At 36.2% G+C, this 119,651-nt stretch overlaps 6 protein-coding genes across 9 annotated transcripts; 3 read left to right on the top strand and 3 right to left on the bottom strand.

Annotated features, from left to right (window-relative positions):
- Nucleotides 1-12,173: 12,173 nt before the first annotated feature.
- LOC121739278 (solute carrier family 35 member C2) lies at nucleotides 12,174-19,890 on the bottom strand. The gene is made up of 5 exons (XM_042131645.1): nucleotides 19,529-19,890; nucleotides 18,815-19,102; nucleotides 17,016-17,268; nucleotides 16,036-16,202; nucleotides 12,174-12,552 (listed from the first exon to the last, which is right to left on the bottom strand). The coding sequence occupies exons 1-5, from the start codon at nucleotides 19,712-19,714 to the stop codon at nucleotides 12,229-12,231; spliced, it is 1,218 nt and encodes a 405-aa protein (XP_041987579.1). The 5' UTR covers nucleotides 19,715-19,890; the 3' UTR covers nucleotides 12,174-12,228.
- A 7,198-nt stretch (nucleotides 19,891-27,088) lies between these two features.
- LOC121738771 lies at nucleotides 27,089-28,362 on the top strand. Its single transcript, XM_042131005.1, has one exon. It carries the CDS (start codon nucleotides 27,147-27,149, stop codon nucleotides 27,882-27,884), a length of 738 nt encoding a protein of 245 aa, XP_041986939.1. The 5' UTR covers nucleotides 27,089-27,146; the 3' UTR covers nucleotides 27,885-28,362.
- A 9,268-nt stretch (nucleotides 28,363-37,630) lies between these two features.
- Nucleotides 37,631-63,568, bottom strand: LOC121738922 (pyruvate dehydrogenase phosphatase regulatory subunit, mitochondrial). 2 transcript variants are annotated; one of them, XM_042131200.1, is made up of 16 exons: nucleotides 63,155-63,568; nucleotides 62,679-62,891; nucleotides 60,251-60,414; nucleotides 59,952-60,085; nucleotides 58,655-58,757; nucleotides 58,417-58,518; nucleotides 57,939-58,111; nucleotides 49,696-49,888; nucleotides 47,980-48,129; nucleotides 46,800-46,957; nucleotides 45,556-45,704; nucleotides 44,309-44,606; nucleotides 43,293-43,472; nucleotides 41,389-41,589; nucleotides 39,992-40,098; nucleotides 37,631-37,892 (listed from the first exon to the last, which is right to left on the bottom strand). In XM_042131200.1, exons 1-16 carry the CDS (start codon nucleotides 63,397-63,399, stop codon nucleotides 37,760-37,762), a joined length of 2,703 nt encoding a protein of 900 aa, XP_041987134.1. In that variant the 5' UTR covers nucleotides 63,400-63,568; the 3' UTR covers nucleotides 37,631-37,759. The 2 variants fall into 2 exon arrangements, with proteins under 2 accessions (XP_041987134.1, XP_041987135.1); XM_042131201.1 differs by lacking the exon at nucleotides 63,155-63,568 and having other exon boundaries at nucleotides 60,251-60,443; nucleotides 62,679-62,753.
- A 5,834-nt stretch (nucleotides 63,569-69,402) lies between these two features.
- Nucleotides 69,403-71,883, top strand: LOC121738891 (enkurin). The gene is made up of 4 exons (XM_042131156.1): nucleotides 69,403-69,595; nucleotides 69,876-70,163; nucleotides 70,750-70,966; nucleotides 71,666-71,883. The coding sequence occupies exons 1-4, from the start codon at nucleotides 69,510-69,512 to the stop codon at nucleotides 71,834-71,836; spliced, it is 762 nt and encodes a 253-aa protein (XP_041987090.1). The 5' UTR covers nucleotides 69,403-69,509; the 3' UTR covers nucleotides 71,837-71,883.
- An 8,129-nt stretch (nucleotides 71,884-80,012) lies between these two features.
- On the bottom strand, nucleotides 80,013-93,954 carry LOC121739239. Of its 3 annotated transcripts, none has more exons than XM_042131596.1 (11): nucleotides 93,503-93,954; nucleotides 93,078-93,237; nucleotides 92,780-92,997; nucleotides 92,461-92,669; nucleotides 91,911-92,016; nucleotides 91,468-91,682; nucleotides 87,939-88,134; nucleotides 85,611-85,688; nucleotides 83,799-83,912; nucleotides 83,141-83,330; nucleotides 80,013-80,414 (listed from the first exon to the last, which is right to left on the bottom strand). In XM_042131596.1, the coding sequence occupies exons 2-11, from the start codon at nucleotides 93,108-93,110 to the stop codon at nucleotides 80,391-80,393; spliced, it is 1,383 nt and encodes a 460-aa protein (XP_041987530.1). In that variant the 5' UTR covers nucleotides 93,111-93,237; nucleotides 93,503-93,954; the 3' UTR covers nucleotides 80,013-80,390. The 3 variants fall into 3 exon arrangements, with proteins under 3 accessions (XP_041987530.1, XP_041987528.1, XP_041987529.1); XM_042131594.1 differs by having other exon boundaries at nucleotides 93,078-93,197; XM_042131595.1 differs by lacking the exon at nucleotides 85,611-85,688 and having other exon boundaries at nucleotides 93,078-93,197.
- A 1,687-nt stretch (nucleotides 93,955-95,641) lies between these two features.
- Nucleotides 95,642-113,861, top strand: LOC121739145 (deformed epidermal autoregulatory factor 1). The gene is made up of 6 exons (XM_042131488.1): nucleotides 95,642-96,520; nucleotides 96,655-96,714; nucleotides 96,945-97,136; nucleotides 102,583-102,815; nucleotides 108,341-108,542; nucleotides 113,699-113,861. Exons 1-5 carry the CDS (start codon nucleotides 95,785-95,787, stop codon nucleotides 108,530-108,532), a joined length of 1,413 nt encoding a protein of 470 aa, XP_041987422.1. The 5' UTR covers nucleotides 95,642-95,784; the 3' UTR covers nucleotides 108,533-108,542; nucleotides 113,699-113,861.
- The last annotated feature ends 5,790 nt before the right edge of the window (nucleotides 113,862-119,651 follow it).

Genomic DNA, 119,651 nt, shown 5'->3' with positions numbered 1-119,651 from the left:
ATATTGAAGTATTGAAGTAGCGCCGCGCTCGAAATAATTGACTTTAATTATTGATTTTCTTAACACCACGTCAAGTCGTTGATTTACAGATCCAATTTAAAGCTGACAAATGATTGACAGGACGTCGGTTGGGCGATACAAAGGTCTCAAAAGTGGTTCTTATCTTATTGTTCCTAAGAGTAGGTCGCTAGCCCTACGTAACGAGTAACGAACGACCTTACCAGTGGCGCCGGCAGGCCGCGCTTCGGAAGGCCGAGTTAAGTTTTATTATGGACCTGCATGTATGTCTTAACTCTTACACAACCGAAAACAATGCAATTATAATTTTATATCCTGATTTATTCGGATATGGAACGCGCACAACTTTAAGATAGGTTAAATTGGTGAGAATAAGTGCATGACGTGTTAAAATAGGTACTATTAGCAATGGCCCGTCCGTAGTTCGTAGATACTTTCGAAGTGTCGACTGCTTAATCCAGTTCACTGCTATTAGCTATACCCAATAAAAATAACTTAAATTCAATAGCGCCTTTCCCTTACCTATTTTTCTCGAGCCATCTTAAAATTGGGCACCCGTGTCTACATAGATACTTACTTAAAATTTTCAAAATAGAAGGTTCTTATAAGTTATACCACGTCCTTGTTTTCTAGGTACTAACAGCGTTGCCAGACGTCCCGATTTTTTCATCAAAATTAAATGTCCCGCGCGGGACAGGCTCCCGCTTTTCGGGGAAAGCCCGAACGTACGTGCAGCGTGCTGAGAAAGAAAGATGCGTAATGAAGATAAGAGTGTGGGAGGTAGAGGGGTGGATTTTCTTTGGCTTAATTGCCATTTGTCACGTAATCGTTATTTTAACACAAATAAAAAGATAAAGATTAAAAAAACTTTTGATTTTAAGTATACCTTTTTTACTTTGTCCCGCTTTTGACTGAAGAATCCCGCTTTTTCACTCAAAAAGTTCCAAAGTCCCGACTTGGGACAAAAAAAATCTGGCAACGTTGGGTACTAACTACCTACATGACCTCTTTTCTTTCTACTATCTTTATGCAGTCTTGCCTCTTGGTACTCGATTCTCATACTTCGAATGTCACTTCGAATTCAGCTGCAGAGTTAATTCGGTTGAAGTGACATTCGAGATAAGATAGTAATTAGTTAGTAGAAGGTCAATATAGGTACCTACTGTTACGTTTAATGTAAGTACATGGGTTGGCATTAGGGGGTGGCTAACAATGCAAAAGCCCGGTGCTTCGCTCTTACAAGGGTCTCGCGTCAAGCAATTAAAAATTTATCTACTTTCGGTAATAGGTATTTTTTCGTAAGACAAAGGGCCTGCCGCACGGGGCCTCGCAAAGACCTGCCATGCCGCCCGGGACCTCGCAAAGACCTGCCGCTCGCCGCCCGTGGCCTCGCAAAGATGCCGTCCGCCGCCAGGGCCTCGCAAAAACCTGCCGCCCGCCGCCCGGGGCCTCGCAAAGACTTGCCACCCGAAGCCTCGCAAAGACCTGCCGCCCGCCGCCGCCCGGGGCCTCGCAAAGACCTGCCGCCCGGGGCCTCGAAAAGACCTGCCGCCCGGGTCCTCGCAAATACCTACCGCCCGGGGCCTCGCAATGGATAGGTAAGGCCGAAACTGCATGGATGCATCTCGCAAAGTTTGAGAAGCCAATCATTAGGGTATAAATTCCACAATTCAAGACGTAGGTATTAGTGGATGAAGTGGGTAACTAACAACAATTTGAACATTTTGTTTTTTTTTTGCATGTGGAGCGTGGATTTAGAACCGGAAAATGATTTGAAATAATAATTTGGATTTTACGTATAGCTACACATATTAGCTAGATCAGTCTTTCCCAAAGTGGGCGATAACGCCCTCTTGTGGGCGCTAAAGGTCTAAAGGGACCCAGAAAAAAAATTGGGGCGTTGTATAGAGGCTTGGGGGGTGATTTATTTCATCTGGGCGCATTTTAAATTGAAACAATGGAGGCGCTAAAACATAATTTGTTCTCAAAGTGAGCAGTAGACAAAATAGGTTTGAGAACCCCTGAGCTAGATGATGAAGTAGGTAAGTTACAAGGTTTGTTGAAATTATAAGGAAAAGTAAGTTATCGTCCTTATGTTATAAAATTTTAGTTATCCACTTCCTCCACTTACGTCTTCAATTGTTTTTACGAATGAAACATGTTACCTAAGTAAATGCATTTATTTAGTACCTACTAATTACAAACATCGATAGTTACAAGTCAGTACAGTCACGACCACTATTGAGGTGTAACAAGTGTTCTTGACTGTACAATGTAAGTGTAGGTACACGCTTAATAAACAATAACAAAATATACATAACAACAAAATCATAACATAAAGCATATACATTATTACCAACATAAATGATTCTTATACTAAAGAGGGAATAAAGAGGGAACAATAATTGTGATATTTTAGTTCCTCTCGTACTTGTTTTATCTTATTAAGTATTTGCATTTGCTCTATAACCATAGTAAAAGGAGAGGAAGTAAGTTATCTTACCAGAGGAAGTAAGCCACGTACGGCACACAACAAAATTTCGGCCAGTTTTAGAGGCTGCTGGTACCGCCGAGATTTTGTTGCGTGCCGTTCGTGGCGACGCATTGATACAGTATGGCGCACACATACAAGCCGCGCGCGGTGCCTTTGTATGAAGATAACTTATTTCCCCTTCTTTTACTATGCTATAACGTTTATTTACTAGAGCTGGCCCGTTCCTGGCTCCTGCCGAAGCCGGCCTCATTTTCAATCATGCAATATGAAATAGCCACGAACCTATACAAACTGCATCTTAAAAAAAGGAATCTTTGAACAGTCTCAAAGAACAATAAAGATTAACCTAAAATTGAAAGTATACTCAAGAACATAAAGGTAACATGGTACACGTATTGCAAATATTCTTATTAAATCTTAGCTATGTACCTTAATTTGTATGTACTTTTCTTACTTATAGGTATTGAATTGCAAAAATAGAGTAGTAATATATGATTTTGGTACGAATCTAAAATTATTTATTTCTATAAGTTCCTTACAATATGATTATTATTATAATATTATGATACGTATTATAAAAATAATACTTACGTTATAACATTGTAATATGTGTTATCTCTCTATATTTTAAGAAAACTTACAATATACATAGTTATACGAGTAATATTTTACAATTACCAAATGGTACTTTGAAATTATTTCATAATAATATTAAGAGCCTGTTTCACCACTTTCTGATAAGTGCCGGATAGGCTATCCACCACTTAACTTGACAGATAGAGTATGGAGAATCTGTCAATTAAGTTGTGGATAGCCTATCCGGCACTTTATTAGGAAGTGGTGAAACAGGCCCTAAGTATTATTATATTATTTTGCCTTTAAGACACTCTAATAATATTTTTTACGGTATCATAATAATGAACTCAATTTCATAAAAGTAGGTCTTTAGACTTTAAACATATTGTATATTATATACTTAAAATTTACACCGAAAGAAAAAATTATTATAAAATTTGATATTTCTTTTCTCCGTTTATAAATTACAAAATATAAAATTTTAATAGTATAAAAATCTAACCTATTTGAAGAATTTAAACCTGCACTAAACGTTACAATATCCATGGTATTAAGCATAGTAATACCATGGCACAGGCTCAACGCAGCAAACGCCCTTAAAACTTAGATAATTTTTTATCAAAATATATTATTATGTCATTATCCTGAGTTTGTTAGTTTTTTATTCAGATTATTGTAAGCATCTTTGGTAGCTTTGTAAAATGAAACATACTACATTACATAATAAAAGCTACAAGTTACATCTGTATTAAAGTACTTATTTAATATACATCAAAATTGTTAGCTATATATGTATGTTCATAAACCCAATTTTACAAAAAAAGCCATTTGAAGACGTATAATATCTTTTAACAGACGATTGATTTCAATGCCTTCTACGTAGGTATACTATCTATACAAACATAGTGAGTTTTCAATCGCTGACCAATCGGATAAAGGCTCCTCCACACGACTTTTTTTTACGCTCGTTTGTATCGATACAACGCAAGTTGAACGCTCAGCAAACGGAAGGAAGCCGACACGTTTTAAACTTTATATCTGCCAAAACACGATGAAAACGCGCAGAAGGCGAGCGCATCAGAAACGCGTGTCGTCAGTGCGCAAAAAAATAGGTCGTGTGGAAAGGCCCTAAGATTTTAGATTGTATAATGTATAGTGCCTTTAGAGATATTTTATAGCGGAACCTTTATGAAGCTTTATGCCAAAGTAAAATAACTATTCTGTATTCTGTATTGGCCCGCACGACATTAAGATCACTGGGCAGAGGCATAACAATACTATCTAGGTCCCGTGGCAAATTCTTTTGATAAAGGCCTATCGTCACGTTAGTAACAGGTACAAAAACATCTGAGCTCGCGGCCTCTTGGGCTGGGTCCCGTGGCACTTTGCCAGCCCTGCCACCCTATTGTTAGCAGCTCTGAATTTATATTACGCGGCCTAGGGGCGGCAGCCTAATAGTGCAGCGCGGCCCCCTGCCCCCCAGGGCGCGGCGGAAATAAAATGGCCTACACTCATAAAAAAATATAAATCCGGCATTGAATGTTACGCCACTGTCACTGGGATGAAAGCGAGCAATAACTTACAGAACACAAATTTACAAGCTACTAATAGCCTGTCCGTGCGTGTGCTATTTCCTCATTGAAGTGAAGCGGCTAAAAAAGTAGATACCGCATTTTTTCAAAGCGATCTTAAAATTTCACGCGACCTTCACGTTTTAGCGCAGTGTAATTTGTTAGTAGGCATCAGAGAAGTTGATTCAGTCACATGGCGGACAGCAGACAGATCACAATTCACAGCCAACATTAAATTGACATAATCTGACCAAATGACGGGGGTCAGCTACCGATGAATCAATCTCTTCGATGGTATATTCCAACGGTGCCTCTCAATGATTGCAAAATCACCATGTATCATGGTTGGTTCTTGACCAATTACAAATACTTTACTGTAGTAAGGCTAGGCGAGTCTATCACAATTTATTATGTATGTATTTAATTTAATAATTGATAGAAATATTAACGAGGATTTGTTCACTTGAATGATTATTGGATTCATATTGCTCTCAGTTTCTGTATTGGACAAATATTACATTCTATTACGCGCGTCAGAAACGACGATGATATTATTATTTTATTTTTATACTTACTTATTATTATTTATATTTAAGATAATATATATTTCGCAAAAAACTATACATTTTTAAATCGTAGAAAAATTTTACAATTGGATGATTATGAAAAATGAATCTTACGACACAGTATAGCAATATTTAGGGATATGTCATATTGCTATACTGTGCTTACGAACAATGTAGTAACTAGCATATTATTAACCATCCATTGTAAAATTATTATTTTAGCACTGTTTTAACAACAAAGGCATTTGAAATGCCAAAAATGGATGGATGAATATTTCATCAATACACATTACACACTACACATGACATTATGAAAGTACTAAATATGTAAAAAATTGGACACTCAGACACTTATTATTAATTAAAATGATTTTTTATAATGGATTTTAAACCCTCAAACCCTGAATTCTCAAAAATTGTAACACTTCCGGCAAACATTACATTTGTTAAATGGAAGTTTTAAAATGAAGTTTTTCACGTAACTTGTCGGTAAGGTGTTGAATTTTTTGGTATCAATCGATGCAGGATGTTTTATTCTACTATATATTTCGAATTTAGGTCAGAATCTTTGAATTTATGAATGTTATACAGGATGCAATTAAATCTTAATGACAATTTTTTTTCCAGGGCTTAAATATTATGCTGGGGAGCTCGAGGTGACGGCGTGGGGACGCCGTCGCCCAACATCACCGAGACCCCGAGTTGTCCGCGATGCGCTAAGTGTTCCGCGCATCGCGTTGTAGTGACAGTGTAGGCCTAACAGCCATGCACTGAAGCCTTTAGAGGCATCCCCTGGCAGGGTCACGGTTATGTATTCCGCGTATCCCGTGGCTCTGCCTTAAGCGGAAGAGTAGGAACACCGTTGGGGTTTTAGTGGGTATGCCCGGGCGCGGCCCTCCGCCCCCAGGGAGTCCCACATACCGCGGTAGCCCTCCCCAGACTGCCGGGGATGCGTAAACGCATTTCCCCAACGAAAAAAAAGGGCTTAGGTATCATTAGGAGAGTCCATTTAACAAAAAAAAAATGGGTGTTATTTTTTTGGGTGACATATTTTATCCCATTTAAAATCGTTGCAGAACGGACACTCGCGGCGCGAGAGAATGAGAGGGGGTGACGCGGGATGAGGCGCGCACGCGGGGGCACTTCACGCGGGGGCACTTCACGCGCGGCCGACGCATTGTGTATTTATTGCCATTAATTGTAGTGTTTTTAGAATAACTTTCGGAAGCTATTTCTCAACATTTTAGTACTGAGTGACTATAAAAGAAAAAATATGTGTATTTTTATTTTTAACAAGAATCAGTATATCAAAATTTGGCAGGAAGGTTTATTTGCACCCTGTATACATCCTTAAATGATCTTTTGATGACGTGCTTATAGAGCGGTAGCGTATAATAGAGACATATTAACAGAAATGGCAGTTTCTTAATTACTTACTTTATAATTAAATTGTATTGTTTAGTAAAATAGGAATGAATCTTCTATACATTTTAATTAAAGTACACGCAGGAATAATAAAACAATAACAAAGAAAAGTTAACAACAAAAGTTAAGATGGAATGTTAATTTTAAAAATTGTGTTCAGCATTGCCAACAATGTCAATTTTATAAAATCTAATTACTACCTCAATAATACTTAGACCCAATTTCACCAACCTCTGTTTGTTAAATCCTAACAAGGCATTACTTAACGGAGCTTGGAAAATTAAACAGACTGTTAAAATACTTATGTCCCACAGTAAAAATGTAACAGCGGATTAATAAATGTTAAATCCTAACAAGGCATTACTTAACGGAGCTTGGAAAATTAAACAGACTGTAAAAATACTTATGTCCCACAGTAAAAATGTAACAGCGGATTAATAAATGCAATATTAAGTGAACAACGAGTGAACAACTATCAATTCGTTCATTCTTGTTATAAGGCGACGAAATTGCAATGTACAAGATTAACGGCCGTTCCCAATATTTGATCTATCTCTGGTTTTGCCCTACTAGAGATAGGAATAGCTCACATTAGACATTAGAGACATATATTTTATGTCAATTGTGAGCTATTCCTATCTCTAGTAAGGCAAAACCAGAGATATATCAAATATTGGGAACGGCCGTAATACGACATGTTTGCTGCAATGTGTCACTTTCTTCCATAGTAGTATAATAGTAGATAATGCGACCAAATTAAAATATCACTGATCGCTTACATTTGTTACGCTATAATAGTTCTTCTTAATTTACCAGGTTAATAATTATTATCTGTCAAAGCTGAAAACATGAATTATAATACAAACTTTTATTTACATATTTCGGTTTGGTAATTTTGATACAAGTTAGTATATTTGCAATGTCAAGGAAAATCCGAAGGCTGAATTTTTGGCAAAGTGAAAATAATTATTTATTCATAACTATGAAAATAATTAATAATAAGGACGTAGCGGAAACATGGCGGAAAGACTCAAAAGTCAAAACAGATTCTTTTATTGATATTGCATATTATTGTCTTTGAAAGTTGTTATTTTGACTGTTGCCTGTTAAATATTTAACGGACCTCCATAGCAGGAATTAAATTTAACACCGTGTTAGGTGATTTAACATGACATTAGGGCATGGTGGCTCGATAGCTCTAACAGGCCATTAACTGATTTAACAAGCCATTATTTATTTAACATTGCTTGATGAAACTGGGTCTTAAAAAGCTTTTTACGCATTAAAAAAACATAAGTAGATGCAATACACTACATACTTATATATATATATATATATATATACTAGATGTCCCGCGCGGCTTCGCCCGCGTAAATTAGACATTTTACAGAATCCGTAGGTACATTTTCCCATAAAAAATATATCCCCCGTTTTTCCCATATTTTCCTGAGTTTCTTCTGTCGTATTAGTCTTAGAGTAATAATATAATATAACCTTCTCGATAAATGATGAGTCTTACTCGATAAATGATCTATCTAACACTGAGATAAGTTTTTAAATCGGACCTGTAGTTTCTGAGATTGACGCGTTCAAGCAAACATACTCTTCAGGTTTATAATATTAGGTAGATATAGATTTTTTTTAATTATCGCTTGACAAACTCGAGTCTCGATCTAAAAGACTATGAAATGGTATAATATGGTAGTGATGATGATGATGATGATGAAGAATGTAATTTGCATAGTAGCATATGCTTTCTGTTCTTAAAACAACGCCGAAACTCCCAAACTTGTATCTATAAAGAATCAGGAATTCTCTCAGCACCTTCCGAACCACGGTATACCAGGTATATCTCGGTGCAAAATTTTACTTGTTGGTAGCATATGCTTAGAATACTTCTCACGAAACCGAAGTCACCATATGTTTCCCTATAAGTTTTGAGGAGTTCCCTCGATTACTTATGGATCCTTCATCAGATCACCACTTTTCTGAATATAATACCAAATTGGGATGATACCCTATATACCAAAAGAAAAATTTTGAAAATCGGTTAACAAACGGCGGAGTAATCGTTGAATATAAGAAAACGAACATAACACCTCCCCCATTTTGAAAGTCGGTTAAAATTGTAGCCTATGTGTTATTTATTTAATATTTTAATCAGCACATGAATTGAATAACAAAATTTTTTTCAAATTAATCCTAGCACCATCTGTCAGGACAAACTAAAATTGAAATAGAATAATATTGAATGCGATGATAGCGCCGTCCGCCGGATCTAATGTAAAACATTCCAAAATCAACAACTCCTTATAAATAAGAAATTAATTGAAAAAACATTTTCCAGTAGACCAAACTGTAAATCTAAACCATTCTCGAATCTCCACGAACACACACAAAAAATTTCATCAAAATTGGTCCAGTCGTTTAGGAGGAGTTCAGTCACATACACACGCACACAAGAAATATATATATTAAGATATATATATATATATATATATATATATATATATATTCGTGTTTTATCGAATAGCGAGCAAAGCTCGGTCAACTAGCTAGTTATTATTAAACAAGCAGTTGTCAAGTAAAATTATTATATACAGCTGTGTACCATAGAAGAAATGATTCATAGGCAGTTGACGGACCCGCGTCACTTGGTCGAGTTATGTCAATTCAATGTAAGGGCTACGAATAATAAAAACTAAGGAAGAGTAACTGTGTCAAAAAATCTGTCCACGAGTCTACAAAATGTGCCTCGAAAACATGCATACTAATTTATGCATGTATTCGGTACACAATTTTGTGTAAATATAGAAGTGACAATTAATGTCAACGGCGTCGTAAATTTGAGTGTTACTGTTTCGTTGCAATTGCCATATTTTAGTGTGTGAAAAGGAACCAAATTCAAAACGATTCGCCGCTGTTTCGCAGTTCGCAGCGTCGGTGGACTAGAGGCGAAAACTGCGAATTCGCATCGCATTTTGTCGCAGATACGCCATCGTCGTTACACCGCAGATGTTTCGCTAGCGTTTCGCAGTTCCTTGCGAACCGACAAGGACGCAACTAATACATTCATAGCTAATATTAGAACGATACAAAGCGTATGCGAAATTTTGCCATACTACTGACAGTTTACTGTCAGTTTTAGCCGGCGCATGCGAAAGCGTCGGTAGACTAGAGGCGTAAAGTTGTGATCTGTCGACTGAGTTTGACATGACGCGACCAAATTGCGTAGGTCCGCCATCTGCCTATGAACCAACTTCTCTGACAGTACATATCTATACCTATACTTCTAAATGCATGTTTTTGTATACAAAAATAAATTGCAGTCTTTTCGCGTTCAGAAATTAATATCAAATGGTCGAGTGAAAACTGTTTTAAAAAAGTAAAGGGCCAACATATCTACTGTAGATGCACTCTAGTGAAACATTTAACGTAGTATGTCGTATCGACGTGCGTGCGTACGTGCGTGCGACCGGCGGCGTTGCGTTACTGAGCCGTTCATAGCATGCTGTTTTGCCAGATTGTTTGAAGTCGACCTACGGTTCGTTCAGTCTATTGTGCCAAAACGTTCCCAAATATTTACCCTTCTACTAATAAAAACATTTACACTGGAAATAACTGTACAATATCTGCTTGTCTTTAGCTGGCACATTGGAAAAATTATATGACAGACAAAGACATCGGGGCATTGGCCTTCCTGTAGTAAGAGGGTGGTTATAAAATTATTCATAACACGATTTCTTAGCTTAAAGCCGGCGCCAGACATGGCCTTCAAAGTTTGAGCAAACTTTGCACAAATAGGAAAATGCCAGCAATAACTTTGCACAAAGAGGCAAATTTCAGTGCCACACTTGGCGAATTTGCGTATTTGATCACACGTCCGGCGCCCGCATAACAAGAAAAATTAAGACTGACATCACAATTTTTTTTTTAACAAAAAAGTATTATTTGAAACACTTTTACTGCTTAAGCGGCAAATGAAAGTACTTATAAACCATCGAGCATAAGCAAACTATAATATTATATGATATGACAATTACTGATAAAACAGCATACGGTAAAACAATAAAAAATTGTAAATTGCAGATAGCGACGCATCCATATTTACATTTTGGTGCAACTTGTGTTCATACCAAAGTTACCATCAGATAAATTTATTCAATAGCTAGATGGCGGACCAACGAGTTTTGTAGACCATGACTAAAGGCACACATAATCAACTCGGAAAGGGATCGGCACCGTATCAATATTGTTTGTATGAAACTCCCTACTGCAACACACACTAAGCGGAACCGTAACGTAATCGCCTCGCCTCGGAAGGCCAACGGCTAGGCGACGCCTCGATTACGGCTCGCCAGCGGTCGGCGAGCCGTAATCGAGGCGTCGGCCTAGCCGTAGCCGAGTTGATGTACAGGCGCTACTGATACGCTTTGGTTACGTGCATACTTTAGGCTGACGCCTGGTTGACGCCTGGTTGACACCTGGTTGACGCCTGTTTGACGCCTGTTTGACGCCTGGTTGACGCCTGGTCGACGACTGGTTGACGCCTGGTTGACGGAAAGGCGATACGGTTACGATCCCATTGCGAGTTGATATGTGTGCTGTGACCATTATACTGACTTGACAAAGCCGGACTAAATGACGTAGGTCTGCCATTTGCTTATGAATCAAGTTCTCCGTACTACCTTACTTAACCCACCAATCCCTAAGCGGCAGCCGGCTGCCGCATAACAATTGAAAATCTATTGTGTCTGCGATACCCACGATGGAGGTGCTACATTATTATTGCTCTGTTATATAATAATAATATGCTCGATGGTTTAAAATTTAAATAATGATTTTATTGTATCAGGTAATACCACAGCTAAAACCTATGGATATGTTCATATTAAAAATGCACAGCCGGAATCTATGATAACATCCAAATTGAGAGATATTGAATGATTAATCAACTTTAATAAAGAGTTTGAAAAAAAATTGTTAGTTTTGGCAAAATTTCTCGTTATATTAAAGTTAAGTAACAAAAAAATATCACATATTAATTGATAAAATCGCGCAGTCGCAAGTCAAAAACTTTTATAATATAATCTACAAAATTTTTCGCCTTCAAGGCCGTACTTTATCAAATTATTATTTACTAATAAAAAAGTTATAGTTACAACGCACAAGCTATGTATACAGGGTGTAACGAAATTAAGTGATAATACTTTAGGGTGTATAATAATATTATACACCCTAAAGTGTGTCCCAAATATAGAGTTGACTGTGAAAGTAGAAGCGCTGAAAGAGTAAATTTTTTTTGTTATTTGTATGGGGACTCGTCCCAGTGTCATTAAATTTCCCATACAAATCACAAAAAAATTGCTCTTTCAACGCTACTACTTTCACAGTAAACTCTATATAAGGAATACATACACACCCTAAAGTGTTATCACTCAGTCTTATTAGACCCTGTATATGTCCTTGTCAAAACGGCTTTTCTAGCATGATAGACAAGTACAAAATCATGAATACGGCGTGTATAGTATAGCATTAATAATTATCCCTTTTTATTAGCAAGTTAATATTTCAAGTTCTAGCTACCATCTCTCCTTTGGAGAACTTGGAATAGAACAACGTTAGAATCGAAGTCACTATCCTCGCTAGCGTTCTGCCACTTTTCATCTTCTAGCAGTGGCTCGTGGTATTCACCGTTGGACTTCGGAGTTCTCTTTCTGTTGATATTCTCGAAGTCTTCCGTGTCTATAGCATGAACGGTGCCAACCACGGATTTTATGATCAGCACTTTGTGTATTATGTGGCCGATGATGCCCATGAGACAGAGGCTTAACCCTAAAACGTTGATCAGACTCAGTTGATCCCCGCTCACTTCTACTGCCAGCACTAAAATACACATTTCCTGAAAAAAGCAATGGTTCGTGTTAATTATATAATCCTTTAATCCCTACTAATATTATTAATGCGAAAGTGTGTCAGTCTGTTACCTATTCATGGTCAAACGGCTGAAAAGATTAAGAGGAAAATTCTATGGAGATAGGTACTTTATATGACAGGAAAGGACGAAATAGTATTAGATGCCAAAAATGGACGGTTTGCGCCTAGTAAACGACAGCGAAGTTGCAGGCATTGAGTAGTACTTAATCCTTTAACCGCCAAGGTCGGCATAATCCGACAAATATTTTCGTACCCATTTCGCAAAGGTCGGATATTAACGACCAAGTACCACTTTAATGGGCACGAAAATATTTGTTGGATTATTCCGACCTTGGGTACAGTGTACACACCACACAGTACACACACACACATCCCTTTCAAATAATTATTATTTCCCCCGTTTTTTCCACATTTTATTAGTCTCCTATTAGTCTTAGCGCGATAACTGATAAAATATAGCCTATAGCTTTCGTCGATAAATAGGCTATCTAGCACTGAAAGAATTTTTCAAATCGGACCAGTAGTTCCTGAGATTAGCGCGTTCAAATAAGCCCTTTCAAATAATTTCCCCCCGTTTTTCCACATTTTCCTTTATTTCTTCACGCCTATTAGTATGAGCGTGATATAAAATATAGCCTATAGCCTTACTCGATAAATGGACTATCTAACACTGAAATAATTTTTCTAATCGGATCAGTAATTCCTGAGATTAGCGCGTTCAAACAAACAAAGTCTGCTGCTTTATATGTAATATTAAAGTATAGATTGAAGACGTAAGTGGATGAAGTAGGTAAATAACAATTCGAAAATTTTCCTTTTTTGCATGTAAATTGAGTCTTTGAGGTCCGGAAAAGTGATTTAAAATAAAAAAAATGATTTTTAGTATAGCCAGATATATTAGCCAGTCGATGAAGTTGGTAAGTTACAAGGTTTGTTCAAATCATAAGGGAACAAATGAGTAATTGCATTAATGACATAAAATGTTAGTTATCCCACTTCATCCACTCATGTCTTCAACTATTGAATGTTGTGCAAGTAATTACTAAGTACGTATAGAATGGATCCTATCGAACTAAGCCCCAATTTCACCAACGACTGTTAAAGTTAACGCTCGAATTAGTCACACGTTACCTCTTTCGTTTTTCTTATGAATGAAAGAGAAGACTTGACATTTTAACTAGCTTAGCACTAACAGACGTTGGTGAAATTGGGGCTTAATATCCTAGAGTGCAGTTATTTATACGTGGGATAGGAAGTAATAACCAGAAAGGTTTGGTAGAGGTAGTAAATTAGTATAAGATTTGGTAGAGGTAGCAAGCAGTGTAAGGAAAAGTGGTGTAAAATATTGAATATAGTGTTATTTCGTTATGTTAAATTATGGTAAGTGGTTTCTTTTTTTATTTAATAACTAGACACCCTCAACTCCGTAGCGACTTGCACCGAAATAAGTTTATTGCGCGGGAACCGTACATTTTTCCGGCATAAAAAGTCCTTTTCCAGGACTTATTTTCATGACAGGAAGTATTTTCATAACTCTCAGCAAAATCGGTTCAGCAGTTTGGGCGTGAAGACGTAACAGACAGATATATTTTCGTTTTTATAATATTATTTAGTATGGATTTAATAAGGTATGTTGTCCGCAGCTTTTTGCTCGTTTATCGTGCAATATTTCCACTGTTTCTGTGGATGTCTTTTCCGAGATAAAAACCAGTATTTGTTCATTAAAAAGTAATTTAGTTACTCGTACGTGAGTAACTCAGTACCTCTAAACTTTGACGACCTCTGTGGCTCAGTGGTGAGCGCGTCGGTAGCTCAAGCCGGAGGTCGCGGGTTCGAATCCCGCCGACGGAACAAAAAGTTTTCAATGTTCCAGGGTCTGGATGTGTATTAAATATGTGTATGATATAATAAAAATCTTAAATATATGTATAGTATAAAAATATTAAATATATTTCCGTTGTCTGGTACCTGTAACACAAGTCCTTTAGGTACTTAGCACGGGGCCAGACTGACGTGGTGTGAAGCGTCAATAGATAAAAAAAAACTGCTATTATTAATATTTTATAGATAACAGTGTGTATGTCTGTTACCTATCTGTTGTCTATCCTACTTAAATCGATTTGGATTAAAATGTGGTATGGATGTCCTCAGAATAACAATCATAATATTTTATTGGCTAAAATACTTTAATCCTCGGGTGAGGACTGAGGATATAGGATACTAGATGTCCCGCGCGGCTTCGCCCGCGTAAATTAGGAATTTTACAGAAACCACATTTTACCATAAAAAATATTCCCCCAGTTTTTCCCACATTTTCCTGAATTCTTCGGTCGTATTAGTCTTAGCGTGATAATATAATTAATAATTAATAAAATATAGCCTATAGTCTTACTCGATAAATGATCTATCTAACACTGAGATAAGTTTTTAAATCGGACCTGTAGTTCCTGAGATTGACGCGTTCAAGCAAACATACTCTTCAGGTTTATAATATTAAAGTATAGATTTTTTTAATTATCGCTTGACAAACTCGAGTCTCGATCTAAAAGACTATGAAATGGTATAATATGGTAGTGATGATGATGACGATGATGATGAATGTAATTTGCATAGTAGCATATGCTTTCTGTTCTTTAAACAACGCCGAAACTCCCAAACTTGTATCTATAAAGAATCAGGAGTTCGTTCAGCACCTTCCGAACCACGGTATACCAAGTATATCTCGGTGCAAAATCTTTTTTGTTGGTAGCATATGCTTAGAATACTTCTCACAAAACCGAAGTCACCACATGTTTCCCTATAAGTTTTGAGGAGTTCCCTCGATTACTTATGGATCCTTCATCAGATCACCACTTATGTGAATATAATACAAAATTGGGATGATACCCTATATACCAAAAGAAAAAATTTGAAAATCGGTTAACAAACGGCGGAGTAATCGATGAATATAAGAAAACGAACATAACACCTCCCCCATTTTGAAAGTCGGTTAAAATTGTAGCCTATGTATAGCTATATTATTGTAAAGTTTCATTAAAATCCGTTCTGTAGTTTTTGCGTGAAAGAGTAACAAACATCCATACATACACACATCCATACATCCAAACAAATTTTCGCCCTTATAATATTAGTAGGATTTTTTATCCCGGAAAAGTAGGGATAGCGATAAACGAATTTCAACGAAGGTGACTTTCCGATGTTTTCAAATAAAATACCACTTTATGACCTAGGCTATAGGTTTCATTTTCTACCGACATAGGTCTAGCGACCCATGCCGCCGCCGCGCCGCTTTGTAGTGACTAGTGGCGTAGAGCAAAATGAAATCTATAGCCGAGGTCATAAAGTCGCATTTTCTCTTAATTTTTGTCGGTCGCTTGCCTTTTTGATCGGTACGGTACCTTAAAATCTAGTTATAATATGCATAGTGTACATGCATATTCATATTTACCTTAAATATACCCGCTATTGATAATGTAAGACTCGATGTGTATGTAACGACTAGAAACTCGCTGATTTCCATTGCGAACGCAATCGTAGCGCCCACGGTCACTTTCAAAATGGTCGGTGACCACTGATCAGGCGGCAGCGCGAGAAGGTTATCAAAGCATGAATAACCTGAAAACATCATAAAAATAAATATTTAAAAAATCAATCTTCAATCGAAAGAACAATAAAATTTTAACAGCAAAAGTTGGCTGATGTTTTCACCTTTGTCTGATACGTTGTAAATGTCAGAGGATAGACTAAGGCAGCAGCATATTCGATAACGTACTCTAGGTTAAAATGTTATTTGTATTTATTAGCGTAACAAGTTTGATTAACTAAATTTACATAAAAACATAACAAAGCATTGGACACGACCTTGGCGACAAGGAAAATGTCTATAGAAACAAACGGAACAACCAAAGCGTGTAAGGTATTTTCATCAAATCTTTTTCAAACCAAATAAAAAGTAATATTTTTTACACAAAAAGCAGCACGAGATGTTTTACCTAGTATAGATTGAGATATAGTCTACGAATAATAAAAACTGAAGAAACGTAATTCCCATACTCCAAACTTTTTAATTTGGTTCCTTTTCGCACACTAAAATATGGCAATGGCAACGAAATACTAACACTCAAATTTACGAAATAAAGCTGTTGATAACAATTGCCACTTCTATATTGACACAAAATTGTCTACCGAATACATGCATAAAGCGTGCATGTATGCAGGTCACATTTTGTAGACTCGTAGACAAATTTTTGACACAGTTACTCTTCCTCAGTTTTTACTATTCGTAGGATATAGTGAGGCACAAAATTTGACACAAAAGTTTAATACTATCCTATTTTTTAATCATTTAAAGTTTTGGGCCTCGATTTGTTGGATGGATTTTAGTGATATTTTCGTGCATCAAAAACAGACATGTAGCTGTATACTCACCTTCAAACATTATTGTAAATGGCAATAAGGATAAGAACATCCAGGGTTGGACATGGAACACCATGTCCACCGGATTGTGCAGCCCGAGCTTGGACTTCTGCATCAAGAGCTGAGCAAACGTCCACCGAAGACCAGCAGCGAAGGACGCCAGTATGAGGAAGTTGAACCCCATAACGTTGAACTGGGTGGCCTTGTATGTGAACATAATCAACCCTGTCGCTATAGTCAGCACTATGCCCACGAGTGACCACGACTAAAAAAAACAACTTATTGGTAATGTAAAAGAACTAAAAACCCGACGCTTTTTGATAAACCAATTGTCAATCTTACAGTAAACACAAACCAAATACATTTCTGCCGCAGTTGGGTAAAAAATTGCTTGCAGCAAGAAGCCTTACAAACTAGTGTTGCTAATCAAACAGATTTAATTTTAATAAGCAGTGACTTTACAAAAATCTTCGCGTAATATCTTGTGCAGTAAGTAGATAATCTAGATATTCATACAAAATATTTTTTGTTTGCATCGAATTGGCTTCCGAACAACTGCACTCATTTTGATAAAATTAGTCTAGTTAGAGTTACACCACGGAAAAGGTATAGGTTAATAGTATTACGAGCAAATGTTGAGAGAACTGCCAAAGGATGATGCATACTGTTTGACTAAACAATATTTTGCTGACTAAAAAATAAAGATGTAACAAAAATAACTTTTAATGAATACTATGTTAAAACATCATGTTATTATAAAGTTATAATAAATATTTAAACTTTGCAACACAATTTTAGATCACATAAAATCATATTATTATACTTTTCGCAAACAAGGCAATTACTGAAATTACTTTGCTGCTTCTCACAGAGAAGAAAAACAATACAGACAAAAACTACTACAAACTGTTTCCTGTATTAAAAAGCAAAAAGCAACGCCAATGATTCTGAGAAAATCATTCTATTTATGTTTTCTTCCTAACTTTTTTATTAAATAAAAAAGACAATATTACATAAAATATTAAAGTCACTAAAACTATTCTTTTTATTTACAAGCATGATAGGATATACCTGAGCATGTTAATGATTGTGAACTTAGTAGTATAATTATTTTTTTAAAGTTATATCAAATCGCATTGCTTTTCAAATTATTTTAACCTACAATGCATATAATTATAATTATCTATAGTATGTGTTCATACTTTGTAGCATATTATAGTAATTAATAAAATTGCAGCTTTCAAAATAATGAGATACCTAAGGAATTATTTCTACATTTTGTTTTTCTTTTAATATAAAAATTTGCACAGCAGCAGACACTTTAAAACATACTCCATGTTTCATGCAACTTCATTTTGCTAGCATTATGTTACAGTGCAGTGGGGTAACCATACATTTTGCTGCAATGTAAACTGAAAATCGTATGTCCTAACTTCTTTTCTGGGGCTGAAAGTAGCACCATAACAAGTTAAATTTTAATTTTTAGCTTCCTTAACAGCTTCAGTAAGCTGGCGGATAGACTGAAACACTTTGGAATTTTTAATTTGGAATAAAAGGAATTGCTAAGCATACAGTGTAGTAAATTTTTTATAATGTAGTGTTTTATAGTATATTTATTAAAATTACTACACAAAAAGTGTATAACTACTCTCTCTACTAAACATTAAATGTTTAGTTTTTTTTTGTCACTTCTAACAAATTTAGTTAGAAGTGACAAAAAATTTGCACAGCATCAATCACACAGAAAATAAAAAATGTTTTTAGTAAGTATGCAAACATCAACAAAAACAGAAAACTTTGTAATAATATACCTTTTTCTCAAGTCCAAGAAGGATAGCAAACCCAAGTATAAATATGATGGTTGTAGATTTTGTCATAGTATACAATGATATAGTCACAAGTTCCAGTCCCCAATTAGAAAATCCAACGTCAATGCCACTGGCAAGCCCCGTAGGCCCCACTGACTTCAGGCATGTTAGGAAAGGTAGCAGAAGTTGTGAAGTACCTGTGATACAGTACAGGACCAACCTCACAATCACTGCTAGGATCCATTTCACTATCAAATGGTACATTACAACAGTGAGTGGATAGTGAAAGTCCTGAAAACATTACCATATACATTACAAAATACAAGTGTCACTAAGAACAGCCTAAGTAAATTATTGATTTATAGATAAACTAAATGATTTTGCACATTGTAATTTGTAACTATTACTATTATTTGCAGTTGTACATAATATGCAATAATTATTTACTAAACATATTTTCTAAGGTTACAATTATCAGTATCATAACAGTAAAAACTAACAGATAAGAATGTTTTCTAAATGTTATCTCTAGGACCATAAATTTTATCAATACCTCGAAATAGATAATGTTTTACGATTCTACGAGAAATTAACAAATAAAAATTATGTCAAATTAACATTAATTAGACCATGAATTGTTAGCATTGGTAACAAATAAATTATTAAAACGAATTTGGTTAGTATAAAGGATTGGATATTTAAACTATAAAGGCATACCTTTAGGAGCCATCTCTGATAGAATGTAAGGCCGATGGACAAAGAGAAGTACAGAAGTATTAAGCCTAAGGATAGCAGACTCTTCTGAAAGCAAATATCTGACCATTTTCTTTTCGGTTTGCTTGTAAACACATCATCTTCAGCATCAGTTTTTACCGACAGCTGTTCGTATTTTGCGCTCGGCATCGCAAACACAGCTCGTCCAAAACACTTGTAGGGGTTCACAGCTTAGCATATCAGCTATTGATAATAGATTTTTATTTGATATAGTAAACTTTAAAAACGATTTCGGATTTTTGTTTGACTGTAACAACTCGGTATCAACACGAATTTCTCACCACATTCTCACTCACAGGTTTACTTCTTGGCAGTCATTTGGCAGTGGTCTGTGGTGGTGACAGATTCTCAATTCTCATTGATGTACTATAGACAATTTGTCTATGGTTTAATAATAATCATAGACATAATATATACTTGTGGGTAATCCACACATAGGAAGGTCGTTCAGTATGCTTTGGATCGCGCCAATGTGCGGACGGATTCAAATGGATGTTGAGTCGCTAACAGCTGCAGCTGTATATTTATTCACAGCTTATAATTACTTTGTAAATGTGGACAATAAAAAGTTTTAAAAGGGTATTCTCGAAATAAATAAGTAAAAGGCGAGAAAACGTAACAAACAAAGAAATAAACTCACTTTTACATATTTTATAATATTAAAATAATTTAACTTTTTTATTACTTGTTATTTATTAAATATAAAAATTATTAAGTACTTATTACTTATTATAATTATCATGATTAATAATTATTAATAATATATATTTATTATTTATTAAATATTTAATTTATTTTGTTTTTAGTATATTTTGTTGTTATAGCGACAACAGATATAGGTACATAATCTGTGAAAATTTCAGAAATCTAGAAGTATAGCGGTTCTTGTGATACAGCCTGGAGACAGACAGACGGACAGACAGATGGACAGACAGACAGACGGACAGACAGAAATGCAGACAGACGTTGAAGTCTTAGTAATAGGGTCCCGTTTTTACCCGTTGGGTACGGAACCCTAAAAACATCGTGAGGAAAATAGAATGTCCAATAACCTTATTTTTTTTGCAACTTTTGATATGATTTTTGGTTCCACAGGCAGTTTTTACTCTGATAGGGTCTATACAGACGGACCGCATTTCAACTGCAATCCAACCGCAAATTGCAGTTCAAGTGCAGTTTGAATGCAGTTGACATGACTGCAATAGAACTGCAAATCAAATGCGCAGTCGAATTGCAGTTGGCGTGCAGTCGTGTGAACCGCATACCGACTGCATCCAAACTGCACTGCTACTGATTCCATTCTCCGCGGGAGAGCGGAGCGTGCGGGTGGGTGGGATAGTGCAGTTTGGATGCAGTCGGTATGAAGTTCACACGACTGCAGTCAACTGCAATCTGACTGCGCGTTCGGTTTGCAGTTCTATTGCAGTCGTGTCAACTGCATTCAAACTGCACTTCAACTGCAATTTGCGGTTGGATTGCAGTTGAAATGCGGTCCGTCTGTATAGACTCATAGGGCCCAATAAATTTAAATGTTTTCTCGATACTCATATTGTTCGCCATTTCGTCAAGTTAGATGTTAACTCGCCACAAGAAGGAAACGTGCACTCTTCATCGCCGCTCCGGGCGAACTGATCGCGCAGCCTATGTGTGGATGGAGCGCGAAGGTTGCGACAAATGTCCTTTGATCTTTTGCCGACATTTCCGACCCGCGCGGCAAGCTCGCAGATGCGTCGGCCAACGTCTAAATACCTACGGCCAACGCGCGAACGCCCGTTCTACACATTGGGCCAACGCGTCCGCAGACGCGTTGGCCAACGCGTTCGCCTATGTCGAGAGCCGCCATAAGTCTTTATTGTACACCACAAACATATACTTACTTAAAGCGATGTCTTCCAGGCAACCATCAAAACGTTTAAGAGAGTATCACATCAAGAAAAGAACGATAATTAGGCCCAATTCACACCGGATTGGCAGCGGCCGGCAGCGGCGCGAAGAGCACTTTTAGTGTGAAATAATTTTAAACTTTATACATACTTATAACTACTAGTATCGCTTGAAAACTTCAAAAGTGCTCGAGGCGCCGCGGGCGGCCGCGTGCGGTCGCGCGGCGCCGCGCGACCGTCGACGGAAAGTGCTCGCGGCTTCCCGCGACCGCGCGCGCTGTCGCGAGGCGCCTCGAAGCATCGCGAGGTGCCGCGAGCACTTTCCGCCGACGGACGCGCGGTGCACAGTGGATCGAAAATCGAGTATCATAGACATAAGAACTTGAATTTCCAGATGTCATTTTTTTGGGCTGAAATATGGTCTCCTAGTTGTTATTACATAATAAAATGTAAAAAGATGCAGCTACGTGTAATAATAAGGGAGTTTTATGAAAGTAAATAACACGGATCATTTAACAAAAAAAAACTATAGAATATGTCAAGTAGTTCCAGACAATTTAATTTAATTCAGTTGGAAGTTTTAAATTGTTACTGGGGACACTGGAAAAAGAGAGGGTTGATATATTATATCGCCATAATAATTTCTTTCTTCTTTCTATTTGAATTAAGTTTTTAATTAACCAAAATAAAGTACCAATGGACAGTTTTTAATTAACCAAAATGAAGTACAGATGGTGCAGTAATACAAAATATGCCAAAATGTGAGTAATAATTACTACTATAATAGTGTGTGAGGATATAACGGCCAACCATGCGATTCCAGAGATATTATTTTTTATATTATTTTACATTTTATTATTTTTACATTTTATTATGTAACAACAACTAGGAAAACATATTTCAGCCCAAAAAAATGACATCTGGAAATTCAAGTTCCTATGTCTATGAAACTCGATTTTCAAACCACTGTGCGGCGCTCTAAAGGTAGCGCGCGGCCGCCAGCGGCCGCGAGCGTCCACAAGCAGCGGCCCGCGGCGACGCGAGCCGCCTCTGCCGGCCTCGCAGCAAAAGCACACCCAGATTCTTAACCGAATTAGAGTAATTTGTCTTTGTGTTATTCATCACGACATTAGGAATATCAGACTGATCAAGTCTGCGCAACCTGCCCTGGCTACCAATCAAAATGGCTTGAGTTTTATTAAGATTCAGCTGTAGACCGTGATTCCTTGCCCAATCCCAAATGTGTGACAGGTCTTCATTTAATTGTGCAATCGCAGCTGCCAAATTTTCAATGCTGGAGTGAACATAAATTTGAAAATCATCAGCGTACATGTGATAAAAAGATAATATTTTTTTGCTGATCGTGTTAATGAATAAACAGAAAAGTAGAGGGGACAGCACACCGCCTTGGGGGACGCCAGCAGAAGTGTAAGCTCAGTTAGAAAGTAGTTCGTCAACTTTGATTCTTTGCCGACGTCCTTTAAGGTAACTGGATAACCAATTTATAGCTGACGGGGATAAATTTAGAAACACGGCCAGTAACTGAAGTAAGACATCAAAATCTACACAGTTAAATGCATTTGAAAAATCTAGTAAAACTAAAATAGTAACTTTCTTGTTGTCCATCGCCAGTCTTATGTCGTCAGTTATTTTTTTTTGTGCCGTTACCGTGCTATGACTTCTCCTAAACCCAGATTGATACTTATTAAGTAGGCAATTGTCATTAATATATGCATTAAGTTGGCGGTAAACTAATTTTTCAAAAACTTTCGAGAGAAAAGGTAAAATAGATATTGGGCGGTAGTCTGAATAATTGCAAGGATTGGATTTTTTGGGGATTGGTATTATTAACGCATCCTTCCATTTAGAGGGAAAAACTCCGCTAGATATATAATAATTGAAGATATGTGTTATAATAGGAAGAATAATTTCAAGGATGGGAAGAATCATATTTCGGCTAACAGAATCATCACCAACAGCATTTGAGGCGATGGACAACACAGAGGTCTTTACATCACGGATTTTAAATTCATTGAAGACAAACTGTTCGTTTACGAGTGTAGGTGGGTTTATAGATAGGCTCTGTTGAGTTGGCTTGACGGCATTATCATAATAGCCAGTATTAGTGGAAAAGTGACTGATTAGATTATTTACATCGTCAGCTTTTAAGGAACTATTCTCTCGTCTTTTACCAACTCCCATCGAATTCAAAAATTTCCAAACTTTATTGGCGTCTCCATTCTCGACAGATGAATGAATATGTCGTCTTTGTGCGTCTCTACATAATTTGTTACACTGGTTACGTAAACTCTTATATCTTTCAATGTTTGCAGCGGATGGATTGAATTTTAGCCTAAGTTTTGCACGAGTCTTCTTTTTTATCATAGCCTTTTTATGTAATCGGTTAGCCAGGGATTAGGAAGGTGTTTCAGTTTAATAGGTCTAATAGGTGCATGTTTGTCATAGATAGCAACAAGATTTCGCGTCAGTATTTCAACTTTAGCGTCAACTGAAGACGCCATGCACAAATCAGACCAGTCAATGTCTTTCGCGTCAGCCTTTAAAGCTTCTGTGTCCATACTTTTAAAATTACGCTGCTTATTAACCTTAGGTTTCAATTTTGGTGGCTTTAAATTGTACGACAAGTATAAGAGATCATGGTAAAAAAAAGTGTGAGATGAAAGTTGACCATGATTTGTAACAAGATTTTCAGAGGAAACAATAATTAAATCTAGTAAAGAAGGGCTGCATTGAGGCATATTATGTGTTGCATTGAGAGGTAACATGTTAAGATTACACGATTCAACGATTGAACGTAGCTTTTTAGCTCTGATATCATTTTTTATCAAACACGTATTAAAGTTGCCCATTATTATATATTATGATCATAAAGCGAAGCGAAATTTTCCAAAAGAGATTCAAAAGACGAAAAGTAATTAATAAGAAGTGATGGGCTATAAAAAACACCAAGAATTAATTTAGCATGACGTAGTTCAACCTCTATAAATAAATGTTCAGCCGTGTAGACTGGGGCAGGCTGTGGCGAGGCGCTTACTACATGAAAAGGAATATTAGATTTGAGATAAATAGCAACGCCACCGCCGCCCCTACCAACACGATCATTTCTGATAAGTGTAAAACCTGGTAAAGAGTAGCTTGTAGATTGTAAACAAGGCTTTAACCATGACTCGGAGACCAGAATGGCATGCGCGTTTTTTGATTCAAAGGAAGTGAGAAGTTCAGGGTAATGCGCAGGAATACTTTGTGCATTTATGTGAATGGCATTGAAACATTTCAAGGAGGTATCTAAACATGTACTTAATGCGGATCTAAGTGATAGGTTTAGAGTATCATCACTCAAATATTCATCTGAAGAGGAGCATGAGACAAACTCATCACTTTCCGGTTCACTCATTAAACAACAATATTATGATTAATTTACTTAATTATAAATTATAAAATAATAACTTAAAAATTATATTAGTATTGTGAATATAAGCAGTAAAAAGATAATTACAGTTTTAAAATATTTAAAGCAGTAGCACTACTTTAATACCAAAAGCATTATCTTACCAGCTATTTTTACTAATAAGCCACAACTATTCATAACTAATTATTAAGCAAGGATAAATCAGAGCACAGCAGAATCACCAATATAAGCAACACACAAATATAATAAACTATATTAAATAATTATGTTAAGCATTTAAAGCAGTGATTTTTTTTTTAATTTAACAAAAATAAGTAGAAGAAGCAGATAAATATAGTACTTAATATGATTACGACAGTATATATTATGTCTATGATCAAAACATAGATATATATACGAAAAAGCACTGGCAAATATTCCGAAACAAATCAATGGTAGGGGACCACGGCAATTCCATACAATTTTTATACCTAAGGAGCTCTGGCCAGTATACTGGGATATATTTGTGAACATACTTCGATAATAGACAATCAGTCACTGATTGACAGATTTGACTGATTGTCATTCAACCATTATCTATCAAAACGCCTGTGGATTTGTTGTGCAAATATTCAAAGCAATATTTGCTTTTGAATATCAACAATTCGTCCGAATTTGTGATCTCAACGATTTATCATTTATTGTTATTATTTATCAAAAACGAAGACAATGGCTGCCTTCGAAATCGTAATTTAAACATTTTGGCATAAAAATATTTTTTCCTGTATTTGTTTTCGCTGAATGCCAGAAGAAATTAAAAATTTGAAAGTATTATTTTTTAACACACTTTTTCAGTGGTAAAATGGATATAAATCAAAATTTTAAGACAATGTCTACCTTAATAAGGAACGTAACAAACCTACAAAAAATGTTTGAATGCTTATAATTACTTGTGGTCAAAGATTTATCGAAAATAAAAACATGAATTTGCATAGTATAGGGCCTTAATGAACCCTTAATTAAGAGTCACACCATTTCTAATAATTTGTTGAATGAATTTTCGTCCATTCTAAAATAATTGAGAAAATCATCAGAGTCCAATGTTTTTAAAATGAGTAAGTGGCTCAACGTTTTTCTTTCCACGGTTTCTTTCTTTTAATCACCGTTTCATCTACAACCGTATTTTTTTATTATTTTTTTTCATCACATATAGCTATACAAGCCAGTGCTATTGCGGTGTTTTGAGGTTTAGATAGTGGTCCCGTTGTTCACTTTTCCACAGCCTAGCCAAGACAGACGAGTTGATTTACGTGTAGATAAAATGCCTTATATACGATCGGTTCCAACCACCAACAGAGGTCACCTTGGTTGGGTCAACATAGTTGAATCTTTATCTACACCATAAATCTTGTCTTGGCTAAGCTGTGGAAAAGTGAACAATGGCACCACTATCTACCGCAATTATAGCGCTGGCTTGTATAGCTATAATATGTAATGAAAAAAAACGTAAAAAAAAAAGACGGTTGTAGATGAAACGGTGATTAAAGAAAGAAAAACGTTGAGCCATTTAATCATTTTAAAAATATTGGACTCTGATGATTTTCTCAATTATTTTAGAATGGACGAAAATTCTTTCAACGAATTATTAGAAATGGTGCGACCCTTAATTACTAAACAAGACCTGTGTCTTGTTTTGTAATTAAGGGTTTATCACTCACTGTTGATGTGAAAAGCTGTGTCTGTGGAATAACGTTTAATAGCAACGTTAAGATTTTTGGCTAATGGCACTACACACCACATGCAACGCATCCGACGATCAATGTGCGACTGAGCGCCAACAAGCGTCTACACGGTTGCGTTTCAACTCAATGTTCTCTATTTGACATTGGTCGTGAGGGATGTGCTCACTACCAAGTTTATTAAAGGTTATTTGGTTGGTCAACCAAAAACAAGCGTCTACACGGTTGAATTTTGTTCCAATCCTACCAAGGTGATCTCTGTTGGTGGTTGGAACCGATCGTGAATACGGCCTTTTAGATTCAACTTTGTTGACCCAACCAAGGTGACCTCTGTTGGTGGTTGGAACCGATCGTGTATACGGCCTTTTATGTGACATGTGACAACAGCTGACATTTAGGTCATTTTGACGTTTGACAAGTTTGACAATTAACAATTTACACAATTTTTGTTTTCTAAATTTCGTAAATCTTTGTGTTTTGATTATTACAATTTACTTTCGCTTTAATAGGTAAAGGCTAAATTTTTCAAAATGAATGAATTCAAAACGTATTCCTCATTATTTGCTTTGGTGGACAGTCATCTTTCTAAGATAAGCTTGCAAGAAAGTGAATCTAATGACGCTGCAGCAAGTACAAGCCCTGGGACGGTTGCTGGGAGGTCAAGTGATATCATGACGCCATTTCAACTATATACACCAGATAGAATTATACCACTACCAAAATTGGGTCTCAGTGAGAGCCCAATATCGAGTGTTCTAGCTACCCAGGTGGCCAATATGTTACGGGCTAAAGAGAGGCGACAGGAGGAGGAGAGAAAGAAAAGCCTCAAACAAGAGGAATCAGACGAAGCAGATGATTTTGTGATAGACTTGACAAAAGCTCTACAAACTCCAGGTACAGTAAAATATCAAAATAATACAGACGCTGGACTGAGCAGTAGCAGCTCCTGTGAGTCCTTGTTTAAGCTGCAGTTTATGGACTATAAGGAGGAACCAGAAAAACAACAATCCCCTGAACCACTCTTGCCTTGCATCACTGACATGTCTTACATACTTAGCCAAGAGATATACAAAGCTAAGTGTTCTAATTTTGGAAAGGTTCTTTCCTCGAGATTGAGACCTGCAGCACCGTGCTATATACCTGCTAAAGTGGATGGGAGGGTAAAACGTTTCACATTCAATGTACCTTCCCCCTGTGATTTGATTAAGGAGAGACTGAGAAGACCTACGATGTCCTGCAGGGAAGTACCAAACATATTAGAGTTATAATATTTATTTCAAGAATTCAAAAAGTTAAGATTGAAAATCTCCTCTGTTGTCTAAAATTAAATGACATGTGTATAATATGGAAAATTACACCAGTTTCCAATTTGTGTTGAATAAAAATAATTTAACATTGATACAAGATTGAATGACATGAATTGTATAATATTGATACTAGTAATTTTAAGAAATTATGAGATTATTTATGTTTCACCCATCAATCTCCAAGTGGCAGCCCACCTGCCACATAACAATTGATAATCTATTGTGTCTATGATTCCCATGAACAATGTATAAGGGTTTCTTTTTGTGAATTATCATCAGATTCAAAACTTATTTATTACTATACACTATACAACATTGTAATATTATCAGGAAGTTATAAGTATTCCATTATGATAATATAAATAATCACCCGAATTTACAATACAATTCAAATATTGTAACAATTCCACTATCTTATCAAATATATGTAAGTACTAATATTATGAAAATACTAATTATAGTTATTATTATTTATTATGTAGCTCAATTTTAATAATACTATAATAATTTGATCAGCAACTGGTATGTACCATAAGAGAAGTTGATTCCTAAGCAGATAGGGGACCCATGTAGTTTGGTCGAGTTACGTCAAATGCAGCCGACACATCACAGCTAACGTTTTCCTTTGACATGATCTGACCTGACAAATGATGTTGGTCTGTCAACGGCCTAGGAATCAATTTACTAGATGGTACATTATGAATCTCTCTTTTACTAAGAAATGCATCTTATGTATATTACTTTCTATATGTATTTGTATTATAAAAACGTGCATTGGTTAAAATTTATTCCGAAATCTTTTTATTATGAGTGCTTAATAATTTTTAATGTTGCTATGGGATGCATGATATGCTAAGTACTCACATACTTTGTGGTTTTGCTTGATAGTTTTATTCTAAATTAAAATATTTAATTCCATCGAGTCAGCTCGATGTGAGCCTTCGAGCGTCTCGATGCGAGCCTTCGAGCGGCTCGATGCGAGCCTTCGAGCGGCTCGATGCGAGCCTTCGAGCTGTGAGTTTTGCGGTCCACACAGTAATTATTACTCGATTTGGAGTAAAACTATCAAGCAAAACCGCATGTGAGTACTTAGCAATATACTATAATTAATGTAAATAAAACATTATCAAATGGCAGATGCATAGAAGCTGTCATTTACATGTTTAATTTTAGGATAATTTTACAATTTCACAAACCCTTTGTAAATAATAATTATCTAATACCAACTAAGAGATACAATAGATTTTCAATTGTTATGCGACAGCCAGTAGCTGCTTAGAGATGGGTTAAGTACCTACATAACATTGCCAGTATTGTCTTGGTATATGCCGCGTGTGAACAGCTTTTCAAGCCAAGCCAAACTGATCACACGCGGCATATACCAAACCAATACTGGCTGCCAGTCTTATTGGCAGCCGGTACTGGCTCTATGAAAACTATACTTTATAGTCATTTATGGTCTCAATTGAGAGCAAATTAGAATATGATTTATCAAATAATAATTAATAAAGCTTTTGTTTAAAAGTTTTTTTAGGTAATAATATAATTTATTATGTATAGTGGATACAGTGGTGTAATTACAACTATGAAGTGGGATGCCTTAGCCCAGGCTGTAACCCAAAAACAGTGATTATGCCACTAAGTACAATAAATAGGAAACTAGTGATAAGCCTGAATAATATTATATTTTTTAAATTCTTTAAGGTTTGCATTAATATGCAAACCTCAAAGCCAAATATTTAGGTTGCTTGTGCTTGATTACAAGCAACCTAATATTTGGCTTTGAGGTGGATAAACTGCTAAAATGTATACTTACTTTAAAGTTTAATACTCGAAGTTAGAAGTAGCACTGATGGGGCGTCCACAAATTACGTGAGGTGTTTAAGGGGGGAGTCGATGGGGTCGGGGGTCGAGTCAAATCTCATCTAATCATACGTTGGGGGTGGGGCAAAACTCAAGTAATTTTTTTATCATTGTTACAAAAAAATATACTATGTTGGTCCATTTCATCCAGATTATACGTATGCTTAAGATGTTATCGTGAGATTGGGGGGTGGACACTCCGGCCTCCCCCACCCCCCAATTAAATAAAATGTCACGAAATCTCACCAATGATCTCAATCTCAAAAATCGGTCAGAAAATTAAAAAAAAACACCTCACGTAATTTGTGGACGCCCTCTTACAACCAAATTCACAACCCCCTTCCCCCCCCTTGCTAATAAAAATACGTACTATGTACTTACAGGGTGTAACAAAACTGAGTGATAATACTTTAGGGTGTGTATGTGTCTGTTATTTAGAATTCATGAAAGTAGCAGTGCTGAAAGCAGAAAGAGTAACGTTTTTTCACTTTTGTAGGGGAAAATTCATGACGCACGGACACTTTCACGGTGAATTCTATATAAGTACGTAAAATATTATATTAAGAGACACGTCATACCTACACCTCCTACTTTTGTTACACCTTATAAATTCATACAAACATAATAGACATTAATGAGATAAACAATGTTTTGCCCTTTTCATCATATCAGACAGGTACAAACAGTGTGGATTTTTTTATTAGTTAAGGGGTTTAGGTTAAGCTATTTAATTAAATAAGTACATTAAGTATCACTTTTTTAGAAGTAAATAATAATGTAATATGGACATCTTAAGACTAACTGTAGGTGTAGTGTTAAAGAATAAGGTGCCTACCACACGTGCAAGCTTGACCACAGTTCTGCCGGCGAGTGCTACTCGCATGAAAAGATGGAAGACTGAGGCTGGTATAAATAGTGAGTACTCAAGATTCATCTCGGTCTCAAGACACGGTTCAGGCTCTGAGATTGGTTGGCTGTCAAAATTTGAACCAATCACAGAGCCGAACCGCGTCTTGAGACCGGGTCGCATCTTGAGTACTGAATATTTATACCAGCCTGACTTATCTCCCACACGACACAGTTACGCATGCGCAAGCCACATTATTGCCGAGATTGACGGCGTATAAACAACTTGGCTTGAACACTGAACGTCCAATCACACGCGCAGACAAGTTTGTACACGAAGGCTTGCATGCCAGAATTTCAAGCAAGTTTAAAAACCGTCAAGCCAAACTTTGGGACTTGCGCATAATACCGTTTTACCAACTACACGCACAATGTTTAGTGTACAAGCCGGCATGCGCAAGCAAAACTGTGGCCAAGCATACATGTGTGGTAGGCGCCTGAATGACAAATTCTAGACAAGTTCTACTACAAATAATTGAAGCATAATAATTGAGTGATGAATAAAGGTGAAATAGATCTCTTTAATAACTAACTTCATAAGGAAGTAAATTGTTTGGACACATACAGTTGGACTGGAAAAAAAAAGAATTAATATACTTACTTTAGTTTATTTTTTCTGCATAAAATAACCCCTGTTATTTTAAATTCTTATTTCTGACATTTGTTACAGTTACAATAAAAAAAATTAAAACCGTTCTCTAGAAATCATAGAAGTTTTGTTATATTTATATAACTATTATAGCCATACCTGATCAGATTTTTGTACGAATACCTATTTACAATCGGCAAAATCATAGTTCTTGTAAATTGTGTACCTAGGTACTAAAATAGTACTAAGTATTTTTAAAATTTAAAATAAAGTATTAGAAGTACTTAAGTATTTTTTTTATTTTTATGTATTTTAAAATAAAATTACTTTTAGGTACGTGTAGTTTGTCCTTCATGGATACAGGGGCGGATCTTGAATTTGTGGGGCCCTGGGCTAATACTGCTTAGGGGCCCTACCTTATTACTCAACTAATTGCCATTTTGACAAGAAACTGTTTTCTGTAGTGATGTAGGTATATCTATACTATTAATACTATAAAGCGGAAGTTTGTTAGTCAGTTTGTTTGTTTGTTCGCGCTAATCTCAGGAACTACTGGTCCGGTTTAAAAAATTATTTCAGTGTTAGATAGCCCATTTATCGAGGAAGGCTATAAGCTATATTTTATCACGCTAAGACTAATAGGAGCGAAGAAATAGAGGAAAAAGTGAAAAAAAAACGGGAGGAAATATATTTGAAAGGGCTTATTTGAACGCGCTAATCTCAGGAATTACTGGTCCGATTTGAAAAATTCTTTCAGTGTTAGATAGTCCATTTATCGAAAAAGGCTATAGGCTATATTTTATCACGCTACAACTAATAAGAGCGAAGAAATAGAGGAAATTTTAGAAAAAACGGAAGGAAATTATTTGAAAGGGCTTATTTGAACGCGCTAATCTCAGGAACTACTGGTCCGATTTGAAAAATTATTTTAGTGTTAGATAGTCCATTTATTGACAATGGCTATAAGCTATATTTTATCACGCTACGACTAATAGTGGAGCGAAGAAAAAGAGGGAAATGTTGAAAAAATAGGGGAAATTATTTGAAAGGGCTTATCTCACGAACTACTGGAGGAATTTTTCTGTTATTTGGCACAGATAAGAAGTAGATCACGTAAAGGATCATAGGCTAGTTTTTGTGGACTAATTTTGTCTGTGAAATATCTAATTTACGCGGGCGAAGCCGCGCGGAACGTCTAGTGTAGTCAGTTCGGTTCGGGGCCCTCTGTATTCGCGGGGCCCTGGGCTGCAGCCCAAAAAGCCTTATAGTAGATCCGCCCCTGCATGGATAATATGCAACTTCAACGATACGACGATAAAGGATTTGCTATAGAAATTCAATTTTGTGTTCGATAACTTTTTGCCATCTTGTTGGTAGGGACATGATCCCTTTGCTATAAAAATTTTGGGGCTTCTAATGAAAAAACTGCGTAAAGTTGTTTTGGCAGTCCTCTTGTGATGTCTGCGGTATACGGCGGTTGCATTAACACTTCCCAAGTCCCAGCCACACTCCCGTAATTTTTGCTGAGTGGCTAAAGATGTGTGAGGTCTAGCGTTATTATGGTGAAAAACCACACCCCTTCTGTTGATTAATTCCAGCAATTACTTCTATCTGTTGTTAAAAGACTTGGAAGCGCCCCTCGCCAGGTGAGAAGTCGCCTCTGAGGTCGCCAGGGACCTCGGCGTGACTTCTCACCACCGCCGCTTCAATTCTACAAACGTTCCGTAGAACTCGTTCTGCAGTGAAAACGCACATTTTTGCTTGGAGGGCGGCAAATTGGGATTCTGCTCCCCCCTTTTTAAAACTTAGATCCGGGCCTCATCGCAGAACATACCTACACGGCACGTCCGCGTTTTCAGGAACCATAATGTTTGTAAGTATATGAATCGTCATAATTAGTATTTACGGCGTCTTCGTCAGTTTCAGAGCCACTGCTGGATATTGCAGCGTCTCTCTGGCGTCAAACGGCATTCCCACCAGCGCCTTCTCCATCGTGGTTACGTCTACTGCGTCATGAAACACTCTTACATGTAATGTGACCCCCAGGGCCACGTTACGACCAATGTGAAGGCATTTGATATCGTTGTGTGTCATATCGCCAAATTACAATTATATTGCTAATATTTAAACAAACGTACCAAAAATATTTATTATATGTTTAATTTTATATTTAGATACCTTTTAAATTCCGTAGGAGAACAGTTTGATGTATCCGAACACCAGCCAAATATTTCTTTTTCATAACAATTATCGAAATAAAATCACCTCTGTTGGATTTGTATTTTGTACGGTGCTAAATTAGTACCATGCCGCGAGCATCTCGTTCCAGCAAAATTATACTGGATAGCGTTGATAAAACCAGGGCTCGGAAACCGGTTGCAGAACAAAACCGGTTTCGGTCATTGACCCCAAACCAAAATCGATTTCGGTCAAAGGTTGCACTTTACCGGTATAAACCAGAATACCGGTTTTTCTTTAATTTCGGTTTTGGTATTGAAAATTAACCGGTAATTTGCCGCGCGCGACGTTGCCGTCCGTTTGCAGACCGCGAAAGGTCGAATTTAGGACCGCGAAATATTGTAAATATTAATTTAATTTTTTTTTAAACTTATGGTTACACCCTTTTTTTACGTCCGTGGTTACACCATAAGTTTTTAAATTTTTTAAATTAATATTAAAAACGTTTTAACTTTAAGTTAAATTTTCAACGGAAGCAAATTCTTTAAAGTGTTCGGAATATTCCGAACACTTTAAAGAATTTGCTCCCGTTTTTCCAACAAATTAGACAAATGTTAACTAACGAAATTTTTTTGAACTTCCGTCCTGATTGTACATAAAAAAATATTGAAATAATTTTCATAAAAATTTTTCACTTCGTGGAGCCCTTAAACATCCTACTTCCTACTAATATTATGAAGGCGAAAGCTTGTTTGGATGTGTGGATGTATGGATGTTTGTAACTCTTTCACGCAAAAACTACTGAACGGATTTTAATGAAACTTTACAATAATATAGCTTATACATCAGAATAACACATAGGCTACAATTTTAACCGACTTTCAAAATGGGGTAGGTGTTATGTTCGTTTTTAGGGTTCCGTAGTCAAATGGCAAAAAACGGAACCCTTATAGATTCGTCATGTCTGCCTGTCTGTCCGTCCGTATGTCACAGCCACTTTTCTCCGAAACTATAAGAGCTATACTATTGAAACTTGGTAAGTAGGTGTAGTCTGTGAACCGCATTAAGATTTTTTTTTCATCTAACCTATGTGTGTGGGATATCTATGGATAGGTCTTCAAAAATCATATTGAAGTTACTAATATAATTTTTTTCTAACCTGAATAGTTTGCGAGAGAGACTCTCCTCCAAAACTCCAAAGTGGTAAAATGTGTATCCCACCCCTCTAACTTCTAAAGTAGGGGCATGATAAATCTAAAAAAAATATATGATATACATTACTATAAAAACTACTAACGAAAATTGGTTTGAACGAGATCTAGCTGGTAGTTTTTTTTTATACGTCATAAATGGTAAACTTTAAATTAACTTTCATTAAATCAACTGAAACATAAAAATAAATCAAAAACCTTTTAATTTCATAACAAATAAACCTTATTGTTGCTGCGGAACCCTTCATGGGCGAGACCAACTCGCACTTGGCCGATTTTTTTATGTCCAACGATTACTCCACCGTTTGTTAACGAATTTTCAAAATTTTTCTTTTGGTATATAGGGTATCATCTCAATTTGGTATTATATTCACAAAAGTGGTGATCTGATGAAGGATCTAAAGTAATCGAGGGAGCTCCTCAAAATTTATAGGAGTTTTCCTAAAAATTTATAGGAGTTTTCCTATAAAGTGTAATGTGGTGACTTCGGTTTCGTGAGAAGTATTCTAAGTATTCTAAGCATATGCTACAAAAAAGTTAGATTTTGCACCGAAGTATACCTGGTATACCGTGGTTCGGAAGGTGCTGAGAGAAGCGCATCTTAATAACAAAGGTTTGTATGACTTCAGAATAAATAAAATTACTTAACTTTTTTTGAATAAATTTTATTAATTACATTCTTGTATCTTTTTCAATACAATGACTTATGATGGAAACTTGTAAAACATACAATTAAATATATTATTATGATGTTGTTGCAGATAATAATTTTATTATTTGTCTTTTATATATTGCAATTAGATTGTGATACAAAATAACAAAAACCGAAAAAATATTAACTTTAACCAAGTTAAAAAACAATACTGAAAAATGCGCTTCAACATGAAATAATATTATTTCATAAATAATTGACTCTTATCGGTTCAACCATAATTTTATTCATTATAAACCACCAGTTTAATATGTACTATCAGAGAAGTTGATTCCTAGGCAGATGGGGGACCTACGTAGATTGGTCGCGTTACGTCAAACCCAGCCGACTCACGACTGATCACAATTCACAATTAATATTGAGAATTGACATGATCCGACCTAATGACGTTGGTCTGTCAACTGCTTAGGAATCAATTTCCTCGAAATTGTATATTCACAAAAGTGGTGATCTGATGAAGGATCCATAAGTAATCGAGGGAACTCCTCAAATTTTATAGGGAAATGTGTGGTGACTTCGGTTTCGTGAGAAGTATTCTAAGGCCCAATTTCACCAATGTCTGTTAGTGTTAACAGCTTGTTAAAATATCATGTCTTCTCTTTCATTCGCATGAAAAACGAAAGGGGTAACGTGATACTAATTCGAGCATTAACTTTAACAGTCGTTGGTGAAATTGGGACTAAGCATATGCTACCAACAAGTAAGATTTTGCACCGAGGTATACCTGGTATACCGTGGTTCGGAAGGTGCTGAGAGAAGTCCTGATTCTTTATAGATACAAGTTTGGGAGTTTCGGCGTTGTTTTAAGAACGGAAAGCATATTATGCTACTATGCAAATTACATTCATCGTCATCATCATCACTACCATATTACACTATGCGTCGTCGATTATGAGCCTATTATGTGTTATTGGTACTTTTCATAGTCTTTTAGATCGAGACTCGAGTTTGTCAAGCGATAATTTAGAAAAAAATCTAATTATAAACCTGAAGAGTATGTTTGCTTGAACGCGCTAACCTCAGGAACTATAGGTCCGATTTAAAAACTTATTTCAGTGTTAGATAGCTTATTTATCGTGATGATTCGCGCTAAGACTGACACAACCAAGGAAACTCAGGAAAATGGGGGGAAAACGGGGGAAATATTAGAAAGGGTTTATCTCACTAACTACTGGAGCAATTTTTTATGGCAATATTTGGCACAGATATAGAGTAGACCACGTGAAGAGAGTAGGGACATAAGCTATTTTTTATGGGAAAATGTACGGTTTCCGTAAAATTCCTAATTTACGCGGGCGAAGCCGCACGGGACATCTAGTAGGTATATATATCTGAAAATTTACTATGTTTTACTGTTTTATATTTTTCCTGTCGATTTTTACGGATAATTAAATTTTTTATACCCTCAATCCCGTTACCTGTAGCTTCAATAAAAAAAATAAACGCAACAGACATCTGTGAATTTCTCCGGTTAAAGTTAAAGCTAAAGGACGTCATATTTAACTATAACCTTAACTTTAACTTTAACCACGCTTTTGGTGCAACCCAACCTAAAATATGGAATTACCTACTTATGCGGGCGTATTCCTAATCAACTGCAAACAGTACACTGACCAGTGCAGTACTATAAAAATCTTTTGTTTTGATATCCAATTGTGGGGATATATGCATGGCGGCAGCAATCGATGTTCATTTGACCGAGCGAGGTGTTATGCCCGGTCAGGCCGAAGCCCACATGATTGACTTCAGCTGTCGTATTTATACCATAAAGTTAATATATACCTAGCGGAATAGAAAAACAAAGGCCAGCAAGCGAGATGTCACTATCAGTAACACTGCGTAGTAAAAAGAGACCTGTGATACATGACAGCAGAACTCTTTTTTGACGTCCAGTCGGCACGTGTAAATATTTACTCCCGTGTAATTACTTTATTCTTAGATTAGAATTAGGAAAAACCCAAATCAGCGTACTCTAATTTCCTTCGATTTGGAGTAAAACTATCGAGCAATGCTGAATGTGTGGACGAAAGACGAAGCCATGGGTTTTACTCTACGTGATTGCTCGATCGAGCAAAGCCGTATATGAGTACTTAGCATTAGATTATGAAACAGTTATACTCGAGTAAAATTTTACTCTAGTTTGGTCGAATCCGCGCTTATTAGGTAATATGAAATATTTAGGCTGTCTTCACATTGAGTCGCGCAGCTGCCGCACTACTCGCGACTTAATGTGAAGGCAGCCTTACACCATGTTTAAGGCAAATCATGTTGCTGTTGCTGTCTTTGACTGGTACAATGAAAAAGATAATTTATACCAATAAAAAAATCTGCCTTTCAACAACAGCTCCTTTTGGGGCACATTGTAAATTAACTGTTTTTATGGTTGATAGTGGCGGCCCAAGAACTGTTGATTTTCGTGGTGTCTTCTTGTAGCTTGATACACGTCTCTCTCTTTGTCTGGATACTTGGTCGGTAAGTTTGGTGAATGAAGATTCACTTTGGCTGCATACCTGTAAGAATACAATTGACATAAAGCTATCCGCAACTTCCCAATACAAAAAAAAAAAAAAACTAATTTGTATTTCTACCTATTTTCGTATTTTATATTTTTTTTATCCCTAGTCGTGACGTCACTAAACAGTTCAAACCTTTTTGTATGGAGCGTGGCATACCTATAGTTAATTTTCGTGTACACCTATGAAACATACCTACGTCAATAGACAGAGAAAATAACAAGCCGTGTTAGCACCTGCAAGACAGACGCAGTCTAAACATGTTTGCGAGGACTTGCGACAGATCTCGCTGCGGGTCACCGCAGATATACGGTCTAGTTTCGTAATAGCATTCATCCGCGAGCTTTATTGCAGACATTTATTGCAGAGAAACACGACATTTATTGCAAAAATAAATTGCAGGAATTAGTATGAAATGTAAACAATATTGCAAGAAACTCACGCAAGACTTCCGCGTGTTTGCTTGCAGGTAGAAACATGGCCTTAAATATTTCAGGTTGTATATAATAATTATATTATATACTTATCTGAAATAAAATTATTTTACATTTTCTGACTGAAATATGTAACTCAGAAAGTATATCATTTACGACATTTTGTCAAAGAATATTTATTGTTGGTAAACATCTTCTCTATCGATTGGCATATTGTGTTTCATAGGTGTACACATAGAATTATAACCTTTAGAAAAGGCATTCCATACAATCGTCAGCGCGAAAATGTGTCATCCTCGAAATGAGTGAGCTCACTCATCTGCGAGCAGTGTGCCATAGGACGCGGTGACAGTCGGACGTGTTTAATGCATTGATTACGTAAAATATGCATTGAAAGCGTAAAATGAGTGAAAGAGAAAGTAGTATATGCTATTACTGTAAGACAAAAAGGACGACAATATTTTCTCGATACACATTTTGCATGCAAAAACATTCCTACAGTTTTGATGGCGTATGCCATATCCAGTGTTGGCAACACTGTGTAGTAGAAGTATCTACGCTACCAAAGCAATAATTCAGTGCCGAATCAGCAAAAATTTGCGGCCTCACTCACATATAAAATGTCGTTTTTTGATGCATCGTTGGGTGTACATCAAAATACGACATTTTATATGTGAGTGAGGCCGCAAATTTTTGCTATCCGTACAATCCAATACAATAATTTTTAAAATACCGAGGGCGGAGAAAAAATATTACCAAATCAGCAAAAATTGGCGGCCCCACCCACGTACTTGCAAGTTTAGGTATTATCCCAGAAAACGTTCAAAATCTTTTCATCAATAAATTTAAAAAAGTAGTCAAAGAGCGTTTGTGTGCCAAAGCTTATTATAAGATCAATGATTTCATAGAAGATGGCACATCTTGGTAGTAGGATGGCTTCTTGCAAGGCTACTTCTACATTATTATATTATGACTTACAATTATGTATGTTGACATTGTATATAATATTAAGTTACAAAATTGTAAACTTTATTTTAAAAAGAACAATTTTTCTCTCACTTTTTTGGTAAAAAGTGGGACCCGTGCGAGTTTCTTACGCCGGTTCTTCTCGCCGGGGTAGTTCCCGAACCGGTGGTAGGCATCAGGTAGACATTCTGAAAAAATTTGATTGAAAACTCAGAAATAAAACATTTTTTATTTATTTATTTTATTTTATTTATTTTATGCCTATTAGGGTCGCTGTTCTTTACAATTTTACATTTAAAAATTAAAACCACCTCCAATATTATAAATTTTGCTAGCACCCCTCCCCATCCTTGTCAGACTTGTCCCCCCCTTGGTGACATGCTTTATGGACGATGGTCCCTTATCTGTCAGGTTCATATACTGTATCATGTATATTGTATACTCCATTTCATTTTAATCTGAACGAAAATAAAGCTTTTTAAGGGCGGATGTGAAGCTAGCAATTTTATTATTACGTAAATACGTAAGTATTTACCTGACAATAAAGAATACAATAGCACATTAATATGGTTAAGTTTACATTTTTTTCTTTAAATCTGAATTAATTTTGATGATTATTTGTAACTTGTGCTTAGTTTGAGATATCAGGATCGCGATAGAGAGGTTCTATTTAGCGTTCGTAAAGTTTTTACCTACCTTATACCAGCTATGTCTATTTCATAATGGCCACTGAGGATGTAATCATTAGTGACTCGCTGCGGGACACCATTTTCGTCTAGATTTTGCACAAACCCTAGGCAGACCTAGAAAAAAGATTATCACTTATAATACCACAAGAGCTTCAAAATTATCGGGTATTTCCCGATAGGTTCGTTGCAAACAAATGAAGGAGTCAAGTTTTTCAGGTTAAAAAATCACGAGCGCGAAGCGCGAGTGATTTTTCCTGAAAAACTTGACGACTTTATTTGTTTGCAGGGAACCTTGAGGGAAATGCCAGATAATTTTGAAGCTCGTGTGGTATTCGGGGGATTATTTTTCCGTCCCAAATGTCGGCCAATAGAATTAGAATTTGTTTTTTATATATAGCAACTACCAGAGAAAATTTTCAAAAAATTATCAGTATAATACCATGTAGGTTGTACCACGTGACGTCGAATGGTGCAATTCTATTGGTCGATATTTGGGTCGGAAAATTAATCAATTTTATATAAAATAAAATATTCTGGAGAAAAAGGCCTCAAGAGTAATTATTTCGAGAAACAGATAGCGTACCAAGTTTCTACGTAATTTAATCGGGTTACGTCAAGCCCGCCCTAGAGAAAACATTGAAATAGCCCGACCAAATGACGTCATCACTACATATTATAAAACGAAATCGCTTTTTCTGTCCTCGTGTCCCTTTGTTCCCTTTAATCTTTAAAAGTACGCAACGGATTTTGATGCGGTTTTCTTTAATAGATAGAGTCATTATAGAGGAAGGTTTATAAGTATAAAAACCATAATTAAATAGTGGAGAAATACTGTTATTTTTGATGTTTCTAATCTGATGTCGTAAATAATTACATTTTATCCGCTTACATATAGATTTATCAAAATAAGGTACTAAGTATTGTACACAATGAAAAGGTCTACAGAAAACTCCGCGATGGTGTATACATATGTCTATCTATCTCTATCTCTTATGGATATCCCACAATATCATTTTTTTGTCATTTACTTTTTACTACAAATAATGGCTAATTTTCGAAGCGATTTTAACTAATACGGCAATCGGCATTAATCCTTATTCAATTAAATACTTTAAATACATTGTTGATTTAATATAGATATAATATATGGCCCATGATTTAAATGAATATTTTCGAAGATATTACAGATTTGAAAATTGCGGGACGTAGCTTTTGCGGCGGTACCGAGTACCGACCAATGCGGGTCACGGGTAGTACTGAATATAAATTAAAACTATTGAATCGATTTGAATCATTTTTTCAGTGAGTGACATAGGCTATAATATTACATTTTATACCCGTGCGAAGCCGGGACTGGTCGCTAGTCTACCTATAAAACGATTCCTCATGCTACAAAATTCTTACCTGTTTCTTAAAAGTGAATCCGTAGCTGGTAGTTGTAGTCTGTCCACAATAGTTCCCGTCTCGGTAAATGGGTTCGCCACCCCAAGACCACAAGTCCAACTCGTGATCGTGGTCTGTGAGTAGCAGCTGTACATACTGCCGCCTGATGCCTTCCTCCCTCTGGCGAAGTAACGCGTCGCGCCCGATAAACGGTATGTCTTTCTGTGGAACAATGATCGTGTTTAGGATCGTAAATTCGAAAGCACAAACGATATGGAATAATAGTATCTCTATAATAATTTACTTAACCGATTCAATGCGGCGCACCTTTTTGAAGACTTTCAGTCGTGGCGGCATACAATTTTCCCTTGACACGTGAGCCGTGTTATGACGCCATAGGAGTAGATGACACGGCTACCGTGTCATCCGCCACGATCAAAAAGCTTTATGTTTTTTTTTGGTTTTTACGCTTGTATTAACTTAATTTATTTAATTGAACCCAAACTATTGTTGTTGACGGAAGGCTACGTTGTTTTAAGTTGATTTCGAGTAGTTTTACAAAGTGTAAACCTGAAAATGGCAGGTAAGCGATTTTTTTATTCAATGTTGCAAACCTTTTGTAGGTTTCAAAGTTAGAAAAATGAGTACCTACCTATATTAAATAGCTCTGGGTTTCCAAAGTAAATTATACGTTCGTAGATAAATTTAAAGAAGTTCGTAGTTAATATTTTTTATCCGACTTCCAAAAAAGAGGAGGTTATACGTTTGGCTGTGGATATTTTTTTATGTGTGTTCAACGATTACTCCAATGTTTGTGAACGGATTTTCAAAATTTTTCTTTTGTTGTATGGGGTATTTGTTCCGATTGATCCGGTTCCGAGTTGGTACCATGTTCACAAAAGTGGTGATCTGATGATGGGAACCATGAAGACTCCCAATATTACTTCTTTATTTTCTTAAAAGTTTATTATCAAAAGTATATTTATTATCCGAATTTATTATCAGAAAAAGTCGGACGCTCATACATTTTGACACGTCAGAATTCTGATAGTATGCGGGGTCCACAACAAAATGTATGAACAGAGTACGTTCCGGCGGGCGTCCGAATTTTAGTGATCAGAAATTTTGGATAATGTACGGTGGGCTAAAAAAGGAGACAGCACCTACTTTTTTCAATTCACAGAATATTCAGAGAGGAAGCCTATAAGCTTGTTTTACGTAGAAAATTTAAATGGTTTTGTTCGGAGTAGAACCTTTTAAAGTGTAATTTGAGGGAGATACAATCGCTTTTTAAATGACACGGCTCACGTGTCATACGCCACACGTTAAAAACCCATAAGACGCGGCTGCCGTATAATCCGCAATGAATGTACCTTTTAAAAAAGGTTGACGGCCCCTACTTTTATTCAATTTACAGAATATTCAGAGGCGAAGCCTATAGGCTTGTTCTACGTGGAAAATTAAGATGATTTTGTTCAGAGTAGAACCTTTTAAAGTGTAATTTGAGGGAGATACAATCGTTTTTCAAATGACACGGCTCCCGTGTTATGCGCCACACATTACAAACGCGTATGACACGACTCCCGTGTCATCCGCACTGAATCAGTTAAGCGCCCTTATACTTATTTTGTGACGACAACATCTGAAAGAACTGGGCGAAATAACTTTGTCCTTTCGCGAGGTTTAGAGGCTTATTATAAAATATATTAATATTCAACTTATCTGACAGATACGCCATATTCTATCTCTCAGATAAGTTGTGGATAGCTTATGCGGAACTTTTCAGTAAGTGGTGAAACAGGCTCTTAAAGTAACTAAATTCCCATCCAAATCGGTTTAATCCTTCAGTTACCTATATTTGTCATTTAAAGTCATAACTCATGTTCCTAGTACATGTTACTAATGTACAGTTTCCGTGTACTCACGTCGAATTTTACTCGCCATGTCCTGCCGCACTCTAGCGGCGTGGTCATAGTGTCGAGGTCCTGTCCCCAGAAAGCGAAGAACTTCTCCACTCGGAGCGAACGCGTGGCGTAGTAGCCCACGTGCTTGATGCCATACCGCTCACCCACCGTCATTAAACGGTTGTATACGTGGAGTGCGAACTAAAAAATAAAGCCAATTTAAAAAGTATAAACGTCAAAACATTGACATTACAACTTTTTAAAATTGCGTTTTAAAAAGTTCGAACGTCAAAATTGTGAGCACAAGTAATGAAATGCATGTTCATCGAAGTTACATCTTTTGGACTTTCTGGATTGTGTTTGTTTTTGTTTTCAGTCGACTGAACTGAAAAGTTTAAGCGTAAGGACACATCTGCCGAACGTACGGCGCCGAAAGTTCCGCCGACGCGACGGTATGTTACGCAGTTACGCTGTAACTAAACGCGGCGTAATTTACGCTGATGTGTCATTGAGAACTTGAAATACGTTGCGAGCGTATTGAGCCGAACGTTTGGCGCCGAACGTTCTGCACATGTGTCGCGACACTAAGAGTTGACTCTTTTATTTTATTGGGTTTATTGCTAAAAGTCTAAGGACAGCTACTCTTTTGCAATCCATCCAAAAACAGTTTTTACTTTATATTGTAAAATAAGTGTCAAAATGAATTTATATTTTATACTTTGACCTTTAACTTGCCAAAAAAGTAATAAAATAAGCAACAACCTTATTATTAGTCAAGTAAAACCATATTTTAAAATATTTACAGGGTGTACCTAACTAAACAAAGTTTGTGGTTTTTATGAGTCCCCTGTATAGTAGTACGCTAAAAGAGTAACTTTTTTCACTTATGTATGGGAACATTTATAACGCTGGGGCTCTTGCCCATACAAATTGCTCTTTCAGCGCTGCTTCTTTCACAGTAAACTCTATACAAGGGACACATCCTAAACTATTATCACTTTGTTTTGTTACAACCTGTATACAATACAAAAGCTTACCTCATTAGGTATATACAGCACATAGCCCAATTCTCCGGTATGCGTTAAGTTCATAGCTCGGATCCCATTGGCCAAACCCACGTCCAACTCCTTGAATGTGAAGAAGGGGAAATTTGTCGGTGACAGGTCAGTGTCAGTCAGCTCTGACAGCAAGTTCCTGGTGAAGGGCCCGAGTATACATATAGCTGTGTACATGGAAGTGACGTCGGAGAGAGTCACCGAGCCGTTGGCTGGGAGATGCTTTCTCAACCAGACCTGACAGCGCGTCTGCTGTATTGTAGGCGCTATCATCATGTAGCTGAAATAATTATTTTCATTGATTTATTTCATTTATTTATTTAATTAGATCTAAAGTTTACAATCATCAGCTTTAACCCGTAGTTGTGTAGACAAAATTAAACACTGTATTTTATTATATTATGTATAATAATAATAGATCCCACACCGGTTTCGGTGACGGTGGCCGGTTTCATTGAAACCAGGCCAGCTACGCAGGAGTAATTTTATAGTGCCCAAGTGTGTGCGCAATACACAAGAGCACTCTCTATTCCTTTACTCTCATAACCCAGTGGGATGGAAGGCGAGAGATCAGGCGCAGGACCGACTTTTTACATGCCCATCCGACGCATGCATCATCTTACTTGTCAGACAATCAGGTGATCAGCCTGCACTGTCCTAACCAAACTTGGAAATAACATGTTTCCAACGCGGGAATCGAACCCACGACCTCCGAGTCAAGAGCCGCGCTCTATACCACTAGACCACGGAGGCGTTGCATATTATGTATATTATGTATACTAATTACTAAAAGATCTACGAAAATGTTTCAGAGCGTTGAAGACGTGTGGAGGCACGTCGTGGAGGCAAGGATGCGAAAAATCTGTAACTAGTGACACTTCAAAGTTCACAAGATAGCGCTACTAATTACTATCTTGTGAACTACTTAGTAATTATTTATGCCACGCCTCAAAACAATCATGGGGGATATTAAGCTAATACAATATGTCATTTAGTAAAATTACAGCCAGCCCCACAGATTTTCTGTTAACTCTTCATTAAATTAAAGTTGTCTGAAGATGATCGCACATTTGTCACACATCGTACGCGCCGCATTTCGTGACGTCATTTCATGCAACGAATTCTAAAATCCGGCGCGTACGGTGCTAAAAAATGTGCGATCAGCTAATACGACGGAGAAGAGCCTTTAACCTAGGCTCAGTCACTCAAAAGGCAGCCTGTACACTTACTGGTTCTCACTTATCCTGGCAAGACTGCAGTCGTTTTCATAGCCACCCCGCTCGTTTTGCATGCCCGTGTGTATTATACTACCGATTGGCACGTCCACATCGTTGGAACAGAGATACTGCAGCAGATCCACCACTTCTCTGCCTTGGGACTGTCAAATGATTATCATTAGAACCTGATTCATAGTCGCCTTCAAAGTGACTTAAAACTTATCGAAAGTTTTATCGCTGCATACAGCATACTTTTTATTTAGGACCATCTCATACCTACTTACAGTGTGATAAAAACCTCGATTTTGTTTCACCGCGTTTTTCTTTCAAAATACTGTAGTTGATAGCTGTATAAACATTAGAGTAAAACTCCGAGATCGATATTCTTTGTATTTATTTTTTTAAAGAGTGTTTTTCTGGGTCATAAATTTGCATAAAAAGTTAATCAAGTAACATTAATTTTGTTAATACCAATTGAATAAGCACTTAATACTTTACTTTTTCTCCAAATTTGGTTAACCTACTGTGATCAAGTAGGGAGATATTAATTTATTTATTAATTTTAGTTTTTCATTTTTAATTTCGCGATTAGATCGAATTAGAAAAATTATTAATCCTTTATCAATGTTATTAAAAATCACACTCTAATGACCTCTGTGTTAAAAGTTATTTCCAATTAATTTTTTTTTAATAAAAATTAGAATTTTTTGTACCTAGCCAACCTAGGGTTTCGACCTAGGGTTTTTGTACCTAGGGATTGATCTCGGAGTTTTACTCTAATGTTTATATAGCTATCAACTACAGTATTTTGAAGGAAAAACGCAGTGAAACAAAATCGAGGTTTTTATCACACTGTGCTACCGAGTAGACTGGCGAGTGGCGAGACAAAGCATTGAGCGACAAAACCTTCTAAAACTATTTGTTACTTATTAGGCGACTGTCAATCTTGGTGTACATTATGTATGTACTAACTTGTGGCTCACTAGCGCCAGTCTATGTTAAATTAATCTTGAATTTAATATTATGTTATCTCTCTCTCTTTTTCGTATTTATGAACGTAAAATCTGTACAAGAATCATCCTTCAACTCAAATAGTAAGAAGATATACCTATAATAATCAAGAATGGTTAAACTATCCACACAATATCTTTTCTTTGGTGCGCACGGTGTGCACTGTGCTGTCATTCTGCATTAATAATTGGACAGCTTATATGTATCTAATTTTAAAGTCTAGCTTTAACCTTTCAAATTACTACCTGAATATCGATTTTCGTGAATGATGAGTAATCGGCCAAGCCCACCGCCTCACGACACGACCAGTACTCCCGCTGCACAGTCTCAAACCAGTGCGGCTTGCCAAACGTTTTAGTGTGGGCTATTTTGAATGGCAACGGCTTTTCCGACTCCGATTTATCTGAAAAGAAGTTTGAATTACCCTAAATTCCAGATAACTTTGGAAAAAAGCAGGGTAGATAATGCTGAGCGTAATTTGAGGATCACTCAGGGCAACTGGAGGGGGCAATCAATATCTACCAATAAAGTACAATAGGTAGTCTACGAACAACGTGATATAGCTGATAACTCCGTGGCCTAATGAACATACATAAATGTCGAGCACTACCGTATTGCCAAACAATACCAAAGCACTGCAGCTATGCGTGGCCTTTAATTTTTGACTAGCGTTATAGTAGGGGAGGGGAGGGTGCTATTTGTGTAGTCACTCGAGCGTCATGGAGACCTAGTAGGTTTTTTACATTAGGTAAAGCTGATTAAAAAAATAATAAGAGCGTTTTTTATTTTAGCGGTGGGTGCAGAAACTGCAGCCATTTTAAAGTGTTGAAATAGAAAATATATTCAGAAAATTGCTTAGGTATTTAGGTAAACTATAAATATATTTTAGACCACAAGGACTAAATCATTTAGTTTAGTGCCAAATAAAATATCTGCGAAGCTTAGTTAGGAAAATATTAAGCTTTATTTTTTATATTTCAAAATGTCTCTACAGGCTTACCTAACCTTTGAATCGTCAATGCTTTATATGGAAGCTTCTTTGGGGTATACTTAACATCCCCTAACTTAATCTGACAGATCCGATGAGTGATGACATTTCAATATTCAAATTCACATTTTAACCCACCACGTTAGAAATCTGATTTCTTCATGATTAGTAGACACATGTCGGAAGCCTGTACAAGCTTAATCTAACACGCTCGACCTTGTCCCGAAATCGCCTCTTCCCCTCCCCAACTATTATTCTAAAGTTGTAAATCATCTTAAAATAGATAAAGGATTTAAAGTTTACACGCTTTTTCTTCTGGAAACACTTCTGCAACTTGTCTTTTGGACCGACGCTATGGTGAATATTTGAAGCGACTTTAATATAGGGTTAAAAAGTTAACATGGTTTCTGATAAGACCTGTTTTGGTGCGAACTCACCTACAGTTTCAAACCACGTGGGCCTCTCGTATCCCATAACCTGTCCGAACACCGCACCATTGTCGCGGAGCGTCGGGTAGATGGGGGACAGACGCAGGTTGCGACCAGTCTCGAACTCGTAGAACGGATACGGCATCCCGTAATGCACACCTGGACAATGAGATAATATGTAATCGAAAGAGTCGATTGTCGAATATCCAGAATGAATTCTAATGGCGGAGCAGAGGACGCTACTGGCACATACAGTAAATAATCCGATATATTGCACACACACTGACCTCCAATTATATACGAGTACGCTGGATTTATGATACCCTTTGAATGACAGGTATTTTTTGTGCCTATTTGAAGCGGAATCAGCGCCCCCAATGCGAGGGATTAAATCTGACGTAAAAATGACGTTATAAGGTCGCCAAATTGGCGCTGATAGCAGTAGTGAGAGTACTTGGAACTAATACTAGTGATGACAACCAATAACGATTAAGCGGCCATTTGCAAGTTAGGTCAGATTTAGTTCTCTTCCCCCTCATTGGGGGCGCTGATTCCGCTTCAAATAGGCACAAAAAGCAGGTGGGTATCATTTAAAGTCCAGCGTACTTTTATATCATAATATCAGAATTTTTTAAGAAGCGTTGCCAAACGTAGAACAAAACTTTTTGTTTACTTTCTATGCTGGTGCTACCTCTCGTGGAAATATTGCAGTAATATTATACCCTATTGAAAACTTTAAAATACCTACTCATGTATCATACATAACTCAGATCCTTTTTTTATGCAAGGCCCAATTCTTGTACTTTCGATCGTCGTTTAATTTTAAAAATAAAGTGGAACATACTGTTTAGATTAGCATGACGTGACTGTGATCGATCGCACTATTTTGAAAGTCGTATAATACATCGTCTTGGATTCGTACATAAAACAAGTCAATCATAATTTAGTCGCAGCTTTACAATAATGATCGATCCGAAATTCAACATACTAGAGGTCATCGTACAATACGCCAACTCCACTCCAACCCAACTCACAGCCTGGCATGGAAATGTACCTAATCTTTATATTGTTAGGACATACGAGTTAAGTCAACTCACACGCAAGTTATTATAGTAAACAACTAAGCTACATAAGTACATACTTACATCTGAAAATTCAATGCCAAACTGTGAGTTGTGGTTGGCATCGAGTCGGTGTAATGTGCGATGACCTGGGGCCCCGTATTTAAATCTAAAACAGTTTTAGATTGAAAAAACGATTGGTACGGACAGGGCCCGAAGTATTCTCCCCATCATGCTCCAACAAAACATGTTCATCCATACTAATATTATAAATGCGAAAGTATCTCTGTCTGTCTGTCTGTCTGTCTCGCTTTCACGCCAAAACGACTGAACCGATTGCAATTAAATTTTGTACACAGTTATTCTAGAGTCTGAGAAAGGACATAGGCTACTTTTCCATTCTGGTGTAGCGCGGCCCTAAGAGGGGTACCACTTACCAGGGTTTTAAAAAGTTTTTAAATTTGACACAAATTTTGTTGACACCGCGCGCTATAAACTAAAGTCCACGCGGACGAAGTCGCGGGCAACAGCTAGTATCTTATATGGTTTTCTGTATTTAAAGGCCGGCAGAAATTATCTTTGCCCGGAGCGACTAAAATATAGCTAGACCGGGCCTTTGGTACGGAAATTTAAATACGGTTGGTACACATGGTAAGTTACTTACCAGGCACCTCCTTCATCCTGTCTCTCAGGAAGCGTTTATTGTTGTGGAGTCCCAAGAAGCGGTTGATGTCTAGCTCGTACATGTCATATTTGGTGTAGCCGTCGACGATCTCGTCAACAGTCGCCTCTGCCACTCCCCCAGCAGCGGATATACCTACTGTTTTCATCCCGGCAGCCACATGGTAATTGAACATCTAGGTTAGGTAAAAATGGGTAAGTTTCGAGACAAAACCGTGGGAGAAGGCACGAGGGTTATAAAAATATTTGATCCACGCTTAAGCCGTGTGCTGTTATTGTCTTAAAAAAAGGAACACGTTTGACGTGGGAGAGCCATGCTTCGGCACGAATGGGCCGGCTCGGCCGGAGAAATACCACGGGCTCACAGAAAACCGGCGTGAAACAGCGCTGGCGCTGTGTTTCGCCGAGTGAGTGAGTTTACCGGAGGCCCAAACCCCTACCCTTTTCCCTTCCCTATCCTCCCCTATGTCGGTTTTATTGATAAAATTATCTAACGTCTCTTCACGACCATATCTGCTACAGTAACCTGCTGGCGTACAGAGGAAGCGTTATAATTTAAATATTAGCAGAGCTGACCGCCGACATGTAGAGTCAAACGTAATATGGTAACATGGATTGCTTTAAACGTGCAGCAAATATTTTATTAATAAGGCCCAATGTGTTTATGTGACATCGTATTATTATAAATTGTATTTCAAGTTCCGTGCCACTCTCACGGTTTTGACCATACAGGGTATTACGGGGTATGATAAATATCATGGGTTCCCAAACTTATTTTGTCTACTGCCAATTTTGAGAACAAATTATGTTTTAGCGCCCCTATAAGTGCGTCCAGATGAAATAAAACAGTCCTCAAGCCTCTACACAACACCTTCATTTTTTTCTGGGTCCCAGTTAAGACCTTCAGCGCCCACAAGGGGGGGTTTATCACCCACTTTTGAAAAGGCAGATCTATATAATAATATATGATTATTTAATATACTTAACAACAAATAATTTACTGTAAATAAAATCAAGTTACAGTTGCTTAATCGTATTTTATCGTTATTTACATTGAAAAACTATTATTCATCACAAGTGTTTTTTACGATAAGTGTAATACCAATTTAATATAATATAAATTACTTAAATAATATCTTATCAGTTATCTACCACTTAAAATAGTAGAAAGTTAAAGACGTTAATGTTGTCTACCTTAAAGGTAGACAACCTTATCTATTTTATAGGTAGTACCCTAAGCGAAACGAATAGGTATACGAGGAAGAGACAGAGACAAAAAAGGATAAAATTAACTGCTTAATTTTTCGGACTCCATTTTCATAGCTTTTAAGATATTAGTCTACACAATAGAAAACTAATTTAGAATTATTTAATAATAATTGGTACTTTCTACGTAAAAGCCATCACGAAGCCTCAGTTTTAGTACGAAAGGTGTTTATTGTTTAGTTTAAATATTATGTAGTAACTAGGAACGCTCACGCTAGCTCGATCTAAGCCGATTGCACAATATAAATATACAGTAGACCATATTCGTTCTAGACGACCTATTAATCAAACGCACATTATATAACTAAGCGTGACTATAATATGACATCTTTATGACGTGGCACATGACAGACAATATTAGCGATTATGAACTTCACGTTTAGGCGGTGTAGAGCAGTATTTTTAGGGTTCCGTACCCAAAGGGTGAAAACGGGACCCTATTCATAAGACTTCGATGTCTGTCTGACCGTCTGCCTGTCTCCAGGCTGTAACTCAAGAACCGCTATAGCTAGACTACTGAAATTTTCACAGATTGTGTATACCTGTTGCCGCTGTAACAGCAAATACTAAAAATAAAATAAAGTTGATATTTCCCGTTCCCAATCACGTTTCTTGTATGGGAGCCCTTCCATAGAAGAAACGTGATTTTTTTGGCCTTTTTTGCTCGTAATCAATAATAGTTAGGCACTTGAAATTTTCACAAAATCCTTAATTATATTTGTACTGTAAAAATCTATACTAATATTATAAATGCGAAAGTATCTCTGTCTGTCTGTCTGTCTCGCTTTCACGCCAAAACTACTACACCGATTGTAATGAAATTTTGTACACAGATAGTCTAAAGCCTGAGAAAGGACATAGGCTACTTTTTAACTGGAAAAGGGAGTTGTAAGGGGGTGAAAATACGTAAATTTGGTCAAATTAAGTTAGTTCCAAAAACTCAAAATAGATGGCACCAAGAGTCCCCTAGATCGCGCTATTGCTTGCTCATGCGTATTTCTATAAGAGGTGGTACCATGTTAAGTCAGGTTTTTCGATTCTTTCGATTGTTATACACGTTATTAACTAATAACTCACTTACCAACTTAGATTAGATATCAAATTCAAAAACAACAGCGCCAAAACGACTGAACCGATTGTAATGAAATTTTGTACACAGATAGTCTAAAGCCTGAGAAAGAACACAGGCTACTTCTTACTGGAAAAAGGGGGTGTTTATGCGTAAATTTGTTCAAATTAAGTCCGTTCCAAAAACTGGAACAGATGGCGCCAAGAGTCGCATAGATCGCGCTATCGCTTGCTCATAATATGTATTTCTATAAGAGGTGGTACCATGTTGAATTAATATTTCGATTCTTTCGATTGTTATACATGTTAAGAAACAACTCACGTACCACCATAGAAATCAGAAACAACAGTCTACAAATAATAAATACTAAATAGTTTATGGCCATTGGTATTGGGCAAAACTAAAGTTGTCTGTTGTGTAATGCATTATGCAGCTAAGTTGTGTAACGCTAAATAAGCTATAAAAGGTATAAAAAAGTTTAATTAAAAAAAAACATATTATGTGCACACTACACGGCTGTTTTGGGTATTTTGATTTAAGGGGTACCAGGGTTTTAAAAAGCTTTTGACACCAATTTTATTGACGCCGCGCGCTATAAACTGAAGTCCACGCGGACGAAGTCGCGGGCAACAGCTAGTTAATAATAAAATTAAAATAACGTAAATACTTATTTAATGGGGGTTCCCATACAAAAACACTTTTTTGTCTACTTTCACTCTATACCGGTACGGAACCCTTCGTGGGCGAGTCTGACTCGCACTTGGCCGATTATTATTTTTTACACCCCCAGTATGAAAAAATATTATGCGATACCCTTTGCTTTTTTTCATGATGTATGTTTATGAATATATCCTTTTGTTAACATTCTCCTACATAATATTGCATTCCTTATAATAATAATAATATTTTTATTTATTTCTTACCACATAATATTAAAAGACAGAAAGTAGGTACATAATTATAGACACAAAGTAGTATGATTATAGATAATTGTAGATAAAGTAGTATAATTATAGACACAAATAGGTCGACAAATAGCACATATTTGGTAGGTTTCATGTGGGAGACTGGTGCCTAAACTGGGCGTGAGCCTGTATTTCAGGAAATATATCGTTTTTTTATTGGAATAATTCTTTTGACCTTTGGCGACCGCCTTACAGAAGCTTCGCTACCAGTGGGTACTGTGGTACGCACTCCATAGGTTGAAAAACAGTGGTGTAGAGGGTCATATTCTCCAAGATTGCTCATCGACAACTTCGCAATCATGGTAATAAAAACAATGTAGTCGTGTGCTCCGCTAGAGTCTAGTACAAAGATTTTATAAACAGAGTTACGCTACTGTATATGTTTATACTGTGTTATAGCATGTCCGGGCACCCCAGAGGCCCAGACACTCAATCTATAGCTACGTTGAATACTGCAAGTAATCAATAGGCCATTGTAGGGGAGCTAGGGGCCGCCCGTTACAGTTAGATATTACCTTTTGGAATGTAAATGCATCGTCAAGAACAGGGATCACCAATTAGTTTCGCTCGGCTCCGTTTTAAGACATGAAATGACCTTCGTCCACACATTTTATTAAAAATATATATTAAACGGTAATTACGAAAATTACAAAGGTATTTATTTAGATATCAATGAGATGCGATAAAAATTAATCTCTCTGAAGTTTGGAGTGAAGTATTGGTGCAAGCTATAGATATTGATTTTAAATCCTGGAGATGTTGAAGCCTTAAGATGAACGAAGATCATCTTCGAACATGCTCGGTCCACACACAATGGGTCGGCGGTCCGAATGCGGATCGCGGTCCGCCATTTGTTGACCCCTGGTCTAGAATTAAAGCAATGCAAGTTGCAACCCCAAGTTCAATTTGATTTTATGTAGACGCATAGGGCTGCCAGATGTTTGGATAAAGACGAATATAGTTTAACTGCCGCACTCACTCAGACTATCTGCCAAACTCTTCATTAAATCTTATATCTTTAAACGAGCAATTCTTGTATTGTATTGTCATATATAATAGGAATCTCGGAATCGGCTCCTACGATTTTCATGAAATTTAGTATATAGGGGGTTTCGGGGGCGATAAATCGATCTAGTAGGAATCATTTTCAGAAAATGTCTTTTTATTCGTGTTTTATCAAAATAGTATTATTATTGGCGAATAATAATACTATTTTGTTAGCAACGAATTGTTTTAACGACCGGCAGATGGCGTTATTAAGTAACACGAAGTCAATGAGTGTTTGCTATACCGAGCAAAGCTCGGTCATCCAGGTACTTAAAGTTAAATCATCATTAAAATTCTCTGAGTGCCGCCCTAAATCAATACTAGCGGACATTTGGATAATAACCGTTATAACTTTATAAGTATAACTAGATGTCCCGCGCGGCTTCGCCCGCGTAAATTAGGAATTTTACAGAAACCGTACATTTTCCCATAAAAAAATATTTTCCCCGTTTTTCCCGCATTTTCCTGAGTTTCTTCGGTCGTATTAGTCTTAGCGTGATAATATATTATATAATATAGCCTATAGTCTTACTCGATAAATGATCAATCTAACACTGAGATAAGTTTTTAAATCGGACCTGTAGTTCCTGAGATTGACGCGTTCAAGCAAACATACTCTTCAATGTTGTTATATTAGTAAGTACCTGATGGACTTGTGTTACAGGTACCAGACAACGGAAATATATTTAATACTTTTATACTATACATATATTTAAGATTTTTATTATATGATACACATATTTAATACACATCCATGACCCAGGAACTTTGAAAACTTTTTGTTCCGTCGGCGGGATTTGAACCCGCAACCTCCGGCTTGAGCTACCAACGCGCTCACCACTGAGCCACAGAGGTCGTCAAACTATTTTTAGACATAAAATAAAGATTTTTTTTAATTATCGCTTGACAAACTCGAGTCTCGATCTAAAAGACTATGAAATGGTATAATATGGTAGTGATGATGATGATGATGATGATGAATGTAATTTGCATAGTAGCATATGGTTCCTGTTCTTAAAACAACGCCGAAACTCCCAAACTTGTATCTATAAAGAATCAAGAGTTCTCTCAGCACCTTCCGAACCACGGTATACCAGGTATATCTCGGTGCAAAATCTTACTTGTTGGTAGCATATGCTTAGAATACTTCTCACGTAACCGAAGTCACCACACGTTTCCCTATAAGTTTTGAGGAGTTCCCTCGATTACTTATGGATCCTTCATCAGATCACCACTTTTGTGAATATAAAAATCGGGTAACATACGGCGGAGTAATCGTTGAATATAAGAAAACGAACATAACACCTCCCCCATTTTGAAAGTCGGTTAAAATTGTAGCCTATGTGTTATTCTGATGTATAAGCCATATTATTGTAAAGTTTCATTAAAATCCGTTCAATAGTTTTTGCGTGAAAGAGTAACAAACATCCATACATCCACACATCCATACATCCAAACAAACTTTCGCCTTTATAATATTAGTAGGATGTAGCCTATAATATATTATCACGCTAAGACCAATAGAAGCGGAGCACCAATGAAGAATGTTTCAAAATCGGGTGATTTTTCCTATTGTGCTGCGTAAACGATAAAAGTTTCGCAAAAATTGGCAGAATTTTCTTTATTTACCCATGAATTAGTTACTCTCTCGGGTCTGTGGCTGTTTGGTTGTTCGTTTTGTTCGGTGTTGCTATGTGTCTGTGCGGATGATTTTCTTGCTCTCTGTATTCGATGCCTATCCCTATTCTGGCTGAGGCGAGCCTCACGCTCTACAGATGATTCTCTTTCTCTCTGTATCCGAATTATATCATTTTTCCGACTGAGGCGAGCCTCACGCTCTACAGACGATTCTCTTTCTCTCTGTATCCGAATTCTATCATTTTTCCGACTGAGGCGAGCCTCACGCTCTACAGACGATTCTCTTTCTCTCTGTATCCGATTTCTATCACTATTCTGGCTGAGGCGAGTCTCACGTTCCGTTGACGATTCTTCATCTCTTGCTGAACGTGCTCTTTTGGCATTCACTGTACTACGACCTAAGCAACAAATAACCCAATCGCAAAGCAAAAACAAAAGTCCGTTTTTCTAACGCAAGTCAAATATATTTTTATCGACAATTCAGAAACCAAAGAACCAGAAACAATGAATATCTGAAAGAAAGCGCTGTGGTTGCTCCTCTGCGTTACCGTCTGCACAACCACACAATGACGAAATACACTATCTACTACAATAACATAAGCCCGAAGCTTATGAGAGCCCCCGGCCGGTTCTGCCGTAACCGCTATGTCCCTCGGCCGCCGCCGCGCGACATATTTTTTGATTCCGCGTAAGTTTATACGTTTGAAAACTTCTAAAGTATTGATCGAAATTGTATAGTGTAAAAGACAATTATAATCTACATTTAATGTCTTAGCTTCCAAACATGTTTATTTGGATAAGGGTTAATGTTGTAAATTGTTAAAATCGCTTCGTAAATAAGCCATTATTTTTCGTAAAAAGTAAAGAACAAAAATGGCTATTGTGAGTTATCCCTAAGAAATAGACATATACCATCGCGGACTTTTTTGTTTACCTAATTAAGGTGTACAATACTGTAGTACATTATTTTGATCTATCTCGTAGGGTTTAGCCAGCGTTTGCAATATAAACGCAAAAAAATGAATTTATTTACGACATAACATTAGAAACCTCTAAAATTATCAGTGTTTCTCTACCATATTATGCATATGTTATACATATAAACCTTCCTCTTGAAACACTCAATCTATTAAAAAAAACCGCATCAAAATCCGTTGAGTAGTTTTAAAGATCTAAGCATACATACACACATACAGACAGCGGAAAGCGACTTTGTTTTATACTATTTAGAGATATATTGATATTCATTCTTTCGACAACAGCCGAGAAAAATTAACGCTCGGTTTCTGCGTAATGTCAAAATCCTAACCTAACATAGGGTCGTTGCGCCTGCCAAATCCTACAGGATTTAACACATACTTACAAGTATGTGTTTTTAGTAAAATTTTCAGGTAGACATTAAACTACTTTATTGAATGATTGATGGGATTTATCAATAAATTAAAGGTCTTAGTTCATACATAATAAGATTTGCCACCATGATGCATTTTTAATTTATTGATAAGTTTAACCATCATTAAATAAAATAGTTTATTGTTTACCCCTGAACATTTTACTAAAATACAGGATTTGGCAGGCAGGCAGACCTTACGAAGCGAATCAATAAATCCTTGTAAATCCCCCGAAACTTGTACGCTCTCTCGTTGGCAATTGAAGACGTATTGTGATTTGTGGATAACTAACAATTTATAACATAATAGCAATTACTATTTTTTCCTTGTTATAACTTAGGTATTTCTTTTTATCTGACTTATATATTTGGCTTTACATAAGATCGTCATTTTTTAATTTTAAATAATTTTCCCGGTTCTAAAACCACCATTAATGCAAAAAAACTAAAAATTTTAAATTGCTAGACACCCACTGGCCACTTCGTCGACTTATGTCTTCAGTTGGCGAAGCTTTTCGAATAGAATTCTTGTTGCAGTATGTTTCTACGAAACGTTTGATCACCCGAATTTAGCAGGGCTAGGAGCTAGCCTCTATTACAGCTGTATTCGCGAGATCCAACTTTTCGCAGTAACAATGACAGTCTTCTTTCTCCACCATGATTGGTCCTTCAACATCGTTGCCTGGTCACAGCGACCTAAAAACACTGTGCATTCTCCTTCCATTTCTGCCGAGCGATCTTAAAGTCGTACGCGACTTACACCTTCATACTATCGTAATTCGTAACGTTTTCTAACCGACTCCCAAAAGGAGGAGGTTATATGTTTGGCTGTGGATATTTTTACCACTCACCTCGGGAGTCTCGCCAAATATCCATTTACAGTCGGGGGAGAAAGCTTCCAGCCCATTGCATAGCTTATGTAATACAGCTTGGTTTAAGCTCGGCACACGTTTCAAAAGCTCCTGTAGTAGCACATGAAAATGATCCCAGTCCTCTTGTATACATCGCTCCGCTGCATTTGTTACTAAAATTGACGTTTTAGGTTAGTGATACAGATCTTCTGATACAGAGACAAATTGAAAAGCATTTAAAACATTAAGGCCCAATTTCACCAACAAAATTAATGCTATCACGTTACCTTTTTCGTTTTTCATATCAATGAAAGAGTATGGAAGGTGTTAACACTAACAGACATTGGTTAAATTATTTTATAGAAATGTTTCAAATAGTGACTCTACGCTGTTCGTTTTATCAAATGTAAATAAGCAATCAATATGTCTACATATAATATTTCCATGAAAGAGTAATTATTATGAGTTTTTAACTCACTTTCTTCTTCATAAACAGGTTTTGCTACTGGTTCAAATCCTCCGGCTAAGATGCATCCATCTCTTTCTCTTAAATATATATACCCATCAGGATCTCTCACAACTACAAAAAATGAGGAAAATAGGTTTAAATTGTAACAAAATTAAAATGGAAATCTAAGAACATATTTGTTATAATTTATATATTTAATATGTTATTCAACCTGTCGTCGTCGTTATACACTGTGTTATATCATTACCTGGTGTCATAGGGTCCAAATTTTCAATTTTCTTTGTGTGCAAGTAGTAATGTTCACATGGCAGCAGGGGAACTTTCACTTGTGGCTTAGCCAGTTGCCCAATCTAATAAATTCAAAGTCACACTTTATTATCTATACTAATGTTATAATTCTGCAGAGTTAGTTAGTTAGTTTGTTTGTTTGAACGCGCTAATCTCAGGAACTACTGGTCCGATTTGAAAAATTCTTCCAGTGTTAGATAGCCCATTTATCGAGGAAGGCTATAGGCTATATTTTATCACGCTAAGACTAATAGAAGCGAAGAAATAGAGGAAAATGTGGAAAAAACGGGGGGAAATTATTTGAAACGGCTTATTTGAACGCACTAATCTCAGGAACTACTGGTCAGATTTGAAAAATTCTTTGAGTGTTAGATAGTCCATTTATCGAGAAAGGCTATATTTTATCACGCTAAGACTAATAGGAGCGAAGAAATAGAGGAAAATGTAGAAAAAAACGGGGGAAATTAGTTGAAAGGGCTTATCTCACGAACTACTGGAGCAATTTTTCTGTTATTTGGCACAGATAAAAAGTAGACCACGTGAAGGATCATAGGCTATTTTTTGTGGACTAATTTGTCTGTGAAATATCTAATTTACGCGGGCGAAGCTGCGCGGAACGTTATATTTCGCGTGGTCACGACATCATGCGTAAACGGCTGGACCCATTTTGCTGAAATTTGGAATAAAGATACTTTGAGTCCCGAAAAAGAACATAGGATACATTTTGTCCCGGAAAAATGTACGGTTACTGCACAATATACTTTTATGATTTGCGCGTAAACGACTCAATCGACGTACGGGAACAACTATAAACTAAAGTCCACGCGGACGAAGTCGCGGGCAACAGCTAGTAATATTATAAAGCGGAAGAGTTAGTTTGTTTGTTTGTTTGCACGCGCTAATCTCAGGAACTACCGATTCGGGCCGATTTGAAAAATTCTTTCAGTGTTAGATAGCTCATTTATTGAGGAAGGCTTTAGGTTATTTTCTATCACGCTAAGACTAATAGGAGCGAAGAAATAGAGGAAAATGCGGAAAAAACGGAGGAAATTATTGGAAATGGCTTTCTCACGAACTACTGGAACAATTTTCCGGTTATTTGGCACAGATAAGAAGTAGACTACGTGAAGGATCATAGGCTATTTTTTGTGGACTAATTTGTGAAATAGCTAATTTACGCGGGCGTAGCCGCGCGGAACATCTAGTTTAGTTATAAATACCAAACAAAGCAGTAAAATATTTACGAATAGCCATACCTGTCTGGCCCAAAAACCGGCACAATTAACAAAGTATTGGCACTCAATAAACCCTTGTGTGGTGTTGACTCCAGATACTTTGCCATTCTTGGATTCAACACTAAGTATAGAACAGTCTTCTTTTACTCCGACACCTAAGAATATATTCTGAATTTAATTGGAGATGATTTGATAAAAAATCCTCTTACTATTGAAATTAAAAAGATCCACACTGCACAGACATTATTGTTTAAATGTCTAATACTTAAAAAATGTCTCTAAACATAATTTTATTAGTATAACTAAAAAAAAATGTTTACCTTTGGCAACTGCTTCTCTCATCAATGACATACAAAATAAATGTGGGTCCCCTACTCCATCTCCAGGTATCCACAAGCCCCCTAATATATCTTCCACGTTAAGCATTGGCCATATCTCTTGGCAGCGTTTCGGACTTACAAGCTCACAAGGTATACCCCACGAACTGTCTAAGACAAAAATCCATTTCAGGATCTAAAATATCACTCATAATTAATAATACTTACTACTTAAGGCAAAGTGCAGTTATTATTAATTTTGTGCAATATAGTAGGTATTATTTATAACACAATTTAAATAAGACAACCTCTGTGGCTCTGTGGTTGGAGCAGCAGTAAGTGCCACCTCCAATCACAGAGTTCCAAGGTTATGGAGGTGTATGATATGATAAAAATCTTAACTTTATATGTACTAGAATGAAAGTATGAACATAAAAAAGATGGGACCAGACTGATGTGGTCTGAAGTGTGCAATAAATAGTAAAAATAAAATAATAAATAAAAGTGTCTAAAATTAATTAATATACTATTATTATATTATATTAATTAATAACCACTGGAAGGATCGGGCTGAAAATTATCATATAGGTAGATGTTATGACGTAGGCATCCGCGCCCGGGCGCGCACTAGCGGCCAGGCCGCGACGGCCATCGAAAGTATGGTGTGGCCGCTGGTGGCTGGGGCTAAGAAAGGATTTTGATAAATTTCACCCCTAAGGGAATAAAATAGGGGACAAAAGATTGTATATAATCTATACTAATCTTATATCTTTAAACGAGCGATTCTTGTATATATATTTATAATATATATAATTGGAATCTCGGAATCGGCTCCAACGATTTTCATGAAATATAAATCAGTACTTTAACTATGCAGTGGCGTAACCTTAAACCTATCAATGATAAATAGTTTATGGGTAAAGTTGTGTAATTGGGGGGCACATTGCAGAGCTGTTATGATTTAAGGACGCTATCACATTTTTTCACAAATATCAGCGAGTTTCAGGTATCATTTTAAAGAATTAGGAATCACACTGCAAGGATATTTTGGTTTCAAATGAAAGATAATATATTCATCTCCACGTCTATACTATAAATTTTTTATAGCCGCATACAAAATTTTCAATAAGTTTTACCACTTTGGAAGAGTCTCTCTCGCAAACTATTTAGGTTAGAAAAAAATGATTTTAGAAACTTCAATACGATTTTAAAGACCTATTCATAGATACCCTACACGCATTGGTTAGATGAAAAAAAATTTTTTTTGTTGGTTTAAGGTTTACCATTTATAACGTATAAAAAAAAAACTACTTGCTAGATCTCGTTCAAACTAATTTTCATTGGTAGTTTTTATAGTAATGTACATCATATATTTTTTTTTAGAATTATCGTGCCCCTACTTTAGAAGTTATACAAAATTTTCAATAAGTTTTACCACTTTGGAAGAGTCTCTCTCGCAAACTATTCATGTTAGAAAAAAATGATATTAGAAACCTCAATATAATTTTTGAATACCTATCCATAGATATCCCACACGTATAGGTTAGATGAAAAAAAAAATTGTTACAGTTATACCTACGGGGACCCCTAACATTTTTAATAATTATTCCATTTTTGTATCAAAATCTTAATGCGGTTTACAGACTACATCTACTTACCAATTTTCAATAGTATGGCTTTTATAGTTTCGGAGAAAAGTGGCTGTGACATACGGACGGACAGACAGACAGACAGACAGACATGCAGAATCTATAAGGGTTCCGTTTTTTGCCATTTGGCTACGGAACCCTAAAAATGGGGTTTGATTAGATTAGGTACCATTATAGCTAAATACACTGAACTAAGGAAAATAAATATACAAAAAAATTGTTGCCCTATACGAATAGCTAAATATTTTATATAAAAATAAATAATATTTCCATTTATAAGAAAAATACGAAACGCTCTCAAATTTCTTCATACATTTTCGCCCTATCAAGAAAGCGGCGAGCATCGTAACAGCCACTGTACAATGCGCGCTGATATTGAACGTTATTTTTATGCCTTAAGAGCTCACCTGACTCTAAAAATCAAACATCATCCTTCTCTCTTTACACTCACGCCCGTCTTTCATATGCCAGGTGAAAAAGGACGGCGCGGAATCATCGCCGAGTTAGTTTAACTTGAATAAAAGACGAACTATAATGATTATGAAAAAAGTGTTTTGAGCAAGTTTAGGTTTTATCAATACCTTTTTAGATATTAAAAAATATTAAAGAAAAGACAGCAAACTTCGAAGAAGAAGAGTTAGTAAAAGAAAATCACTGTATAATGACAAAAAAGTATTGATTTTTCTTCTCTCCATTTAACGACAACTCCATATAACGTCATAAAATGCACGGTCCCTTCAGTGTCGTTATATAGAGTTTACACTGTATTAGTAGTGACTTACACTGATTGACTCTTCATTCTTCTGTACACAGTCATTCTATCTCTCGTCCGAGCCAACAGTAATGATCCACATTGCTTCCATCCTGTCGCTCTTCCTTGTGCTTCAAGGTCTTGCAAGAGTTTTATTGAAGATTGAGCTATTCGTACTTGAGCTAGGGAGGGTTTGAATGAACCTACTAAGCCCGATGAATGCCATCTGCTGCCAGCACCAATTCTGTCAAACAAATAAATTAAGTGGTAAGTATAACAAAATAATATAATAGTAAACAAATTATAAATAATGTTTCTATTATAAAAATATCATTTTGGTATTTGAAACAAAACAACAACATTTAACAGCAACACAAACAATGCCATTGCAATTTTGATTGACTGGAATGGGATTGTTATATAAGTAGCCTGCAGCTGGTTTTTGCACAAAAGGGAAAGCCTGGACTCTAGTAATCTTACTATGGTAATTATGAAAAACTTTCTTACTTTTCTTTTTCTATAACTATTGTTTCGCCACCCCACCCTCGACGTGCCAAATGGTAGGCCACAGCGGCCCCCATCACTCCTCCCCCACATATTACAACTTTCGTCTTCGATGGCAAGGAAGTTATGCACCCGCTAAGTCGTTCCTCCTTATCAAGTATGTCGATGCTCGACAAATATCTGGCTGTAAAGTTGCTGCTGACTGCGCCATACTTTCGGAAGTTATGTCTCACCCGTCTTACTAACATTATAAAGTAATTCACTCCTACGTAAGTGCAAAGTCCTTATGACATCAATAACTTAGCAGGTGCTCGAAAATTATTTACTGCACAATGCATCTACTACGAATTACGATAGAACTTACAGGACAGCAAACGGGACAGAACACAGACTACTTAGCACAGATTACTAGTATATATTTGTAGACTACTTAAGGATACGACAGAAGCAAAATATGCGAAAATCGAACTGAAGAGTAGACAACTGACATCTGTGTTTTGACAATTGAACTTGACAGTATTTTTGACACTGACATATAAAAAAATAAAAATAATGCCATGAAAGTCCTAAAATAAGTCCTAAAATAAAAAACATTGTTGCAACTTGCAACTTGTGGTTATCATGATCAGCCCTTAAACTTATAATAATATACTGTCGTAAAGTTTATGGATCAGCCCGCATTATACTTTGACGCTTTAAAGGTGGCCATACACGGGACAATTATCGTAACGATTTATCTCCTTGATGTTAAACTCGAACGACAAATAATTGTACCAGGGCCGTAGCTAGGGGGGGGGCATAGTGGGGCAATGCCCTACCTTAAAATCACAATGCCCTACCTTAAAAATACCAATAATCGGCCAAGTGCGAGTCGGACCCGCGCACGAAGGGTTAAAAACTTTTTGTTCCATTGGCAGGATTCGAACCCGCGTCCCCCGGATTAAGCTGCCACACGCCCAACCATTGGGCCACAGAAGTCGTCGATAATAATTCTTTGTTCTGTGTATAGATGGCATTTGAATCACGATTACATGAAGCGATGCGTCCATTTAATTATAATCTTAAATATTAATTTTATTTTGTTTTTAGTATTTGTTGTTTTGATTTATCTCTAGGTCAATGATGTATTCAATTCATTCAATAGTTATTCTTAGATACTTAAAAAAATTCTGTGACAAAGCATGAGCACTATAATCTAAGAACTACATATTATTAAATCCTCAATTACGAAGAACAAGCGAACAATATGGTTAAACTTCTGGATGTAGCGATCCACGTGTGAGTAAGAGTGAGGAAATAATAATTAATTGTTGGGTTAGGTGATACGAGTCAATAGATACGACTAAAAATATATTTAGATTATTATTGTTTCTGCAAACTTATTAAAATAATAATTAATAATAAAATAACATAAAATATTTAAAACAGCTGAATTCTACGATTCGCCATATTATTAAAAATGCGCAGAACTTCGTTCAGATCAACTTTTTTTGTTCTTTTTTTTTTAAAGGCCAGAAATACTATACCAGCCCTTCTTTCGTGACCCATTGACAGTCTTTGAGGCCTATTAATTGCAGTTAAAGTTGAAAACGTGGACTCGCACACTGCAGTACTAAGTACATCTTTTTTTTATCATTAAGGATTCGTGTTTTTTGGCCTTTTTTGCTGCATATTGATATTAATGGCCACAGTAGGCACTGGACATTTTTGCGAAATCACTTAATTAATAATACAATTAAAATAACATTTATATTTAAAGGGGGCTCAATTACAAAAAACACGATTTTGGCCTATTTTTTATCTATAACGGTACGAAACCCTTCGTGCACGAATCCGACTCGCACTTGACCGATTTTTTTTGCTTCCGCCCTACCTGTAACCGACGCTGCCCTACCTCAAATTTGACTCTAGCTACAGCCCTGAATTGTACGTGTGTAGCAATATCGCAAACGATTCGTTCAAAAGATCGATTGGACGATTTTCTTGACGATCGATCGAAACGACAAATTGTCCCGTGTATGGGCACCTTAACGATAAGGAACTTCGTTCCAATAAAAAATTAAATTCCCATAAAAAAAACACAATTTTAGGCCTAATTTTGCTCTTTATTACGGAACCCTTCGTGCGCGAGTCCGACTCGCACTTGGCCGATTTATTTGTGAAACATGCAAACACAAAGAGGATATAATAATAAACTATTGCAAATATACAAAAATGCATAAACTTATAATGCTTAGACCAACAAAGAGTGCGAGAGAGAAGAAAATCCTTTATGGAATTATAACAAGATGAAAAGAGAGAGGCAATCTAATGAAAATTGTAACAACTTTTATTTGACAGGTTGTCAAAAGTCGTCAATCGTTTTTATGCCCTTTCGGTATTTGCAAACCCTTGTCTGTCAAGCATACTGGGTCCCGGTATATTGCGCATGTCAGCTATACCGGGATATGGTTCGGCAGCCGGGTCCCGGTTCCCGGACAAATTAACGTGTTTCTAAGTGTTTAACCTCATAGAACAGATTGCAATCATAAAGTAAATTAATCTTGCAACCAAGTGATGTATATTACTCACGCAGCTTTGGTAAATAAATCGAGGAAATGTTTTCGGAAAAATGACCTTTAGTAGACTACTTTTAACAACAAAATTCTATTGTTTTTCTGTGTGGCCAGTTGCCACTCGACTGCCGCTGCGTGAGTTTGTGTGTACTTGCAGCAATGAGTTTCTAAAATACTAGAGTAGCAATAGCAACGTCTTACAAAATATTCTCAGAAATGCGTAACCACTTGATAGCTCAAAAGACAATGTCAATTCATAATATTGTTATTGTGTCATTATGTAGGTCAGATATGCCTGCAGACATCGTCGAAGTGGCAACGCGTTGCTGCCGTAAACTGTCAATCTAGTAAGATTCTGCACAGTTCATCGAAACTTTCGACACTCAGTCTAAAGTAACTAAAAATTTTTTTTGGGTATGCTCTAGGGTTGCTTCCGCTTCCTCATAATGAGGAAGTTCCGCAATATTTTGGGTTCCTCAACCGTTACCGCATCCTCATAAATAAAAATAAAAAATCCTCTTCCGCTATCGCTTCCTCAAAATTTAAGAGGAATTTATGAGGAATTTCACTGCACATGCGCATCGCGTATCCAATCATGGCAACGCACACGCCAGAGCCAGAGAATTGTATAATTCACTCATCTTTTTTTTTGTGTGCGTTGTTGTGTATGTTTAACCTGGGAAAATTAAGGAAATCAGACCGAATAATTCGTGTAGTTTTGAAAGTTGGTACAGTTGTTCCTATAGGTGTCCAGATACTAAAAGTCTCCGAGGGTGGGACAAGAGCCGGCGGTGTTGGAGGGGGGGGAAGGCTCTTCCTGAAAATAATAAAAAATAAATAAAATAACACGAAAAAACTACACGAATTATTCGGTCTGATCGTCGATTTTGAAACTAATTTTCTTAGACTAGTTACTGAACTCCTCCTTAATTGCTGGACCGATTTTGATGATTCTTATAGTGTGTGTTTTGAGAATGGCTTAGATTCATAGTTTGGTCTTTTAATTAATTTTTGTGTAATGTATGTACCTAGTTATGTACAGACAGAACAAAGACTTTTGGGTTGGGTAGGCTAGTATTTATAATTTCCTATCATCCTCTTCCTCATCCGCTTCCTCATCCGCATCCTCTTCCTCATCCGCATCCTCTAAATTTGCGCGTGAAAATTCCTCTTCCTCCTCCTATTCCTCAACTACCCTAGTATGCTCTCAATTTCATAAAACTAGTATAAAATTTCCCAAGAGTCAGCCGATCGCTCATAGTGGATGCACTCATTATTCTATTTTTCGACGCTTTCTTCGGTTTTTTATAGCGAGTGCAACGACCACTGCAGCCGTCTCGACCAAATCCATGTTGATGACTGTCAAGAAAAAAACTGAAAAAAGTCGGGTTGCTGTCGCTCTCGTGCGCGCACCCCGACGACATGGCAATTAATTTTTCGAAAGAGACAAATAAATCGCCGAGCAACTAAGTTGCCTGTGCGCGCATGGTCTTAGAGGACCGGTTGGTCACTCTAAGAGTTCACTAGAGGTCGGAGGAGTATAGAGTAAAACTCGATATACTGTGGTGAACTGAAGTGCTTTATTGGGAGATTTGTGCTGCTTTTATACAAAATTTCACATAATTATTATTATTACAAAACTGTACAGAAACTGAAAAGATTAATTTTGATTGGCTAACAACATTAGAAAAGGACATACAGAAAGGGATACAAAATATTTACAGAAACATGAATAAAAGAAATATAATAAAAAGTATTAGGGAGTGCCTCCGCTGCCGGCGCCGGTTGCCAAAATGGCTGCCGGCGCCGTTTTCCGAACTTCGAAGTTTGCCGAATAGGCTGCCGGCGCCTATTACCTGAGTATATAATTTATATTACCTGAGTAATAAATAAGTAACTTTATAATGTGTTATGTGTATATTTTTTACCCCTATAAGAATCTCATGTCATAAGTCATAACATATCCGACGAATGACGATTGAAAAATCAATCTAAACGAAAATGTGTATCTACTTTTCAATCGTCACCTTCTTTGCCAATTAAAATGTATGATACCTAATTTGAAATACAAAATCTGTCAAAGTTGCATATTATTTATTTCTTATAGAAACTCAGGTAAAATAACTCGAACGGACTAAACTATCGATAGCAAAATACTATACTATCGATAGTAAAATATACATCACTAGCACACGCACACATTGACAGATCAAAAATGGTCACGCATTTTCGGGTTGTCAGGTGATCTATACGACAGTATATTATAAGTTTATGCAAAAATGTATCCATTGATGACACAGTATGGCAATAGTCCCATATGTCATATTGCTATACTGTGCCAATGATCAAGAATGTTTTTTTTATAATAGAATGGCCGTGTTCGTCGGCGTTTTTTTGGACAAACCTTTTATTGCGCATGTCCAAAAGATGTCATGGCAACGCCATAACAAGTTGCTGGTCAAGTCGTAAACAACGTCTTAATTGTTTATACATGATTAAAATCAATGATATTCTATGTTACTAACGTAACTAGATTGGAAGTTTACGGTAGCAACGCGTTGCCACTTCGAAGATGCCTGCAGGCATATCTCACATACATAATGACATAACGAATACATGACTTGACATTGTCTTTTGAACAAAAAAGTGGTTACGCATTTCTGAGAATCTTTTGTAAGACATTGCTACTCTAGAATTTTAGAAACTCATTGATTAAAATAATAAAAGCTAAACATAAATACATAAGCCTAAATTGTCTAACAGCCGCACAAATAATTTATTTAACACTATGATAGTGTTTGATTATTTTATTTTGGAAAATATGGATATGGATCACTTGGAAAAATTTAAAAATTTAATTGTTTTTTTTTATGAAATAAGAGGGCAAACGAGCAAACGAGTCACCTGATGGAAAGCAACTTCCTTCTCACACTCTCGTAGCCAGTGCCGTAAATAGGGCGGTGCCACCGGTGCCCAGGCACAGGGCGTAGACTCTGGGGGGCGCAAAAATGGCCAAACCAGGCAGGAGTATTATTTTTTCGGTTTGCTCCCGATAATAGTTCCCGCTGCGCCCCTAGAGCACGATTCCAACAGTAAAATAGACCTCTACATTGCTTTGGATAATATAATAATATCTAAAAAAGCAAGGGCGCAGTTGTAGAAGCTCGCACAGGGCGCAAAAAAGACTAATTACGGCACTGCTCGTAGCATCAGAAGAGATGCAGGTGCGTTGCCGGCCTTTTAAGAGGGAATAGGGTAACAGGGGAGGATAGGGATGGGAAGGGAAGGGAATAGGGGAAGGTAGGGAAGGGAATAGGGTAGGGGATTGGGCCTCCGGTAAACTCACTCACTCGGTGAAACACAGCGCAAGCGCTGTTTCACGCCGGTTTTCTGTGAGAGCGTGGTATTTCTCCGGTCGAGCCGGCACATTCGTGCCGAAGCATGGCTCTCCCACTGGTTTGTTCATTGCAACGCCACCAACAAATTGTAATTGGGTTAAATGTCAAGTCGTAAACAGTTGTCGTTGCCATGGCATGACATGATTTGGACATGCGCAATAACTAGGTATTGCAGCGAATGCGCTAAAAATTACGCCGACTAACACGGCCATTTAAACTACGTTGCCAAAGAGAATATAATCACTACGTTTTATACGTTGCTATAGTTACCAAATAGTAACGTTTTACAAATTTTCTCTATGGGTCAGTCAAGGGGGCAGTCTCGATATTATCTACTCAAATATTAATTTTATTTTATGCACTATAAAGTTTTAAGTTAAATATTTGATTTAAAAAACCCTTATAATGTCGATTGTTCATATCATTGACCACAATGAGGTAATTTACCATATACTTGATGAGCCTCCGCCAGATCCGCCAAAAACACCAAGGTAATCACACGGTAATCATAAGTACAAACATATATACTGTTTATCATACTTCACTGGAGAATGCTAGGACTATACCGTCTATACCTAACTACTTGAAAAAGAAATATATTGTTATCCTTGGCGTCTATCTACTAGTAGGTTATAGCAGCCTTTCCCAAAGTGGGCGACAGCCGATAAAGTGGGCGGCAGACAAAATAAGTTTGGGAACCTCTGCTTTAGAGTTTAGACTTTATCGCTTTCCTAATATTTAAAATTTAAAAGTTACCTACATTTTTTAAAGATATGAATCTCAGTTGGAGAAAGAATTAAAGCAAACTAAAAGGCCGCTAACGAGACGAACTTTTGGCTACGCGGAGACTCCACTCAAGCCTCCTGAACGATTTTTGAAGAAAGGGGAAGGTTTACACCCAGTAAAGCAGCCGCTACACAAATGTGAACCAACGAAGCACCTTCCACCGGTTCCGAAACGACCACCACCTGACAAGAAATCTGAGAAACCAGCCGTTAATTTTAAAGTTGTTAATATAAAAAAAACAATAAAGGCTAAACCAAAACCAGTAGAGCCAAGGTATTTTTTATGTTTTAAATAAAATAGTAAACTATGTAGGTATGTATAAGTACCTAATAGGCGACAATAGTTTATCGCGCGAGAAAAAACATGGTCTTATCCCGACAAAAATATAAACCGTATTTTATCGGGATCAAAACTATTTATGTCTTTTCCCGAGATCTTTTCAAATACGTAATTTTATCAAAATCGGTTTAAGTGCTAAGACTCAGTCAAGACTCAAGACTTCAATAGGTAGGTAACAGACATACATTTATGACCTATGCCAGCTCTGGGTTAGTATAGGCCATGGCATTGGCCATGGCCCATTGGGGCAGCAGCGTCCTATGACGTCCCAAGGGGGGCGCCAGCGTCTTATGGCGTCCTAAGGAAGAGGGCGGCAGCGTCCTAGGATTGCGGCAGAGTTTTTTACATAGGGGCGGCAAAATTAAAGGGGCCTATATACTCATAAAAAATATAAATCCGGCCCTGAGCTACGCATAATAATTATTTATTTTAGTACCTAATATTACAAGATAGCTTTTGCTGGATGTAGATAATAATATTATACTTAATATTATCTAATATACCTATAACTTACTTGCAGACTAGTAGACACTAGAGATGGTCACATAAAAAAACTGAAAGGGTCAGGAGAAATACCAGAATATTGCCTGCGAAAAGATTTTGGCCAGATGCCCACATATTTGGTGAAACGAAATAAGAAAATTCAGAAAAAGTTGGATAAAATTAGGTATGAAAAGGAACATAAGGAAAGTCTTTGCAAGCTTATTAGTGAGCAAGAACGACAGGCTCTTCTCGAAGTGAGTATTAAATTGATAAAATTTTTATATCCTCAAATCCGTATTAAATATTTAATGATCTATTGAATCATGTTCAATTAATGATTATTGTCATTCAAGAACAACACTTACAAAGTGAAAAAAAAAATTGATGCAACAAACGTAGCTTGAAAGACTTTTTCACATAAACGTTAATTTTGCACCCATTTAGTGAGGGAGCCCTAGAACAATTTTTTTTGTGATTACTAACAAGCTAATCATACCATTACCACCACCACCACCTACCAATATACAAAAAATCAGCTGGTTAGAGTTCCGTTTTAGGGTTCTGTAATCAACAAAACTTGTTTGACTACGGTACCCTAAAACGGAACCCTAAGCAGCTGTTTTTTTGTATATTTGTAGGTTAATAGTTATGTAATTCAAGAGTAACATTGTCCTACAGATAGATCAATCCATATTTTAGGACCATCAAATCAAAGTATGAAATCCTTTCTATCTCTGTTAGCTACCAATTTCAAGATTTTTCGTAAATAAAAAAGTTGTTTGTCTTATCAAAATGAAGCTACTCACAAAAAATTAGCTTGTTAGTAATTAAAAAAAAATGTTCTAGGGCTCCCTGACTAATTGGCTCAAACCCTAAAAAAAACCATAAAAAACCTTAAAAAAGGCCTCTCACAATTTTCGTCAGAAAATTCTAGAACCCATAATCTTTTCCAGGACCTCAAAATAAATTGGCAACGAATGCAGAAAGCGTTCCTACAACTGCCAATGCTCACGGATACAATACCGAAAATTATGAAGAAAACAAAAATGGAGCAAGAGCTACGGCAGCTAGAGAAAGACATCGCTTTGATCGAATCTAATCCATACATTTATTTGTATGAATGATGAAACAGCAATCTTTATGAAAAACCAATAAAAGATATTCAAACGAACATAATGAAGTTCTTTAAGCCCCCTTACTAAGATAATTACGGATTGCATAACTATGGCATACCGCATAACACTTCAAAGGTGTTGCATAACTATGGCATACCGCATAACACTTCAAATGGCGGCTCTCGACATAGGCGAACGCGTTGGCCAACGCGTCTGCAGACGCGTTGGCCCAATGTGTAGAACGGGCGTTCGCGCGTTGGCCGTAGGTATTTAGACGTTGGCCAACGCGCGAACGCCCGTTCTACACATTGGGCCAACGCGTCTGCAGACGCGTTGGCCAACGCGTTCGCCTATGTCGAGAGCCGCCAATAGGTGTTGCATAACTATGGCATACCGCATAACACTTCAAAGGTGTTGCATAACTATGGCATACCGCATAACACTTCAAAGGTGTTGCATAACTATGGCATACCGCATAACACTTCAAAGGTGTCTTCATCTGTGTTGTATGCCAGACAGACAAAGTATAGTCATTACTTAGTCTGTCAAGAAAGTGAAGAAATTAAAAAGTGGCAACATCCTAGTACCATCCCTTTTTTCTTAGATTGATTTGAAAGGGATGACACTACGATGTTGCCACTTTTTAATTTCTTCAACTTTCTTGACAGACTATATTCAAAAAATTCAAAAATATTCATTTTACACTTTAAAGTTTAAAGTTAAAACTTAACAAATTAAACAGAGATTGGGACCACCTGGTAAGTACTTAGTACTTGTATTAGCATTATATTGTCTGTATTCATCGCGTAAATACGTATTACTTATTAGTAAGGGGGTACTCATTAGTCAATGTACTTGCACTTTCTAAATAAATTATGGATTGTAAATTAAAAAACTTTTGGGTACAAAGGTTGTTTTAAAATCTTAGTATTAATTACAATACATAGCAATGCCTTATTTTTTCACTTACGTACAATAATATTATGTATTCTACACTGTACTGAACTTGAAGTAGACAGTATAAATGCATTGAAAATAAATACCTATTTATAGATGCTCTTGCCTGCAGTGCTCGCAACAAGTGGTCTAGAATCAAGTCAGGACGAATGCTCAATGCAGATTAGGTATAATTTCCGGAAACCATGATGATGTTTGATTGGCTACATCCAATCTGCATTCGTACCTCCATTTTACAATCAAGAAACATACTCAAGCGCAGATTCTCTTTTGTATATTATTATCATTAAAATACCTACATCTGTAATAGCATAATTACGTTTAATCAACATTCTAAGAAAACAAAACTAGCTGTGCGACCAGTGCCCTACGCAGCTACCCGTTGCTGAAAAGTAAAAATATATTAGTAAGATTTCCGATGAGATGTTTTACGCAGTAATAATAATTGAGTCGCCACCGGCCACACGCTCAACCATTGAGCCACAGAGGTCGTCAGTAAAATGTAGCCTATGTGTGTGTCCAGGATGTCAGCTGTTAACTTCATACCAAATTTCACTTCAGCCGTTTAGACGCGAAGAAGTAACACACATGCATGATACAACTCACAAATCTTTCGCATTTATAATATTAGTATGATTGTATGTGATAGTTCGTAATGTTTATTGATTTCTTTGAAAATTAGACATAGCCTGGGAAAATTAAGAAATTCAGACCGAATAATTCATGTAGTTTTGAAAGTTGGTACAGTTGTTCCTAAAGGTGTCCAGATGAATACTAATAGTCCCCGAGGGAGGGACATGAGCCGGCGGTGGGGGAGGGGGGGAAAGGTCTCTTTTTCAAGGTTTTTGCTTGTGACTCGAAAATTATTTATAATATCTCTTTAGTGACTTCTACATTAATTATCTACATTAAATTTCCAATAAAATACGGCTAAACTTTTTAACCGACTTCCAAAAAACGAGGTTATATATTCGGCTGTGGATATTTTTTTTGTATGTTCGACCACTACTCCGCCGTTTGTGAACCGATTTTCAAAATTTTTGTTTTGTTATATTAGGTTTCACTCCAATTTGGTCCCATTTTCACAAAAGTGGTGATCTGATGATGGGATCCATGAGTAATCGAGGGAACTCCTCAAAATTTTTAAGGAAACATATGGTGATTTTGGTTTTATGAGAAGCATCCTAAGCATATGCTAAGAATGGTTCAAAATCTTGCGTATCTTCGGAACCATAGTATGGTTCCGAAGATACTAAGAGAACTCCGTATTCCTTATAGATACAAGTTTGGGGGTTTAGGCGTTGTTTTAAGAACTAAAAACATATGCTACTATGCAAATTACATTCATCATCATCATCACTATCATGTCAGGGTCACCAATGTCACAACTCACATGGTTGTATATGGATACAATATACACACAACACCATAAAATATCATCAGTCATCACGTTATGCCCTTATTTATTTGGTATATTTCAAAGCGATTTTAATATAAAAAATATACTTAATGTTGTTTCATAATGTTGTTTCAAAATACATAATATTTCAAGTACCACAAAATTGAACATAAGTAACAAATTTAACCTTTACTCCAGAGCGTAAGGCACACAACACCAACATTTGGGTTGGACTGAAGGAAACGGGGCACTATGGAAAAAATACTTAGAAAAATTTTTCGTCCAAATAACCTCTTATAACCACCCTTTTTGAATATACCAATCGATAGGGGGCGCCAAGGGGAGCAAAAAAGCTCCGATAAACTTTTCTCAAAAATCAACCCCTGTCGAAAGACAGGCCAAATTTGTGACCCTCGTTAGCACGGAGAAAATACTTAAAAAATTTCGACGAAAAAATTCAACCTCTTATAACCACCCCTTTTGAATACACCAATCGATAGGGGGCGCCAAGCGGAGTAAGAAAGCTCAAATAAACTTTTCTCAAAAATCAACCCCCGGCCAGATACAGGCCCTTTATACGAACCTCGTTAAGTATGGCGAAAATACTTAGAAAAATTTTGACGACAAAAATACAACCAACCGGGGTATGACCACCCCTTTTTATTATACCAATCAATAGGGGGTGCCAAGGGAAGCAAAAAAGCTCAGATAAACTTTTCTCAAAAATCAACCCCTGTCAAATGACAGGCCGAAATGTGACCCTTGTTAGTATGGCGAAAATACTTAGAAAAATTTGGCTAAGGTTTAGGAACCTACGTCAATTAAATGTTGGTGACATGGGTTAAGGAGGATTGTTTTGGGTCAGAAAAACTCCTACTTACCGTTTCCACCCCCTGTAAACTCTCCGTTTAGAAGAAATTCGCATTTGAAATTTTTCGTAATCTTCAGATAAGATCATCTGTTTTCTGATGTTTACGAAGTATTTTTAAGGCATCTCAAGGCTGTGATGAGTGGGTCTTACTTAACTACTCAGCCACGGATACCGAAGGTGGGGGGACGGAGGGGCGCAGCCCCCCGCAAAAAAAAATCCAATAACAATCTAACAAAAACAAATACAATCTAGAAAGTCCAAAAGTAGGTTAGTTTAGGTTGGAACTTAGACCACAACACCCAGATATAGGAGCCCCGCGTAGCGGGGCTCCGTCGACTTTCTTTTGTAGTAGTTTGTCAAATAAATTGGGGTATGTTTGTAAACATTTACCAAGATTAAGATAATATTAAGGGGTTGAAGTATTTTCTTACGCGATGGTTAGTAGGCAGCCAAAAAGAGTGAAATTATTATTTTTAACAAAAAATTAAAACCGACTTCCAAGGTAAAAACAATAATAACATCCTTATAATATGAACTAAAAAGTATTAAATAATTCTTCCTATCTAATAGTGCCTTTTTCCGAATTCGGCTAAACCTCAACTATTTCTGTACTCAATTTTCATAATTTTGAAGTCGGTGCCAGTTCCAAAAGTTTCAAATATTCTGTCAGAGCACTAAAGATTCAGCTATCTGGTACCGACTTCAAAAAGATGAGTACAGAAATAGCTGTTGAGGTTTAGCCGAATTCGAAAAAAGGCACTATTAGATAGGAAAAATTATTTAATACTTTTTAGTTCATATTATAAGGATGTTATTATTGTTTTTACCTTGGAAGTCGGTTTTAATTACTGTACAATTATTACTTTAGGAAATACAAGAGTATTAAAAGGGTACCTACGCTCGCACTGTTTTTAGGGTTTCGTACCCAAAGGGTGACCCTATTACTAAGACTTCGTTGTCTGTCCGTCGTTATTACCCTATTCCCTCTTCAAAGGCCGGCAACGCACCTGCAGCTCTTCTGATGCTGCGAGTGTCCATGGGCGACGGAAGTTGCTTTCCATCAGGTGACCCGTTTGCTCGTTTGCCCCCTTATTTCATAAAAAAAAATATCTACGGAACCATACGCAAGGTTTTGCACCTTGGTGCAAGATCTTGCATTTTGTTAGCATATGCTTAGGATGCTTCTCATAAAACCAAAATCACCATATGTTTCCATATAAATTTTGAGGAGTTCCCTCGATTACTTATGGATCCCAAAATGAGATCACCACTTTTGTTTTTGTGAACATGGTTGTAGTGAAACCTAATATAATAACAAAATAAAAATTTTGAAAATCGGTTCACAAACGGCGGAGTAATCGTTGAACGTACAAAAAAAAAATATATCCTTTTTGGAAGTCGGTTCACTGGAGTAGAAAAAATGCTGAATTTAAAAGGAAAACTACCACGGCTAAGAATACTTCTTAAGTTATTGAGTAATAGTGTGGTAATAGTCGATCATTATTTATTAAATATATAATAAAAAAAAATATATTAATTAAAAAAAAATGTATTCGGCAAAGTATAAGGGAACTTTTCGTTCAAATTCCTTTGAGATGATGTCGTTACTTCATTACTTGTTAATCTTATCTTCACGAGCAATTCTTGTATATATATAATTGGAATTTTCATGAAATTTAGTATATAGGGGGTTTCGGGGGCGATAAATCGATCTAGCTAGGAATCATTTCTAAAAAATGTCATTTTCATCGGATACCGAGCAAAGCTCGGTCAAACAGCTAGTAATGTAAATGTACGTTATAAGTGTACATTCATTGACCATACAAAATTACCAAAAACTAGCGGTACTACGGAACCCCATTATTGCGCGTGGCACGACACGCACTTGACCGTTTTTTTTCTGTATTTATATATTTTTCACGAACTTAACTTTTTCGCACTTCTCTGCAGGTTAAACACATTTTTAATTCAATTTTTACTAAAATTTGTAAAATAATAAACCGAGTACACAGCGACAATATTTATTAAGTATTTTGCACAAAAATATGGGATGTTCTCGACTTTACGATAATCACTTTTACTTACATCTAATTGAGTAGAATGCTAACTAGACCATCCATGTTATAATTATTCTAAGATATGTTTTGGACATTTACGTTCAACTGCTTGATGGGTAGATGGTGTTCTAAAGGCCCCTCTACGTTGAGTCATGATAGATATTGATACACCATGATGACCACCATGATGACGAAACTGTGTATTATTATCGATGACGGTCATGGACAACCAAAGAGGTCCCTTTTCTTATCTAAATGAAACCTTCAGATCCTCGAGGCCACCGAACTACAAAAAATAAAACAAATGCTATTTATGACCTAGGGCCTAGGTCATAAAGTGACATTTTGTTTTTTAGCCTAGGTCTTAGGCTATAGGTTTAATTTTCTACCGACATTGGTCTAGCGACCGCTGCTGCCACTGCTTTATAGTGTCGTATACAGAGGCGTAAAGCAAAATGAAACCTTAAGAGGCCGGGTGCCATCGAAATTCTCATACATACGTAATACCAAAATAATTTTCTCATATACGAAAACATTTAACATGTTTGAGTTATTTTTCAGCTTAAAATAATTTTCTGCAGGAACCTAGGTAATTACTATTTTATGGTGCCTTCTCACGGCGCGTATTATCGCAAGCCGCGATAATACGCGCCGTGTGGAGGGGTGACTCGGGCTGGCTCGAGCAGGCGCGTTTAATATCACGCGCCAGCTCGAGCCACGCGCCGTAAGGAAGTGGTGGCGTGGTTGCGTTCTCCACCACTTCACCACGAGCCGCGCCGCGCCCGCTCGAGCCACGCGCCGTGTGAAGGGGTGGCGCGGCGCGGCTCGTGCAGGCGCGTCCCGATCCGATTAAAGTCGGTAACTTCAAAGGCGCGGCTTGAGCAAACAGGCGAGCACGAGCCACCCCTTCTCACGGCGCGTGGTATTACAAGCCGCGCCACGCCGACAAAAATTCAAGTAAAATGAAACTTTATTAACATGATAATAGATATCATTTTGCTCTAAGTCCCTTCGTTAAATAACTAAATTTTAATGAAATGCAACTTTATTCACTAGGCAACTAGGTTGCATTTCAATCTATGCCGCTAATTTTATTAAATTAAGTGTAATTCATTTATTTGATAATATCTGTTATCACAAATTATTATAGTATGTATATGTAGCCGCCAAGCAGCGGCATCTACCGCTGCTTGGCTTGTGATATCACACGCCGTGAGAAGCCAGCCTTAAGCTGAAAAATAACTCAAACATGTTAAATATTTTCGTATGAGAAAATGATTTTGGTATTACGTAGGTATGTATGAGAATTTCGATGGCACCCGGCCTCTTAAGCCTTGTTCATAATGTGTGATTTGGTTTGGGTTTTTGTCAGTCACGGCCGCGTGGCCCGTACCGCGTGGATCGGAAAGCCTTTAACGTCGAAATCGCTTGTATTGGTCCATCACGAGCCAAAGTGGAGGGGCCCCATACTGTATCGGTAACAACATAACAACAATGATTGTTGCGTTAAAGTTACCCTCAAGGCCGCAATAAGAAAAATTTAATGATTACTTTAATGTAAAAAAGAATTCGACATAAACTCCATACATTTTCTACTAAAGTTATGTAAATTTTTACTATACTTAAGTTAAGTAATTATTAAAGGTCTCTAAATGCGGCCATTAATTTCGGGATAAAGATGGGACACCCAAGCTTGGCATAGTCGGTTAACGGTTTACAGTAGATTATATAGAATGTTCTTCGGATACATGAAAGAGAAGGATGTTTTCAAACGATTAGGTACAATTTAGAACCCAGTCTGGAGCAAGTAGACCCTAGTCTTAGCAGATTGTATACTAAGCAGTAGATCCTAGATGTTGGGGTAAAGTTGGGATAGATACAAGTCAAAACTATCTCGAAACTGAATTATTGTACGATTAACTGTCACGCGTCGCGGATGCATCTATTGACATGTCACCTTTACATTCAGTCCATTAAGCCGTATACGGTATACTCCAACAAAAGTCACTGGTATACAGATATACAAGGAACAGTTCGGTTTTTTTATAATTATTACAAGACTTTGCTACTTACACACGTAAAATTTTACCTAGGATCTACTGAATTTGCTAGAAATATCTTATACATTACAAAATAACACAATATATTTATAGAAAAATAAATATTTGGCATCAAAAAGTCTATTCTTTAAATGAAGACTAGTTTATTAATGTTAACAAAAATACTGTATTACAAATTAATGGAAGTTATTAATAGCGTAATTTTTGTAGTAGGTATGCCGTATGTCAAACTCCAAACTTATTTTACTACATTAATAAACACGCATTTTCACACATTTAATAAAAAAATAAATGCACTATAATCATAATATTGTGATTAATGGTAATAATTAAACAAATAAATTTCGATGAAATGGAGGGCATTTTATATTTTAGACTAAAAAAATAACATTAACACGATTACAGTAAACCGAAACTAAATACGTAATTAAAATTTTAGGCCCACTAGCGGCAATCCTGCGTTAACATTTAAATAATATTATAACATTTAAATAATATTATGCCATCATCATCCCTTTTACACAAAAAATAAAGGGGCAACAATATATTTAATTAAGAATTAAAGATTCAAGCAAGTAGACCAGTAGCTTAAAATCATTTTCCATATTATGATGTGTTGCTAGTTTTGTTATTTAGTCAATTATTTGGCTGTTAAACTTTTCTACATAATTTCTCAGTATCTATGTACTGACTTTACCCGTAAAGAATACTGTATTTAAAACCAGTTATTAAATACAAAATGAGATCATTATTACGACACCTATATTGCACACTATTATACTAATAAATTATATTGGCACATACTAAGGTATTCATTTAAAACAATACTGCTAGTATAATGTTACTATATTGTATAACATTTTTATTTAATAAAATTTATTTGGACGAGGCTTATCTAGTGCAAAAATTACTAGTGGCCGAAATATCTAAGCGTTGCCAGGGATTTAAAAGATACAGTAACTTTAAAATGAAAGTATGTAGCCATATTTAAAAAAAATTTAAACAATTTCACGTTCATCTAAATATAAATAATAATAATACTAACCTTTCGAGATCAATTTTTAAGCTAAGGGAGTTAAAGTCTCTTATACTATAACATCTATTTTGAACAAAATATGAAATCATATAATGCTCTACACTAAGCAAGCCCATTTTCTGTGTTCATCTAATGAAACCAAAACGGGGAATGTACCGCTATTCAATATATTTTCTTGATAAATTAAGTTCTTCTTCCTACGTCACTCTGAAATTAGAAAATATATAATGTAAATATAGTTATAAGAAATTCATTGAATTACTTCTATGCATACAAATTAGGACCTATTATTTAAAATTTCTTGCAAAATGCTTTTATTGTTATCCCAATGATTTTTGGTCTGCGAAATACGTCATAACTTTTGCGCATTTTACAGATTTAATTTCATAAGTGGCGACCGGACAAGATGTGAGCAGTGAGTATGACCGTGACATTCCAAAAGTGTGTGTTGAAAAGATAAGTTGATTCATAGGCAGATGGCAGAGTAGACAGAACTAAGGAGTACCTCGACTTCCAACAAACGGGCGAATATACGCGAGTTGGACGCGAGTGTCACTTTCGACATGTTTCACAATGCTGAGTTCAGAGTTAGGCGCGCGCCGACCGATGTCTTCTAAGTCGATCTACTTGTTAGTTCTGTTTACTCTGCAGATGGCGAATCTACGTAGTTTGGTCAACTTATGTCGGACTTAGGTCGACCCAGCCAGATATATCACGACTTACTTTGAACTGACATAATCCAATTAAATGACGTAGGACCGTCAACTACACAATAGATATTATCTATGTACATTTTGGCCAAAAAGAGTAAAAAATGAGTGAGTGTTCTTCGTAGCTTCATATTTTTGACGTAAATTACACACTCATGACAACAATCTTGTTAGGAAAATCTTTAATCAATTTTTACTCTTTTTGGCCAGGCTGTACTGATATAATATTATCATGTCACGGCATAAGATTTCCTGTCCTAACAGTCAGTTCAGTAACAGTCACGTACTCTCAACAAATCTGAGACCATAGCCAAAGTCCTTTTCATTAAAAACGATGACGAAATTCGTTATCAAAATGTATGGGATTTGACATTAGTATTCGCAAGCCAAATGTCATCCAGCGTTGACTTATGTCAAACCGCATACATTTTGATAACGAATTGCGTCATCGTTTGTAAGGAAAGATACTTTGTCTAAGGGGCCTGGATGGGCCATTATCTACGAATAATAGAAACTAAAGAAACGTAACTCTCATACTTCAACCGTTTTGAATTTGGTTCTTTTTCGCACACTACAATAAGACAATAGCTACGAAACACTAAGCGCTCTTACAGACGAACGGCACGTGTCGGCGGCATGTGTCGGCGGCAGTCGACGGCCGTCGGCGGCACGTGTCGGCGGCAGTTGACGGCAGTCGACGGCAGCCGACGGCAGCCGTTGACAATTTATGACGCTTGCAGGGGACCTACCACGACCTTTCCTAAAACGATCATGTTTCCAGAAAGCTTTATTGTAAGATTACAATAACATTACCGTACTCACTTTTCAAATATGATTTTACTAAAAAACAGTAAAAAATGCTAAATATTGTTAAACCCGCTGTGAAATATCAACTTTTTTGAGATCGCTAGCTTGACGTTAAGTAATTATTGCTTATCTGTCAAACGGTGTCGCTTAATAGAGGTGGTGGTAGGCCCCCAGTTGTGACGTACCGCCTAAAGGTAAGCGGCCACAGGTCGGTATCATACGCAACGGACGTCTCGCATCAAACGGATATTTTTTTCACAGTACTTCCGCTGAATCGGCAGCGTATGGATTATCGAATAGTCTAGTAAATGAATGCTCAAAAGGGGGGTGTGGATGGAATAGTCGAAAGCAGAAATTTTGACTTTGAAACTTTGTTTGGACTAATTTGAAGATAAACATACTGTCTAGTCGGTAATCTGTACGCTGCCGATACAGTGGACGTACTGTAAAAAAAATATCCGTTTGATGCGAGACGTCCGTTGCGTACGATACCGACCTGTGGACCTTTACCTTTACGCGCTACGTCACAACTGCAAGCGTGATAAACTGTCGACGTCTGCCGTCGACTGCCGCCGACACGTGCCGTTCGTCTGTAAGCGCTCTTACACTCTTTACTAATATAGCCATTGACAATTATTGTCACTTCTATAAATACACAAAATTGTGTACCGAATACATGCATTAAGTATGCATATATGGATACGATGGGTTGCTAGTAGGTATGCGATGAGGTCCGTATGTAATGAAAGTCTAGACTTACTGATACAGCAGGTTATATTGTCCAAGCACATACACTAGGTTCATATCTATAGTTCGAAAGAAGGTGCAGAACAGGAGATGAAAAAGCACAGTATGATAATAGCACGAAATGATATTTTAAAGAGTTCAAACACAGGATAGTGATGCGGCTGCGGCGAACAAGCGAGTGACATGCGCTCCGCGTCAGTATCGGGGGAGTGACTGGGGAGGTTCTAGAAAACATGCGAGCGCGCCGCTCCGGCGGGACCGGTTATATCGATAGTGCGACTGCTCGATAAACCGCTATCGATAATCTGTCGTATCGATATCGACCATCTGGTATACATTAAGTTTACTTAACAAATAAAATATATATTTGTTAATATGTAAAATATGTATACATATAAAATATTAAAATATGTATACGTAAAATTGTAAATATACATAAGAAAGTGTATATTATGTGCTTGTAAATATTGTAAATATAAAATCTAAAAATGTAAATAAAGAAATATAAAATGAATAAAGGTAGGCCACACATATATTCGGGTCTCATTGTGTAGACTCGCGAACCAATTTTTGACACGGTTACTCTTCCTTGGTTTTTATTATTCGTAGGCCATTATGTATGTTTTTCAGACATACTGCCGCCAGTAACATTTGTTTTAGGTAACTTACACTATACGAGATTTTCTTGTTGAGTTTCTGGTATATTGACCCCTTGGCGAGTCCAGCTGGGCCTTTAGCCAAATTCGATGCGCCTTTCGGTGTCGACAGGTTAGGTGTCCTAGGCTCTGGGCCTTCCGCCTTAATGCATTTGCCATGTCTGATCTCAGGGTTAGGACCGTTCCAAGTCATGTAGTCTTCCCTGTAATAAAAAAGTTAAATTACCATTGAGTTTAGTTGACACATATACTCACTGCCAAAATTGTAGTCGCGCTATATCAAGCCCAACAACATAGTCCGAACAAAGTATGTAGGTCCGTCATAAAATGTCTAAGAATCAGATTCACTGAAGTCACTGTGCACTGTAGGTGCACAAATTCAGAGTAAGTATACATTGGGAAGGAAAAAACATGATTCAAATCGTAATTTTCACGACGGAAACAGTAAAATTTTATTTTCGAAACGCCGAAATAAAATGCCAAGTACAAATTGGACTCGCACACGAAGGGTCCGTACCCTTTTATAGCAAAAATAGGAAAAAAGAGTCTTTTGTTTGAGAGCCTCTCCTTTGGGTACGGAACCCTAAAAAGATTCATATTAAGAAGAGATAGACAAGTTTTACATATTATATTATTTCGTGTAATTATTATAATTTTTCTTGGATACTTACAACAACAAACTGTCTTTAGGTCCATTTCTTAAAGAAGGATTGGGACCATTGGACGGCACAGAATACTGAGACTTATACTTGTTTTCCACATGTTTACTCGTTTTTAAAATTGGCCTGAAAAATAAGTCCCAAAATTACTCAACATACAACACATTTTATACCTAACTATAAAAACATATTATTGTGATGTCTAGAATACTCGTGTAGTTCTATGTACATACAAGGAAATATTTTAAACTAAGACATCTCACAAATTAATATCTGAGGGCCTAGACAAGCGGCAAGCGATTATCGTAAATGCCAATGCCAACGTCACAAAATGTATGGGATTTGACATTAGTATTCGCTGGCGAAGCGATGACTTATGTCAAATCGCATACATTTTGTTAGCGTTTACGATAATCGCTTGCCACTTGTCTACTAGGGCTGTTCGACATAATATGGAACCTACCTACAACACTATATAAGCCTGTGCGGTAATAGCGAAAACCTCTCAAATCTATTCTACGCATCACATCGACTAGCTAAATACAAGTGACAATATGGGAGAGTAGGGTATGATGTGGTAACTGAGGTTCAGAGCATAATAGCTCTTATGTCAGGTTGACAAGAACAATAATACTTTAAACTTCTGGTACCCTATAGCCCTACCATCCCTTACTAAGATTTATTTTCCAAACCTATCAATAATTATTATCTGTTGTAATAATATTACTGACGATAAAATCCACAAATTTTCAGTTATCTAGCCTACATATTGTTTTTGCTGTTATTTTGTTTCCAGGCTCCAGCTGGATAGCTTTTTCCCCATTAACATATTAAATATTATTCTTCAAGTTCTTATGTACGAATAATTATAAGGACAGATAAAATAACATTGATTATACAAATGACAACATAATAATGTTAAAGAAAAATAACACTTTACAATAGCCAAAACAAATAAAATGAATATGAAAATGACCTAACTCTAGTCTAAACAATGCACGTCACATATTAGCTAACACAATACAATAAAAACATGATATTTATGAAGTAAATAAAATACTTGACAATGAAAATACACATACAAGAAACAAAAAATTGAAACTCTTATTACAATAAGTACAATATTTTATTAAATACGACAATATTAAGACTAAATTAAGCAAAGAAAACAAAAATATATAATATAGCTCTATGACTTACATTCAACAAACCCTGTACTTTTATTATAAAGCATACAATACAATATCTTAATAGTACCTCTCACTTACAATGACATCACACTGAATTTCAAAACTGTTTCACACTTTCAAAATAAAATGCAGTAAATTAATTACTGTTTGTAATAAGCAATACGACAAAACTGGGTCTAAATTTCAAATTCTTATGAATCTTTTTTTATATTTTCAATTCTGAAGTAAGCTTTAACTGTTACTTTAAATGTGTAACAGTTATGAAAATCCATGCCTAAAGATAAGTCACACCATACTAAAGAAATCCTTTCAAACGAGGTCTAAGATAGGTCCCATTAAATCACATATTATTAAATACATAAATGGCACTTCATTGCAACAAATAAATTATCCTATCAGTCTTTTTTTTTTTTATTTAATTTAGTTGTTTAGTCATTGACATAGAATTAATATTATTTCTCTTTAAATTAAGTAGGGAAAAACTCCGCATTGATTTAACATGAACAGTTTATCCACCCCTCCGTTGTAAATTGACTGTCTAATATTTTATCCGACTTCCAAAAAAGTAGTGCGTTATTCGTTATTTTCAATTTTGTTAAATTTAATAGGACCGTTCGACCGTCATGCAACATACTTCAGATGCTCGGTCCAAATCTTGAGGCGTCGCGCGACGGGCGCGGGCCGGGGACTCGCCTCCCGCTCCTCGCTGATACTACCCACGAAACCAATGAGAATGGCTGATGCTCACGGGGAGAGATTGATAAACAGTTACTCAAAATATGCCTTAAGAAGTGCTATCATTTTAAAATAAGCCAACAGCAAGATACCCAAAATATTTCTGAACTAGGCCGAGGCTTATGTGAATTTAAAAATCTCTTGAGTACTTTGATTTTAAAAGTACCTACTGATACAGTCAATATGTAACGAAAAATTGAGCGTTCTTTTAGAGCGTTAGGGGGGCATGTCAAGAGGTCACATAAAAATTAAAAAGGTCGCGCTAATTGCTGTTTTTTGAGAAATCCAAAAAATTAATTAAAAAATTTGAAATACTTTTTTCTCGGAAACTATTTGTTTTAGGAAAAAGTTTTTTAATTAAAAAATATAGAGGGCATTGCGAACTACATTTTTTGTCATTGGAGTGACGAAATCCGACTTAAAATACGAAAAGTAGAGGGCGCTTTATTGCGGAGTATTTTCTATAGAAAAAAAATTATTTTCTCATAATAATATAAATGAGAAAGTTATTCGTCACAAAACTGGCTACAACTTTGATTCAAACAAAATTTTTTTGAGCGCCATAAACCCTAGAAAGACCGGACTTTGCGTATATCTAGAAGGACTGACCACACAAATTAAGTTTACCAATTTTAATTTATTGTTGTATTTGTTTCTACTAACATTTACAGTAAATAAAATCAAAAAAATTAAAAGTTGAAACACGAAACGAAGAAATAAGAAAGAAATTTTCCAAAGCATCAATAATAAAGTAAATAATGAACAAGAAAACTTTCAATTATTAGCAAAGCAAAATCAATTAATTAAGAAATACCAGTTCCTATGAAAAAAGATGCTTTTAAAAATGTCATTTCACTTATTAATACAAACTTCGAATTGACAAAAAAATATTATTAATTTTTTATTGTACTAACTTCATTGTTTTTGTTATTTTGATGATAAATTTATAATTTCTAGAGATCGCCCAATGGTCGAAATTCGACTTTAGTTTCAACGATATTAGGACTACTATATTTTGTAAAGAAATATAGTCAATATTCATTTTTTGTACAAATCAAGTCATGTTATCAATTTTTTTTTTGATATAAAAAATAAAAAGCAATTACTAATATTTCATTTGAATAAAAAAAATGCATTGCATGAAGACTGTGCAACGGCACGGTACATAATGTACAATTTGTACACTTCGACAAGTTCCAGCTCGAAAACAGTTAGTTTTATAAAAATTTTGTTTGTATAAAAGTTGTAGCTAATTTTGTGACGAACAACTTTCTAATTTACATTATTATGAAAAAAAAACATTTTTTCCTATCGAAAATACCGTTGTAACACTTTTTTGATCCATTAGCGCCCTCTATTTTTTGTGTTTTAAGTCGGATGATCTCACTCTAATGACAAGAAATATAGTTCGCAATGCCCTCTACATTTTTTATTTAAAAAACTTTTTCCTAAACCCAATAGTTTCCGAAAAAAAGCATTTCAATTTTTTTTATTAATTTTTTGGATCTCAAAAACAGCAATTAGCGCGACCTTTTTAATTTTTCTGTGACCTCTTGACATGCCTCCCTAACGATTCATCACGTCAAATAACGGTAAGTCTTTATTCGAAGACCAAATTACCTATTTATTGTACTATACAGTAAGTCGAATTAGTGTTTGAATGATAGCTCAAAGAACTCATAATAATACTGCGTTTATCATTAACATGTGCATTATTAGTTCGATACCTACTACATTGACCATTAGCATATTAATATTTATCCATATGCCTACTGTATTAAGTAAAACAAAACCTATGTTTTTAAGCTACGTTCTAATTTATCAATCTCACCACAAAAAAGGAAAATAATTTGGTTGCACAAGTAACATATGATATTAAATATGTGTCTATAAATTGTAATTTATTATTATGTTCTCGGAAAATGCTTTTTTCATTATGTCACCATACTTGTACAACATCTGAATTCAAGCAAAAAAGCATAATATGTGTATAAATTTAACGAACGGAAATGTTATAATATGATTAAATTTTGGAAAGTTTTACCAATTTTTAAAGTAAAGTTGAGTATGATATGAGTGTGAAACTGTGTTACTACTTTACATTAAACATATTTTGTTAGTATAATATAGTTATGTAGTAATAAAATGTGCACTTAAAATATTATATTGACAGTCTGTTTAAGATGGTGATTAGTGGCTGGAATTTTAGTACAAAAATTCTACATACCCATTTTTTGGCTCGTTGATAATTTTAGGCTTGTTTTCTTTGACGTCTGATTTGACAGGTTTAGGGTTCTCTTCTTCCATAAGTACCGCTGCAAGAATCTGTTCTGCCCGTTCTTCATAGTAGTCAACACTTTCTAGTGCAATAGCCACTACCCTCTCTGCCACTTTACTATACTTCTTTGTAAGTTTTTCCCTTACTAAAAGTAAATCATAATATTATAAAACAAAGTCGCTTTTTTTTCCTCATGTCCCTTTGTTCCCTTTAATCTTTAAAACTACGCAAAGGATTTTGATGCGGTTTTCTTTAACAGATAGAGTGATTCAAGAGGAAGGTTTATAAGTATACTTACTAATATTAATGATGTCGTAAATAACTAAATTTTTTTCGCTTACATTGCAAACGCAGGCTGAACCCAACGAGAATTATCAAAATAATGTACCAAGTATTGTACATTGAAAAGGTCTACAGAAAACTCCGCGATTGTATATGTCTATCTCTTATGGATATGCCACAATAATTTTTTTTGTCATTTACTTTTTACGACAAATAATGCCTAATATTCGAAGCAATTTTAATAAATACAGCATTAATTCTTATCCAATTAAATAACTTAAATACATTGTTGATTTAATGTAGATCTATATGGCCCTTTACTGCATATATGATTTAAATGAATGAAAATTTTCGAAGATATTATAGATTTAAAAATTGCGGGATGAAGCTTTTGCGGCGGTACCGACCAATGCGGGCCACGGGTAGTAATCTATACTAATAATTAATATTATAAATGCGAAAGTATCTCTGTCTGTCTGTTTGTCTCGCTTTCACGCCAAAACTACCGAACCGATTGTAATGAAATTTTTTATACAGATAGTCTAAAGCCTGAGAAAGGACATTATGGACCTGACACTCAAAATCAGGCTGACACAAGGTTGCCCACAAGGAGGTGTGCTGTCGCCCCTGGAATGGTCCCTGGTAGTGGATGAGCTACTAAGGGAACTGAACCTCATAGGTTACTACGCTCAAGGGTACGCTGACGACCTGGCGATTATGGTGGTGGGAAAATGCGCATCGGTGGTCGCTGGGTTGATGCAGTCAGCACTAAGAATCGTCGAGGATTGATGCCAAAGGGTCAAGCTAACAGTAAACGCTGATAAGACGGTCTTGATACCTTTCACCAAAAAGGAGGACTAAGACCCCCAACACTCTTCGGGAAAACTATTAAGTTTGCGGGTGATGTCAAATATCTAGGAGTAATCCTAGACAAAGGACTCACTTGGAATAAACACATCGAGTATATTACGAAAAAGGCTAGATGAGCTCTGGGTTCCTGTTGGAAGCTTGTCAGCTCTAAATGGGGTATTCGGCCGAAGGCAATGCTATGGCTATATACAGCCGTAGTGAGACCGATTACCACATATGGCAGCGCAATGTGGCATAAAAAGGCTGAACAAGTAAACTGTAATAAAAGACTAAACAGCGTACAGAGACTGGCATGTCTAATAATCACGGGTGCACTCTCGTCAACACCCACCGCTTCTCTCGAGGCCCTGATCAACTTAAATCCGCTTCCTCTGCTTGTTCAGATGGAGGTCAAAATAGTGGCTCTCAGAGCCAGGACGGCGGGTAGGACAAATTGGGTCTCCACCCCATTTCGACATCTGGAACAGTCTCTCAGTGAATCACCTATCATGGCCATGCCATCAGATGCCATGAGCAAGGTGTATAGCTTTTCGAAGCAGTACCAGGTTTTTATACCTTCCAGGGAGGACTGGGAAAGAAAAATCCCAATCGATGTCCGCCCTAGCGACATAGTTTGGTTCACGGATGGATCAAGGAAAGACAACCGTGCGGGAGCCGGATTCTACGGGGGCAGGCCACCAAAAGGCAAATACGCCAGTTTGGGGGAGTTTTCGACCGTGTTTCAGGCTGAAGTCTTCGCTATCCTCGGTTGTTCACTAGAAAGCCTGGAGATGGCCCTAGTTAATAAAAAACGTTTTTATCTTCTCCGATAGTCAAGCCGCACTTAAAGCACTGACTGCCGCAGAAGTCTCGTCCAAATTAGTTCTGGAATGCGTTGAGACGTTGAACATGCTAGGAAGGAACAACAACATCCGCCTAGTATGGGTCCCGGGCCACAGCAACGTCCCCGGCAATGAAACCGCTGACGAACTGGCTAGGCTTGGGGCCGAGAGAATATATGGTCCAGAACCAGTCTGTGGTATAACTCCCAGTACCACAAAGCAAGTGCTCAAGGAATGGGGTCACAGACTATGCAGGAAGCAATGGGCTGAGACCCCTGGCCTTGAACACTCCAAGGCACTAATTCCTGACTTCAAAAAGAAACAATCAGAATTAGTGCTCACCTTGGGTAGGAACCAATTAAGAATCCTTACCAGAAGCCTAACTGGGCACTGCAAGCTCAACAAACACCTAAACAGAATGGGTATTTGTAACATAACGACTTGCAGATTGAGGAGGAGGATGAAACACCTATTCACCTTCTCTTCGACTGCCCTGCTCTACTACAGAGCAGGAACAGCCACCTTGGTCGCCAAGAATACTCGTCCACAAAGGAAATTCGTGGCACCAACCCCAACCATATCGTTCAATTTATGAGCAGTATTGGGTTAGGGATGATACTCTAGTACGAAGGAGTCACAATAGATCCTCATGGGTCGCAGTGACGTCAGGGCTACAGCGACCTGCCTTCTTTAAAAAAAAAAAAGGACATAAGCTACTTTTTTACTGGAAAAAAGGTTGTAAGGGGGTGAAAATGCGTAAATTTGTTCAAATTAAGTTAGCTCCAAAAATTCATAATAGATGGCGCCGTCTCCTACATCGCGCTGACGCTTGCTCAAAAGTCTTTCTATAAGAGGTGGTATCATCTTACATTCGAGTGTCGATTTTCTTCGATTGTTATTTGTAATTACGTTATTAACGTTATTAAATTAAATAACTCAGTACTCAGTATATATAAATAATAACTCAGTACTTATATAATTAATAGTTTATGAGTAAAGTTGTGTAATTGGGGGGCTAAATAAGCTTTAAGATTTGGCATAAAATATAAAGTTTAAGTAATTTGAAAAAATGAAATATGATGTGCACACTGCACATCTGTTTTGATTTGAGGTACAAGGGTTTTTTTTAAGCTTTTGACACCAATTTTGTTGACGTCGAGCGCTATAAACTGAAGTCCACGCGGACGAAGTCGCGGGCAACAGCTAGTAATGAATAGAAGTCAAAGCGGCTGAAACGATGCGAAGCTGTGGCGGGTCGCTAGTTTATAATATTTCAAGACCTAGTTAGGGATTTAGGAGCAAGGTATAACACCTCAGTTTCATAATAATTCTAGTCTTATTTTGGCTATTTTGCTTTGAATTTTAGGTACCCCAAAAGATGGGGTATACCACTTTCCTATATTGGTGAAATCCTAAGCATTCAGTATAATTACATATATAGAAAAGCATTTGGAAGGTTTATAAACCTGTAAAATTATTTCATATGAGTAAGTAACTCAACTTACAATCATTTTTTTCCTCTAAAGTTTTCATGATGGTTACAACTTTTTTAGGTGGTTGCGGTGATTCCTTCTTCTTCTGTGCACTTACTAATGTTTCCTTTTTATTGAATCCCATAGTAATTAGTTCTTCACTTGCTTTTTGTACATTGTTATCTTTGTTGGCGAGAACATCTAATATTAATGTTTCCTCTGCTTTTGGGAATATGCTCTTCATATATCTGTATGAAAGGTTTTAAATTTTTATGGCTGTATGTCACATAAGTTTATCAGATTGTCAGATGTTTAATCATATTATGGTCACTTTTTTATACATTTTTGTAATATCAATAGAATTCAATGTGATAGGTAATGTATATGTTTTAGAGTTAAGAGATTGAACATAAGATATGATAAAAATATATGAAGGTTGTAATATTTTGAGAGAGAACCAAATGTGAAAGACTTACTTTAATTTCATTTTTGGTGATTGGTGCTTAGTTTGTCCATCATATGACCTTGTTGTTCCATAATAACTGGAGGCTCCAGAAGTTGGTCTTAATAGAAGTGGAGAACCTTGAAAACAAAAATTAAAAGTACTTTCCTTATTAACTGACTAAATTAAACTAAATAAAAAATAATCCAGACCAATATAATATTACAAATGCTATAGTGTGTTCATTATCTCTTCATGCTTAAATTACTGAAATGATTTGAAATCAGATTTGGTATGCAGATAAAAGTATCTGCATTCCAGGTCCCTTGGGAAGGACATTATATGGTTTTTATCTTGGAAAAATGTATGGATCCCACATGATAAACATTAATAATTTGCGCTTAAGCTGCTAAACCAGAATTGGTAAAAATTGGTATTAGTGAAGATTTCTCACAAAATTGGTAACCTCGAGTCCTGGGGAAGGACTTAAGGTATCCTTATACCGATTTTTAGGATATTTTCAGTTCCAGAGAACCAATTAAGATAACTATAATAATAATAAATGAACTATAATATTATGTTACCTTGTGGTGTTCCTGTCATTGGAGTTAAATGGTTAGAGCTATGCATAGAACCGGACACTCCTTTTGCCAATTGTAGAGCTGAGTACACCCCCATAGCCCCTTTCTGCAACCGGTGAACTGACGGAGACATGGAGAGTGGACCAGGTGTTGTGATCGGATGTTTCTCAACTTGCAATGCACTTATTACCACGGCTTCACGATTGTAATATCTAAAAATATAAAGTAGGTAATTAATAAAGAAAAAAAAGTTTCGGTGTCAGCTTTTATGAATTCAGAAAATAATTACCAGAAAGTAAATATACTTTGGTATGTAACTTACTTTTTTAACAAAATTTTGATGTGCGTCTCACTAACAGTTGGAAACATAGCACTTATTTTAGCAACCAAAGCATCAGTGTCAGAATTTAAGGTAAGGGACTCTTGAAATTTTTCATTCAAATGTGAAATGCGGCCAGGCAGAGGACTTCCTTTTGGTGTGAGACATAGTGCTCGGCCCAGGATTGGACTATCACTAGGAGTAGCATATGCCCTGTGGTCCTAGAAATTATACATAAATATGATGATACACACAAATAACATGAAGTGATACAAAATAGCACTAAAGAAATAATACTTACAATATGTGGTTTAAGACCCTTCGGGTGAAACATCTGTGGGCTGTGCTGTGCTTGAAACGCGTGCTGCAGGCGGACGGGGGAGGGATAGGGATGGACATGGTAAGGGGAGCCATGAACTGACTGTTGAATCCATTGGTACAGACATAGTGAACAAACCACACTGTGAACAAGTGCTAGTGCGTTTATTTCTTATAATATTAGCAATATAACGATAAATACTTATATAAAGAAATTATTAAGCAGAGTCGAGTTGTATGTATTCCCTATGTGTATTATATATTGCGAGTTGAAGGCAAACTGTACACTTATGACTAACCTAATACCATCTAATACCAATATTTTTTAATATTATAGTTCCTATTATAAGTTAGTAAAATTGCATTTATTTCAGTTGCGAATACAATAATAAATGCATAATAACTTACCTGAGGATGGATACAATCCAAAGCTATGTGATGTGCAGCACTTTGAATGGACTTATGTTTGGAGCGTAAATCCTCCATTTGGCTTGTGATTATTTGTATTTTTAAAACGATTTATATCTTATGACAATAATACCAGAACAACTAATTTCAAGCATTGTTCAACAAACTACGACACGATTTAAATTAGAATACATTTCCCTCCTTTATTTTTGTTTGGCATTCAAGGAAGCACGTCGGCGAGCACTATAATAATATCAATTAAAATTTGTACTAAATTGCATAGTCCTTGTTGTTTTGCTCGTCTTCCTAAATTTGTAGGATAATACTGCGTATTCTGTTCGAAATCAATAATTTTTGGCCGGAGCCTAGCGTCAAGACTCGAGCAGCGAGCCCGGATTTCGCATAGTGATGTTCATTTCATGGTAGGTACCAAATAATTTTGGTACCAAATTACCAATCGATTTGCAATCGATTAACGATGGCAATTTTGTACTCTACAGTCCAATGATAATATTTTTTTTGATTTGTTCTTGTTTACCCATTGATTTAAATTTTATTGTGTACTGAGTACCGTACAGTTCGACAAGGCTTTATTTGAACGTGGGTACAGTATAGCATACGTAGTATCCCTAAGTAGTCTGTGAGTATAGCAATATTAGTCCCTACAGTAACGAAACGCCTTTGATGTCGCACGATGCCGCCACCGATGACAGATACCGAGCAGATATGCCAGGGTTGCCACGAAACGGGAAATAAAATAAAAATAAAATATTGTGCTTGTAATGCAAATGTTATAATTTAATCTCTTTAATCAGCGTGTTCTATTTACATATTATATCGTACTGCCAGATATTTACGTGAAACTTTATTTTTAGATGATTTTAGTTCTCTATTTAAAAATTTAATTAACCCACCAAGCCACCGGTGAGCGAGACACAATAGAATAACATTAGGTTTTCGAGGATCCACGAATCACGATCGAAGGATTAAAATAATGAGTCTTCATTCAATCGAAATTTCGATTACATAAAATATCCAATAATTAATCACACGTCAGGTGTAACAGAAGAACTTCAAAACTCTTATTACGTGCGCGGTAAGGGCGGTCCAAAGGACAAAATGTTACACTTGGTGTGTGTACCTAGCTAGGTAGGTACTAATTAGTATGTAACAGGGTATTTGACAGATTTTTAATTTATTCTATATTATTTCTCACGTTGTAAGAAGTGTAACAACACTTATTACAACGTAAACAATAAAATTAAATTAAGAAATTAAAAAAAAACCCCGACAAAAACCTTTAAAAAGTAATAAAATAATATTTATTGACTTTTAGTTTATAGTCGCTGATTCTTTCGATTCAGGTCGCTGTGAACTGACCCTTAAACTGTAATGTTATGTGAAATCAAACATCTACATTAGCGGTCCCCGGACATTTTATATTTTGTTTTATATTATGTTATAAGATCTGGAATCCATTCGTAGGTAATTTCTTAAGTCTGCTGGTTCCAAGTAGTTCAGAAAGTTCATAATTCATAATTTTACGTGGAGCAAAAATTCTTTCAACCATCTTTTCGCCTTTTATTTATTTTTATTTTCATTGAGCCGACAGCTTAGCCTATGAGAAGACCAATTTTTTGTTGCTTTGATAGAACTGGAGCCATTAAGAAGACGTCTGACCAAAATGACAACTGATTTAGTCACTAAATTAGGACAAGTGGAATAAGAAGCGAACTAATTAGTCTCCTATGTAGGATCCTAGCTAGGACTTCTAAATAGGACAAGTGGAATAAGCGCTTTACTGTACACATAGGTACCGTGGACCGTATTAAAACTGTCTAAAAATCGATTTGAACCTATAACATCACAAGTCACAACTCACAACATATCGATTAAAATTAGTGACTTTTAAAATAAATAATGAAAATTGAATATACATATTTTTAAAGAAATATAACTAATTTTAAGAGAATAATATAAAAATTAATATAATTTCTATTATGTTGACTGTTGAAAACTTTTTGAAAAAACCAGTCGTTCATGAGAGCAACTGAATTGTTCGTCTGTCAAAAATAATTTATGCTATGTGGCTGTATTCTACAAATATATACTAGTAATCTGTGGGCTGTATGACTGAGTTTTATGCCTATTGTGAGTGAAGTATTGACACGAAAAAAAGCAAAATTTCATTATATCGAAAATGTTTCTAAAATTTTGTTATAAATTTGATAAAAAATTCGGATAGGACACGAAAGGGTGTTTCGGGGTGGGCGGAAAAAGTAATGGCAGAGAATAGAAGTTCGGACAACGTCGTTATGCCGGACATTACCGAAGTATCCGAATCCGATCCCCTCGCGACGGCGGCCGAGCACGACAGCGATCGTGCTGATGGCGGTACTGTTTTGACCGCTGGAGTCAAGACGGCTAGGATCACGACCGATTCTAATGGTGTTGTTACTGTGCCAGTGCCATTTCCAGTGGGGACACTTATTACCGGGACGACATTCAACGTCATAACATCGGACCAGCTACAAAATTTCAAACCGATGCTATGCGTCGACAACGGATTCATATCAGGGGGACCGGTATCGGAGGATATAAAGCCGACCCATATAGTTATTCAGAATCCACAGTCACCTCAGTCTGTACAGGACCCTAAGGAACAAAATAGTACCACAACGAGCACGACAACGAATTCCCCGGCGCCAACAAAATCAAGCAACAGGTCTTGGACCGAGACAGCCAACATGCCCATATTGCCTATCAGATGCAAAAATACATCTGCAGAGTTGCACAAGCAAAGGTTAGGTTCCGGGGGTCGAGGGAGGTGCATCAAATATGGTATGGAGTGGTACACTCCTAGTGAATTTGAGGCGCTCTGTGGAAGAGCCTCAAGCAAAGACTGGAAGAGATCTATCAGGTTTGGAGGCAGAAGTATACAGGCTCTCATAGATGAAGGTATCTTGACTCCCCACGCCACCAGCTGCACCTGTGGAGCTTGTTGTGATGACCAGACAGGTAATAATAATAGTTTACATTTTATTGACGTAAAGTTTCTATAAATTTTTACTAATATTGAATGAAAAATATTTTTGCTGTAATTTTTGATATTATATTTTAAGTTAAATGTTAAGTTTTTATTCTGTCAACAGCAATGGGTCCAGTTAGACTGTTCACTCCATATAAAAGAAAAAGAAGAAGCAATCAAGAAGGTACACATTTTTTACCCTGTCCATGCATGGAATTCATAATCTTTCTCTTGAATCACATTGTCGAAATCTGTGTTAAAATGTGACAGTGGAACTGATTTAGTTTTGTATGACGTAAAGATTCAACCTTGTTCCAACAATTGTTTTTTTTATGGTGATGTACCTGGAGTTGATTTTGCTTTGTGGTCTAAGTGAAAAATATTTAAGTAAATCTTATTTTTTTATATAACTAGGTAGCGGTGATGATAAAAAACCAAAGATGGAGCGTGACAACAGCCTAATAGAAGTGGAAGTTGACAACTTGCACCAATCCAGTAACAATAGCAACTCCAAAGAAGCATGGCAGGCAATCACCGAAGACCTAGAGACTAATAGCGATTACCATCTGCTGGCGAACCCGGAACCAGCCCCGGATCCCACCGCCGGTAAATATATTTAAATGATTAAGTTATGGAATAATAAAATATTAAAATGAGATCTAAGAAGCTTGCACTGATGTCAAAACCCAACGTCTATTTTTAGAAAGGAGACTCGTAGTATTTTTTGATTTTATAGAAGAACAATCTCTAATATAACTTTTTATAAATTAATTTTATTATTATAAAAGACAATAGCGATTTGTAATTTTTATTAAATCCATCTATCATTTTGTCATGTCTTAATTAGTGTTGAATTAAGTATTCTGCTGAAGTTATTTAATGCTTAATTTAATAAGTAGCTCAAGTATTTAATTTTGTTAAAAATATGGCTGGCTTTGTGTTAGGAAAATATATAACAAAGGACAAACAAAATTTGGAGAATTGTAAATATGCAATGATTTTTAAACATGTAATATTAGATAAGTGTATTATTTTAAACTAATAATGGCTGATTAGCAAAATTTTTCTGTGATAATATTCTAATAGAATGCGATAATGAGCATTGCAATGTCTTTTTTTTAGAGTCATGAATTTATCTATGTGCAATGACTACAATATTTTTACGCCGTTTCTTACGTTTAGAGTTTCTTACGCCGGTTCTTCTCGCCGGGTTAGTTCCCGAACCGGTGGTAGGCACCGTAGTATCGACGTTCGGTAAAGTTTTTGTAAAAAAATTACTCCGAATAAAAATATTTTTGATTGATTTGATTTGATTATTTTAATTGCTGAGCAAATTTTGATGCGTATCATTTATACCCATCAAAATTATACCCTATAAACTGTAAGGCATTCAATTAATATTTTTAACAACTCTTAAACTGACTGCAAAAAACTTAAATGTTATGTGCCCACATATAGTCCGTTCAGAAAGTGAAGAAATTAAAAAGTGGCAACATTGTAGTGTCATCCCTTTTTTCTTAGATTGATTTGAAAGGGATGACACTATGATGTTGCCACTTTTTAATTTCTTCACTTTCTTGATAGACTATACTATGTGTACTATTATTTATTTGACTACCATGGAGACAAAAAAAGTGTCATAATTTTGGTAGTCTATGTATGTAATATGAATGTCCATAAATAATTTTCGAAAATGGCTTTGCAACTTCTTGGTTAGTGGCTACATTTTATAAAGCTATTGCCTTGCTTTGTTATATATTCTTGTGTTATATGTGTGCTAGCATTGCTAGCTTATGAGTTGCTTATGCTATTATATTCTTATGTTACTGGTATTTAAATTAATTATTGTTTAAATGCTTTAAAATGCAATAAAATGGTTGTGAATGTTTAAATTTTAAAACCTTAAATATTATGTTATAGAATATATTATTGTATACGACATTTCATTTCGTAAGTAAAAAAAATATTCAGATTTTATCCCAATTCTGTTTATGCTGCAATAGTAAAAATACAAATACTTTTTTCCATATAATTTATAGAACAAAGTAAGTATATTCTTGGTGAAATGCCAAAATAGTCATGGTCAAGACCTATACATAGGTAGGCTGCATTGATGTAGCGTTATTTGGCTATAATATAACTCAGACTAAAAGGCTAAAGGCAACAAAATTTTTGGGAAAAGCAGTGAGTCTAAACTGTAAACCAATAATGTAGGTATTTCAAAACATCGAGACGGTATTTTTTAAAAGATATTATTGCTGAATTGCGAATTATGTTACAATATATTTTAATGTAGAGTATATGCAAATAAATAAAATATGTCTAAAAATTCAAATCCATAATAATTTATGAAAATATAATTGTGTCTGCTTTTTGTAACTGAACTGCTGAACCGATTTTTATGAAATTCAAATAGAGATTTATGTCATACCAAACAGTGAGGGCTTGAAAGCCAAGTTTCCCAACCTGTGGTCCGGGGAAACCCCGGGGGTCTGTGGTATCATCTCTGGGCCTCTCTGGATGTTGCAGTTTGTTTTATTAAGAGGGTCCATGAAAACTGTGCTTGATTTCCTAAGGGTCCTTGGTTGTAAAATATTGGGAAACACTGACCTAGAGCACATATAGACTGCACAAAATATCCAAACGTTTTGATAAAGCTTTCATAAGTAGTAGCTGTTATGTTATTATTTTCTAAAGTTGAATCATAGGTTTATGTGGAACTTAAATGCTTTATTATATTGTTATGTTTTTTTGTATTTTCATGTGTGCCTTAACTACAAGCGAATTTTTAATATTTTTGACTTACCTAGTGATTTTTTTAAATGTTATTATTTTCTAAAGTTGAATCATAGTGTTATGTGGAAGTTAAATGCTTTGTTTATACCTATATTGTTATATGTCTTTGTATTTTTATGTGTGCCTTAACTACAAGCGAATCTATATCTTATCTCTTTAAACTCTTTAAACGAGCAATTCTTGTATATATATATATATATATATATATATTGTTCTTAATCTATACTTAATTTATCTATACTTAATATTAGAGGTGTGTTAAAAGTGTGCCTGTCTGACTGTCTGTTATCACTTCACGCCAAAACCACTGAATCGATTTTTGCTGAAATATGGTATAAAGATACTTTGAGTCCCGGGAGAGGACATAGGATACTTTTTATCCCGGAAAAAATGTACGGTTTCTGCGCGATACGCGAATTTTGGAGCAACAGTATTGCGGGCGTCATATAGTCTTCTATATTATATTTGTTGTATTGTATCATGTATATTTTTATACAAAGACGCAAGAAACAAAAATCTAGAAGTGGCAACGGTATTAAAATACGCACAGTAAAACAAGTTACATTAGCTCTGTAAGCGAACTATTTATATATATGTTTATCATTGTATTTGAGATTTATTGACTTATATTTCCTAGCAAATTCTTTGTAAAACTCTTAAATCTTAATATGTGAAATTCCTTAGGTTGGGTTGCACCAGAGGCGTGGTTATAGTCGAAGCTAAATATGGCGTCCAAACACCCCATATTCTCATACGACATATGTCAATTTTTCCGGTTGTAGTTTAGGTTAAAGTCAAAGTTAGTTGGTGCAACCCAGTCTTACTAGATAAAAATGTTAAATTCCTTGGTCGTGCGTTGGTAAAATATAATATTATCTTTATAAACTAGTGCTGTTGCCCGCGACTTCGTCCGCGTGGACTTCAGTTTATAGCGCGCGATGTCAAAAAAATTGGTGTCAAAAGCTTTTATAAAAAACCCTGGTACCCCTTAAATCAAAACATCTGTGCAGTGTGCATATAATATTTCAATTTTTTAAATTAATCTTTATATTTTATGCCAATTTTTTAAGCTTATTTAGCCCCCCAATTACACAACTTTACCCATAAACTATTTATCATGATTGATAGGTTTAAGGTTACGTCACTGCATAGACAAAGTACTGATTCATTAAATAACTAAAAAAAGAAATAACAATAAAAAAATCGAATATAAGATAATACCACCTCTTATAGAAAGACTTTCGGCGCCATCTATTATGAATTTTTGGAAGTAACTTAATTTGAACAAACGCATTTTCACCCCCTTACAATGCTTTTTTCCAGTAAAAAAGTAGCCTATGTCCTTTCTCAGGCTTAAGACTATCTGTATACAAAATTTCACTACAATCGGTTCGGTAGTTTTGGCGTGAAAGCGAGACAGACAGACAGACAGAGATACTTTCGCATTTATAATATTAGTATAGATTTTATGTCCTATCCCAGCTTAGCGATAAAATCATTCAGAAAACCCCCGACAAAAAAGAGGGGTGTTATAAGTTTGACGTGTCTGTCTGTTTGTCTGTTGGTGTATCTGTCCGTGGCATCGACGCATCGTAGCATCCAAACGGGTGGACCGATTTTGATCTAGTTTTTTTTGTTTGAAAGCTGACATGATCGAGAGTGTTCTTAGCTATAATTCATCATCATCAGCCTGCTCAGTGCTGGGCAATCAGGGTTTATCTGGTTCATGGAAGGCCGAAGCAATTTGTAGTCGTTTGATGGGTTTTATATTTCATTCTAGTTCGTGACATTATTTTGTGAATATACAATATATGTATACACATTTTGATTGACCTGGTGCTGCAGCATTACCTGGTAATCAATAGGATATCATCATTTTAATTGCGACAACCAGTAAGAAGTAGATAGACAGTAAATATTTACCTGCTGCTGCAGCAGTACCTGGATTCTATAGGAACCGAGCTTCGTATAAACCCAAAGTGGAGGTTTCAATAGGCAGATACACTTTAGAATTCATAATATTATAGTATAGATATTAGATAGTAAAAGTAGAGCTAATTTTATTAGCAATTTTCGAGAAATAAAAAAGCCATACGTACCTAAATATTGTGGATAAAATGGAGAAAATTGTATTATCTCTATACTTATTTTAATAGAGATTAATGATATGAATTCTAATATTGAAATACAGACTGAATTTTAAAAAGGACACACTAGGTGAAATCCAAAACAAAACCGGCCAGCTACATGTCGGGCCACGCGCAATATAGGGTTTCGTAATACCGCTAGTTTTTCTTAAATTTTTGTATGGTCAATGAGTGTACATTTATAACGTGTTTTACAGTACTAACAACATCATCTCAGTTACTTTCAAAAGAATTTGAACGAAAAGCTCCTTTATACATCGCCGAATACATTTTTTTTAGTTGATAGACTATTACTCAATAAGTTATGAAGTCTTCATAGCCGTGATAGTTTTCCTTTTAAATTTAGCATATTACCTACTCCCGTGAATTTTTTCACATTTCCAGAAGCCACCGTTTAGCTGGTAGAAGGGGAAGACACTGGACTCTAACGTTTTTTTTCTACTTTAACACTTAATATTTCACAAACGGATCCCTATATCAGAAAATTCATACGTGGGAGAGCCATGCTTCGGCACGAATGGGCCGGCTCGACCGGAGAAATACCACGTTCTCACAGAAAACCGGCGTGAAACAGCGCTCGCGCTGTGTTTCGCCGAGTGAGTGAGTTTACCGGAGGCAAAATTCCCTTCCCTACCCTCCCCTATTCTCTTCCCTTCCCATCCCTACTCTCCCCTATTACCCTACTCCCTCTTAAAAGGTCGGCAACGCACCCGCAGCTCTTCTGATGCTGCGAGTGTCCATGGGCGACAGAAGTTGCTTTCCATCAGGTGACCCGTTTGCTCGTTTGCCCCCTTATTTCATAAAAAAAAATGATCTATGAATTCTCATAATATTTTTAAAAAACCTTTCCAACGACACATTTTGTCGGCATCTTTAATATGTGCATTCATGCCAAATGCTTTGTAGGTCCTATAGTCTCTGAGCAAAACTGTGGACAGACAGACAGACAGACAGACGGAAAGACGGATGTAAGAAATGCTGAAAAGAGCTGCAAAAATTAAACTTTATTTCTAACTAATTTTGTCTTTACATTTTTAGTGACAGTAACAATTAGTATATTAGTGGATGGCAATTATTTTTAAATCCTTGCTTATCTCAATTGTTTTCAGGTCTTTCAGATATAAACAAAGTACTTAAACGGCTGGAGGACATAGGGCAGAGTTTGAGTCGGTTGGCCACGGACCTGAAGCAGTGTCTGGAGGATGTCAGGCTGGTCAGCTCGAGACAGCTCGAGAGGTACGAGCAAGAGAGGGCATCAGCTATCCTAGCTGCCAGCGTCGATGCCCAAGTCGACGCGGAACAAGTGTCACTACATAACGTTGATGACACTGATGCTAAAAAGGTAAGGATCAAAAGTATCCGAATAGGTAAGCGTCCACTTATAAGTATCGCACGCATCACACGCAACTGATTTTAGTTTGCCTTGTATACGAATTACGATCTCATACAACAGCGTCCTCTAAACCGCACCGCACGCAATGGGACTTAGTATGAGACATACTCCGTTGCGTGCGTCCGATGCGTCTGATACCAATAAGTGGACCTTAATAGTTATCCATCGTCATCGGCCAATGACTTGTTTGTTTATAAAATCTGTATACAGACAGGCAGGTATAAAAAAAGGGTTATAATTAACTGATCACCAGAAATAGTAACATTTTACAGACAAAAATAGTAAACGATCACCAAAATACAGACCACCATTTTAATGTAAAATGATAACCAAAGATTTAACATCTTAATACCAAAATAAGTAAATGATCACCAAAATAAGTATATGATCACCAAAATGAGTAAATGGTCACCAACATTATACTAGCATTTTAATGTAAAATGATTTATTATCTCGCTATCCTATTTATGCAAAATGACTCCAAATAAATCGTTGTTAAACCAAAAGTAGTAAATGATCACCAAAATTAGTAAATGATCACCAACATTATACGTTAGCATTTTAATGTAAAATTATAAACGAATAAATTTTTATTTAGCAATAGCAAGTCTTAGTAAAAGATTGTTTGTACCCTTTGGGTACGGAACCCTAAAAACGGGACTCTATTACTGAGACTTCAATGTCTGTCTGTCTGTCCGTTCGTCTTTCTCTAGGCTGTATGTCAAGAACCGCTCCAGCTAGACTACTTCAGATTGTGTATATCTGTTGCCGCTATAACAGCAAGTATTAAAAACAAAACAAAATTATTATTTAAGGGGGACTCCCTTACAATGAACGTGATTTTTTTGGCCTTTTTTGCTCGATAATGATGATGTGATAATGGCAACCAGTAGGCACGTTGATATGTTCGCAAAGGCCTTGATTATAATATATTTACTTCAATAATTAATATTTTTTTTAATATTATTTAATATTTAAAAAATAAAGTCGCAACCCATACAAAAACACAATTTTAGGTCTAATTTTGCTCTATAAACGATACGGAACCCTCCATACGACTCACACTTGGCCGATTATTTTGTTATTAATAATATGCTTACATTTTTTGTCAATCGTAGTGATTTATTTGAACAGAAATATTGCATTGATTTGCTCACATGGCGATAATTTACTATATTTGGTGATCATTTACTATATTTGGCGGTCATTTACTATATTTGGTGATCATTTACTTTATTTGGTGATCATTTACTAAATTTGGTGGTCATTTACTATATTTGGTGATCATTTACTATATTTGGTGTTCGATTACAATTTGAAGTGTTGTCATGACTAAAATAGCTGGTAGTATTGCAATTTTAGACTTTATTTTTTTGGTGTTCAATATCTTTTTTTTGGTAAACAAGTTTACGGTATCAGTGCATTTTTTGGTGGTCATCTGGGGGCACGGCAGTGCCCCCGCCAAGTCGAGCAAAAAAGCGGCACGGCCGTACCATACTTTTCTCGAACCAATTCAGGCTCTTTTTGACCCCCTATAACTTCGTTGTGGATAAACCAACAAGCCTGAATTTTCAGTTGCTAAGCAAGCATTGTATAAACACGATATATTTAAAATTTTATTAAATTTGAACGAGTAGTTTAAGAGTTGTAACTTGTTAAAGTTTCTTAATTTTGTCACTGACTGACTGACTGACTGACCGATCACCAAAAGTCTAAGACACTTCTAGCAGACATAGAACCTTCAAACTTAGAATATAATTTGTGTTTAGTGTCTAAATCAAGGAAAAATTCAAATATTTCAAAATTTCTGTCCAGTTTTCTAGATACACTAACTTCGTAAATAATTTTGTAATCCCATTTAAATGTATAGGATTACAAAGTTACATTTGCGGTTTATGAATTATTGTACCCGTACCATCAATATCTCCGGTTTATCGTCGGTAGAGAGATATCTAGCTAGTGTTTAGTGTCTTAATTAAGGGAAAACCTAATAAACATTTCATAATTACTGTCCAGTTTTCTTCGTCTTTCTCTAACTTCGTGAATAACTTTGTAATCCCATATACATGTATAAGATTACAAAGTTACATTAATGGCAATTTATGAATCATTGTACCGGTACCATCGATATTTCCGTAGTATTTATATTCGAAGGAGTAATAGTTGTAGATAGGTATCAATATATATGAAGCACTAGCTTTTGCCCGCAGCTTCACTCGCGTGGAATTCAAAAATCGCGTAAAATACGAATATTCTTGTAAACCTCCTTTGGAAACCTGACGTTTTTCCAAGACCAAAAGTAGACTATGTTCAATTCATCCTTTCAACTAAGTCTACGTCAAAAATCAAGTCGATTGGTGGCTTCGCTAGGCCGTGAAGGAAGGACAATCAAACAAACAAACACACTTTCGCATTTATAATAATATAAGTATGGATATTGGATAGTCATGAAAAGCAAGTAGTATAATAAATTGTATACACAATGATTATATTATTATTAATTGTAAGTTTTTTTTGTTTCTTATAAAACTCGTTATTGATATTTATAGTAGTAAAAGGTACCAAAAAGGAGAAAAGTAGGACTCTACAAAAAGAAGTGAGATCCCATCAAAAACATCCTGTAAAAAAACCAAGTCTCGCAACTCAGTTTTTATACCGTAAAAATTTATGAGATCCATGCAATACCAAGTCGGTTAATTTATTTAGTCCCTACCTAGGGGACCTTATGTCTCAAGTTAGTACGTAAGTTATTATCATATCAATATTAAAAATCTTTTACATGTTAAATAAATAGATCGACTTGGACATCGCATGAAAACACAATGTATCTTACAATTTATACATAATTATTATATTATTAGATTGTTTAGTCTATTGCGCTCCATGCGATTGATGCAGTCCTGTAGTGCTGTCTGATACTGTATAGTATAATAATACTAAACAATCTAATCATGCGATGTCCAAGTCGATCTATTTATTACTTCGGCGTATTGAGGAGATCACTTCTGTACTTAGTAATGCAGGACCATGTCTTAGGATTATAGAACGCTGGTATTTAGAAGTTTAAAGTGGACACCCTAGCCTCAGTGACCAGCCACGTGATGGTCGTCCAAAAACCGTCGTAACGCAAGAGAATATTGAAGACCGTCATGTGATATATCGCGAAATAGAGGCATCCATGGGCATTTCAGGGACCACTGTCCAAAAAATCTTGCACGAAAAACTTGGAGTAAAAATAGTGATTTCTCGTTAGATACCTTGTTTGCTTAGCGACGACCAAAAACAGCCCGTGTTAGTTTTTGTCGCAAAACTCTGCAGCGATTCAACCGAGGAGAGTAAAAGCACGTTTATAATTTGCTCAATGGTGACGCGTTTTGGATATATGCTTATGATCCAAATTCTAAGCAGCAATCTACTGTCTGGGTCTTCTAGAATGAACCAAAATCGACCAAAGTCATGGACTCACAGAGCACTTAAAAAAAATGTTGGCCTCCATTGTGACAAAAGGTGGTCACATCGCCACTAAAATTGTACTCGAAGATTATAAAACGGTTACCGCTGACTAGTATACCACAGCTTGTTTGCCACAAGTCATCACCGAATTTCGAAAAAAACGATTCAAGCCGTCGTATGTCCCTGGCCATGACAACGCATGTTCGCACATCGGCGGTCAAACAAAGATGTATTTGTGAACCCAAAACGTTGAAATTTTAGATCAACCGCCTTACAGCCCTGACTTGAGCCCTAAGGATTTTAATAAGTTCCACAAAAAAAAGCAAAGTCTTTGTGGCCAACGTTTAAGCTCACCTGAAGAAGCTGTATACGCGTAAAAATTGGCCATTTGGCTATCCAACTTCGGACTGGAATAAATATTTTAAAAATTGGTTTGAACGCATGCAAATGCATTTTAAATATCGCGAAGAATTTTTGAAAAAACAATAAATGGTGATTATATATAGATTGCCTGTATTTATTCCAAACGACAAAACTTAAAAGGCAGCCCTCGTATTTACTACTTTCTCTCCGAAAAATATCTTGAAACAACCACAAACACCGGCTAGTTGACGCCATATTGGCTTTTGAATCAGCTTTAGTGTTGAACGTTTTGAGCGACTCAAATATTCAATTAAAAATGATGTATGCAAGTGATGGAATGACGTTGTTTAGTCAAAGGGCTAGCTGTTTGATTGAACGGCTATTTTAATCAGTTGGCTGCGAAAGATACTAGTGACCCTGCCGGATTTTTTTACGTATTATTTAATTGTGATTGATGTTAATGTTATTGAAACCGGGCCACGCAGGATTTTACTTGCACACCATTAATTCTTGCAACTGGTAGCTTCGTGATTTCGATTTTAAATTTAAGGTAATAAGTTATTAACATATTTGTTGGCAAAGCGATTTGCTACGAATTGTCTTTAGGATTTTTTTGTTGGACACATAGTTTCCGAGATATCGCGAAAAGGTGTTTTCACCGTTTATTCTATGGTGGCGGCAAGCGGGACTAGGTCTGCAATCCTACCAACTTGGGGTTAAGCTAATATTGACCTGTGTCTCAAAAATAAAATTGCGTCCCCTAAAAATGCAATATAACATATAAGTGGACTACAAACAGACATCACATGCCACGAACATTTTTTTAAAACTGAGTGTTTATAGTTTATCATTTTGATAAGTGGCAGTCTTCCACCGTGCGTTTTTCACGTAATGTCCGATTTATACGCAGTAAGTAACTGGCGTCAGTGCACAGGCAAGACAGCGCTGACCGCACACTGCCATCGTGTAAACGATTTTCGAAATAGTTCAGTACTGTCAGACAGCGCATATTTTTCATATTCTCGACTATTGACCGCGTGTTTTAAACGGTAGGCGACAGTTTTTGGCGTCAGCACTGTCTCGGCACTGGCATCAGTTACTTACTCCGTATAAATCGGTCATTACTTTCTGCCGCGCACTGTAAAACTCTGGAACGAACCAGCTGCAGTATTTCCGGACCAATACGATCTGCAAACCTATTCGTATTAGATAGAATAGAGCAGATACCGCACCAGCTCTTCTAATATTGCGAGTGTCTATGGGCGACGGTAGTTGCTTTCCATCTGGTGACCCGTTTGCTCGTTTGCCACCTTATTTTATACCAGATGACGCCCGCAACTCGCGCGGGAACTGTACTTTTACCAGGATAAATGTATCCAGTGTCCTTCTCGGGACTCGAAGTATCTCCATACCAAGTTTCAGCAAAATCGGTTTAGCGGTTTGGGCGTGAAGAGGTAATAGACGGACAGACGAACGGACAGACGGACGGACAGACGGACGGACAGACGGACGGACAGACAGACGGACAGACGGACAGACGGACAGACGGACAGACGGACAGACAGACAGACAGACAGACCTACTTTCGCATTTATAATATTAAGTATGGATATGGTTAAAAAAAGAGCATAAAAAACCTTACTAATGTTATATTCCAGTGTGCCAATTGTAATCGCGAGGCGTCGGCGGAGTGTTCCCTGTGTCGTCGCACCCCATACTGCTCAACGTATTGCCAGAAGAAGGATTGGGCATCACATCAGATAGAATGTCTCCGATCCGTACCCACCATACACTCAGACGGCCAGCAGCATCAGTCAATCATGCTGATCGTTGAAAGCCAACATCAATAGTATATAGAAGGTAAGTCTTTTTTCTTCCTACACAGCCTAAACTGGTAAAATTATTTTAATGACTTGGTAGATGGTAAGTAAGAGAACCGGGTAAAAATTAGCCTTAGATATATTATATTCGGATACTATCATTTTCTGTTACATAAAACAAAGTTTCTAATCATTTGCGCTAAGTCACTGAGATCAATACAGTACTTACAGGGTCAAAATTGGCCTGTGAGATATTCGGATACCATCGTTTTCTGTTACATAAAACAAAGTTTCTAATCATTTACGCTAAGTCACTGAGATCAATACAGTACTTACAGGGTCAAAATTGGCCTGTGAGATATTCGGATACCATCGTTTCCTGTTACATAAAACAAAGTTTCTAATCATTTGCGCTAAGTCACTGAGATCAATACAGTACTTACAGGGTCAAAATTGGCCTGTGAGATATTCGGATACAATCGTTTTCTGTCACATTAAAATACAAAGTTTCTAATCATTTGCGCTAAGTCACTGAGATCAATATAGTACTTACAGGGTCAAAATTGGCCTGTGAGATATAGAGATATTCGGATACCATCGTTTTCTGTTACATAAAACAGCACTCTCGTTTTAATGAAACTAGGCCAGTTACGCAGGAGTAATTTTTATAGTGCCCAAGTGTATGCGCAATACACAAGAGCACTCTGGTTTCAATGAAACCAGGCTAGTTACGCAGGAGTAATTTTATAGTGCCCAAATGTGTGCGCGATACATAAGAGCACTCTGCGGGAAGCGCGGGAAGGGAAGAAGAAGCGGGAACTCTCTGTCCTTTTCCGATACATAACGTATCTGCATACCAAATATCATAAAAATCCATGTAGCGGTATAAGCAGAAATCATTTTATTTAACGCCTGGGAACCGTACATTTTTCCGAGACAAAAAGTATCCTATGGCCTTTTCCGGGACTCAAAGTATCTCCATACCAAATTTCATCAAAATCTGTTCATCGGCTTTGGCGCAAAATAGGAAATTTTATAACGCGGTAACCGTACATTTTTCAAGACACTAATTATCTTATGTCCTTTCACGAGAGTCAAAGTATGTGCACACCAATTTTCATCAAAATCGGTTCAGTGGTTTAGGCGCAAATCATTTTTGTTTATCTTACGGGTACCGTACCTTTTTTCCGGATATAAAGTATCCTATGTCCTTTCCCGAGACATAACGTATCTGTATACCAAATATCATCGAAATCCACGTAGCCGATAGCGGTATAAGCTAAAATCATTTTTATTTAATGCCTGGAAACCGTACATTTTTTTTTATAAAAAGGACCCTATGTCCTTTCCCGGGACTCAAAGTATCTCCATACCAAATTTCAGAAGAATCAGTTCAGCGGTTTGGGCGTGACAAGGTAATTTTATAACATTTTGTTAAAATTAAAGCACTTAAATTTGTATTGAAAGAACAAATCAGAATTTTGCATTTATGTGAAATAGCACAAAGGACATTAATGCTATACAGTAATAAGCCCTATAGCAATATTGCATTAACCATTTTTATACGTTTTCTCTTAAAACTGAATGTAAAATTAAAATGTTTTTTCATAATCATAATTTACGCATTTCAACAAAAAAAAAAAAAGATACCGCACAATAACATTTTTTTGCTTAAAATAAGCAGAAAATAAAGATTATTCCAAAAAAAACTTAAAACACCGATTACTTAAAACTAGTCCGATGTGGGATGACACACCAATGCTTAAGGCGAGGATAAACCTCAATTTGTTATTCCGCGACTTCCGGTTTACCTAGTTCCAATATAATAACGAAGTTTTAAAAAATATGAGGTATAAAGCACAATATTTAAAATACCTTAAACCATAAACATTTTAATAAAACTTAATACTTTGGCTGTAATTAATTTACAAACTCACCTCCGATAAAAATCTATTTCATCGAAATATAAGTATTAACTAGGATAATTATACATTTTATTTGAATAAATTGTTAGTTTATCTATATTAAGAATTCTTTAACCGAACAATTTTGTTTCTTAATGTTTATTTCCAAAGATATTTAAAAAAAACATGAAAAATAGAGAAAATCCGTTTGAGTGACTTCAGTTTTATGCTAAGCTAAAATGAATCTTATTGCGATGCGTATACGCTTGGTCTTTGGTTGTGTGCAAAGTTATAGTTTTGGATTGAGATTAATCCCCGCCTTAACAGCATCCATATATAGTATAGTTAAAATTTATTTTGTAGTTAGATTTGTTCATATTAAATAAAATCAGCCAAGAGCGAGTTGGACTCGACAAGGGGTCCCACTCCCGTGCCATTATAAAGCAAAAACTGTATTTTTTGTATAGTTATTTAGTTTATTAAAAATTTATTATTAATTATTAAATTATAAATAAAACTGAGTTTTTGTGAACATTTCAAGAGCACACATGTTACCATTATAATTAGTATCGACATAGACTAATGTATAATTTGTCTATGCTATGGAGCAAAAAAATCACGTTTGTATGGGAGCCTCCTAAAATATTTAATTTATTCTATTTTTAGTACTTGTTGTTATAGATGTAACCAGCGACCACATAGCCTCTAGACGCCTAATGTTTTGATTTCTCTTAACAAATTATTGTGTCAATATGCTGAGGTAAGCGACGCGGGGGGAGAGGTAAGAAATGCATTACGATTGGCCAATTCAAATTCACGGCATGTCATAAATCAGAACTAGTGATGGGAAGTACGAGAAGCGCTTGTCAAAAGAAATAAAAAAAACCAGTACAGTTTAAAGTATAGAATGAAGAAAAGACTTTTATTAATTGTGGCAAGCTTCTAAAAATATACAAAAACGTCTTCGGATTATATTAAAAAGTACCTATACTTACCTAAGTATATTTAAAATATATTTTTTTTACAAATTATATATATACTTTTTTTAAACTTTTAAAGGGCAAAAATTCTGTAATATTATATGATTTTTGCGAAACTTTTATCGTTTACGCAGCACAATAGGAAAAATCACCCGATTTTGAAACATTCTTCATTGGTGCTCCGCTCCTATTGGTCTTGCGTGATAATATAATATAGGCTACATAGGATATATAATAAAGCCTTCCTTGATTAATACTGAGAAAAAATTTAAATCGGTCCAGTAGTTTCTGAGATCAGCGCGTTCAAACAACAAACAAACACTTCAGCTTTATATTTATTATTAGTAAAGATTATTTGACTTGCTAATTCCGCCACATGATTTCTGAGTCACAATAAAATTGATGGAAATTTATTTCTAAAAATAGTTGTTCGCCAATAAAACTGCTTGAAGTTTTAGTGACTAAAAATCTTTATTTGGTTACTTTCTTTACGCTTTCAAGATAAGATTTCAGGATTACTGCGCAACGCCGACAAAAAACAACGCTTTGTGATGGGTAGATAGTAGTAGTACTAGTAGATGGATGGTTTAACCATATTTCTCTTACTAAAATTGGCATAAAATTAAATTAAGAAATTTAAAAAAACCCCCGCCAAAACAACTTTAAAAAGTAATGAAATAATATTTACTGCTTTAAGTTCAAATGATTCCTAACTTGTGTAAAGTAATAATTATTTTAGTCCATAATTGTTGTCAAGGTGTGTCGGGGGACCGCTAATGTAGATGTTTAATTTCACTTAACAAGTTTAAGGATCAATTCACAGCGATCTGAATCGAGATAGGTAATCAGCGACTTGGAGGTTGTAGGTTTTAGTTTACTTGGCGGTTCTTAATTTAATTTTATTTCATACTTTTTAAACTTGTGTTGGTTATATGCAGAATAATTCCTATCCACAGAATTATATTCTCATGATTACCATCTATCAATGTTTTTTTCGATTAGGCCGTTAAAATGAGCCCAAACACATGAAACCTCCACTTTGGGTTCATACGAAGCTCGGTTCCTACAGAATCCAGGTGATGCTGCAGCAGCAGCATGTAAATATTTACTGTTTATACGCAAGCGCTGTTTCACGCCGGTTTTCTGTGAGAACGTGGTATTTCTCCGGTCGAGCCGGCCCATTCGTGCCGAAGCATGGCTCTCCCACGTATAGCTATACGTTATAAATTATAATCATTAATCAGTTGTTTAACAACATTTCTACTCAAAATGACTTAAGCATATCACGCTTTGTTTCGATTTTCGATTAAAAAAAAATATACCTCTGAAAGATAGTTGGTATCACATCACTAGTGGCGCGTGACGATAACGGAAGAAAGGATAAGCATTACTAATTTGTATTTGATAGAAAGGGATATGACTTATGTTAAATGATTTCGTCGTGGATTCAGACCAGTGTAATTTGAGCTCTGAATAAATTGATTCTTGACAGTAAAAAAAATATTTTGTATGAAACGCACGAGATGTACATGGGTCACGGATGTGGTCGATACTAAGACAGATTTCGCTATCATTATCTAAAGTAAGACCTATAAGTCTTACATATTGTCTGAAAGTATTTGCATTAGGCGTCTAGAGGCTATGTGGTCGCTGGATGTAACAGATCATAACCAATCTATGACAGTTTTAGAAGTCTAGCTATACTCAATAGCGGTTCTTGAGATACAGCCTGGAGACAGACAGACGGACTGATATCAAAGTCTTAGTAATAGGTCCCGTTTGTACCGTTTAGGTACAGAACCCTAAAAATCAGTATTTTAATTATTATAATTGGGACATATCCCAACATATACATATAATATATTATATTTAAGTTAAAAACAGTTTTATTAAAAAAAAATGATTTATCTTGAAGGGTAAAGTAATCATAGGCATAACTAATTAACCACTTAAGGGTTGGGGGCCACGGCCCACTCTAACGCTCCTGTCTTTGAAAACTTCGCTTTACTGGCCTCGCACCTCAGGATTGATTTTAAAGTTCTGAGAGTACTAACTATAACTAGACCGAACATACAGAAATCTTCGTCTGCGATCTGTGTCATTATGGCTTTTTAAACGTGCCAAACAAAGACCGTTTAAGTGTTTTGTTTATAGTAAGGAGCTTAAAGAATAACTAATGTGTATGTGGGTACCTACTCTTTTAAATAAAAGTAATACATAACTGACTCACTTCGATATAGTGAATTATAATAATAATTCACTATATTCAGGTATTATGTAAAATCTAATGATAATGTGTTTATTTATTTCAGGCGTTGAACAACAACGCTATGAAAGGGTAGGTGTGATAAAAGCCAACGAGTATTTCAAAGGAAAGAATGCAAGAAACGCCGAGGCACCAGAATAAACATTTTGAAGTGATTACCAGAAAGAACAATAGTTTAATTATAAGGGTTTATTTGTCTCAATGGTGATAATAATAATTATAGTCTGTCAAAAAAGTGAAGAAATTAAAAAGTGGCAACATCGTAGTGTCATCCCTTTTTTCTTAGATTGATTTGAAAGGGATGACACTACGATGTTGCCACTTTTTAATTTCTTCACTTTTTTGACAGACTATATTATGTGTTAGTTTTTTTAGCATTGACGTACTATATCTAAGGACGCCGTACAAAAATTAGTACTTAAATCTTATCGAGGTCCTAGTTCAGACTTGCGACCTTAGAGTCAACTTAGCTGCGAAGGAAACATAATATCATAATAATAATTGTATTATCTTCTCAACTGGATATAATACGTCAGTATTTTAAGGTGCACAATAGGTTCTAAGCGAACACATTGTGATCGGGTTGCTAGGAACCGAATGTTACCTTAAGGCCACTGCTTCGAATTTTGTGATAAACGGAGTAACGTCGACGCACGCCATAGTTGCGGTATTAAAGGCCATTAGAGGCTTCTATAAGTCGCGGCGCGGGCCTGGAACCTATCAGCTGTCAACGCATAACTGACGTGAAATTTCCCAAAATTCGAGTAAGTGGCCTTTGATAAGAATAAAATCTAACACTTATCAATCAGTGTTTCTGTGTAATAAAAATGTTATTGGTGTTAGATCATAAATATTATTTAATAATAGCTTGGCGCAACTACAAAAATATTATAATAAACGAAAGATCTTTCGAAGATTATTCAAATTTAAAGTTTCGATTCGTTTAATTTTTTTCTTTTGACAAACAAAATATGAAAATGAAACCTTTTGTCAAGCTATTTTAAAAATATTGATTATTTTATTAAGTCGGTGAACACATAGTTTGTTGCATTTTAAGAGCCTTCTCACGCTGCCCTTGCATAGTATTACTTAAGGCCAGAATCTTTAATGTACAGCAGTCATTATTCTTAATATTAGTCTATATAAAAAAAGGTTTAGATATATTTTGTAAATATTACCTTGTAGTAATTGTAGCTGTATAGTTTTGAAATATAAAAACAATGAACTATTACGTTTATTATCTAGCTGTTAAAAATATAATTAAATTAAAATAATAATATCACTCAATTGCCCTTTTTTCAAGTAAAAGGTAGAAAAAAATGTTTTCTTTTCTGATTTTAATCTAATAGTGTAGGTTGCACATGAGGCGTGGTTAAAGTTAAAGTTATGGTTATAGTTAAGGTAAATTTAACTTTAACTTTAACCTTAACTTTGCCCGGAGAAATTGACAGATGACAGCTGATCCAACAAGGTTATAAATGCACGTGGGCGGGGGCGCTGCTGGTAAAGGAGAACTGTAAAAAATGGCGGTTTTTGTATGATGACAGCGTTATTTCTTTTTTCGTCACATGCTTTTAAAACCTTGTCGAGCTCTATGGTTATGGTTAAATGTGGCGTCTTGATGGCGTCCACTTTTAACTTTGACCAAAGATTTGACATTTTGCATTGTAGTTAAAGTTAAAGTTGGTTGGTGCAACCCAGTCTTAGAATGTTTTAACAGACCCGATATTTATTTTCATGAAATATTATTTATTAGTCGCATAAATCTCTTAAAGCCACAGGATTTTTTTGCAATTATTATTGAATTCAACTATTGAATTTTGTACTGAGTAATGAGTACATACTTGTTCGTCAAGTTCGCTATATTTCTTTAGCTATAAAGTTTAAAAGTGACCATACTACATTTTATATCATGCGCTCGTGCAACACTATAAAAATTGATTAATACATAGTTGTTTTACAATAGTATACTTATTACCTACGAATAATAAAAACTAAGGAAGAGTAACTGTATCAAAAAATGTGTTCCACGAGTCACCGAATACATGCATACTTTATGCATGTATTCGGGTCGCAATTTTATGCGAAAAGGAACCAAATTCAAAACGGTTGGGTATGGGAGTTACGTTTCCTTAGTTTTATTATTCGTAGATTATTACATAATATAATATTATGTAAATACACAAATAAGTACCTAAAATTATGTACACTGACTTAGTTCAGTTATTTTCTAGAAGTCTTGAGTGCGTTATAATTTACTACTTTCGTAGGCGAAATTAGATGTCGAAAATGTATGGGATTTGACGTAAACTCTAACTATTTTTTTTTAATTCAGAATTTAAAAAATTTCAAATATTTCCTGAAAGTCTACATGATGCCCACCACGCGTACGACGTAACGCGTCGCTAAGTGTCATGCGGCATGCCGCATAAGTTATGATATATCCATAAAATAGTTTTGACATATCTATCCCATAAATTTTTGATGTCTACTTCGCTATCGAAACTAGTGAATGCAATGACTTAATGCCGTACTCAGAGACAAATATTCATTACTTAACTGTAATTCAATGAATAGTTTGACACGTCATAATTATGTATGGGGCTAATCTTCATTTTATAGTTACTTAAGTAATTAATGGTCATCTGTGAGTGCGACAGTTAGCACTCAAATCTTTGTGAATATTGTCGTAATTTAATGTACAATCTAGATGTTTACCCGTCTTAAAGATTTTTCATCTAATAAAAACAATGGGATATTTATTTGACTTCCAATAATTAAACCAATTTTGATGTGTAATTTATAAAAACATATTATATAAATTTAAAGTTAACTTACCGAAGTCAGGTCTTTTGACTGATCTGTAAATATGTAACAACATTAAAATATATAACAAAATAATACATTGATGTTTTGTATGTGTTTTAAATGTCTAATATCTTAATGAGCGTAACCACACGACGTATTTTTAAAGCGCTTGAGCAGGACATATTTCATAACCGCACCTGAGGGGCTTGATCCAGTATTCATACCAAAAAAAGTCATGATTGATATCAATATTATTACTATTTTCATATTAGTTTCACTGAAAGAACTGTACAAACATGGTTATAGAATTTATGGACCGTGGAGGTGTAAGTTTAGATGTTACGTTTAGATATTTGTTGTCACGTTCCCCTTAAGGTGAACCCTCCCCTTAAACATTCAAATTCTTTATTAAATATACAATAGTATACAACAGTATAAAAGCTAGTAATTCACTTGTAATGTAACATTATAGATTCGTTTTTGGGCATTACATTACAAAAATACCTCCCAGACCGACGAGCATTCACGTGTAATGTAAAATTAAAGATTCGACGAGCATTCCAATAGCTAGTTGATGTTACAAGTTGTAACAAGATATTACACACTGTATCATTGCAAGGTGCGCATTGTAATGCTCGGTTCTCCTCCCTCACTGATGTGATGCTCGACTCTGTAACGTTACATTACAAGCGAAATCTCCCGGCGAGGGAGCACCTTTAAACCTCATAATACAAAATATGCATTACATCTGTGAACCGAGCATTACAATGCGCACCTTGTAATGATACAATGTGTAATATCTTGATACAACTTGTAACATCAATGCTACGTGACAGTGAAGTCATAGTAGGAGGGAAGTAAATTATATTCATACCAACTCACCGCGCGCGGCTTGTGATATATTGTGTTCGCCATAGTATCTATGCGTCGCCGCACGCACACTTAACAAAATCTCAAGCCGTTTCTCAGTGCGCCAGTCGGCGTTAACACTAACGGCGTTAGCACGCCGTTCGCGCATCACGGCTTCTCGGCACCGCTAAATGAATCAAAAATTTCTGAAATATATAATCGCAGCACAAACTATTGCAAAGTGAGTGTCTTAATAATTCATCAATGCCAGTATTGCCGACGCAGCCGGCAAGTTTATCTTTTTTAGGGTTCCGTACCCAAAGGGTAAGAACGGGACCCTATTACTGAGACTTCGACTTTAAGACTCCCATACAAAAAAAAAAAAACACAATTTTTCCCTATTTTCGCTCTAAATATAAATAATGCTGCTCTGTATCTTTACTACATTTCTATATTTGATAGGAAAACCATTGTTGAACTGACTGACTGACTGACTGACTATGGTGAAGTCAACTTGCTATGTAATGCTCAAAGTCGAATCTATAATGTTACATTACACGCGAATGCTCCCGGTGAGGCAGCACCTTAATAGTAATCAATATTAAGTGATAAATTTCTTCCTATAGTCTCTTCTAGATCTTTTTCTCACGCGCAACTACGATCGAAGCGTCATTCCAAGAATGGGAATTAGACCCCGGATGTTGTACGTTTTCGAATTTGATTCTGCCGCGCTAGAAGCGTGCGTTTCTAAATCGCACGTATTCTGTTCGTTAAAAATACGCCGTATACTTATTATTAAAATCTTGGTGTTGTAAACAATTTATAAGATTACATCAAATTATGAATATTGTATTTGGTATACCAATAAATCTCTATGTTATGTACTTCAACTTTTTACACTACAGAGTATATTATGTTAAATGCTTGAAAATCAAGTTCAACTTTTACGCTCAATGTCATATTATGCCTAAGTTGTATAATATATTATTGTTATAAATTATTATTTATTCAAAGGAGATCATTTTATTTGAATAAAACCGTACTTTTTTAGTTAGGCTGATAACCAACATAATAACATTAATTTTTAATAGGTTGGGGGAAAAGTCTTTCCGCATTATAGTATCATGTATGAACTTGTCATAAAATCTCTTGGGCAAAAAAATCAATTGTATCTGGCTGATTTTCGTATCATTAAAAAGTTTTAAATTTACAGAAGACAATTCCAAATTTTAATTACGTCAATGTGAGATTTTCATTTGTTTTTCTTATTGTTAAAATGAGTGATTCTAATGAAGAAATTCAATATAATTTTCAATATAAATATAATTTTAAAATTTACAAAGAAGGTAAAAATGCAACTGAAGCCGCGAAAAAAAATTGTGATGTTTATGGACCTAATGCAGTATCTGTGAGAGTAACGCAAATTTGGTTTAAGCGTTTTCAATCCGGAAATGTTGATATCAAAGATGCATGTCGCTCTGGTCGCCCTGATGGCATTTTTGAAAAAGTGGAGCAAGATCGCCATATTAGTAGCTACGATGTAGCTGAAGAACTGGGGATTGATCATAAAACGGGTTTGGCGCATTTGTAAAAAGCTGGGTACACAAAAAGCTCGATATTTGATGCCTCATGACTCTCATGTGCTCACTGAATGAAATCTAATGGACCGTGTACCTACTCATTTGTGATTCTTTATTACGACGTAACGAAACCGAACCATTTTTGAAGAAGCTGATAACTGGTGATGGAAAATGGATCATGTACGACAAGAACGTGCGAAAAAGATCGTGGCCAAAGGCCGGTCAGGCTGCACAGACTGTGGCGAAACCCGGGTTAACTCGCAACAAGGTGATGCTGTGTGTGTGGTGGAATTGGAAGGGGATTATTCATTATGAGTTATTATCGCCAGGCAGGACCATCGATTCTGAACTGTACTGCGAACTACTGATGAGATTAAAGCAAGAAGTTCAGAGAAAGCGGCCGGAATTAATCAACAGAAGGGGTGTGCTTTTCACCATGATAACGCTAGACCTCATACATCTTTAGCCACTCAACAAATATTACGGGAGCTTTGCTGGGAGGTGTTAATAGTTGTGGAGGGGAAGAGGGGATTTCGGGAGTAGCTCGAGCGTGTCAGATTAAGCTTGCATAGGCTTCCGACATGTGTCTAGTTATCATGGTATAGAAATCAGATTTGGTGGTGTACGTGGTGGGTAATTTTTTTTTAAATATTGAAATGTCGTCGGATTTGTCAGATTAAGATAGGGGGTGTTTAGCATAAAGTTAATATACTTACCGGAATAGAGAAACAAAGGCCTGAGTAAGAGAGATGTCACTATCAG

This window comes from Aricia agestis, chromosome Z (assembly GCF_905147365.1).
Source record: "Aricia agestis chromosome Z, ilAriAges1.1, whole genome shotgun sequence".
Lineage (NCBI taxonomy): Eukaryota > Metazoa > Arthropoda > Insecta > Lepidoptera > Lycaenidae > Aricia > Aricia agestis.
This window is presented reverse-complemented; position numbering and strand designations above follow the sequence as displayed.

What these genes read in the sequence shown, in the direction of transcription:
- LOC121739278 (XM_042131645.1), bottom strand. Translation starts at nt 19,714, where the DNA reads ATGCCGAGCGCAAAATACGAACAGCTGTCGGTAAAAACTGATGCTGAA. An exon ending in ATCAGAGATGGCTCCTAAAG is followed by an intron (nt 19,103 to 19,528) that starts GTATGCCTTTAT and finishes TAATGTTTTCAG; the next exon opens with GACTTTCACTATCCACTCAC. An exon ending in TTCTTGGACTTGAGAAAAAG is followed by an intron (nt 17,269 to 18,814) that starts GTATATTATTAC and finishes TGTTTTTTTTAG; the next exon opens with TCGTGGTCACTCGTGGGCAT.
- LOC121738771 (XM_042131005.1), top strand. Translation starts at nt 27,147, where the DNA reads ATGAATGAATTCAAAACGTATTCCTCATTATTTGCTTTGGTGGACAGT.
- LOC121738922 (XM_042131200.1), bottom strand. Translation starts at nt 63,399, where the DNA reads ATGTTAGTAAGACGGGTGAGACATAACTTCCGAAAGTATGGCGCAGTC. An exon ending in ATAGTTATAGAAAAAGAAAA is followed by an intron (nt 62,892 to 63,154) that starts GTAAGAAAGTTT and finishes TTTGTTTGACAG; the next exon opens with AATTGGTGCTGGCAGCAGAT. An exon ending in GAGAGAAGCAGTTGCCAAAG is followed by an intron (nt 60,086 to 60,250) that starts GTAAACATTTTT and finishes ATATATTCTTAG; the next exon opens with GTGTCGGAGTAAAAGAAGAC.
- LOC121738891 (XM_042131156.1), top strand. Translation starts at nt 69,510, where the DNA reads ATGTCGATTGTTCATATCATTGACCACAATGAGGTAATTTACCATATA. An exon ending in GATCCGCCAAAAACACCAAG is followed by an intron (nt 69,596 to 69,875) that starts GTAATCACACGG and finishes CATTTTTTAAAG; the next exon opens with ATATGAATCTCAGTTGGAGA. An exon ending in AACGACAGGCTCTTCTCGAA is followed by an intron (nt 70,967 to 71,665) that starts GTGAGTATTAAA and finishes AATCTTTTCCAG; the next exon opens with GACCTCAAAATAAATTGGCA.
- LOC121739239 (XM_042131594.1), bottom strand. Translation starts at nt 93,580, where the DNA reads ATGGAGGATTTACGCTCCAAACATAAGTCCATTCAAAGTGCTGCACAT. An exon ending in AATGACAGGAACACCACAAG is followed by an intron (nt 92,017 to 92,460) that starts GTAACATAATAT and finishes TTTGTTTTCAAG; the next exon opens with GTTCTCCACTTCTATTAAGA. An exon ending in CCTAAAGACAGTTTGTTGTT is followed by an intron (nt 83,331 to 83,798) that starts GTAAGTATCCAA and finishes TTTTTATTACAG; the next exon opens with GGAAGACTACATGACTTGGA.
- LOC121739145 (XM_042131488.1), top strand. Translation starts at nt 95,785, where the DNA reads ATGGCAGAGAATAGAAGTTCGGACAACGTCGTTATGCCGGACATTACC. An exon ending in TTGTTGTGATGACCAGACAG is followed by an intron (nt 96,521 to 96,654) that starts GTAATAATAATA and finishes TTCTGTCAACAG; the next exon opens with CAATGGGTCCAGTTAGACTG. An exon ending in ATGACACTGATGCTAAAAAG is followed by an intron (nt 102,816 to 108,340) that starts GTAAGGATCAAA and finishes GTTATATTCCAG; the next exon opens with TGTGCCAATTGTAATCGCGA.